The sequence below is a fragment of the Danio rerio genome, chromosome 3 (genome assembly GCF_049306965.1).
Source record: "Danio rerio strain Tuebingen ecotype United States chromosome 3, GRCz12tu, whole genome shotgun sequence".
NCBI lineage: Eukaryota > Metazoa > Chordata > Actinopteri > Cypriniformes > Danionidae > Danio > Danio rerio.
In genome coordinates, this window is record NC_133178.1 from 15,698,939 (window position 1) to 15,843,117 (window position 144,179).

Here is a 144,179-nt window from a genome sequence, read left to right on the forward strand (position 1 = left end):
ATGTGCAGAATAATTGGAAAAGGTGGTATATACAACACCTGGCAACACCTCTAGTAAGATAAACATGCTTTCTACATACCAAATTTATGTAAAAGATATCCTGATCACTTTACTAGACAATACTATGGAGCTTGGAGATACATCAGATAGACATTGTTCTTTGAAAGAAAACACAAGCAATGTAAACAATGTATTATATGGAACGCAGTATATACTGTCTGCTAGTGCTGTGCTGTACATACAGCACTGCACATCTGTGTTTTCCATCAGCGTGAACTAGTCTTGCAAATTTGGATGATTTCTTTATATTATAAGTAAATATGTTTGATTTATGCGTAAAATATGGTTTCAGTTTTCTTTAAAATCTTTATTTTGAATTGCAAAGTTACGTATAATCCATATCCAATAATTCAGTCGACCATTTATTTATTTATTCATTTATTTATTTATTTATTTTTTTATTTTTTCGTTCATTCATTTATTCATTCGTTCATTTATTTATTTATTTATTTATTTATTTATTTATTAATTTAGTTTCATTTATTCATTGATGCATTGATTTATTTATTTATTTATTATTCATTATTCATTCATTTATTTTTTAATAATTAATTATTTAATTTATTTATTTATTATTATTTATTTATTTATTTAATATATTTATTAATTAATTCGATCATTTATTTATTTATTTATTATTCATTATTAATTAATTAATTAATTCATTCATTCATTCATTTATTATTCATTCATTCATTTATTTATTATTCATTCATTTATTTCTTTATTTATTTATTCATTTATTTATTTGTTTATTATTCATTTATTCTTTTTTTCATTTATTTACCTATTTAATTATTTATTCATTCATTTATTCGTTCATTTATTTATAATTAATTAATTAATTAAATGATTATTCATTCAATCATTTATTTATTAGTCTTTTGTTTATTTGTTTATTTTATTTTATTTATTTATGTAGTTTTTAATTTATTCATTGATTCATTTGATCATTAATTAAGTAATTAATTCATTCATTCATTTAGTCATTCATTTGATCATTTATTTATTTATTTATTTATTTATTTATTTGATGTATTTTCATTTTATTTATTTTATTAAAATATTTATTTTAAAATAGGGGGAAAAATAGGGACTCCAATGTTAAATAGATCTGTTAAACCTGTATACAAATAACTGAAGCATTGTGTTCATTAAATAAAACACTTCCTTAAGCGTTCTTTTGGGAAATGCATAACTATCATTTATGTCAGCACTTGCAGTCAACCATGGCAAGATAATCGTAGTGATGGAAGAGGAAGAAAGTACAAGGAAATCATGAACATAACATTATGCAATCACTCATTTCTTGTTAGTGTATGCGAGCGCCTTCTGCATGTCATAATGGCGCAAATCAATCCTCGAAACATTCAAAGCATTTCATCTGGTTATTCAACAACGACTTGGATTTTAATCTTCCACAATTAAGAATGTATGCTCTGTATAAAAATGCTGGGTTTCACACAATGGAGTTGTGTTGGGGTAACGTGAAGGAATCAAATTAACTTCTTAGTTTTTACAAATTTAAGTGGATTGAAGATAAAGCAATTAAGCAATTAAGGAAAATATAAAGACCATTTTGAGGGATGTAAACAAAAACAATGGTCCCAGCAAATTTAATGTTTTACATATTTAATTTCTGTAGCTTTCGAGAATCCAAAAAGAGCAACTTATTGATAAAGAATGTTGTAATAGCTGTTTTAACATTAAGTTATGATTGAATTGCCTCTTGTTACAGTTATGACAGTTTAATAACAAGCAAGAAATCTTCAAGGGCCGATGACATGACCACATTGAAATGGTCTATAGTGCTAATTCTGTGTTAAGGCCATAGGCATTTCTATTTACAAAATGATCCAGAAACTGATTTTTGTCATTTTGAGAAATTATACAGAAATAAATAAGCGGGACAGCACTTAATTTAAAAAATGAATGACAAAAAGTCAATATGACAAATATTTTTATGTTGCTTTAACTTATTTTATTGTAAATTAAATAGGTTCCAACTACATTTTTTTTACGTTATGCAAAGTTTAAGTTAATATTTTAAGTCAGTTTAATTGATGTAAGTTGATTTTGATTTGACCAAAAAAATCTAAAGGCAGCAAGACATTTTTTTTAATAGATTTTTGATGACAATTTCACTAACACCTCAACTTATAGGGTATATGCAGAAGTATGCAGAAGAACTTGAAATTTTTCAGTAACCTGGGTCAAGCGGTTTCGGTGAACTGTGTGCTGTTATTAAATAGGCACGTTTAAGGTCTGTTTTCGTGAAAAATCTTCACTGCCAGATTGAAATACGATATAAAGTGGGTCTCAGATTGTACAAGAAGCACTGCATTAAATTACATTTTCCCCCGCCATGTCTTTATTTATTTTACCTCATGGAGTTCTGTGCTAGCCTGCTGATCCTGACGGGTGTGTGCATGTAAATTGTTTTTCATCTCGTTTTACACTTGGACAACTAAATGAACGCTGAAGTCTATTTTTACTGATTATATTTTAATCACATTACAACATTGATGCTTTCAAAGGAACCATATAAAATAGAAAAAAGTCACATTAACCGTTCACAGAATGTTTATCAGTATGGAAAGAAACACTAGCTCTGCATATACACTACTCTATCATAATCTACTAAAAGCTCTCTACAGATACATTTAAAACATACATAAAAGTCAATAAGACGTCTAAAGGAAAGCATCAAAATTGCAAACCCAGTAAAAAGAAACAACCACCCATCTCCCAAAATAGAAGAACTAATTAACATATTTCACTATATATGTTCGTTCTTGCACCTAGGTTTCACTGTCACACGTTTTCTCTAAAGTTTCAGAATGTGCTTCAGACCTGTATTTCAGTATTAATACACCAGTCATGTGATGCGTCAATTCCAGAGTCATTTCTTGACACAGAATCAGACATGAGTGTGGTTATGCAAGTGTAACTTTCTATTTAGTATTAATGACAGCGCTGTGAGACTATGCCAGGGGCGTAATGGACATTTTAAAAGTGGGGTGGGGGAGGATGGGACAGCTGTATGAGATCCAAAACTTTACATTTTACAAATGTTTCTAAATGGTTGGTATCTAAAAGTAAGGGGGACGGTTGCTACGCCCCTGGACTATGTTGTATGTGAAACACAAGAATCGAGGAGCCGTTGGCTGTGAACCAGATCTTCTACACTGTGAAAACATCCTCTGGAGTTTCAGAAACAAGCGTAGGGCCAATGAATGACCTGTTAACACCCAGTTTTAATACTTCGGAAGGTTCTGTTTCTGTGCTGCTGTGGTGGTCATGGAGGAGTTATGACCATGTGTCTGATTCCTGTGAGTGTCCAGGGATCGCTGAGTCTTCGCTGACGTCCAGTGTTCTCCAGCCTCTGGCGCCTAGACTGCAGCTCTCCACAAAACGTTAGGCCATATGAGAAATGGTCGTGCCCAACTGAGCCAGGTATCTCTTGAAGTTTTTTTTTTTCTTCACTTTCACCCATTGGTGAAGTTTTCTTCCTCGCCACTGTAGCCACTGGCTTGCATAGTTCGGGACTTGTAGAGCTGCGCATCGATGGATTACTTTTCAGTGTTTGAACTCTCATCAGTGAATAATGAAACACATTGAACTGAGCTGAACTAACATAAACTGAACTGAACTTAACCTCTGAAAACTGAACTGACACTGTTTCAGTTCACTACAATCTTCTACAGGTGTGTGAAGCTGCTTTGACACAATCTACATTGTAAAAGCGCTGTACAAATAAAAGTAAATTGAATTGAATTGTTCAATGAACGAGATAATGTCCGATGACGGTATTAACATGGAGCATCATAAGATTAGCCATAATTTTGTAAAAAAAAGAACGTGAAAGCCGCTTGATCCTGATGACATTTTGCAGAGAGCTAATTCGACATAGGTTTCCTTCAGGAATTTCCGAGGGGTTTTTATTACGATATCTGCGGTTAAAAATACCATCATATACCAGGAAGATCAATTTTGAAATTAAAAGTAAGAATATAATTTTAAAAATGGGGGAAAAATCTAAATAATAATGTATATATATATTTTTTTTTCTTCAGAATTTCAGAGGGGTTTTATTTCGATATGTGTGGTTTAAAATACCATGGTACTCCTATCAATTTTGAAATACTACAATCAAAATAATAAAAACTTAAACAAAAAATAAACATATTCACACAAACTTTTTAATCATAAATTTAAAAAAATGTACAGCTATTGACTACAAACCAGACATCTTTATTTATGCGGAAGTATGCTAAAGGACTTTTAATTTGTCAGTAACCTGAGTTAAGAGCTTCCGGTGAACTGTATGCCATTACAAAATCGGCGCGTTAAAGGTCTGTTTCCTTTAAAATTCAGCGATCTCCACTGGCTGAGTCATATCCGATATAAAGTGGGTCTCAGATTGTACAAGAAGCACGGCATTAAATTACATTTTCCCCCGCCATGTCATTAAAATATAAACATTTATTTTACCACAGTATATTTAATAGAGCTTCTGCGCTAGACTGCTAATACTGACAGGCGGCTGCGCGTAAATGGCTTTTCGTCTCGTTTTACGCTTAAGCAACTAAGCGAATGCCACAGTCTATTTAACTGATTGTATTTTAATTACATTACAACATCGATGCTGTAAAAGGAACCTTATAAAATGGATAAAAAAGACACATTAACCATTTACTGGAGGTTTATCAGTATGGGAAGAAACACTAGCTCCGCATATACCCTATAGAAGAGCCATTGGCCGTGAACCAGATCTTCTGGACTGTGAAAATATCCTGTGGAGTTTTCATAGATGTTTTAGAAACAAGCGTAGGGCTAATGAATGACCTGTTAACCCCCAGTTTTAATACTTCAAGGAAATTAGTCTGTTCAATGAACAAGATTAATGTCTAAAGAACACAATGGAGGATCAAAAGATTAGCCAGAATATTGTAAAAAAAATAAAATAAAAAAAGCCGCTTGATTATAACAGAAAGTTAATTCGACATGGGTGTCCTTTGGGAATTTCAGAGGGGTTTTTATTACGATATCTGCGGTTAAAAATACAGTCGTATACCTGGAAGATCAATTTTTAAACTAAAAGTAACAATATAATTAAATTATTTTTTATTTTCTTCGGGAAAATCAGAGGGGAGTTTTATTTCAATATGTGTGGTCAAAAATACCATGGTAGCTGCACATATCAGTTTTGAAATAATAAAAATTATAATATAATAAAAAAAGCAAATAAAAAATAAACATATACACACAAACCTTTTAATCATAAATGCAAAAAGATGTGCAGCTATTGACTAAACCAGACGTCTTCATTTACAAAGCTATAGTCCAGCCAAGAAACTGTTTATTTGTTTGCTCAAAGTTTACAAAGTTATTTGTAAAGTCAAAGTTTCTAACATAGTTGACTTTTTAAACTTGATATTCTTAGAAATAAATAAGACATTATTTTACACTATACTTACTCTAACTTGATATGAAATGATGATTAAAACATGTTTTATTTTGTGTTCACACACTTAAACGTGCACAAAGTTACAAAATATATATATATATATATATATATATATATATATATATATATATATATATATATATATATATATATATATATATATTTCGTTATTATTCTATTTATTATGCTTTAAACAACAGATACATGATGATATACATGGTGATAGAAAGTAAATGATAACAACAATACATAACATAAATAAACAAAACAAACATAAAAAACAAAAGTATAAGTAATTAACTAACATTCTTACAAATACAAATAAGCAAGACATTTACATTAATCAAAAATATTGAAACTAGAGCACAGTTGGACAGTTTTAATGGCTTTTCAATTATCACTATGCTGAATAGGTGCACAAAGTTATATAAAGAGACGCATTGATGACGCCAAACGTCACGACAGCACACACTTCACATCCACTGAATTAAAAGTCCAGATGACGTAGGCGCTGCCAGTAATTCAGATGACTTCCAGCCGTGCTGTTCCAGAAGCTGGATTTCCCCCCGCTGTGCTGCGTATCACAACACGGTTTTACACGGGAGGAACCGGCAGCCGGAACAGCCTGCACAGCCAGAGCAACAAACACAGGCGGCCTCGAGCTGGCGCGCGCTTAGTCCCGCCTCTTCTGCGCCATTCGAGCTCAGCGATTGGACAGAATTCTAAACTCGCTCGCGACTGCGTCAGAGACATGTCAATCAAAGCGGAACCGCAAACGTGCAGCCCATTTTCGCACAGACCACCGTAGCTCGCGTGTTTGCAGTGTCAGAAAAGTTGGAAAAGCTCGTTTTACGATAGCATATCGTCTCTAAAACGCTTGTTTTTGTAGTCAATAACGTGTTGACTGCGCTTGTTTCCGTGGAGGACGATTTATCTGAAACCTTGAGCGACACATTAAGGGGTAAGTTGTCCAGCCACGTCGCTTTTTTAAAGGAAAACGCAGTTTGACGCAATTTTTGGGGATGTTTCTGTTGTGTACATTGCTTTCTGTTGTCAGGTGGTTCTGCTTGTGTTGATGTTTGAATTATGTTATAACGTTAAACCGCTAGATTGATTTCTCGTGACGGAAATAATGTACACATTGTTTCCACTTGGCTGTTAAATGAAGCTAAAAGATACTGTGACCTGACTAGACAACAGTTGATACTTGTTACATGTGTAACAAACAAACTCGTTTTAGTATGATGTCGATTCAGTAGACGTGACAGAAGTATTAAGAATCATTAAGTTTGCTTGAATGAATGTTTGTAGAGTTTATTTCTTCTTCACTTGATCTGTTGTAGTTGTTTTTTTCCTCAATGCAGATTTTGTTTGTTTGTGTCATTTTACGCTTATAGATGCCATTTCTTGTCATTGGAATCCATTCATCCTCTCAGAGTCGGTCAACAACGCTTTATCTGCATGATTGGCAGGGTATAATAGTGGAAAAGTGTATCAGATAGATGCTGGTGGAGCAAAAAAAAAAAAGACAATGAAATTGAGCAATTAAAAAGAGAGAGAAAAAAACATTGAAATGGAGCAAATAAAAAGAAAGAGACAAGTGTTAAAAAGGCATAATTCTCATAAGTCAATTTTACTGGCATTTATATTTACAATATTGCACCTCGTGATGAAGTACTTGCATACACTTGCAAAATAAGTACGTGTTCATAATAATAATAAATATCAACCAAAATTAATAGACAACAAGCTGTTTAGCAGTACTAGAACCACCTATAGTACAAAAAGTCTCTTGATTTCACTTCTCATTATTGTTTAATAATCTGGCTTGGATTTGCGCCACCGATTCAGCATAAAAAGCGCATTGTATGCCAATCTGGCAGCTTTCGTACTTGCATTGGTTGGATAGGTATCTTTTTTGTTGTTTTTTTTTTTTTGCCTCCACGGGTATTCCCCACCTCTGCCCCATGACGTCACTCTTCCAGTACATGGCGAGGGAATCCTCGAGTAAGAGGTGATGGAGACCGACCTGCGCGCGCGCTTTTGCTCGGCCACTGCAGTCTCGCTTCTGGCTTTCATGTCGCCTCGCCGAGTTTTGCTTTACTCGACAAATGAAACCAGTTTCACAGTTCCCACCGACGAGAGATGTGCACACGTTAGACACTGGTGCACTCTGATTGGCAGTTTTTCTCCGTATCTCAAGAGAGTGTCCTTAAAGGGACAGTTCACCTTAAAATTCTTCATTTACTAGTTTAAAGCCTGTTTAAGATTTCTTCAACTGTTGAACAAAAAAGAAAGATATTTTGAAGAATGCTTTTTGCTGGCACCCATTCTCTTCCATAGTAAAAAATACTGTGGATTTTAGGGGGTCGTAGCAACCAGCATTCTTCAAAATATCTTCTTTTGTTTCCAACAGATGAAAGAAACTCATCATGTTTTAAAACCACACGAGGGAGAGTAAATGATTACAGAGTGTTTGGGTATCCCTTTAATGTTTTTTTTTTTCAGAGGCAAAAATAATTTGGGGGTGTCAAGGTGGCGCAGTGTTTAGCATGATCGCCTAACAGCAAGAAGGTTGCTAGTTTGAGCCCCGGCTGGGTCAGTTGGCATTTCTGTTTGAAGTTTGCATCTTCTCCCCGTGTTTGTGTGGGTTTCCTCTGGGTGCTCCAGTTTCCCCCACAGTTCAAAGACATGCGCTATAGGTGAATTACATAAGCTAAATTGGCTGTAGTGAATAAGTGTGTATGAGTGCTTCCCAGTTTTGAGTTATGTCTGCAAGGGCATGTGCTGCGTAAAACATATGCTGGATAAGTTGTGGGTTCATTAAGCTGTGGTGACCCCTGATTAATAAAGGGACTAAGCTGAAAAGAAAATGAATGAATGAATAAAAAAAAATTTGCTATCAAACATTGATAAATAAAATTGCTATCATGCATTTTAATGATTTACAAAAGACACTTACTAAATTTGTCATTTACTATTACCTTAGATATTATTGGGGCTGCACAATATATCATTTCATCATTGATATCGCAAAGAGCTGACTGTAGTTTAAATAAATTGAGACCAAGAAATTATAATATTTGTAGCTTTATGATAGATTAATCGTATTAAATAGTTTATGGTGAATTTAATGGTCTTATTTTACATTTGATTATTTGATAATTTGTGTCTGAATATGGAACACAACTCAGAAAAAAAAGCATAAAGCTCTGTTTGTTTCAGTTTTATCTTTGCAGCGTTGTATTTAATTATGCTTGTGATTTGTTTATTGTATTTCATGAAGATATTTTAGAAGGAGTGTTTCTACTAAAAATCATCCCAATCAAACTAAAGTTATGAAGTATTTCCAATTTTAAGTCAGCTGACAAATTGTAATAAAATCTTAAAATCTGAAAAATCTGAAAATTGCTGAAAAACAAAATATCGCAATGTCAGGTTTTTTTTCCCAATTTTGTGCAGCCCTTTCATATACCTAAAAACCGTGTTTTAGAACAAAACTCATTAACAGGGTTTCTGCAGGGTCATAAAAACTATCTTACATCTCAAAATCCAAGTTTAAGGCCTTAAAACATCCTAAATTTACTGAAATATTGTGTTGTAGGTCTTAAATCGTTTTAAACAGGTCGGAATTTTCCTTTGTTCATGTATTGCTACTAAATCTGGCCAATACAATCAATCATCAACAATCATCTCAATAAAACTTTAAACTTTTTTATTTGAAAAGGTAATTTTAACTTTTGTTTATTAAAATGGTTTAATTGTTTTCCTCACAATAACATTTGTTTAAAAGTTCTCCATGTACTTACTGCTGAGGAAAATGACCTGGACAGATTGTTGTGCAAAAATGTAGTTTATTATGGTTTTTAAAACTTTTAAAACATTTGTTAATTTTTCTTTTATTTTAAAGAAAATTTATGTTGTAAAAAAGTGTAGGGATACAACTAGAGCTTTCTTGTTTTTACACAATATTTAAAATAAAATATTTCATTTTTATTGTTATTAATGTATTATTGAATTATTAAATGTATACATTTTTTATTTTTTTAAAAGGGCAAATAAACATCTTTTCTATCTGGGCCATTTGAAAATTTCCTTAGCCCTTTATGAGTGTAAAATTCCATTCATAATGGTCTTAAAAAATGTCTTTAAAAGTCTTATATTTAACTCTGTGAAACCGGTAGAAACCCTGATTAAGTGATATTTAAAATGCCTTTTTAAGGATCTGTGCAAGCCTTAAATGCTAATGAAACTATGATATAATGTATGATGCATGATCTTTTATGCATTTCAGTAAGTACAGGTCTTTATGAATATGATGTTTCTTTTTCTGAATATATCTGCTGTGCTGAATGATGATGACACATTATTTCACTGAAATTTTATAAGAATTGTTTGGACAAATTTAGACAAGCCTGACGCTGGGTTTATTTAAAAATAAATAAATAAATAGCATTTTTTAACCCAACTGGTGGGTTTTCCATTTTTGACCCAACATTAGGTTAAAACAACCTGACATGTTTAGATGGTCTTATTCTTTCAATGTGTATAGAATTACTTTAGTTAGACACCACAGTACGGCTTTTCTCTTTGACATTTATGTATAATGTTTCAATTTGCATATTTATTTCACAACTTACTGAGGTGCATTTGCTTGAACTTGAGTTGGAGTGTTCATAAATAGTGAAGACTATTCCCAGCATTAAAATACATTAAAAAAAGCCAATAAGGAAGATATATGAAGTCCAGTCTTCAAGCTTTTGATTGGTTCTTAATTGTTGTCCTTAAATGATGTGATGACTGTAAACTGTGGTACTGACTCATATCATTTCTATAAGGGTTGGGGAGTTTAATGATCATACAATTGTGCATGGTTGCAATAATTATTGCTTCATTCTATCTTTGTTTACTGAGTGATGTGCAGCTCCATTTGAAAAGTTTCCTTCTTTTGAATTTGCATTAAATGAGTACCAGGAAGCGCTTACCACTGTGATAACATATACGGTTAATGATTGTGATTTTAACAGTAAGCCACCATAAAAATGCTGTGGAAAAATCCATGGTTAAGTACACATGATGTAATTTTTGCAGAAAATCATTTAAAAAAAGGTTTTATTTAAAAAAATGTCTTATTTAGACTACAGTACAATATTTTACACTGAAAAATATTATATAGATATTTAATTTATTTAGACTGAATTTAAACAAACAAATTAAATTGAACTTAATAAAAATAAATGTAAATAAATCAATACATTTGTTTGTTTAAATTCAGCCTGTTTGCAACCAGTTACCTTAAATTTAGTAAATCCAATGTATTGATTGATTCTATATGCCTGTTATTTTCCACAATACCTTAGTAATATTTATAAAGAGAAGAACAGTCATCATTGTATCATTATTTTAGAAATGGTACAGCTGTAATTATTAGGTCAGTCTGTTATGTTTCTGTAGCAATAACCCTTAGATTATCGCCTTTAAATGAGTGTATACATCTTTATCTTTGCTAGTTCATATGAATCAGGCCAAACTGATAAAAATCGCCCCTGATGTTACAGGCAGCGAGTTCCTCTATCTCTTCTCACTAGTGCTCTTCAGAGAAGGGCGTAGAGAGTTTGTTTTTCCAGGGACTCAAACCACAGCATTAGACATCTGTTATCGGCATCTTGTTTTTTTATTCTGAGTCCCAATAATGACTCACACCATTGTCACAGTTCTGATAGCTGAGCTAATGATGGTCTTTTACTGTTAGAGGAAAATAAATAGATACTATATAAGACAGAATACTTTACATTGTTCAAATAGTACAATTAATTATTTATGTTATTCAGAAAAGATTGCTTTGCCTATGTATTATTAGTAGTAGTAGGTCATATTTCACATGTATGTCATTACAATAATCTGACTTTTGCTTCACACTGGCTCTTCAACCATAAACCCTTGGGAAACATTCTTGTTTGAATATTTGCTGCATCTCTCATTGATTGGATGAATAAAGCACATAAGGTGTTTACAAAAAGACTGGCTTTGCTCATCCTCATATTATAGATGATAGTAGACTAGGGCTGCACGATTCTGGCTAAAATGAGAATCACGTTTTTTTGTATAAAATCAAGATCACAATTTTCTCACGATTCTGTAGATGTAAAATAAAGGTTAATATGAGTAGGCTATTATCATTGTTATTACTCAAACGTATGGTAAAACAACAATAATAATATTAGGCTTGTGTGTAGGTCTACTGTTGGTTAAAATGCTCAATTTTGTGTAGACTTGGAATGGCTGACATGAATAGACTTTAAATTTGTTCTGGTTTTTAAAGGTTCACAAAACCCTCGAGTACTTTTTTTTTGAGATTTTAACAGATTTGTGTTGAGCATCAGTTAAGATAGTGTTAGCACCTGTTAGCTTTAATTGTGGGGTAAACTGGGTAATTTTGAGCTTTTGTCAGCTAATGTCAGCTTCCGGGTTTAAAAGAATTTTTGGGGCGTGATAAAAATCGGTGACATATCACAGAACTGCAAGTGCAAAGATGACGCATCGAGTTCTCATTATTATTCATAGTGGAGTTTTCTTAACCTATGAGAAGAACCGGCTTCTTAACTATTCATGACTGCACGTGCTTTCTGAATGCAAGGCAGACCAGCCAGTGCCGAGCTGTGAGATCCTACCTTGATGACTGGGTGAAACCGCATCCACGGACCCACGGCACGCAGGCCATTCATTAAGGGTCGTATGTGTTAGTTTCGATGATCCACGGGGTTTGTTGCATGTTTTTCCTCGCGATGCTGTCAGGGCCGATAAAACAACGCTGTATGTGTGCTGCATTTTTGTCGGGAGAGCAGTAAGAGTATGGCAGAGAATGGCGTACTTTGTCTTTTATCAGGAGTTTGTTCACATTTAGACACTTCGCCGTGCTGCTATGTATGCCTAGATCCTCTAGATTACCAGCAGGGCTAATGGTTAAAATAGACAGGGCAAGAGACCTGCTGCACCGAGCCTGCATTCAGACCCGGGGATTGAGGGAAAAGTCCTTATTTAGCGTTTATATAAACACGTTTGTCTTTTTAATTGTATAATTTGTGCTTATCTGTATATGAAATTACAAATAACAAATGTAACGGGGCATTAAATAACTATTTATTTCTTTGCATTTTAACTTACTATAAACTATAAAATCATGGGTCTCCTCACGGTTTGTTTCATTTTGTGAGCCTTCTGACAACAGTTGTTCGCTCACCTCCTTCTCCCCTGCTCTGCTGGCCACGCCCACTCCTGCACCTTGATCGCGGAGCTCCACGCCCATTATGATGCATCTTTTGAAAAAATTCGGATGTAGACCTGAACCGAAAGTGGGGGGTGTCATGACCCTTTAATTCACAGTAAAGTGATGACATCATCAGAATGCTATTCATAATTCTGAAGGTGAATTACTATGTTTGAGACATATTCTTGCCATTTGTAATTAACAACATTATTAGATTTTTTTTTCCCACTGGTAAAATTAGACATTTGTCATTATTAGATTTTCTCTTGCATTATATTCAACACTATATAGGCTAGAGTTGTCATACTCACCCAAGTAGACATCTATTTTCATGTATAGCACTCTGTTCACACTAAGAAAAAACATCAAATGCTTGTTGTAATCATAACTCTAAAATGCGAAATGATTATTTAAATGATGTACATGCTTTTGGTTTCACTTTTACTTCCAAGAGTGCTCATGTCATGGCTGCTGTCACTTTGAGAAAATAAAAAAATCAAATGCAAATCAAACTTCCCGCCCAGCTCCGAAACGATCACTCTGTGCAACAAACTGAACATTATTTACAACTTTATTACCTGTTATCCACAGCCTGTGCAGGTTCTGTTCTCTAAAGTCGACATTATTGGCGGGTATGCACGCATTTCGGAAGTAAAGAAACAATGTGTTAGTTCATTTGTGATTTCACAGCAGTGAATACATCATTACATGAAGACAGAAATGACATTTTTGGGTGAATTATACCTTATAAATACTGTATTTGACACTTTTAACACCATTTGGTCGTGTCCATGTTGTTGAGCCACTCATGTAAAACAATGTGAAGACTTGTGTGACTGCCTTTACGCTTCTCTCCTGACCTTAAAAATGTAATTGGCTGAATCGCAGAAAAGCTCAATTAAGATTCTGTGTGGGGTCAAATCGAGATTGCAGTCTTTGTTCCAATTAATCATGCAGCCCTATAGTAGACTGTGATCAAGTCCTTTATTTAGACTCTAGCTACTTGTTCACTCAAACTGACGTGATTTTTCTCTATCAGTATTTAACAAGTTTATTCAAACCACTAAATAAGGCAAGTTTATTCAAATTACTGATTATATACACTGCAGTGTTTCTAAAACTCACCAATAAGAGGCTTTTAATTGACTGTTGCTTGATTATAGTGATGCATAATGCATAGGGCAGCCATATTGGTGTTGGCCAATAAATGTTTTGCTTTTTGATAATTATTATCCTATTAGTAAATCAATTATGGACTGTTTCTACTTGTTAATCCACTTCCGATGTGTGCTGTTGGCCATGAGGGTTTTGAATGGTGTCTTCTTCAGCATGTTGTACATCTGCATTGTAGGAATTTTCACAGTAAAAAAATCAGGGCTGCAATTTGGAAAAGCACAGAAATCTTGCAGTTTTCTTGCTTTCTGCAGTTTTAAGAAGTTTTAAAATACAATCAGTTGTCCGCTTTATTTGTTTGTGTTTTGTTTGCGCAATCAGGCTCTGAAATTTTTGGACTTGGACTTATGTATACTATATTTGCATCTTGGCTTAATATTTTAAGTTTCTTTTCACACAGAATGTGTCTCTGGATTTAAAAATATGTGACACAGCATTTAGAGAAAAGTCCCTTTTGTTTTTTCTACCACCTTGTTAAAGACAAATAAAACTGTAAACAGATGCAAGGCTTGCCCTGTCTCCGAGTTCTTCTGATTGGTCCACTGCTTTGGAACTGACTTTAAGTGGCACAGCTGTAAAAGTTGAATCATTTTCAGCTTTACACACTGTAAGATGCTTCCAAAGTTACAAGACACAATGGTCATGATCATAAACCTCCAAGCATGTGTTTTAAAAACTGTGCATTGGAGTGGAAATGCACATTCTTTCTGAATGACCACTAACAACACTGCATTGTTTTACATTCAGTGCCAAGCTATTGCTAATCCTCCTGTTTTATAACCCTGGGTACTAAACCAAACATGGCATATGGAATGGGACATCTGCATAAATAATAAGCTACATGAAATCAACATGAAAATACTTTAAAGACACTTCAAATTATATTTTTGAGACACAGACAGACTGTTTATACTAGATGCTGAATTGGTCAATCTAGGTTGACTCCTTTGTATGTATTGAATGCACCACTAACATATAAATATTGCCTAGCTGCTCTCACTATAAAACATATAATATTAGAATGTGAAAGTTTAAGTACTGTTAGAAAAACTTTTTTTATCATGAAATCACTTTGGATTTTTTTTTAAAATGTAGATTTTAAGTTACCAAAAAAAACAACAACATATTTATACTTTAATAAACCGTTTTTGTGAATTAATTTTATTTTTCACTATTTATATATTTTTATTTCTTTATAGGAAGTTGTTCTTATCATGTATTTTTTTATGTATATTTATCTTGCCATGGAATAGCCATTAGTTGCCGATTTGTCAGTCAGTCAGTCAGTCAGTCAGTCAGTCAATCAATCCTGGGTACAAAGCTGTGCTGATCTCACTAAATGACATATAAACTGTTCTTATACCTGGGGTTTAAAGTGGTATGAAAAGCCCTTTATTTACACCCACATGTTTTCCATAGTTTGCCATAGTGCTTCAAGCTTTGGCATGCATGTATCAGGGTGTAGTAGATATGAGGGGTTTTAACCTCTGAGCATTGGCAAAGCATCTTCCATGGTTCATGATATTCCAAGTAACTTGTTTTCCAGCAGATTAAAATGAAAGGAGAAGTGAAGTTCGTTGACAGTCTGAGAGAACGGTTGCAAAAACGTTCACAGTTAAAAATATGTGGGTGGGGAGCTTGTTAATTTTTTTTAGCAGTTATTGTTACACCTAATGAGAAGACTGTCAGGCACAGCGGTTGTTTGTCAAACCTTTGAAGCCAACACCTTTTAAAGGGATAGTTAGTCAAAACATAAAACTGTACCCACGCTCAAGTGGTGGTAAACTTTTATGAATTTCTTTCTTCTGTTAAACCCAAATCAACATAGTCTGAAGAACATTGGAAACCAGTAGCCATTGACACCCATTATAGGAATGAAAATTTTATGGAAGTCAACAGCTGCTGCTTTTCAAATTCCAACATTCTTAAAAATATCTTCTTTTCGTGTTCAGTAGAAGAAAGAAACTCAAACAGGTTCAGGACAAATGGAGGATGAGTAAATGATGACAGACTTAAAAACTATTTGGTTATCCCTTTATATGGTTATCTGACTTGGGCTTTATTTTTTTTATAACAATCTACATGGACTGTGTGTATGCATATGTGTCATTAAAAAGAAAGTTTTGGCTTATATATTTCTATTGAAGGTGTGATCAGTTGTCTGTATTGTTCTAGTCAATATGGCAGTTGTCTTGCTCTTAATTTGATGGCTGATATATGACAATTCATAAGCAGAAGTGTCCAGTCAAGGGTGTGTAACTGAGATTAAGTATTATTCATTCCGTTTTTATATATAAATAAACATTTTGATGGAATTAGATGCATTCCTGGGTTAACCTGTAGCTGTGTAAATGGGAGACTGTCCTACTGTCTCTTTTAACATTAGTCGTCACTGTATTCAGATTTTGCACTCAAGACTTGCACACTTTTATTTAGTGAAAGTGGAAGATAAACCTCTTTGTAAAAATATTTTGGTGATAATACATAAATTAATAAAACGTTATTAGAATATTTTAAGGGAAATGTTTAAAAAGCATGAAGGTTGCTGATTCAAGACCCAGCTGGAGAGGGGCCTGGCTGCATACCTGGTGCGGTGCAATCTGAGCTGCATCCAATGCTTTTTAATTCGCTTACCTAACCCCACTCCTAACCCTACCTGTCACTGTGACGTCACACATTGAGTGTATTGTGTCTGACATTGCATCGCTGAGTAATGTAATCTCAGCTTGCATCTTAAAGGCTGCATCTAGATACTATTGCCTGGCTGGGCCAGTTGGCATTTCTGTGTGGAGTTTGCATGTTTTCCCCGTGTTTGCGTGGGTTTCCTCCGGGTGCTCCGGTTTCCCTCACAGTCCAAAGACATGCGCTATAGGTGAACGAAGTAAACTAAATTGGCTGTAGTATGTGTGTGTGAATGAGTGTGTATGGGTGTTTCCCTGTACTGGATTGCGGCTGGAAGGGCATCTGATGCGTAAAACATATGCTGGAATAGTTGGCAGTTCATTCCACTGTGGCGACCTCTGATAAATCAGAGACTAAGCTGAAGGAAAATGATTGAATGTTTAAAAAGGTGTCTTTGGAGGAATTGTACAATATTTATCATTCACAGATTTTGCACAAGAAATCCAGCATGTCCACACTGCACTGTCTGATCTGATGGCCTGAAGTCTTAAACAGAGTGTGCTAATGACAACACACAAGGATACTTTTTGTTTTAAATTGGTCATTTGTTGCAAAATGTTCAATTAACCAAGAAGATAAAATCCCCACCCATTTTCTAAGTCCAAAACAAGATGTGTGCAGGTGACGTAAGAACTCATTATGCACTTTCAGAAATAAAGATACAGGAGCTGTCACTGGGGTGGTATCTTTTAAAAAGATACACATTTATTACTAAAGGGTCCACATTAGTTTCTCAAAAGCATTTATTTGTACTTTAACATTTTAAGAGGTACACTTTTGTACTTTTTAGGTACTAATATGTGCCCTTGAGGTATTAATAGGGAGCTTTAGGAAAAAAATTTGTAGCTTTTAAAAAGGTGCCACCCCAGTGGCAGCTCTTGTACCTTTATTTCTGCACTTTAAAACCCGAAAGGTTCAGGTAACTCAAACCTTTTGAGGAAACTGATTGCAACAAACTATTTAAGTTCAAAACTAATTCTAATGAGCCTGTGAACTTGGTCCATTTGGGTAAATGAAGCAAATTGATCACAGTAAAACCCAATTAGTTAAGGCAACTCAAACCATTTAAGGACACCGATTACTAAAAACAATTTGATTTAATAAATTAATCTATATGAGTACTGTGAACTTACACTATTTATGTTGAAGTAATGAGGTATTTAATTAACTCATTACCTTCAACGCTGGGTCTAAAACTCTCTTCAAATGAGTAGAATAAACTTTCTGTCAATTTTGAGTTAGCTACACTCATTTTATTTGATTAAGTTGACTGGGTTTTACAGTGTGAGAGTGTGGGATTATAGTCATGCACTACTTTACAGAAGTGAACAGAGAATTTTAAATAGGTAAAAAAATTCATTTTTATATTGAACAATGGATTTATTTGTTTTCATTATTGCATATGCATCTAAATAAGTTTACAAATGCCTAATCTTGAGTCAGTAAAGTGTTTGTGTCTCATCAAAACAGATTACAAAAAAAAGATTCATCCCACCCCTTTCAAACCCGTTGAAATTTCATTTGGTTTCTGCATTTTCAGATTGAGGTTATTTACGGTACATGCAGAGTTTTCATCCAGTTCAGTCATTTAAACTAATTGTAATCTGAAACCATGTGAATGTACCTATTGTTCTATTGTTTGCATAAAAGGAATATGTCCATAACTTAAAAATGCTTGACCACAATTAAAGCTATATTTAAATACATTTTCCACTGGTAAGCATGTAATTCCTCGTGTCAAGTTGGTTATTTGGTTGTACTCATTAAAATGTTTTACAAAATAAGCTGCATTTTGGCAGCTTCTGTAAAGGAAGTAAATGTGTCAGGTACTTTTAATTTGTCATTGTTGCTTTGCACAGTATTCTGTCTTTTTGTGATATATTTAGTGATTCTTTGGCAGTGGCACTGTTGTCGAACTCTTATGTTTAAAAATTTTTACTGTATTTTGCATTTTAAAATGTCTATGCAGCAGACAAGATCTTTAAAACAGATCTTTCTCAGTCTAGTTTTGTCACTTCATTGATTTTCCTCCTACTCTTATTAAAGCTGATCGATATGACATTTTTGTAGAGTAAAAAAAGTCAAAAAATTTTTTAAACTCTTGATCTAAAGAAGGTTAAAAAGCAGTGTTAAAATGTCTAGTTTTGGGCTGTGAAGTAAGACATTATGTATTGTATAGACAAAATAAAATGTCTATAGTTCCTCTATGGTGTCAAAACATATATAGTTAATAGGGATGTAACGATTCGCAGTGAGCCGGTTGAAAACCAATTCAAATATATGACTTCAAACCACTAGAAATGTTAAACGAATCGCGATACAATTTTTGAACAGAAGAAGTGCTTCTCGCGCAAGCTCACTTTACCTGCACATCAGCGGCAAGCAAGAGCTGGGGCAGCAGAGGAAACTACTTTTTAGGGTTGGGTGATGTTGACCAATTTGGCATCGTACGATGTCTAATGTGAAACATCCCGATGGACGATGCCATTGTCGTCGTAGGCGGGGGTGGTTGTTAAATATCAATTAATTCATAACAAATTAATTAATTGTAGCCTACCGTTTTCACTAACTGACCCACATGGTCTTTGCTTTACCCACAACCAAATCATAAAATAAATAAAGTTACAAACAAATGACCACTTGTCAATCACTTTTTTCCGCGGGACTCTAGCATAAATAGGCAGTGATTGTCTGTGCTGTTCTAATGGCTTTTTCCCACAGGTGGTGGAGGAGCCAAGAGTTTGGTTGGAGTTCACTGTAGTGCATACATTTTCATTGTTTTCACTGCGAAAAAAAATGCAATAAAATAAAAATATGAAACAAACTGTGCTTTAAACATCTTCACTGTAAAAAAAACATTAGTTATAGCAACAAAAGTCCTTCATTCAAGAGCAGTGAGTGATATTTTTTTTTTTTTTTTTTAATATTGCGCACTGTCCCTTTAAGAGCAGTATGGTTCTGATTTATGGTTTCTCTTTCACATGTCTTTTGATTCTCAACTCATTTGTTTATTACATAAATGAGGGTTAATATGAATAATCACTAAACATTGTGTTTTGACACAAATTTGCATGTATTTGACCATATGATGCACATCTCCTGCTGCAAAAGATACGTTAGAGTACATTCTTTTAATCATTTTCAAGTAAAACTGCACTTTGCAGAGCAACAATGTGTACAACTGGAAAGAGGGCGGTAAATGATGCAATAATTGGTTTATCTTTATTATTGTTTTTGAATAATCGTTAGTAGCCAAAATTGAAACTGAACTTTTGATTAATTGCACAGCCCTACTTAGTCCTATAGTGAGATTATCATGAATCATATCGAATTGTGAGTCAGGTGAATTGTTAAATCCCTAATAGTTAATGGTAATACTTTTTTCATAATTGATAGGACTGTAGTCTAAAACACTATGCAAGCATCATGAGAGAATTGCAATCTCACAATGTTTATATTTTGTATTTCATTTTTTTGATATGTTTTTTTTCTTGTGTTTTAACTGTAGTGATTAGTTTTTGAAGTGTTTTATATTATATTAAGATTTATTTTATTTTTTGACATTTTTAATCCGTCATTAGCCTTGAAGTCAAAAATAAATAAGTAATTCAACCTTTCATATGCTTTAAAATGTAAAATAAATAAATAGTCCTTTACATATGGTCAATATCTAAACTTCTTTCATTGGATTTACAGAAATAATGTTGTGATATATATCGTTATCAGGATATGAGAGGACTTTATTTGTGATAGGACATTTTTGTCATATCACCCGGCCCTTGCTATTAACAGTTTGATAAGATGAATGTCAATATAGGCATTTGCCACCTCTAAAATACAACAAATGTGACACTATTTATACACTGTGATCATGATATTAAAGATGCTCCATTGCCAGTGTGCACCGGTTTAGACTCTTGCAGGCTTATTTGAAACCTCTCTTACTTTCGATGAAAGGAAAGCAGCATCTGTCAGCTGTTCTTGATATTACTTATTCATGTCCTACTCAGCTTGTTTTTGTTCACTACCTAGAGACCTCAATATAAAGGAGACTGAATATAAAACACTTTAAAAACTAATACAGTTGAAACACAAGAATAAATAAAAAAATAATGTATCATAAAAATGAAATACAATATATATGCATTGTTCAAGATTGCCGTTCTCTCATGATGCTTTCAAAGTGTTTTAGATTACAATCATATAAATTATGAAAAAGTATTACCATTAACTATTAGGGATGTAACCATTTACCTGACACACAATTCGAAACATTTTCTTAATTTTTTTTCAAAATCAGATAAGTTCACATTGCGAAGTCAAACACGGGTCACACATCCTGAATAATGAAGTCTTGCTGATTAGATGCAGGTCAGATGTGAAATTTGCAGACAAGCTAATAATAAGGATGTTGGATTAATTTACGATTGGTTTCTATTTTATTATGTACAATTTTATTGCATGTAAACTGAATGTCAGTGTATGTAATGCATTTTATATATTATGTTTGTGCTCTTTTGCTCAGGGCAGCACACATCTCTATAAATGACAGCTAGATTAATGGTATGGTTGAAATTGAAATGCATTTTTGATTACTCTGCACAGCACTTTTGTTAATCAGTTACAAATCTTTTTTTGCATTGCTGTTGCAAATTGTGTTGAGTTGTCTCTAGATGTTATCTAAGTGGCTAATTTCAGAAATGAAAACTGATAATGACAGTTTTGAAATCATTAGCAATTAAATTATTATTAAACACAGAAAATAGGTTTGTTGTAAATTATACTTCTAACTGCATGTTAGTGCTGCATGATATTGGAAAAATCTGAAATTGCAAAATTTTATTTTTCAGTGATAATACTGTGATATGAATATAGTTTCACAAGATAGTTTGAATAGCAATATTTGATGCTTTTTCTGGGGAATCTTATGGTATTCAGGTATACATTGTTTAATGATTTTCTTAAAAACCTTAGGGGAAGTGAAAGTTTTGTTTTTTACTGTCAGAAGAAATGAGTAAAAATTAAGAGTTTTTGATTAAAAAAAGCGGTAACACTTTACAATAAGGTTCATTAGTTAATGCATTTACTAACATGAACTAATCATAAACAACACATGTAGAGCATTTATTAATCATAATTGAACATTTACTAATGCATTATTAACATCCTTGTTAATGCTTGTTAACATTAGTTAATGCACCATGAGTTAACATGAACTCACAATGAACTACTGTATTTTCATTAACTAACGTTAACTAACATGAACAAATACAGTAGTAAATGTATTGTTCATTGTTTGTTCATGTTAGCAAATGCATTAATTAACATTAACTAATGAACCTTATTGTAAAGTGTGACCAAAAAAGCTAAATTATCTGCCATTATTAAAATAATCTAGTTTTTGCTTTGAAATGTAGATATTGGGACTAGAAACAAGGCAAAAATTAAGAAAAAAGTAAGAATTTTTATTTTATTTATTTTATTTTTTATAATCATATAAATACAATGATTAATAAATACAATTCTGTAGCTAAATACAATGATTAATAAATACAATTCTGTAGCTCTTGGTCAACTAAAATTATTGTAAAATGATCATTTTTTTCATGAAGATTTTTTCAACACATTTTTAAACAATAGTTTCAATAACTTGTTTCTAATAACTGGTTTATTTTGTCTTTGCCATGATGACAATATTTGACATAATGACATGAAATTTTACTTGATAATTTTTAAGATGCTAGTATCCAGCTTAAATTGACATTTAAAGGCTTCACTAGGTTAATTAGGCAAGTAAGGGCAGTGACTTCATTGTATAATGATGACTTGTTCTGTTGACAATCGAAAGAAATATTGCTTTAGGGGGCTGACAATATTGATCTAAAAATGGTTTTAAAAATATAAAAACTGCTTTATGTAGCTGAAATAAAACAGCTAAGACTTTCTCCAGAAGAAAAAATAATATAGGAAATACTGTTAAACACTTTGCTCTTAACCTTATATATCATAATTTCTTTTGGGAAATAATTGGCAGACAAAAGCTCCAAATGAACTGGTTTTCCTCACAATTAAAGCACAATTAGAAACAGGTGCTAACCTTGCTTAATTGATGGTTATTAACTAAATCAATTCTCAAAGGTAATCAAGGGTTTTATGAACCTTTAAAGTGCATGCTGCCTTTCTATTTATGTTAAGCATTTGTGTCGGACGTATAAAGTATATTTGCTTTGCTCATCACTTTGCATAAGTGACATTGTCCTGCCTGATGGGAATTTGAACTTTTCCGTGGAAATCAACAATTTGTACTTGATATGTAAATCTCAATAGTCAATTGTCTTGTCTTCCTGTGTTTTAAATATGATCCTGAGCGTTACTGTAAATTTAGACATGGGAATTACTCAGAATAACAATAATGTTAAGTGGTGGAAAACCCAGAAAGTGTTGTCGATCTAATCTTTGCATCTCTTGTCAGATGATCCCTATCCCCTTAACTGATTTCAGTAAAAAATAAAAAATAAAAAAATAACAATTTCCTAACTTGATCTTATCTTAAAAAAGTTTGAGATCTGCACAATTAATTTGTGTCGGGACAATATGAATAAATTTTTTTTTTTCAAATTTAAGTGGATTAAACATCAAACAATTAGGCTATTTTTTCAGCTCATTATAAATGGGTAGTTTGAACAAACAGCAAACGTCATTTTATTTTGTGTGTATACAGTCTATGTTTAATATGCATAGGCATGGGAAGATAACCAGTTTCAAGGTTTACTGTGGTTTGGAAAAGTCAATGTTTTAAAACCGCAAGAATGTTCTGTTTTACAGTTCCTATGGTATATAACGACAGCTTAATTTAGTTTATTAGGGCAACAGTATCTCCAGCAGGGCCGTCCACTTAAAAGCTGCTGATTCTGCAAACATCAGAAAAACAAATCGCTTGTATACCAAGATTCAAGCATAGAGCTAAGCAGTGCAGTGGCTTCACTTTATACAAAGAAATGAAAGATGTCCAAAGATGCCTTTTCATGTTGTCAGGAAAGCTGTGTTTTTGAAACTAATAAAGATAAGACGTCAATGATTTATTTGAATTATCTACTCTGACATGTTTACTGTTCCAACATATTATAAATGTTTCTTAAAATAAAATTCAGTGTGTTTAATGGGATAAAAAAAGTTGTTGTTTTTTACCGTGAGATTGGCCTTTCGTAATAATCAATGTATAGGCTTATTGCAGAACTCAATAATTTTTGGTGATGCAATATATATCGCCCATACATACAGTAAAAACCAATTCTTGCAATATTTTAGCTGATTGTGCAACATCTCCATCTCTTATGGAGGTGTCAGTGTCAGTATGGTTAAAAAAAAACTATAGTATTTACTAGGGGTGTAACAATATTGTAAATACCGTCATACCGTATTTATATATACATACCGTCATACCATAATTTTTTTTCAATATTACCGTAGGCGCATGACTCAATAAAACTATATTTCTGAGAAATGTTTGCTTGGGTGAATGAAGTGAACGGGAGGTAGCGGGAACTACAATTCCCATCAGCCTAGGTGTGGCCATCATCCTTTGCGGTCTGTTGTCACTACAGATCCAGTAATGAGGAAATGGAGTGTGCTGCTAGTAGCGGGGAAGAAAAAGAGCTGGAAATGATCGAACCTAAAGCGGGTTTTAAATCGGATGTGTGGAAGCATTTCGGTTTCTTTCTAAAAAGATACGAAAAAGGAGAAAAGGTGACAGACAAAGAAAAAAAACAATATGCAGGCACTGCCAGACTGTGGTGAAATATAAGTCGGGGAATACGACTAAAAACAGTCATGGGGACTGCAGAACACAGCACACTTGTTAGATTGATGCAGACATTGACTTGTACCGCAAAGAGACCTCTATCTCACTCATGGCTTGTCCTCTCAAGTGGTGGAAAGACAATGCACAACGTTACCCACTGCGGTCAACCTTGGCTAAATCATATCTCTCTGTCCCAGAAACCTCAGTCCCAAATGAGAGGGTTTTTTTCTGTTGCAGGGGACATGCCCAGAGATCCCAGCTTTTACCAGATTATAGTTATATGATTATTTTGCTTAAAAAAACCCATCTCTATCTAAGTGAGTGAGTGATTAAATGTTGAATGTGATGAGTTTTCAACAATACTAAATTGAAACAATTTTTTTTTATATGGTTTAGTAGTTTTTTGTTATTAAAATTAAAAAATGTAAGTTCCTGTTTCGAAACTTACAGATAGATGGCTAATTTGTATGTCATTGATATTTTCAGTGCTAAGGTAAATAAACACTTTTGGCACTTTTTTCGAGTCTTTTCATTCGTTTTGTTTTTCCTGTAAATTATTCAATAAATACCGTACCGTGCCATTCATGCCGAGGTATTATCGTACCGTGAAATTCTGATACCATTACATCCCTAGTATTTACTATAAATTACTAAAGTATATTTTCATGTGGGTGTCTGACAGCTGAAATAGATCTATAGCAGATATCGCAGCCTCTGTAACTTTTTACCTTTTTTTTTTTTACATTTATTATTATTTATTTAGGATAAGTGTTTTCACATTCTGATTCCAATGCCTAATTATTCAACTGTTAAAATGACTATACTTAAATGAAATATTCTTAAGAATAAATTATTATTATGTGTTATTAAGGAAGAGTGTACTTGCATTGAGATATTATATTGTCATTTAAGCATTATTTAATGATGAGTGGCATGAAATTAGGGATGCAACGATTAACCGATTTCACCATTTAACGCGATTTAATTCGTCAAGGTTAATTAATCGTAAAGGCTTCTCAACACAGCAGCACGGAACAAAACTGCTGCAAATAAACAAAGTTATGGCAACTGCGCACTAGTTTAAGGTTCTGAGCTTGTACATCGAGGGTAACACACACACACAAGGTTTAACTATGGCTGATACTATTAACTAAGGGCCGTTCACATTTTGCATCTTTTGCATGTGCAAATTCGCTTCCAATGGAGGCGCACGACTTGTGCTTGCATATTGGGAGCTACATGTGCGCACTGCAACACACTCACGCTTTTTATACACAGTTCTACTCTCATCCAAAAAGGAAAAAAATACAAAATAATAATACCAAACATTTTTGTAATTGAATAGTTGATCTAAAGTACCTTTCAGACAGACATCCAGCAGTTTTTGACTACATTTGTTCTCTTTAAATGAGAAAGTTTTACATTTACATGAGAAAGTACTTATAATAGATTTACAATAGACAAATACTGATGTTTATTTATTTATTATTTTTTTTGTTTATTTATTATTTATTTATTTGTATATGTAATATTTGTTTGTTCATTTATTATTTATTTATTTATTTATTTATTATTTGTTTGTTTATTTGTTTGTTCGTTTATTATTTATTTATTTATTTATTTAATTATTTTTTTTTTCAGTTTAAAATTATCACTTGTTTAAATGTCAGAAAGTTTTTTTTCCACTTATTTTTAAGTCCAAAGAGAAATGAACTGTTGTTTGTTCATTATTATATTTTGTGTTGTATAGTATTATTTGGTTACTGAGCAGCATTACATAGCACTTAAAAATATAAGGAGTTTTCATGTGACTTTAGAAGCTAGTAGTTTTAAAATCAATGAATGCATAATAACCGTGAAACAGTGATTATTCCTCAGACTGTAATCGTGCAACCGAAAGCTATAATCGTTGCATCTCTACAAGAAATGGTTTCAAAATAATAATAATATAGTTTATTGCATTTTATTTTAGTGCCATATATCATACAACAAAAATCAGATACTATGACAGGCCTATCGTGAGATTTAAAAAGAACTGAACATACTTTAGATCACAATACCATGATACCGAGAAACAAGTTATCATACTGACAGAATCTTCCAGCCCATGCCTAAATAAGCATATCATCATTTTAGTGTGAATTCCAAATGTGGGGTGACCGGCAACGGGTTAGATATAAATGAGCTTGCGGTTGGAGGCAGGTAGGAGGTGAAAGACATTTGTTCAGGACAGAGAGCACTGCTAGCTCCTTTATCAGCCTGCACGGAAATGGAAAGGAGGCTGAGTTCACAGCCAGGTCTTTTATCTTAGAATGATGTATCTGTGAGTGTCACATGCTTTCCTGCTCCAAAGGGTGGTTGCAACATAAGCGATTGCTTTATTCAGTGTTGTGTAAAAATCATGGCTTGTTTATGTAGGTCAAAGTGAAAGTTGTCATGGTTCTTAACAAAAACACAACAGGCTTTATTTCATTGATGTGAACGTGATTGCAGGAAATAAGCTCTGGATCCATCAAACTGATAATGAATTTTTAGACCTAAATAGGTCTAATAGGATGTATATAGTGAATTAGTACACATCCAGTAAATAAAAATACTACAAATCAAAGCATTTTTTCATTAAGTGCAAAAGAAATTAAATCTAACCATATGGTTTTGTTGGTTCATATTGCTAGTGTTGTGGTGAACAGCTCATTTGTGCATGTCGTTAAGAAAAAAAAAAATGGTTTGCCTGGTAAAAATACAAAAAGTTTGTGCAAAATATTGTGTCTGACATAAAAATACACTGGGGTCCGTTCTTCGTGTGTGGATTACTCAGTTTGCTAGATTTGGTTATTGACGATTTGACATGAGCAACGATTGTTTCGTTCTTTAAAACTCATCTGAGAGTTGTTGTTATAGCAACATGTCTGGCACCTCAAACTTGTTCGGGAGCAGGCGTATTTCATATAAACAGGATTGGGTCAGGTCATTCAAGCAAAGGTAATACTGCAAGTATGTACTGAATTCTGATTTTCTGACAGTAGTAGTTATGTACGTTTGGGAAAATAGTAAAATAGTTTACTCTGCACTCTGAAATAAAAGTACAAAGACTGTCATGGGATGGTTCTCCCCAAGGGGTTCAAAGAGAACATTTATTAATATGGACTTTTTAGATACAAATGTGTGCTATTTTAAGGTACCAGCTTTAGTAGAATTTTTGTATGATGATAGACAGGCACAATATTCAAATTTTTTTTTTTTTTTTTGTTAAGGAATAATCATTTATGCAGTAAACATACATGTTTTGACAGAAAACATTGCAGTGATTTTATGCTTTGCTAAAGTGGCAGACACCTTTACAGATATCAAAGCTTTTGATGCAAAATTAATTCAAATATCAAGTTATTTCTTACACCAATCAAGAAACTTGAATAGGCGACTATAATAAAAAAATCTGCTCTAAATGTAAAACTAAATAAATTGATAAGTACTCGTCATATGAAAGTGCAAAGCCTGTAACCCACAACAAAGGTCGAAAGTTATTGTGTGTCAAATTTAACAACCTGTTTTCTACAAATTGTATGTATTTTTGCTCAGATGGATAATTGAATATTAATCAGATGATGCCATTACGCTGCTGAGTCGTCAGCCAATCGTTGATCTGTTCGATCTGTTCTTCACAACACACGAAGTTCTTCCATACATTTCAATCTGATTCATGAACTTGTTTGAAGAACCAAATTAGCCAGAGATCAGTTATCAAGATTAAAAGATCCAGGATCTGCCAAATCATCTTAGATCATTTAAGCGAGGTAGGAACAACGGACCCCTGGTTGTGTTCCTGTTTTGTACCATTTAGACTTGAGCTAATACAAATATAAACATGTTGACTGCATCTATGGTGATGATGATGATGATGTGGTTAGCACTAGGGCTGCACAATATATCATTCATAATGGTTACATCGCAGGATATGCAATGTTGAGTTTATATTATAATTTAGCATTTGCATGTGTTTTTGAGGTCTGTGACTGTATAATGCAGGGGTCACCAATCTCGCTCCTGGAGGGCCGGTGTCCCTGCAGGGTTTAGCTTCAACTTGCTTTAACACACCTGCCTAAATGTGTTTTAAGTATGCATATAAGACCTTGATTAGCTATTCAGGTGTGTTTGATTAGGGTTGGAGCTAAAATCTGCAGGACACCGGTCCTCCAGGAACAAGTTTGGTGATCACTGGTATAATGTTTTTGAAACCATTCAGGCATTAGAAATAGGACCATTGGTGACTTTAATAATGATTAATTTTATTTAATCACTTTTATTATTGGAAAAGTGGCTCAGTGGTTAGTGCTGTCACCTCACAGCATGAAGGTATCTGGTTTGAGTCACAGTGCCAGTTGGCGTTTCTGTGTAGAGTTTGCATGTTCTTCTTGTGTTGACGTAGGTTTCCTCTGGGTGCGGCAATTCCAACACGGTCCAAAGACATACGGTACAGGTGAATTGAATAAACTAAATTGTGTGTGTGTGTGTGTGTGTGTGTGTGTGTGTGTGTGTGTGTGTGTGTGAATGAGTGTGTATGGGTGTTTCCCTGTACTGGGTTGTAGCTGGAAGGGCATCTGCTGTGTAAAAACTCTTACACATTATGGGGATTATGGCAGTGGAGTATGAGTTTCTATTATTCTGTTACTGCACAGCATACTGTTAGTAATGACAATGATACAACACTGTTTATTTCAATTGTGTTTTCTTCTTTACTGTATATAGAGATTTTATGTGGATGCACTCTCCCTTCTTTCCAAATAGAGATATTCAAGTCACCTGGTGAAATTGTTCATATCATGAAATATATTGCAGAATATTGCAATACATATTGTTGGATTTGTCCAATATTGTGCAGTCCTAGTCATCGCTCTCAACAGCACAGAATTCATAAAAATAAATGCAGCTGGGTAGCTTATTTTATATATTATATACTTTCTTTTAATAATTTTGTAGCTTGTCAGACTGCATGAACATAATTCCCATGTCACATTGTAAGATCTCGGTTTTCATAATGTCAGACTGAAAGACAATCACGAACAGGCAAACGAGGACACGCAAGAAAACTTATCCTGTGTTTGACGTCACGCATTCATGACACTTTCTCGTTTTCAGAAATGATGCCTCATAGCAAACCCACAGTAACATAAACAATCTGAAGCCTTTTCAGCATTTCCTCGCTGTGCTTTGGCATTGTTGCACCAGTTGTGTAATCAGATTCAGTGCTCCAATTGGTTCTTGGTTTGACCGTCACTGTAACTGAAGTCAGTGCAGGAAAGTGTGGGAAATCTGTTGAATTTTCCAGAGCTTCATTGAAGGGAAAATTTGATCGCATGTGAACATGTTAAACATGTTGTGATTAAAGATCACAAATTTCAGCTTGAGATTATAGGAATCTTTTAGGATTTCCCAAATTTCTCTTAGATGAACAAATTGTGGCTGAGTTTGCACAGTGTGTGCAGGGATTTACTACATGACTCCTGCTGACCTTTAAAAGTGTTAGTTAGTCTTAGTCCTTGATTTATCAGGGGTCGCCACAGCGGAAGGAACCACCAACTACTCAGGCATATGTTTTACACAGCGGATGCCCTTCCAGCACTGGAAACATACATACTCTCTCTTATTCACACTCATACACTACGGTCATTTTAGTTAATCTAATTCACCTAAAGTGCATTTCTTTGGATTGTGGGGGAAACTGAAGCACCCGGAGGAAACCCAACACAGGGAGAACAAACTAAATTCTTCTTATTATTTATGTTATATGAAAACATGTAAATGATGCAATGGCAAAATAACAAAACCAGTGTTAACCATTACACACTCAACCAAATGCCTTCTCATTTAAATAAATGAAAAAATAAGTAAATATTTCCTTTTCAGCGCTCTTCAGAAGTCTAAATTCTCACTCAATCTGATAGTGTAGCCTTGTTGCTAGAGAGTTTGACCAGGAAGTTGTTTGGCATACGAGGAAGTTGTTGGCGTACAAATATGAAAATTCTCTGCAATAAATTTGGCTACCGATCACTGTGTTCAGACTCGAGTGTAGCATCTGTGGTTTTAGGATTGTTTGCATCCTCTCTTGATTATGGTAACTCATTTGAGAGTAGGGCTGGACATTATGACTGAAATCTCCTCACGTTTCAACTGTCGTCTTCCTCATATCCTGATAAGGATGTTTATCAGGATATAGCACCATTCAGATTCAAACGCCTTTAAATGCAAATGGATTGTTCTTTTAAAATTTGCATAATTTTTAGCCTTTTTTATGTCTAGTTATTTCTCTTTAAAGGCAATGAAAAGAACGTATTCATCACCATAAATGTGAAATTACTGAATCGGCAAAAAAGAGCCAGTTGAAAAAAAAACATTTAGAGGCCCAATTACACATTACCAATTAAATGACGGGCAGATGTCTATGTTTATCAGTTACACAATTTAATTAATGAAAGATTACGAACTTATTATTATTAATATCAAGAGCAAGCAACCGTGATCATAAATAAAATTTATTTTATTTTATAAAATAAAATCTACTGTAACAAGTAAGAAAGGCCACATAGTTTAAAAAGTGGGTAATGTATAATTATCATGCATCACACCAAACAGGTCAATAATAGGTGATGGTGCTATATCTATTGAAGTAATAGCTGAAAAAAAGACAAATACTGAAACCCCAGAATGAGGAGATATAAATGGATTTAAGTGCCTAAACCCCAATGACACCTATTACACTTTGGATCAATAGTTGGGTCGATCTGTGCAAGCCTACATTTCGACCAGTGTATTTGGTGGACCACTTTCGTTATTCATATTTCTATCTGCATCACAGTAATAGCATGTACTATTGTGCTTATACACAAACAAAGTAATTTATTGCAATTCTTTTTTTTTTTAAGATAATTGGTTGTAAACAATTTATATTTGGTGAATTACACTTGGGTGGTAATACAGTAATATGGTACAGTATCAGTTTCAATACAGTTTTACTGACAAAAACAATGCACTTATATTGGAGACAAGTATTAAATATTAAATATAATTTATTTAATTCCTAAAAATGCGTATGCATTGTCATCACGGGACAGTGTGGAGGAGAGAGAGGTGATGTAAGATGGCGAGTCGCGCACCATATAAATGAAATTATAATGCACCATTTTTTCCAGTGTATAAATTATATTTAAAAACTATTAACATAATGCATTTTGCGACACCGTAATGTAAATGATAGAGCATCATATGAAACAACAGACTTCTCATTTTGTCCAGATTATTTATATATATACACACACATATAGTCATATTGAACAGTCCTATTTGAGAGGTGCAATAGAAACTTCCTCCAACCTTTAGCCAAATCCTTCCTGGCATTGAAGACTGTTGTTCTCCTTCAGGTCTTAAGCAGGTTCCTGGTTTTTTTCTTTCAAAATGCTGATAATCAGATCACTATGACTCATCTACTTGACATTTACTCTGCAATTTGAGCCACAAACCAAGCCAACTTCATTGAAGAGCTCCGAGGCTCTGAGAAGTGTTCGTTTTTTTTTAGCTTGTCAAGGAAGGAAGGCAAACCAACAACTGAAAACCATGGTATTGTTCTGGTTGCATAACGTTAAGGTCGCAGACATGAGAGCTGATACAGGAACTAGGAGCATTGTGAATGCACACTGATCTGAAATCAGCCGATGGCATTTCAGAAGATATGATTTAGTTGTTGTTCACTATGGGATTCAATTTGGCTTTTGGCTTTTGGGAGCATTATTGACGTATTGTAAATTAAGAACGGAGGTCAGATGGTGGTAGACAATCGAATCTCCCCTTAGGGAGCTCATAATCTTCCTTGTTGAAGTTTTTGGCAATATGATCTAAGATGATCCTGAAAAACAGCAACGCTTTTGTAACGTTTCCTGTTGCATTCATGTAAGCTGTTTCAGTATAGTTGGTGTCAAACCACATGTTATATAACAGAGACATTTAGACCATTATTGAGTGTTAATTGAGGAAAGCATTTAATATACTATTGAAAAAGCATTGTTGGAAAATAAATGTTATTTTTTTTGATATTATGAGATATGAATTAGGGCTGCACGATATTGGAAATTTTTATTAAGCGATTATATTGCGATGTGAATACATTATTATCAGATAGGGCTGTAATTCAATATCAATATATATCGCAATCGTTTTTTTTCAATAACGGTGTTCTGATTTTTAAACCCATTTCTGGTATTTCGATATAAATTTGCATATGTATGTTTTATTATAAATACAAGATAGTATACCTTGTTTTATTCGTCACTGAATGACTTTCCGTGCTCAGCCGTCAGAAAGAGCATGATGTCACTTTCGTGATGACGCACATCACAGAGACATGCTGCCAGCGCTCAGCAGTTGGTTTAGCTGCTCTGTCGCAGAAAGCTACAAAATGCTACAAAATTAGTGCCCTGAATACGGATATGAGGGAACAAGCTTTACAGGTAAGAGTGCAGACGAATTAGTTGATGAGAGAAAAAAGATGAATGCAGTGTTGTCGAAGTTGTTCGGCTTTTTAAGTTCTAAAAAACTTGTAGTTTCAGTGCCCATTCAAAATGTGCGGGAAAGTAATGCCAACTAGCATCAGGAAAACATCAAATCTTTTTCACCCGATAGAACATACTGAGAGTCAGAAGACGAGGCATCATAAAAGTTTAAGCCAACCTGTCACCTCACTGTACACCTTTCTGACACAGACACCAAATACACCAAAATTAAGAAACATAGGGCTCTATCATACACCCGGCGTAATGTGGCGCAAGGCGTGGTGCAATAGTCTTTTGGTAGTTTCAGCTTGGCGCAAGAGTCGTCTTGAGGCGTTGCGCTACGCTGTTTAAATACCAAATGCATTAGCGCTCAGATGTGCGCCCATAGGCGTTCTGGTCTAAATAGGAAGGCGTTCTGAGGCGCACTGCTGGCTCGTTGCTATTTTGAGAAACTAAAATAGATTTTTCATTAGACCAAAACAAACCCAGTCTAAACTCCAGCGCAGAGTTGCGCCTCGCTTATGCACTGCTTAATACGCACAAGAGAGCAATAGGCAAATATCTTTACACATGAAAAAATGTAAATATTAAGGATATATATAGGATATAATAAGAATATATATAGGATATGAATAAAAAGGATTAAAATATTACAAAACGTATTATTTTCTAGCCTACATAAATATGAAAAATCACTGCTTTATGTCTTCTTCATCTGGGGAGGCTTTTTCAGTTAATTCATAACAATTTGCTTTTGTTTAATGTTATTATTATTATTAGCAGCATTATTTACTATATCCATATTTATATTAGTCTTATTAAAAAAAAGCTTAGATTTGCCCACCTGTCAGGTTTTAGACCATATGGGGCACAGCATGTGTTTTAGGATATAACTCAGGTTTTCGAGCACATTTTGTTATTATTGTTCATTTATTTGTTTGCTGGAAATTAGAACTGAATTTAGAAATAGTTTTGAAACGAATATTTGCTCTTAACAAACGAAATTAATTATTTATATACTAATTGATGTTTGTGCGTAAAGGTTTCCCTATCCAAGAGCGAAAGTGAAAGTAAATCGATTATCTCTCATTCTCACGCAGTAGATGCTCTGTTTAACAGTTTTCTGTTAAAAAAAAATGTTAACTGTTTGCTTGTGAAATGCTCAGTTTTTCCACTTAGACTTACTTTGCGTCCTGTAAATAGCGAATGCGCTTATGGCGTGATGCAGCTGGCTCTTAAAGGGAGAGGGAGATGAGACTCTAGTTGGTTTATTCTCAAAACACACCTATAACTCATTAAGAAAATAAACTCAACCCTTTTAGACCATGCGCCACGGCGCTAAGCGGATTTTCCCGTCCTTTAATTGGCAAAAATGCGTTCTGACACGCCCTGAAAGCGTTTGCGTACTGTGTTTTGCGCTCTGTGCATAGACCATCAAAATAGAGCCCATATTGTGATATAAATTTTTGCCATATCGTCCAGCCCTATTACCAGATGACTTAATATCTCTAATTGGAAAGAATTTATAATTTTAGATCGATTGGGATGATTTTGCAATGGGAGTGCAGAATCTCCATAAAATCTAATCTAATAAACAAATTTTTAAAATTTGGGGTCTCCCTGACACATTTTTAATGTTGCCTTTGCTATTTGCAGTGGATTTCTGTATTTGCATGTGTTGTGAGTATTTTCATGCATAACAAGTTATAAATACAATTTGAAAAAAAAAAGATACAGTTTCAATTAAAGTATTTTATCGTTTCCTGAGTCTAACAGTGTTCAAGTACAGTAACTGAGTGATAAAAATAAAATTAATTAAATAAGAATAATTGTAGTTAAGGTCACAAATGGTACAATTTCTCATACCTGAATGCTTTTAAAGCCATTTTACAATTTCAGGCATCTAAAACACGTGCAAATGATACATTCTAATACAAACTCAGCATTGCATATCCTGCGATGTGATTATTGTGAATGATCGCATTGTGATATCGATGCTGAAACGATATATTGTGCAGCCCTAATATGAATCCAGTTTCTCATTGGTTGTTTGAATAGCTTTGTTTCACAGTCTATAAGTATTCAAGTACAGAAATTAAATAATCACAATGTCAAAAATGTCATGGTAAGTAAAAATATAGTTTTATTTTCACCTTTGATGAAATAAAGTCAGAAATTCTTCTTAAAACAAGTAAGTTATGAAGGAAAATCTTATTTTCACTTTGAAATTTAGATATTTGGACTAGAAACGAGACAAAAATTTAAATAAAAAAGTAACTTTTATTTTTGCATAAATCGTATGATTTCGATATAAACAATTTAATAGAATAAATCTTTGTTACACTTTTAAACATCATAATTGTTTGTGCTAAATGTTTCAAACTCTCTTGAAAAGCTCAGTCACAGGTCTTAAACAAGTAAATGATAAACCTTCACTCTAATATGGTCAAACTTAGCAATGACTCCAAAAATTGCATGTGTTCTGTAGGTCCTGGTCAACAATAATTCAGACACATCATTGCGTATCCTGCAGTGTGACTATTGCAGATGTGCACATTGTAATATCGATGTTAAAAAAATACGGTGTGCAGCCCTATTATGGGCATAAAGTATGACGATAGCATATCCCTATTACACTAACAGTAATTTTTTTGGGGGGGGGTTTTCACACAATGGTAACTAAAACAACCAAAAAACCACATAAGCTCCACATATGCCATCTCATGTTCATGAAATATGTGAAGCTTACATGATATGTGGTTTTTGGATCAGCTTTCATGTGAAGTCAACTGTGCTGTTCACAGATTGCACATTAGTGTCCACATGCGATCGCATTGGGTCACAGGAAAAAGTTTGTAAACCACACGTTTCACATGTACTTCACATATTTCACAAGTGATTTGATCATTTGAGGCTTAAGTGTTTTTTTTTTTTCAATGAATGTACTAAACAAGAAAGTAAAACTGCTTGAAGGAGGCAGTAAATGACTTCATGGGCTAGACATTGACTCATTCACTTGATCCTTTCAAACAGGTGATTCATTCAGAAATTAAGTAAATGCTTTCGTTTTAAAAATGGGTTGTTGATTTCAATTCTGACAGCAAACTCAAAACTAACATAGGCAAAAAGCAAATGACAGTCCTTAAAGGTGCTGTATGTACGTTTTTTTACTCTTCTAAAGCATAACAATACCGTAATATGTTTGCAGATATTTTAGAAACATGCTAAGTGAGAATTCTTGTTTATCTAAAAAACAATGAAGTCAGTTATTCTGCTTTGAAAATGTGTCCTAGTTTTTAGGAAACTGCAAACTGGTTGAATATTGATTCAAATATGTCATGATTCAGAGAAGTCTGAACAATATATCATTTGTCCGTGTGTATCCGCAATAGTCACACCGCAGGATTCGTTGTATTTATTAAAGATTAAAAGGTAAAGATATTTTAAATGTGTATATTTTAATTATGTATAACCATCGTTTTTTTTTTTTTTTTTTTTTTTTGGCTTTTTAAACTATTTTTAACCTTACAAAATTTATTTAACTTTTATTTTTCCTTTATATGCTTGTAATTTTTTGCAAATACAATATAGAAAACAACTCGATCAATTCAGTCGATCTAAATTAATGAAATCTTTCTGAATAGAGCTATTCAAATCATCTGGTGAAATTATATGCAAATCACAATATAAATCCTAGCATAACAAAATATGGCAATGTTTGATTTTTTTTTCAATATCGCACAACCCTAATTCAGATTGGTTCAAACAAATGAAATCACAGTACATTTGGAGTAGTTTATATGAGTGAATCGTTGAGGAGAACTTTGCATGCTTTTTTCTGGTAATCTCAGAGATGCATAAAACTCCAGCTCTGCTTTTTGTGTACAGCATCAAACCAAGCAACAAGTAGTTTGACTATTGATTTATTTTGGTCATAAATTGATTGGGTGTCCTAGAAGAGCGTAATCCTTAATTATTCTATTGAGTCTAAATGAACTATTAATAATGGTTTTTATTGTAAATAATCGTTTTTGATATTTATTATGAACTTTGAGATTCTGGCATCATTATTGACATTAGTTCACTGTAATCCCCAAAAAGTGAAGGTGACTCAAAGCATGTGAGGGAACCGACAGCAACAAACCATTTAAGTTCAAAAATGAATCTTCGAGTACTGTGAACTTAATACATTTGAGTAAATGAAGCAATTTGAGCATAGTAAAACCTGATATATGAAGAAAACTCAAACCAGCTGAATACTATAAAACCCAATAAGTTAAGGCAACTCAAACCGTTTGAGGAAACCGATTGCAACAAACCATTGAAGTTAACTATTCAATATGAGTACTTACTCCATTTAACTTGAAGTAATGAGGTATTTAATGAACTCATTACCTTTAACACTGAATTCCAAACTCCTTTTCAAATGAATAGAATTAATTTCCGGTACATTTCGAGTTAACACTCATTTCATTTAATAAAGTTGACTGTTGGGTTTTACAGTGTAGCTTATATTAAGTACTGCAGAAATCAGAAATGTGGACCTTTCCAAGATGGCAGTGGATTGGCACCTTTCTGGAAGACATTCATATCTCTGGGGCCAACCCTCCACCTCATACTCTTATATTTTCACCTGTGCATTTCACAAAGTGCACTTCCCTATTGCTCACGGAGCAAGCAGACATGGCGAGTCAAGTTGCAGTTCGTTTTGTGGATAATAATGTAAGTTGGCTTTACTACTTTAGGATTTGGACTTTGTAAAATACAGTATGTAAATAAGTTATTGATCTATTTAGATATCTTTATACATGTATTGAAGGTCAACTTTATATATATATATATATATATAGTACTTAAAGTTTTGGTGTTCCGTAAGTTCTGTTTTTTATTATTATTTATTTATTTGCTGTAAAGCTTATATAAGAATAGCATTTTTATAAGAAAACAAATTCTGTTCTTCTTGTTGAGTTTGGTCAAAGGAGAAGTGAAATCAAGAAAGCCAGCCAAGTTCCATGAATTTTCATTCAGACTTGACAAATTTCATTCAGACATTTCCCTTTTTTCTTGTGTCCTTTTTTCTCTATCCTTCCTCTAAGCACAAACCTGAGAGACTGTAAATAATATGTGTAAATAATATAAAAAAAGTGTTGTGTGCCAGCAATAGTCTTTTTTTCATCTGTTTGTCAGCACAAACCTTTCTGTGTGGATGTGGTGAACTGCAAGTGTATGTGTGTTTCACGGTATCTTGAGGTAATGCCGAGAGAAACAGCGTCCATGGGCTTTTGAGGTTTTCCTCTTTGAACGGATGCCCTCGCTGTTTTACGATCAACAGCCACTGATTTCTGTGGCCTTGACATGCTGGTGAAAGGAACTTTTCACTTCCTTGACACCTCAGATGTTTGTCTGTTTTGTTGTTAATGTTGCTAGTGAAGATTCCAAGCAGTTGCTTACTGAATATTCTTTCAAATGCAGATGATCTTGGCAATTTAGAAGCGATATTCAGTGCTGCAGCTCTTAATATGTGCTATAATGATCGGCCATGAGGTACTTTCACTCTCTGCTTTTTGCCACTGTTTTGAACTCTTCATAAGGAAGTTGAAAGGGAAAAATATCACGAAAGCTGAACGAACCAGTTATGTTTGTCCTATTTGTGCCAGTTCATGGTTCAAAGTTCTCTTTCTCTCTTTCACTTCAATTCAATTCAGTTCAATTTATTAAATGCTTTATTATTGGCATGACAGATGTTACAAATGTATTGCCAGAGCATTCATAAACGTTACATTAAAAAGAACGTACATGTATTTAAAAAAAAACAAAAAAACATGATAAACACAGTAATAGTAATAGTAAAAAATTAAATAATAAAATTTTTTTATTTAAATTAATAATTAAAATAATAATAATTCAGAATAAACTACATTTAACAATCAACATCTTAGGATAAAACGGTAATATTACATTATAATAACCAGTTTATTTACAGTAATTCATTTATAATAATCCAGGTGTGTGTGTGTGTGTGTGTGTGTGTGTGTGTTTGCACATGTTTTTATTGCACTCCTCTCTTTTTGAGACATGGGTTGCTTTGGTCTTTCTCTCTTTGATCTAAATCCACTATCAATGTCCCATTTAAGTGTTAGTAATTTTGTATCCATCTCTGTTCGTTGATAAAACTGTTGTTGTTTTGCTATTTGTTGGGATGCAACTGCAAACTGGTTGAAAATCTATTCAAGCATATGATGATTTAGATGTCAAAAAAAAAGAGATCACAATACAATCGAGTGAATCCCTGAGGAAAACTTCACATGCAGTTTTTTCTTCGTCTTGTCTCAGAGATGCATATTCAGCTAGTGTTTTTAGTGTATGTATGCCAGATGAGTTCATAGTTCTCTCTCTCTCTCTCTCTCTCTCTCTCTCTCTCTCTCTCTCTCTCTCTCTCTCGCTCTCATTTTTTTCACATTTTCACATTTTAGGTGCTTTATTGGCATGACAAATAACTACATTCATATTGCCAAAGCAGTGCAGTGTCGCTGCGTACAAACAAGACAGTGCAAAAAAGGGCAGTAGTGGAAACAAAAATCTCTCTCTCTCAAATCTGTTCTTGTAATTGTAAATTATCGCCCCTTTTTAATATGTTCAAAAGGATTTTTAGTAGATTAGTAGATTTAATTTTCTCCAAAAAAATCTACATTTATTGCTATAAGTGTTCTGGTTTTGTACTTCTAATTGTTTGATTGGTCAAGTAAATTTAGCCATGGGTATTGCATAGAAAGCCTAATTTTAAGATCAGAAACTTAATGTGGTTAGTTTGTTTTAAGGCTTTTATGGAATCAAGAATGTGACTAGAAAACTATCAAATTGAACAATGATGAATTGTTTTAAGGAAAAAATTGTGCATTAAAGTTTGTTCATATGCACACTGAAAAAAATATTAATTTGATTTTATATATATATATATATATATATATATATATATATATATATATATATATATATATATATATATATATGTGTGTATTTAGTAATGTTCAGTTTAATTTTTTAAATTATGCCAACCTAAATTCTTTGCAGCAATTTGCGATAAACCATTTTTTTTAATTGTTAAAGAAGACAACTTATTCTTACAAATAAAAGAGAAGAGGATTTTATGTAAAATGGTTTTAATGGAATTTTACTATATTGCCTATTCTCCTACCCGCAGGTCAACATGGCCCAGTGGAATCAGTTGCAGCAGTTGGAGACGCGGTATCTGGAGCAGCTGTATCACCTGTACAGCGACAGCTTCCCCATGGAGCTCCGACAGTTCTTGGCCCCCTGGATCGAGAGCCAGGACTGGTGAGTTGCCAGCAGTGCAATACGTCATAAGCAGGGTCCAGACAGAAGCTGCAACCTGTGATTTTTGTAATAATAATAAAAAAGAAATCTAAATCTGTGGATTTATGTAGAATGATTTTGAAAGTGCAAAAACAAAGTCATTAAATTGATTTTGTTTTACAATGCAAATCCAGTTATAACCACTTGTTTGGAATATATCTAGTGAACAACAGACAGAAAATATTACTTTGCAGACGGTACATTGTCATCTAGACAATTGCATATTATTTAATAATACTTGTGAAAATAATATAAAAACTGAGCACATATGCAACTGCACATATATACATAAGTAAATAAATAGACTTAATGATGGTCTCAAATATTTGGTGGGTGCAGATTATGTGTTGGCCAAATCATAGGAGATAAAGGCTGCATCTGAAATCGCATACTTTTCATACTTCCAGTTTTTCATAGCGAGAAGGACAGAGACTGATCTGCGCAATTGGGAACACCTGGTTTCCCCCTCTATAAGCCAGCAGTGTTTGCTTGTGAGAGCCGTGCTTTTGCTTCTGTTTATTTTGTTTTGTTTCTCTCTAGCTTTGGTTAATATTTGATTTTTGATTTTCTAGCCGCAGTTGAGCACTTGTTTATTCTTTAATGTTTGAATAAACATTTTTTTTTTAACTCTTGGGGATTTATAATATGAGCCTTTTCTTATGCTTTGAGTGTTTCTTAATACTAAGAAAAGATGTTATTTCGATGCTCTCTCAACAGATGTTTATCAAATTACTCTACTATTAGCTCTAACAGTGTACTTATAATAAACACTGTAAGCCTCAATAATTAAAGATAGTTTATGTATTTGCAGAGTTGCATAAAACCCTCAGACTGTTTAAAGTGGATCATCAAAAGAAATTATAACGGATTTCTAACATTTCTAGCATGCCAGAATTTAAACTATCGGATTTTTCAGCCGTGACATTCTGACACTAAGAGAAGTGAAGATTTTAATCACTCTGTCACATGGAGGTGTTTTTGGACCGTTTAACATGAAGCTCGTGAACTTTAACCACTCCTAAACATCACGTTCAGAGCGGCACTTCCTTATTCTTAGAATATTGGTCATCTTTGTCATGCCTTTGCCAGTAAAGAGCTCCAGGACAGTCTGCTATGAACAAAAACACAAACGCAGTGACAGTTTTTTCTTCTTCTGGTTGTGCTTTCTCACTGTGTCATTGTGAATGGCCTCTTTATGATTCTGCTGTGGACTATAAAATGTCAGTCTGAAATGACTCATGTCCGGTTTCATCTCCTCATTAGTTTCTATGTCACAGCATGCATCTTTGTATTGGGAAATGGAGATGTTTAATGCAGTCAATAAAATAAACTTGGGTTCATTTATTTCATTATTGAACAAGTGAAGGATCTCATGCATGCATTCAATACTGCTAACTGTCCTCTATGGGGCAGCAACACACTTTGAAAACCCAGAGCTTTATCATAATAACGTGTTTGTTATATAATTTTGAAGCTGAGCAAAAACATATGCTATATTTGTTGTATACATGTTACAACACGTTACAAAAAGTAATTATTATATTTGCTTTATATGCCAAAATGTGATAACAGCTTTATTTTGCCTATAGGGTTGGACTGATGTCTAAATATTCTGGAATCTGATTTATTATTAAAAGCATTCATTCATTCATTTTTCTTTTTGGGTTAGTCCCTTTATTAATCTGGGGTCACCACAGTGGAATGAACCAGCAACTTATTCAGCACATGTTATGCACAGTGAATGCCCTTCCAGCCCAATACCATCACTAGGAAATTATTAAAAAGATATAAGATATAGTTACACCAGATACGAGACATTGTTGTAACCTTGAGCCAGTCAGTACAAATAAGGAGAAGGCGAGTGTATTTGTGGTAGAAAATACATTTATTTGAACTCCTTTTGCTAAACAAAACTTTATTAGCTTACAAAAGACACATTATATAACTCGTCCAAGAAAGACATGCTACTTAAAACATAGAGAACCATACATACACCGGTGTTTCCAATCCTGACGCAATCAACTGGATCTGTAAACACACACAGACACACGCAAAAGCACAAACGCCTACATCCCAACAGAAAACGGCCACAAGGGGTCGTCACACCTTCCTCCTAAAAAATAAAGAAAGTCTTTACCCGATTTAAACCCCCCCCCCTCCCCCCACAAAAAAGGTGCAATACCTAGATCAAACAATAACAAACAAAAGGGTTGTCACGCACGTCAAAATGAAAAATATCAGATATGAAAGGTCCCATTTTGCTGTCTGTGTCAAATTAAATAACGAAAACATTGTTTATACACAGAAAGTAGACTAAAAAGTGTGTACAAGTAGCTTGTGTGCTTTAATGTTTTATATATCATCTGTGAAAATAAAATGGCAATTGCAACATTGTCAAAATTATACCAAACCATTTATCGGCTGATTAAAATGCAATCAGTTTGCCTTGACGTGAAGGGATTGGCTTATTTTTGCATATTTAGATTATTGAACATAAAACAATTAAGTTGTCACCCCAAAAAAACTTAAGAATTGTCTTGTTTAAGCTCATTTTAAATAAGTAGTTTAAACAAGCAGAAAATGTGCTAACAGCTTTAGTTTGCCCAGGGTCAGAATTAAGTGTAAATATTTTGCAATCTGTTTTCTTATTACAAATATATAAGATATAACATATAATTAAACCAGATATGAAATTTCAAAATGAGGAATATCAGATATGAAAGGTTTTTTTCACATCCTGTGTCAAATGAAATTTATAAAAGCAAATTTATACACACAAAGTAGATTTTAAAAAGTATGTACAATTACATGTCTGCTTTAACGTTTCATATAATGTCTGTGAAATTAAAATGTCAAAATATGGGTGGAATAATTATCCTTCATCATTTAGCATAACATTCACGATTATCATTTGTTTATGATTATCAGAATCTTTATTATCATTGTACAAAATACAACGAAATTTACGTTTGCCCTTCCCTTCAGTGCAGTCCTAATTGTCTAAAACAACAGCAATAATAACAAGAAATAAAAGAGTAAAAAGGCAACAATAATTATAAAAAATAGTAACAATACAATGTTAGAAGTGTGTATTGACCTTATTCTAAAATGCGGAAGTGCGCCTGTTTTTGCGATTGTCTTAGAACTTCCGATTCAGTCGCCTATGGGAGAAATGACTAGGAATAATAAACGGCAAAAAACAGTCAAACTACTTGCTCTACAAACAAATGTTTGCATGATTATACAGACCAAGTAGAATAATATAACAAGAAAATATCAAATTGCAACATGAAGCAGCGTAATGAGCAGTTTTTAATGTCTAAAAATGAATGGAAGTGAATGAGACCGTAAGTCTCGAGCCAAAAAGATTCAAATGGCAGCGCCCGCTCGTCGGCGGAGAATAAGGTCAATAAAGTGGATTTTCTAGCAGCTTTTAAGCTTAAAAGCGAGTATAATGTGGGCCAGAAAGGCATACAATTTAATGTCCGTGCGTATAAAATGGCAAGTGCGTTTTATAGCAGCTTTCAAGTTAAAAAGTGATTAAGGTTTTGGAAGTGATTAAGTGGAATTATATTTAGATTGTATTGGTTGCTGACAAAGAAAACACCGCATGTAGATTCTCTTGTTTGATTTGATTACAGTACACAAGCCTCTGATTATGTCCACCTTATATTTTGACAGCATATTCAAGATTATCTGCTAAATAAAATGTTTGTGCACTGTAAGAAAATGCTGGGTTCCACACAATCAGTTTGTCTTGGGAAAACGTGAAGGAGTTACGTTATCAGCTTTTACAAATTTAAGTGGATTGAACTTAAAACAATTTAGTTGTCCTAAAAAACCTCAAGAATTGTTTTGCTTAAGCTTATTTTAAATATGAAATTTAAAGTAGTTTGAACGAGCAGAAAATGTGACAACAGCTTTAGTTTGCCCAGGGTTAGCAATCTGATTTATTATTAAAAATTAAATATAAATATATAAATATATAACCCTATAAATATAAGGTTCATTTATTAATTTTCTTTTCGGCTTAGTCCCTTTATTAAGCTGGGGTCACCACAGCGGAATGAACCGCCAACTTATCCAGCATATGTTTTACACAGCAGATGCCCTTCCAGCTGCAACCCATGACTAGGAAAATATATAAGATATAATTAAACTAGATATAAAATCTAAAAGTAAAAAAAATATCAGATATGAATTCTTGTCAGATATGAAAGGTCCCGTTTTGTCGTCTGTAGTCCAATTAAATTTACAAAACCCAATTTATACAAACAGAATTTCAATTTGAAGAAGTATGTTGAGTAAAATGTCTGCTTTAATGTGTCATATAATGTCTGTGTAATTAAAATGTCAAAATGGGTGGAATAATTATGCTTCATTTAGCATAACATTTATTTACGATTAAATGAACTTATTTTGACTTGTGCTTAGTATATAAAACTGTTACATTTTATTCAATTCTTAAAATGATCTTACTGATAAATTGGTAAAACTGAGCTATTTATAGGTGTAATTTACAGTTTACAGATTTACTTTACTTAATTGAAATCTGTAGTCTTTTTTCATTATTGTTTTTATTCATTTAAATTATATTACAAAACCCAGCAAACAATACAGAGTATTAGCTTGTATAATATTTCAGAATGTACTTTCCCACCCCAACATTTATTAGTGATGTTTATTCTTTTAATGTCATCAAATAGTTCTTGTTTTAAATATGCCAGACAAGATTTTTTTATATCAATTATTGTTACACAGAATGACATTATAGTCAAGTATCTTTTGTAAGGTTTGATTTTGCAGAGTAATATTAAATCAGGACTTATTGTAATGCTTGGAGAACAATTATAAAAATTAAGAAGAATTCTATTTTGATTGTGTCCCTTGTTAGATTTGATTCCAGTACACAAACCTCTGATTATGTAATGATTACAAACCATTTATCTGCTAATTAAATTGTTTGTGTGCTGTAAGAAAATGCTGGGTTCCACACAATCAATTTGTCTCAGGACAACGTGAAGGAATTAACTTAATAGTTTTTACAAATTTAAGTGGATTGAACATAAAACAATGAACTTTTCCTAAAAAAACCTCAAGAATTGTATTATTTAAGCTCATTTTAAGTAAGTAGTTTGAACAAGCAGAAAATGTAATATTTTAAGTGTCTGAACTTGCTTTTAAAGATGCTTACTATTTTCCCTTTTACTGAAACACATGGATGCTTATTTTTATCGACAATACCTCCTCTGATTATCTCTAATGCATGTATGGAATGAAGAAAACTACATTATTATGCACATGTCCTCCACAGGGCGTATGCGGCCAACAAGGAGTCTCACGCCACGCTGGTCTTCCACAACCTGCTGGGCGAGATCGATCAGCAGTACAGCCGCTTCCTGCAGGAGAACAACGTCCTGTACCAGCACAACCTGCGGCGCATCAAGCAGCACCTGCAGAGCAAGTATCTGGAGAAGCCCATGGAGATTGCCCGCATCGTGGCCCGCTGCCTGTGGGAAGAGCAGCGTCTACTGCAGACGGCCACCACTGCACAGCAGGTACATCCACAAACACACATTTGATTATTTTATTTGGAATGACTAATGCTGGGTTAAGGCAGCACAGCATTCAAATAATCACAAAGAGACAATTATGTTTCATTGTACAAGCAATGTGCAGAGATAACGTGACTTAATATCTTTTACAGGACATTAATAATAAATACGTGTCAAATGTGCAAAAATATAATATCCACATACAAGGAAAGAGATGTCATCGTCTTTTCCAAGCATGCAAGCTGCAGTTTTATTTATCTTTCACCGTTCTTGTTGGCATTTAAGAGTGGTGTAGATGTAAAATTGATTGTTTATTCACCATGTTGCCTGAGATGCATGTGCACGCACACATGTGCCCAGTTCCACATGCACATACTATATACTTTAGAATAATAATTGAGTATAAACTTGGCATTAAACATCAACCAACCCCTAAAACTAACCTTAACCCATGACGTTACCTCATATTTTATTGTCCATTATTTACACGGTGTGTGAGTGCAGGTGCACACAAATAAAGTGGAAAAAATTTTTGTGCTTGAAAATGGTCTCTGCTTTGTAAGGATACTTTCAGATTTCTGTTTTTCTGATCTACAGGATGGCCAGGTTGCCCATCCCACTGGCACTGTGGTGACAGAAAAACAGCAGATACTGGAACACAACCTGCAGGACATCAGGAAGAGAGTACAGGTTGGTACACAAAATAAACTCTCACACTATCTTTAATTTTTACCCTATATTGTGACTTTATTATTATATATAAAATATTGGAACAACTGAAAACACATATTATGGAGCAATAAAGGTTTGTATTTTGGGCAGCCTTATAATCTGTATTTAAAAAGGTATATCTTAACTTGTATATATCCAGTGGGGAAAATAAGTGTTGAACACGTCACCATTTTTCTCAAAAAAACATATTTCTAAATGTGCTGTTGACTTGATATTTTCACCGGATGTTGATAACAACCAAAGAAATCCATATATGAAAAGAAAACAAATCAAATTATTTTACACATTAAATTATGGACAATAATGACAGGGGGAAATATTGAACACATGAAGAAAGGCAGGAGTAGAAAGGCAGTGAAAGCCCAGACAGCAGCTGAAATCTCTCAGTAGTTATTCAGCAACTCTCTGCCCTTCCTCATTGTAAATTACTATTAGCTCCTTCAGTCCAACATCTACATTATCAGAAGGATGAAGATGAATCCAGGGTGGAAATGTCAACAAGACAATGATCTAAAATACAGTAAAGGAAGCGCTCATGATTTCAGAAAAAAAATCAAGCTGTAGAATGGCCCAGCCAATCCCCTGACTTGAATCCAATAGAGAATATAAATTAAAGATCAGATTTGATAAATGAGACCCACAGAACCATCAAGATTTTTACGCTCTGTTGAAGTCTGTGGAAAACTCACATCTGAGCAATGCATGTGACATCATTCTCCACATCAGAGTCATCTTAAATTTAAATTTAGTGTGAAATAAACTTGTTTAATCTCCAAAATAATGAATAATTTAAAGTGCTGGGTTAATGAGAGCTCAATGTTCTGTGACTGTATAAAAGACTGTTGTATTCAAACAATGTTTGAGAAAGGCATTTCTGGAGAGTTTGGCAAAAGCACAAAATGCATAACAAAAAGCTTGTGCATAAAGGCCTTAGAGATGGTTTGACCATGTTTTATAAAATAAACAATCGGTCGTTTAGAATATTCCATTTTCGCTTATATTACAAAGAGGTTGAAAACAACTTTGTTCATACACGCATGTTGTAAAAAAGTTTTTGAGAAGTTTGATTTCTCATGTATTAGTGGGACACCACAATTTTTTTTTTACAATTACAGATGCACATTCATTATTCATAAAACAAGATTAAAATTAAAGTTAACCTTTGATCACTTCAAAATTGATTACATTTAATTTATTTGCCTTTTTTATTCTGTACAATGTTCTTGAACACTTTAGCACCCTCTTGTGGCTCAGTTTTTAAAGCCCCTTACGTAACATCTTACCTTTTCAAAACAAGGTGGTCTAGTGCCCTGTTTACACCTGGCATAAAGATGCATTTTTAATCTCGCTCAGCCACATGTGGATGGCATCATCTAAACCTGGGGTGTCCAAACTCGGTCCTGGAGGGTCAGTGTCTTGCAGATTTTAGCTTCATCCTTGCAGATGTGTTGAGGCAAATTGTTTCTAGAAAGCCTAGTAAGAGCTTGATTAGTTAGCGCAGGTGTGTCTGATTGGGGTTGGAACTAAACTTTGCTGGACACCGGCCCTCCAGGATCGTGTTTGGACATGCCTGATCTAAACTATTTTGAGTTTGTCCACTTTCAGCCACTTAATGTAACCACACATGTGGTTAAATGTATTCAGACACAAAAGACCAGCTACCCTCCACCTGAACTCTTGTTTACAGTGGTGTAAATGGTAATACCTCTCAGCTGACCACCTGTGACCATATGACTGAAAATGCATGTTATAACAATCTGAAAACTGAAAATACTAAAACTGAAACTAATATTTAGCTATTGCTTGGGTATAACCTCTTACTCATCCTCCACAGGACATGGAGCAGAAGATGAAAATGTTGGAGAATCTGCAGGATGATTTTGATTTCAACTACAAAACTCTTAAGAGTGCTGGAGGTATGACTGCATTGGAAATGTTGTTTTTTGGTCAGGGTTCCACAATATATAGTTTCAGCATCAATATTACAATGTGCATATCCACAATAGTCATATGGCAGGATGCACAGTGCCATGCAGGGATTATAGGTGAACAGGGACTACAATTTGAATTTTGTCATTTTGAAAATTTGTCATTTTGATATTAATTACAAATTTTAACCATTTTGGAATTTGTAAATTCATAATTTGTTCATTTTTTTCTGTTAATATGAGTTCAAGGCCTGTGATGCAATCAACTCTCTATATTTCTATATTCAATATCTGTATCTGACTTTCCAAAGACTTACCAAAAAATATAAAGCACAATTTTCTTTTCTCATTTTAAGGCTTTGTTTTTGTATTTATCTAGTTTATTATGCACTATACTATGTACCTTATAGATGTATTGTACTGCAAAACCACTTCAATCAAGTGAAATAGATTTTATTTCCCAATATATATCACAGAAATTTTAAATATTGCAATATTGTTGTTGTTGTTTTAAACCCTTACTTTTGGCTCTTTTTTTTTTTTTTGTGTGTGTGTGTGCATGTTTCAGATTAAAAATACCATAGAGTACGCTGTCTACAATACATTATTTGCGAATCTGAAATGCATTACTTAAGTCTTAGGGTATGTTTCAGGAACATGTTCTTCTTGTACACACCCACAAGAAGGCAGGGCTTGTTGTTTAGATCAGCCAGTGAATCACTGAACTAAATCCGTCCCTGAACCCAACCAATAGTGTTTTCAAAAGTAAATGTACTAGAAAGTCGCATAGTTTTATATCGATTTTAATCTTTTTTTGGAGCTGTTTTTCCACCACATTCGAACTCAAACCCAAACAATCTGCATCACAATTACAGCACTGTACAAAGCGATCTACCAGGAAAACTGACTAGAAAAAGTTGTCAAGGCAAATGTATTCGATTGCAAATTATAGACACTGTTAAGTTGTTTTATAGTATTTAATTGATGTTGTGCAAAGAGCTGCTCAAAAAAATCCATTAATAATATGTCCCTGTAAATATCATTAGCGTGAAAAGGAACAAAATTAGTTAACATCATTCCTACCTCATACGGTAGCATTCATTTTACCTAGAATTTGCAGTCAACATTTAACTAGGTTTTGTGTGCGTTTTCACAAAAACATATGCTAATGTATTTTCAATGAGCCTGTGTTGCATTCACAAACTCAAGCCCTCATTACAATCTTCTCAAATGTGTGCCACCTTTTAGAGCTGTCCCAGGACCTGAATGGAAACAGCCAGGCAGCAGCCACCAGACAGAAGATGTCTCAGCTGGAGCAGATGCTAAGCGCTCTAGATCAGCTCAGGAGGGTAAGATGCGCATCAAAGCCACAAAATACAACATGATATGACAAAATATGCCCAGTAACCTTCTGCACCGATCACCGAGGGTCAGCATTCACCGTCTTTTTGTGTGTTTTGCAGCAAATAGTCACTGAGATGGCAGGACTGCTGTCTGCCATGGACTTTGTGCAGAAGAATCTGACAGATGAAGAGCTGGCCGACTGGAAGAGGAGACAGCAGATCGCTTGCATCGGTGGGCCACCAAACATCTGCCTGGACCGCTTGGAGACATGGTACGCAGTCCATTCTCAGTCAGACCTGTTTTTAATGCACAAGCAATTCCAGCGTTTTGGATGTGACATTTGCAGTAAAAACCTACAACAGAGAATGTATGTGTTAACATTATATTGAAACATCTGATTATATTTACCAAAACAACTAACCACAGAGTTATGGGATCAGTCTGTAAACATATTTTTATTTTAAATGAGGAAAACAAACATATAACGCATGTTTGTTTTCCTCATTTAAATATAAAATGCTGTGACCAAAAAAGTCAGCAAGTGTGCAGTAAACAACACACTTTGTAGAAATTCTGTGAATTAAACTTCACAACCCAAAAGAAATGATGCTAATCAAAAAGATAAGCGTTGCTCACTATAGAACAAACATGATCGCTTTTATTTTATTTGACATTTTTGCATTTATGAGGAAAAATCTGTTTGGCTGAATACCTCAGTCTTAGCGTATTTGGAATATCAGCTTCCATTGTAATACTGACAGGTGATAATCAGGTTTTTGTAGTGTGATATATTGTGACAGGTGGCACAGTGCTTATCACTTTCACCTCACAGCAAGAGGGTCCCTGGTTTGAGTCCCGGCTGGGCCAGTTGGCTTTTCTGTTTGGAGTTTGCATGTTCTCCCTGTGTTTGTATGGGTTTCCTCCGGGTGCTCCGGTTTTCCTCACAGTCCAAAGACATGCACTATAGGTGAATTGAATAACTAAATTGTTCATAGTGTGTGTAATTGTGTATGGGTGTTTCCCAATACTGGGCTGTGACTGAAAGGGCATTCATTGCAAAAACATATGCTGGAATAGTTGGCAGTTGAATATAGACCATTTCAATGAGGGAATGTCATTTGCCCATGAACATTTCCTGCTTGTTGTCAAACAATTTCATAGCTGTAAAAGGAGGGAATTCAATCTTAACTCGACATTAAAACAGCTATCATAAGATTATATATCAATACATGCACCTTTTTGGATTCTTGGAAGGTATGCAAATGAAAACATGTAAAACAGGAAATACGTACGTTAGTACCATTGTTATTGTTTACGTCCCTCAAAATGGTCTATATTGTGACAAAAATATTGCAACAAGTGATACTACTGTCAATTGAAGACCAAATTATGACACTGGTTATATAATGATTATCCAACATCCAGCATTAAAGCCATGGACAACAATTTTTCATTCTTAAGTTTATTTAGATTATTCTGAAATTCGTTGTTTAAAAAATGAAGTGTAACAGTTTAATAGGGATTTATTTGAATAGAAAAGTAGCTTTGGTTTCATACCTTTGAGTTTCTTTGTTCTGTTAAACACAAAAGATAAAATTCTGAACAATGTGGAAGCTGGTAGCCACTGACATCTGTAGTATTTAAAGAAAATACTATGGAAGTCTGTAAGTAGTACCAGTTCCCCACATTCTTAAGCATATCATCTTTTGTGTGTAATAGTGGAAAGAAATCAAAACAGGTTTGCAACAAGTGGAGAGAGGGTAATTGACAGGATATTTTAGGTGAAATGTTAGTTTAGGTGGGCATCGATGGTACATGGTAGCCATAAAAAAGCAAATTGGTAATTGGGTCACCCTGTGGTCTTGTGGACTTAAGGGACACTGACACACATTCTTAATTTTAGAGCCGCAAGACCACAAGCGCATATGACGTTTGCCATTTGGGACAGGGCCAGTGATATAGTTTTGCAGGGGCATTTTTGAATGAGGTTTTTGAATGAGGAAGGCGTAGATGAGTCTTAATGGGGACTGTTCACACAAAAATTTTAAATTTGTCTTCATTTATTTACTCGCCCTTCACTTGACTGAACATGCTTGTTTTTTTTCTTCTGCTGAACCCAAATGAAGATATTTTAAAGAATGTTGCAAAGCAGCAGCCATTGACTTCTATAGAATTTTTGTTGTGCTAGTTTTCAACATTTTTCAGAATATCGTTTGTGTTCAACAGAAAAAAAAAAGTTTATGAAAATTTAAAACCACTTGGGTGTAAATACATATGAAACTTTTCATTTGTAGATAAATTATGCCTTTAACTTTTATAAAGAATATCTCTTGGGGTTTGAGACTTTGTCTTCAAGATCTTAGATATGCACGTACAGCTTCTAAAACTCATCCAAAGGAAAACATGCAATTACATTAAATAACTTCTTTAATATCTGATTTCAGGATTACTTCTTTGGCTGAGTCACAGCTGCAGATAAGACAGCAGATCAGAAAACTGGAGGAGCTTCAGCAGAAGGTCTCGTATAAAGGGGACCCCATTATTCAGCACCGTCCAGCTCTGGAGGAGAAGATCGTAGATCTTTTCCGCAACCTTATGAAAAGGTTTGAAATCACCCTCTCTCTTGTTTAATCTCCAAAAACAGTAGCTAAGTTTCTACCAATCTATTTTAATGCATAATTTGGAGTATTGCATAAAAGAATTTTAATAAAAATGCCAAGATGCAAATTAACCCTTGTGTACTGTTGAAATTGACTGCCTTTTCGTTATGTTAGTATCTGTTTTTGCCCCATTGACTTCCATGATAACAACATTTTTAAAATATAAATAAAAACATGGCAGCAAATAATCATGCATTCTTGATTTTAGATGCATTTTTGATTTTTTTTGTTGGGAAGAGGTTGATCATCAGTTGGCACCGTTAACCCTTTAGATAGGTCTGTGCAAAAAAAACACCAACAATCAAGAATTCATGATGGTGTCATGCCTTTGCAATCAAATATGTATTTTTATTGGAAGTCAATTGGGCAAAAACGGCCACCAACATAACGAAAAGGTAGTACATTTGCTCAGAGTCTACACTACCTGACAAAAGTTTTGTCGTCGATCCAAGTTGTAAGAGCAACAAATGATAAAGGGACCCTAGATTCTCACAGAAGTCAGTTAAGTTTGGTGAAGGAAAAATCATGGTTTGGGGTTACATTTAGTATGGGGGACGTGCGAGAGATATGCAATTAATGGTGACATCAACACCCGGAGGTATCAAGACATTAGTGCTGCCCATTACATTACAAACCACAGGAGAGGGCAAATTCTTCAGTAGGATAGCACTCCTCATACATCGGCTTCCACATCAAAGTTCCCGAAAGCAAAAAAGGTCAAGGTGCTCAAAAATTAGGCTCAAAAATAAGAGCACATTTGGATGGTGGGAGGAAACCAGGGAAACCCACGCGAACACGGGGAGAACATGCAAACTCCGCACAGAAATACCAGATGACCCAGCGAGGACCCAACACCATTGGTATTCTTGCTGTGAGGCAACAGTGCTAGTCACTGAGCCACCGTGCCGTCCATTCTGGAAAAAGGTGAAAGAAGAGGAGGAGGGGGGTTACTTCCAGACGAAGATAGTTGTAGAAAGGAAAAGAGGATATATATATATATATATATATATATATATATATATATATATATATATATATATATATATATAGTGACTTGGGATCTTCTGATTGGAGGATCATGATTAGCTAATGTGGACCAGCTGGGTCAGTCATGAGCACATGCTCCTCTCGAAATTAGTTTAAAATTAAAGTTCACTTAGAGAATAAAGTCCAGCATGTTCATCAAAAAATCGATTTTTTTTCAGATCATGTGATTGTTAAAAACAGCCACAGAGGGACATCAGTAATAGACATTCAAATTACTCCAAAACTGTCTTTAAAAACCCACCGCACGTTAATTGCATTTTCTCTTTCACAAGTTGTTTACTAAACAAAAAGATCTACAGTCGCTTCTTTGGCAGCAGCAAATAGCATTTTTCTTTTTGCTATTTGGCACCAGATTATCAGGAAGTGTCAATTTTGTTCTCTTTAACTCATTGGATGGAAACACTGCTTTATTTTCAAATGTTTTATGCCATATTCCAGCTTTGCACAAGAATCTAATTTGCATCATTGGATTGAAACATGGCTAATGAAGCAGGATATGATCTAATAATGCTTTCTGTCTTTGCTTTCACAGTGCATTTGTTGTGGAGAGGCAGCCTTGCATGCCCATGCACCCTGACCGACCCCTTGTCATCAAAACAGGAGTTCAGTTTACCACCAAAGTCAGGTGGGTTTACTCACTGCTCATTTAGAAAGGACGTCGAGACAAAGATTGTGAATTTTTCATTTTTCCCCCCTCCTCTCATTTTCAGGTTACTTGTGAAATTCCCAGAGTTGAATTACCAGCTCAAAATCAAAGTGTGTATTGACAAGTAAGTCCAAGTCCCTGTCGGTGACATCAGAGTTATGTTTTGATATGCCAGTTTTTATATTTTTACATTTTTACCTCCTGTCTTCTGCAGGGAGTCAGGTGACGTGGCAGCCATTCGAGGGTGAGTTATAATGTTAAAAGACACTTTTCTCATCGCAAATGATCAAGATTTGTTTAATTGATTTCAGGAAGGCCTTTGCTACTGTAAATCTCATGTCCAGATTAGTAGGTTTTAACTTCTCCTCACAAACTTTAAAACAGATAGAATCATACCTGTCTGGTCAAACAGTGTGTTAATATACAGAATTACAGATCTGCCCCTTTAGGTTTATCCAGAGGTGTTCCACAAGGATCTGTTTTGGGCCCTTTACTTTTTACTTCATATATTAATGATCTTCCATCTATTTGTCCTTACAATAATATACAAATGTATGCTGATGACACTGTTATATTTATTAATAGTAGTAGTGTGTTACAAGTTGCAACCAAACTCAGACAGAATCGCTAGTACATCTTTCAGCCTGGTTGGAACAATGCCATTTAAAGTTAAACATCTCTAAAACAGTGTGTATGTACTTTTCTAAGAATGGTAGGGTAAGTGTAGTACCAGATGTATATGTATCAGGGGAAAGATTACAAGTTGTTTCTGAGTACAAGTACCTTGGAGTTTCGCTAGATTCAAAACTATCATTTAAGTCACAGGTTAAAAAGGTTTGTAACCGGGTCAGATTCAGTTTAGGAAATTTTAGATTTTCAGATGTCATGTGAGGCTGACCTAATCTATTATCACTCCATGATCATTTCTCATATCACTTATTGTTTAACCACTTGGTCCCAAGCTAGCATTACTACTTTAAAGCCACTTGAATCATTATACAAACAATCTATAAAAAGCCTTGATAAGAATTCAGTTCAATTTCACAATTGTTCAACATTAAAGAAATACAACCTGCTTGGTTAGGAAAATTGAATTAAATATGTACATATCTGTTTGATGTTTAAGACCCTGCATAACCCGACTTCACCACTAAATTAGTTTGTGAATATTAGAACAACTGCTAACCAAACTACTAGAGGTGGTGAAAAAGGGGACTGTATTATTTCTCTCAAAAAAAGTTAATTCAGTTAGTCAGTTTTCAGTGAAAGCTGCCAGGGAATGGAACTCCATCCCACCAACAATTTGAAGATCATGTACTTTTCGTTCTTTTCAGTCTCATGTTAGAAATTGGTTAATGACAAGATAGCATTAGTACTGTGTTCTTGAATGATAGTGTATTCTATGTTATTATGCTGTGCTTTTATTTTAGGTACATTCTGTAAGGGGTTTACAGATTAAAAATAGCCATTTCTGGCTAATTCTGGCAAATTTTACAGTATTTAATGTTTATTGATGTGCATTGACCTTGTAAACAAAAACTAAACTAAACTAAATTATAGTGATAGATCAATGCATATTTGGCAGATTAAATAAATGGCTGATATTTGGCTATTATGCATTAGGGCTGCACATTTCTGGCTAAAATGAAAATCACAATTTTTTTGCTTAAAATCAAGATCACGATTTTCTTACAATTCTGTAGATGTAAAATAAAGGTTATCCAGTACTTTTAAAGCTTATCCAGTACTTTTTTTTACACAGCGGATGCCCTTCCATCCGCAACCCATCTCTGGGAAATATCCACACACACTCATTCACTACGCATAATTTAGCCTACCCAATTCACCTGTACTGCATATCTTTTGACTGTTGGGGAAACCGGAGCACCCAGAGGAAACCCACGCGAACGCAGGGAGCACATGCAAACTCCACACAGAAGTGCCAACTGACCTGGCTGAGGTTCAAACCAGCGACCTTCTTGCTGTGAGGCGACAGCACTACTTACTGTGCCACTGCGTCACCATGAGTAGCCTATTTGTATTGTTTTTCTCAAACATGTGGCAAAACTACAATACTAATATTAAGCCTATGTGTAGGTCTACTGTTGGTTAAAATGAAACACTTTGTATAGACTTGGAATGGTGGACCTTATTAGGCATAAATATGTCCTGGTCATTAATGCACAGTAAAGTGATGACATCAGAATACAACTATTCATAATTCTGAAGTTGAATTATTGTGTTGAAATTGTGGTTCTCATTTTAGCCAGAATTGTGCAGCCCTAATACTTATAATAATAATAAAATTAATAATCAATAAATTGAAATTTCATTTTGTAAAGTGCCTAAGAAGGTCTGCACTCAATAATTAAGTATATCACAGTAGAAAAGAAAAAGCAACGGGATGAAACGTTTGTTGATCTTCTGTGGTACTTTTCATTTAAAGACATTTGGCCACAGCACCAGATTAGAGGAGTGCTTAGATTTTCTTTTGACTAGGTGTTATTTTTTTAAAAATCCAGTGAAATTGTGTTTCTTGCTTGTATCTATAAAAGTTGCTGCATTACTTTAGCCCTCTGCTTTTTTTTCTTCAGTTCACGCAAGTTCAACATCCTTGGCACTAACACTAAGGTGATGAACATGGAGGAATCCAACAATGGCAGCCTGTCAGCAGAGTTCAAACATCTGGTAAGCTCAGCCAGTATGCTAGTATGTTTTTCAAAGCTCCAAACCATGTGTTTTCTGGAGTTGTTTGTGTTTCTTTAACTGGGAGCACTGTTATGCTTCTCTGAACAGAAAGGAAAACTCCCTCAACATAATCAAATATATTTGTGCACATCAGTTTCAGCATTGAATATATTTAATTTCGAGCAAGATTTTTGCTTTTAGTAAAGAAAGATATACACTTTATTAGTAGCCACAATTACTGTTGAAGTCAAAAATTGTGTAAGAAACTATCAAATTTTTTTTACACTAGCTTAGTTCATCATAGGCTACAAATATGCTTCAAAATTACTGGGTATATATAATAAATCACAGTTTTTTTATATTCGAATTCCTAAATTCATAGTCACTGTTTCATACTCTGTAACACATCAGAGCATAAAATGTTTTAACAGTATTCTTTAATCAAGATGTTTACTTGAGATTCTTAGTGAAGAGATACATTCTTGTTTTTAGAGAAGAGTTTATGCTCAAAACAAGTGTCTGTGATCCTCAAAAACAAGCTTTTATGTCATTTCACTTCAGAATGAAGTGAATCTTGATTTAAAAATATAAAAGTTTAGATGTTTGCACTTGGAAAAACACCAAAAAATAAACCTCACTTTATTTACACAGTGGTCAGAAAATACAAGAAAAGTTATTTCAATGACCTATCGAATGCAAGCTTTTCGTAACTTGACTATTTATATATTTTATTGGTAGAAATTTTTTATTTTCAGACATTGAAATGTTGCTTTATAAAACATTCAAGTGTTTTGTTCTCTTTAAATTATTCAAGAACTTGAATATTGGATATTAAATCCTTTAATAAGTCAAGTCAATTCATAGTGCTGTTTACAATGCAGATTATGTCAAAGCAGATGACATGCAGCACATGAATATAAAAACGAATTAAAAGCAATTAACTATAAAGCTCATTTTACAGAAAATTGTCCACAGTTTGATACATTTAAATGCTCTACAAGCTTTCTATTTTTTTTTTCCTGTCTTTCAGACTCTACGAGAGCAGAGATGTGGCAATGGAGGCCGAACCAATAGTGATGTAAGGCTTTTTTATCATTTTTTTTTAATCATTTTTGTTGCTATGCATATATTTTCATTGCTTCTAGTGAAGACAGTGAAGTCAGTATAAGCATTAACCTTAGACCTCTGAACTACAGGCCTCTCTGATAGTGACCGAAGAGTTGCATCTGATCACATTCGAGACAGAAGTCTACCACCAAGGACTTAAGATCGACCTTGAGGTAAAAAAATACACATTTCAAGTCATCAGTTTCATCTCTGTAGCGCTTTATACAATGCAGATCGCGTCTAAGCACAACTAAAATTAATATCAGGTATGAAGTTTGATCATTGCGAAACAAGCTTCATGCATGTTAAGTTCCACAGAATGCTTGTTGTGTTCATTAGTTCAGTGATGATTCGCTTTAGTTCAGTATGAATGTCATTGTTGAAGGATTGATTCACTGTAGAATTTACATTTGTTTAAATTCCATTTTTTCTATGAGTTAATTTTAGTAGTTCGTGGGTGTGTGTACATATGCATACATGCATGTGTACGTTTGCGTACGTGCTGTTGCGCTTGCATTTGCTTATGTGCCTGCTTGTGTTTGCGTATGTGCGTTTACGTGCATTTACGTGCGTGCGTTTGCGTCTGTGCGTTTGCGTCTGTGCGTTTGCGTCCGTGCATTTGCATTTGTGCGTGCGTTTGCGTATGTGCGTTTGCATGTGTGCGTTTGCGTGTGTGAATTTGCATCCGTGCGATTACGTATGTGCATTTGCGTGTGTGTGTTTGTGTGCGTGCAGTTGCATTTGTGCATGCTTAGCTATTTATGCATCTGCATGAATGAGTGAGTAAGTGTGTGAGCTTGCGTGCGAAAGTTTATGCCCGTGCTGTTGCGTGCATGCTTTCGCTCATGTGCCACTGAACGCATGTGTTCGCGGGCAAGCATTTGTGTGTTTGCGTTTGCATTCTTGCCTGTGTTGTGTATGTGTGTTTACGTGCGTATGTGCATTTGCATGCATTCGTTTGCATACATGCACGCGTTTGCATGCATGTGTTTGCGAACGTGCATTTGCATGTGAGCATGTGTGCATGCGTTTGAGTGCGTGCATGTGCGCCTTTGTGTATATGCTCATGTATGCATATTCGTGAGTGAGTGTTTTATTCACATATATAAAATGCATTTTTGCAGTCAGAAGCACGTCTAGTTAATTGAAATCCTAAAAAGTGATCAACAATTGAACAACTTTTGAAGAATTTAGCAAAAATATAATTTTAAGAATTACATATATAACTTAAGTGTTTTCTTAAATTATTTTGAAAACTACAATTTTAGTAAAATTAATTTTTTTAAAATAATAATTTACGTATACATGATATGATAGCTTTTCTCACATAAATCTGTAAAAAAAACGTTACGCTCATGCTTCAGACTGTATGCAGTAAACAACACTGCACTGTTCATTCACACAGAAACCAACAGAATACGCAGATCTCACATTTTTAATAGGTTCCATCTTTTTTAATATTTGTTAACAATAGTTTACATCACAATTTGATTGTGGACAGCGCTACGTGTGATTTATTCACCTGCCAAATTCCATGATTTCCATGTTATGTATCTAATTTGACTTTTACAACTGGATTCTGCAATGCTCTTTGCATTTTCAGAGTCAGTGAAATCATAGCACCCTAAAAAGTAATTTCAACCTAAAAATGACACTTTATTTCGTCAATCGAGATTTAAGAACCAAATAAAATGTCAAACACGTCTTATCGCGGCACGATTCCTGTCACAGGGACGTTATCCTGTTGGGCTTTATATCAAATCAAAGATGATAATATTATGAAACCCTGAGTGCCGATTAAGTCCATCATCACACTGCTTCAAGCGATTGATTCGCCATCCTGAAAGCCAATGAGGTCATTGTGATAGGCTGTTGCCGTGATACCAGCAGTGGGAGGACATGAATATGTAACCCGACAGCGTGTCCTTGTGTAATGTGCCACTTATTAAAACCCTCAGTGCTGCCTGTGTGCTTATTATGAGCTGATAAGAGTGCGCACATGCCTATTCTGTGGGTGGACACAACAGGCTCACGTCAAATACCAACACACACTCGGCAGGGTAATTAAGTGAGGTCATTAAACCATTCGGCTGTGTTTGCAGTTGTTCACCCCCCAAAAATTATTCTGTCATCATTTATTCACTCTTTAATTGTTTCAAAACTTCATGAGTTTCACAAAAGAAGATATTTAGAAAAATTGTGGAAACCCATCTGATTTCCATAGTAATTTATTTTTTATATACTGTGGTACCACTTTGTAAAGAGTAAACACATTTACCTTCACACTGCAAGGCCTAATGCTCAAATCTGACTTTTTCTCTGGTCAGATTGTTTTTACATGGCTGTTCAAATTGTTGTTTTATATGTGGCCAATGTCAAATTTACAGTGTGAACAGATCATGGTCCTAAACTGACCCGCATGCGCAAAAGTGCACTTACAGACAGCATAACATGTCTAATTATGCACAGAATGTGTATACTGTATGAAGTAAGCACATGTTCAGATTATGCTTAATATGATTATTGACCTTTACACAGACAACCGTGGTGTATTTCATGAACTGTAAATGGTTGTTCTGCTTCTGCTAATGTGTATTTGAAACCTAAAGTAAGTCACTTGTGATTGAAAACACTGATCATTTGTGATTTATGACAACTGTGGTGCGCGTCTTTCTGACCACCGGTGTAGTGAACTCATCAAGGGTTAATGAGCAGCCACAGATTAACGTGTGAAGGCAGTTGGGTTATCTCTGTTTGCAGAGTTATTTCCTTTCACTTTGTTATAAACAACATGCACATGCAGAGAGGGGGTGTTTGGGTGCTTGTGCTCCTGCCCTTTTTTCTCTCGGAGAGAAAGTCCCTGCTTAAAATGAAAGTGCACCTTTCTTTGTGCATAGATCCCTATCCCCAACACCCCCCGGCGCTCTTCAACTTCAAACCATACCCCAATCGTTAACCAGATTGGTTAACACGCACCAGTTTTGCCTTCAATTTTTTTTTTTCAAAATGACCAACTGTGGTAAAGTAATCACCTTGTGTGCTATTCTACTACTATGGAGTAGATGATGTTTGCAGTACAGAATGATGACGCATGTCGCTCAAAGATTATGTAAAAATCATGTGAAATTCTACATAACTGTTCACACTGGTCACATTGCAAAACATCAGGGGCCTCATGTATCAACGATGCGTACGCACAAAAACTTTGCGTACGCCAGGTTTCATGCTCAGAATCGCTCACGTTTGTATTTACTAACATTGAACTGAACGTGGAAATGTGTGCAGCTTTCTGGCAGGCGTACGCACATTTTTTGTGCGTGTCTGTTTTATTTCCATTGGCGACTCCTAGAGGCAGTTGTGTTAAATTCCTCTCTACAAAGTGTCTGAGCCTTGCAATGGCAGCTGTATGAGACTGGTTCAGCAGGTATATAAGGTTTCCATACCATACATTTGACCAGCTAAACATTAAAGCACAATTTGCAGCAGTCACCTGTTTTCCCAATGTAATCTGAGCGATCTACCGCACGCACATTGCTATAAAGACACTATCTGAAGATGAATTTGCATGCGTGAATCAGAAACATTTCCATTCAATAAATGTGCAAATAAAATATGATGCTTATTGATATGAACTTATTGATGATTCCTACTTGTCTTTCTCGTGATAAATAGTTGGCAAAATCTGATATGTAGCGGGGGAAAAAACAAGAAAGAGTTCATCAGACGCTGGATTCAAGCCGAGTTCATGCTCGAACGTATCAATTCATGATCACAAGCGTCTTACGAGCGCGCCACTGAGACTGTTAAGCGTCCTGCAACATTTTACAGATATAAACCACATTATTTCTTTTTTTTAATGCACTCAGTGCGATGTTCAGACCCAACTGTGTTAACCGCATCAGCTAAACTCTCTCACTCTATTTTTTTCTTTTGTTGTTAATTCCGGAGAACAAACTTGCAAATAACACCACTTTTCTCTGGTCTACCTCCGAAAGCAGCACCTCCATTTCACATTCTGTTCAAAGTTTCTCTTTTTGCTTGATTTTGCCGTTGCTTTTTCGTTGGGTTTTGCCATTAGCATAGTCATTAGCATATTCATACGGGGGAGGAGGCAGGGAGGAGTTTTGTGCTCGTGCATGTTGCGCTCAGTTTCACGTTCATTCGGATGTACAAAAGAATATGCGTGAGATTCGGCGTACACAGTGTTTCATACATCTGAATTTTTTTCTGCGTACGCACATTTACAGCTTTGTGCGTACGCAATGTTTTAGTAAGATTTCCACGCAAGTCTTCGTACATGAGGCCCCAGATCTGTGTCTGATTTAATACTACATTTGAAAGTGGCACAAATCTGAATTCAAAAGATCAGATTCCACGCGGTTTGGGCTGTTCACACTGTCAAGACAAATCAGATCTGAGTCACATGTTGGCAAAAAAAATCTGATTTGGGCCACATTTGCCTGCATTGTGAACGTAGCCTTACATTTAATATTTTAGCAGACTCTAAATCGACTTACATTTGAGGAGGCATTCAGCGATTCAACAAGAATAGGCAATAAACACAGAAGTGTTGATTACACAAAGAACTGTTTGTTTTTAGCAAATTAAGTGCTAGAGTTTTTTTTTTTTAGACAAAGTGATTGTAAGAGCGTCTGGTGATGAAAGAGTGTGATTTCTACTGGTGGTTTGTCAAACCCACTCATCCATGTGAGGCACGCTTAGAATTGCACAATTTTTTGTAGTTTTTTATAATGTGCAATAAGTAGAGAGTAAATTGTCATCTTTAGGTGAACAACCCCTTTAATCATTCAACGTCCAGGTCTGTGTTTGCACTTGTACACATATTTCTGATTGACATAAAGCAGGATTTGTTATTGTTTGTTTAATCTGAATGTCTTTTATCTGTGTCCAGACGCACTCTCTCCCGGTGGTGGTCATCTCTAATATCTGTCAAATGCCAAACGCATGGGCCTCCATCCTGTGGTACAACATGCTGACCAACCATCCCAAGGTTTGAAATACTTTGAAGTGCTGTACATTGGTCAACCTCTGGTTGTGTTAAATAGTGCTACATTTTTTTGACTTGTACCTAAAGGGATCGTTGAAGGGGCAGTTACCCAAAAGTGAAAATGAACCCACTACTCCCTTCACTTGTTTCAAACCTGTTGGGGTTTTTATTCTTTTTGTTAAACACAGGTAAAGATATTTTTAAAAAATGTTTAAATAAGAAAGAAACACAAACATGTCTGAAATGAGTGAAGGTTGGGAAATTAATGACACAATTTTCCAGTTTGGGTGAAATATCTATTTCAGTGTGTCTTCTCTACCTCAGAGCTAAAATATATACATAACAATGTCACTTAACATCATTTTTTGGTTATTAAACGAAAACTTTATTACTTTATTTGCATTATCACTTCATAGGTCTTGGATCTCATCATGTAAGATACTAATAAGTACTTTTCTATTTTTCCTCTATTCACAGAACGTGAATTTCTTCACCAAACCTCCTGTAGGAACATGGGATCAGGTGGCGGAGGTGCTCAGCTGGCAGTTCTCGTCCACAACCAAAAGAGGACTTACTATTGAGCAGCTCACCACACTTGCAGAGAAACTTCTGGGTATGTGTGTGTATGGGTGTTTGTGTTATTTAATACTCAGTGGCACTCAAAGGCTTTTATTATTATTATTATTATTATTATTATTATTATTATTATTATTATTATTATTATTATTAGAATTGGCTTTGAATAATCTTTCATTTTAGATGGTTGAGTTTGTGTTCTCCATGACTTCGTTTATAAAGTATATTGTGATGTATTAATATAATAAATGTATTATAATATATAAAACTATAACAGTGTAAAAATATACAATATAAAATCTTGTCTACGTGTATCGAGAGAGAGAGAGAGAGAGAGAGAGAGAGAGAGAGAGAGAGAGAGAGAGAGAGAGAGAGAGAGAGAGAGAGAGAGAGAGAGAGAGAGAGAGAGATCTATAGGTTTTAAATAAATAAATATTAACAGTTGTAAATAGTGTGATAATATTGTTGTGAAAGATAATAGAATATTTCATAGGAAGCTAAAAAATATGTATTATACATTTTATGTTTTTTCATTCATGCAGATTTTCATAATTTACAAATGTAAAAGCTTATACCTTTATCATGAGTGATTGTACTATCACAGTCTCCTGTTTTGCTCGGAAACCAGCAGCACTTGCCCTAATTATATGCTTTACTTTCATGTAAACATCTCTAACGGTATTACAGTTGTCAATCGAAATTTTGTTCTTTAACAGTTGGCCTGAAGTAATCTGAACTTGCTATTTTTATTACTTTAATATATATATGCATATAGACATACAGAGGACAATATAAAGGAAAACAAAAAGAAAAAGAGACATCCAAAACACTAATTAGTCACATAAAACCTAAACTAGAGACGAGGGTATGTAACTTAAACTGCAGAGGGATCACTGGATGGCTCTTGAGATATACTCTACCTGACAAAAGTCTTGTCGCCTATCCAAGTTTTAGGAACAACAAATAATAACTTCTAGTTGATAATTTGGTATCTAAAGTGGCTTGTATGAAAGGCAAAAGCCTCTAGATTACGCTTATTTTACCAAACAAAACATGATCATGCCTTGATTTTGAACTATTTAATTAGGACAGTAAAGTCTGACTTTGCTCAGACAAAAGTCTTGTCACTTAACAGAAATAATGTACGGTATAGAATATAAAGTCATGGTGCAGTGGAAAAAGAATGAATATTGTGCATGACTCCCATGAGCTTGGAGGACTGCATCCATACATCTCTGCAATGACTCAACTTATTAATAAAGTCATCTGGAATGGCAAAGAAAGCGTTCTTGCAGGACTCCCAGAGTTCATCAAGATCCTTTAGATTCATCTTCAATGCCTTCTCCTTCATTTTACCACAGACATGCTCAATAATGTTCAAGTCTGGTGACTTGGCTGGCCAATCCTGGAGCACCTTGACCTTTTTTGCTTTCAGGAGCTTTGATGTGGAGGTTGAAGTATGAGAAGGAGCGCTATCCTGCTGAAGAATTTACCATTTCCTGTGGTTTGTAATGTAATGGGCAGCACAAATGTCTTGATTCCTCCGCGTGTTGAGGTTGCCATCCACTCTACAGATCTCTCGCACGCCCCCATACTGAATATAACCCCAAACCATGATTTTTCCTTCACCAAACTTGACTGATTTCAGTGAGAATCTTGGGTCCATGTGGGTTCCAATAGATCTTCAGCAATATTTGTGATGCTTGGGATGCAGTTCAACAGATGATTCATCAGAAAAATCGACCTTCTGCCACTTTTCCAAATGATCAACTAGAAGTCAAATTATTTGTTACTCCTACAGCTGGGGTTGACGATAAGACTTTTGTCAGGTAGTGCAGATTTGTCAAATAAATTAAGAAATTGACCCCAAGTAGTCAAACATTTTCATATGGAGCTAGTACTTAAACATCCGAGTCTCTCCATCTGAATAACAGATATCATGTTGGAAAATCTCGTTCTAGAATGAAGGGGGTAAAGGTGATTTCCAATTGTTCAGCACCAGACTTTTAGCCATGCCTTGCACAAAAGACTCTTGCATTGTTTGAAGGAGATAAGTATTTTGTGAGAAGCCAAAAATGGCAAGATCGGCATCTGGTAGAAAAGATCTGCTATAAACCTTGTGTATCCAGTCAAATATGTTGGTGCAGAATCTATTCAGGAAGGGACAGAGCCAAAAGGCACGAGCAACCGTGTCCTCTGCTGTATTATATGTATCACTTGTTGGTGAGACAGAAGGAAAGATTTTATGTAGCTTGGCTTTAGTGTACTATGTATGTCCATGTGTCTCTAGAGATTTCGATTCTTAGGCAACTTTAAATCTCAGAGGATACTGTAACACAACTTTCAGATAAACACACACACATTTAGAAATAAGATGCCTAGAGTCAACTTGTGATTTTAACTTGCATTATTTATCTATAATAAAATTAACATTAAATGTATGAATCAGTGTCTAATTGTGTGTGTGTGTGTGTGTTTTTGCGCAGGTCCCTGTGTAAACTACTCCGGTTGCCAGATCACATGGGCTAAGTTCTGCAAAGTATGTTTCTGCAATAATCACTTGTTCCTTGTTCTTTATAATTTTAGAGCAAATCATTTAGTTTCTATCAAGTTATTCTAAACGTTGTTTCTTCTGCTTTTGCTTTGTGTCTCGCAGGAAAACATGGCAGGAAAAGGTTTCTCATTCTGGGTGTGGCTGGACAACATTATTGACCTGGTGAAGAAATATATTTTGGCCTTATGGAATGAAGGGTGAGAGCTCATGCTGCACTGCGCTGTGTGTGCATTCATGCGGTGTTTATAGTTCATTGCATCAGCTGCTGCATGGGTGGGTGCATCAACCTCTTGTTTGTGTGTGTGTGTGTGTGTGTGTCAGGTATATTATGGGTTTCATCAGTAAAGAAAGAGAGAGAGCAATCCTGAGTCCAAAGCCTCCTGGGACGTTTCTGCTGCGCTTCAGTGAAAGCAGCAAAGAGGGAGGAATCACATTCACGTGGGTCGAGAAGGACATCAATGGTGAATGCATTTCTGTGCACATGATATTGTGCGCGCTGAATTAAATATGGCAAAAATGACATTCAAAAAAGTTATTGTGATGTAAAGTTTGTTTGCTTTTTACTTTGTCATATTTTCACTTTCTGTACATATTTATTTATATTGATTTGTTTTGAATTGGTTTTGTTTTGTGCTTGTTTGCTTTATTTATTTATTTTTGTGTGGAATTTGCCCTTTTGCTTTGATTTTGCTTTTTTATTTTGATTTGGATTGCTTTGTTTTGTTTTTGTATGTTTTTTGGTTTTCTTTGCTTTTAGTTTTATTTAGTCATTTATTTATTTGCTTTGAATTGACTTTGTATTGTGCTTGTTTGTTTTTGTAATTTATTTATTTATAGAATTAGCCTTTTTTGCTTTTGTTATTTATTTATTGGTTATTATTTTTTATTTATAGAATTTGCCTTTTTGTTTTGTGCTTTTTTGCTTTTGGTTCACTTTTTGATTTATGTATGTTAGTTTTGAATTTGTTACATTTTTAGCACTTTTTATTTTTGTTTGAATCATTTATACATTTTGTTTGGGATTTTCTTGGTTTTTGTTTTGTGCTTTTTTAATTTTGATTGCTTTGTTTTTAGTTTTGTATATGTATTTATTTATTTGTGATTTTGTTTTGGTTAGCTTTTTATTTTATTTATTTATTCATTCATTTATTTTTGTTTTGAATTGGTTTTGTTTTATGCTTGTTTGCTTTATTTATTGTTTATATATTTGTGTAATTTGCCTTTGTTTTGTGTTTATTCATTTTGATTTATTCTTTGGTTCGTGTTAGTTTTGAATTTGCTTTGTTTTTGTTTAGCACATTTTTGTTTTTATTTTTGTTTTGTTCATTGCTCATGTTTATTTATTTATTTTAGTTTTTCCTTATTTTTGTGCTTTTTTTATCCACTTATTTGTTTTTTATTTTAGTTTTGTTTTGTTGTGTTTTTTATGTTTTGAATTTGCCTTTTTGTTTTGTGCTTGGTTTACATTTTGCTTTATTTATATTAGTTTTGAATTTGCTTTGATTTGGTTCAGCACTTTTTTTTTTGGTTTTATTTATTTATTCATTTATTTTGTTTGGGTTTTTCTTGTTTTTTTTTTGTCCTGTGCTTTTTTGTTTTGTTTTTGTTTGCTTTGTTTTATTTTTGTATGTTTATTTTTTGTTTTGTTTTTATTTATTTATTCTTTTATTTTTAATTTGTTTTGGGTTTGTGTGCTTTATTCATTTTTAAAATCTGCCTTTTTGTTTATAACTTTTTTGTTTTGTTTATTTATATATTTTATTTAAGATTTTCTTGTTTTTTGCCTTGTGCCTTTTGTCTTGATTTAGATTGCTTTGTTTTATTTTTGTATGTTTATGTATTTGTTTTGTTTTGAATTGTTTTTGTTTTGTGCTTTTTGTCTTTTATTTATTTACTTATTTATGTTTAGAATTTGCCTTTTTGTTTTGTGCTTTTTTGTTTTGTTATCTTTTAATTTGTTAGTTTTGAATTTGCTTTGTTTTTGTTTTGATGATTGTTTTATTTAGGTTTTTGTTTTTATCTTGTGCTCTTTCTTTAGATTATTTTGTTATTTGTTTTGTTTAGTTTTATATTTTGTATTTTTTTTATCTGCTTTGTGTTATGCTTATTTTATTTTGTTTGCTTTTTGTTTTTATTTAATTATTTTGTTTTAGATTTGCTTCTTTTTTGCATTTTATTTGGTTTGCTTTTTTAATGTATTTTAATGTGCTTTTATTTGTTTGTTTGTTTATTTATTCATATGTTTGGAATTAGCATTATTTAAAATGTGGCTTGTTTTTTGTTTGTTTTGGTGGTATCAACATTGATATTGGGAATCACTGACGAGCATTTGTATCACTGTATGTGTGTGCAGGTAAGACCCAGATTCAGTCGGTTGAACCGTACACTAAGCAGCAGCTCAACAGCATGTCTTTTGCTGAGATCATCATGGGCTACAAGATCATGGATGCCACCAACATCCTAGTGTCGCCGCTGGTCTACCTGTACCCCGACATTCCCAAAGAGGAGGCGTTTGGCAAATACTGCCGCCCTGAGGCCCATCCAGACACTGAGTTCCCTGACACAGGATGTGGTGAGTGTCTTTTACAGGAATATCATTCATTCTGCCTCAGACAAAAAAACAAACAAACAAAAAACACATCTGTCTGTTGATTGGCAGAGTTTTTCTCATCCAATGTTTATTTATTTTGGAGACTCTTTCTATACTGGAAGTGAACTGAATGGGTGTGGTTTACTTAAAACTTTTCCTTCTGAGAAAATTGCCTAAGAATAAGAGAGGAAAGAATGAAAAAAAAACAAAAAACATGATTTTATTCTATTGTAAAGTTAAAAACACTGCATTTCGAACATCTGTGGACAATTGTTGAAACATTTATATGTTTATTTGACAGTAATTGAATGATTTTCAGTTAAAAGTTGTTATTTTGAAACTTCCAGTTAAAAAAATCTCTTCCAAGATTAAAAACTAGCCAAAAAGGCAACTTTATCAAATGTGCATTCACAGTTGAAGTCAAAATTATTAGCCCTCCTGTGAACTTTTTTCCTTTTTTAATTATTTTCCAAATGATGTTTAACAGAGCAAGGATTTTTTTTCACAGTATTTCTGATAATATTTTTTCTTCTGGATAAAGTTTTATTTATTTTATTTCGGCTAGAATAAAAGCAGTTTTTAAAAACAGTTTAAGGTCATTACATTAAGCAATATTTTTTTTCAACTGTCTAAAATATAAACCATCGTTATACAATGACTTGCCTAATTATTCTATCTTGCCTAATTAACCTTATTAACCTAGTTAAGCCTTTAAATGTTACTTTAAGCTAAATACTAGTATCTTAATCAGTTATTAGAAATGAGTTATAAAAAGTATTATGTTTAGAAATGTGTTGAAAAAGTGATTTTGTTAAACAGAAATTGATTTCCATAAGATTTTACACTAGTTTCCAACTTTCTACAGAATATTTTTTTGTGGGCATTCATGAAAAAAAAACCTTGTCTAATTTGGAACCAGTTGTATTGAGAGCAAATGCTGATATTTTAGTGTGAACCATTCCTTTTAACATGACTTGTATACGCTGTAAAAATGTTGGTTTCCACATTAAGGATTTGTGTTGGGACAACATGAAGAAGTTAAGTTGATTTAATAGTTTTAACACATGTAATTAGATTAAGCAAAAAAAAAGTTTGATAAACTTAAAGAATGGTGTTCTTTCAACTTATTTTAAAGCAGTTTAAACAAAGAGCAATTGTCTTTTTTTGTAATCATCTCAAAAATCATATGGACCTGTGTTAATTTCATCAACAAAAATATTTGACGATGACCTTTTATTCCCCGACAAAGACAGGATGACTCAGATGTCATTAGATACTAAAAGTGACTACATCAATATGCAGTATTGTTGACGAGAAGACTAAAATGTAGTCAGAAGGCTAAGAACAGACCAAAAACCTCTGTTTTCATCAAGGTTAATTCTTTGAATATTTACTATATTATGCTGTTTATTCATTAGATGAGGTGATCAAAACGTGTGCATTTATAGTTTCTGTTTAGTTCAACTTAGACTGTTTCATGACTTTTTTATGATTTTTTTTAAGTTGTGTTTTTTTTGTGTGTAATTTTATTAATTTTTGTATATTTTCCTTTTTATGCCAGCAGCTCAATTTAAAGTCCGAAACTCATTTGACCACATCCATTTCTTGCTTTTTTTTCAGTAACTCAACCCTACCTGAAGACCAAGTTCATCTGTGTCACCCCGTAAGTAGCACTTATTTCTTCCTCTCTGAGTGTGTGTGTGTGTGTGTGTGTGTGTGTGTGTGTGTGTGTGTGTGTGTGTGTGTGTGTGTGTGTGTGTGTGTGTGTGTGTGTGTGTGTGTGTGTGTGTGTGTGTGTGTGTGTGTGTGTGTGTGTGTGTGTGTGTGTGTGTGTGTGTGTGTGTGTGTGTGTGTGTGTGTGTGTGTGTGTGTGTGTGTGTGTGTGTGTGTGTGTGTGTGTGTGTGTATGTATGTGTGTGTTTGAGTTTGCTGGAGTCTCTCTGTCCTCTTGTAAACTCTGAAATCTCTGGTGACTCTTCAGGCAGGAGCATATGCCTCCACTCAGTTCACTTTACACCATGGATCAGGGATGTAGCCACTACTGACTCTCCTGCACGGACCCTTCACATCACATCATCCTAAAAAAAGCACAATCTTGCACAGGAAGAGAGAGAGAGATGCTTTAAAACATAACACACACACACACACACACACACACACACACACACACACACACACACACGATAATCAAAAGAGGTTCAGGTTTACTTTTGTTTTCTTTACATGTATAAGCACATTCATATAACCTGTTGTGTAACCCTATGATTCCATAATTTAGGATAGTTAAATGTAAGATATTTTATCAAGAGAAGTTTAATGTAATTTTAAAGATCAAGTTGTTAACGTGAAATAAAAATGGACATGTATTTTTTTACTTTAATATGCATTTATCTTTTTATTTAAATAGGGATTATTCAAAATAATCTTTAGACATGTTTTTCTCTTGTTTTAGTCCAAATATATGAAAATTATTAAATCAATAAGCATTTTCTACACAAGTAAAAACTACAGTTTTATTTTTAGTAAAAATAAGTCAAAATTAAGTGAATTTTTCATTAAAACAAGCTAAACTTTGGCAATAAATAATTTGAAATCAAGATTTTTACTTATACTTATTTTTACTTATTTTACTTATTACATCTATGAGACCAAAGTCCCGCCTAAAGTATCATGGAATTAAAAAATAACGCTGTTAATCAAAATAATGACATTGCGTGGAAAATTTTTACATGCAAAGGCAAAAACTAAACGCAGAATAAGAAACTATGAGGTCGTGTACTGAAAGATAATGAGCGTGAATCAAAAATGAAAACGTGTTCAGACAAAATCAGTTTTTCTGCTCATGTTTGAATGTTTTGGGTGCTTATGGTCTTTCACCTTTGCTCTTATTCACACATTCTGTGAGTTTCAGATAATACAGACGCCTGTCAGTGATCATTGGGGATTCATATAAATATTTTATACTGTAACTTCAGACACCTGTCCATGATTCCAGGGAGCTCATATAAATATAAACATTTATACTGTGATATCAAGTCTGTAATCACAGGGGTTTCATATAAATACACTGTAACTTCTGAACTTTGAGGCAGATGGGCTACAGCAGCAGAAGACCACTTTCTTTCAGCTAAGAGTAGGAAACTGAAGCTACAGTTCGCACAAGCTCACCTAAATGAAACAATAGAAGATTGGAAAAGCATTGCCTGGCCTGATAAGTCTCGATTTCTGCTGTGGCATTCTAAATAATATAGTCATATATTATTGTTAGTTTCATTTAAATCACTGGCAGGCTTCAATGTCATCATTGGTTCACAGTCGAGATTGACAGTTGCTCCTACTAAAGGGGAGTTGACGTCACTCCAATGCAACTTGTGGCTGCCCGGTGTGCCAGGTGGGGTTGCATTTGTTTCCAAGAGTTTCAGATGATATAGACACATGTCAGTGATCACGGGGGGTTCATATAAATATTATGTATATACTGTAACTTTAGACGGCTATGCTTTTTTGCAGGGGTTTCATGTATTCATAAATAGTATATACTGGAACTTCAGACACCTGTCCACAGTGATTTCAGGGAATTCATATCAATATAAATATTTATATTGTATCAGACTGCAGTCTGTCCATTATTGAAGGGTTGATCTTCTGGCTGTGTCATATGAATATACACATACCGGCCACTTTATTAGGTACCCCTTAGTAGTAAAGTGCTGGACCTGCTTTTGCCTTTGAGAACTGCCTTAATCCTCCGTGGTATAAATTCAACAAGGTACTGTAAATATTCCTCAGAGATTTTGGTCCAAATTGACATGATAGCATCACGCAGTTGCTGCAGGTTTGTCGGCTGCACATCCATGATGTGAATCTCCCGTTCTACCACTTCCCAAAAGTGCTCTATTGGTTTGAGATCTGGTGGCTTTGGAGACCATTTGAGTACAGTGAGCTCATTGTCCTATTTAAGAAACCAGTCTGAGATGATTCATACTTTGACATGGCGTGTTATCCTGCTGAAAGTAACCATCAAAAGATGGGTACACTGTGGTAATAAAGGGACAGACATGGTCATCAACAATACCCAGGTAGGCTGTGACATTGACATGATGCTCCATTGGTACTAATGTGCCCAACGTGTGCCAAAAAAATATCGCCCACACCATTACACCACCACCTCCAGCCTGAACCGTTAATGCAAGGCAGGATGGATCCATTCTTTAATGCCAAATTCTGACCGTACCATCTGAATGATGGCAGAAATCGAGACTCATCAATCCAGGCATTTTTTTCCAATCTTCTAATGTTTAATTTTGGTGAGCCTGTAAGAATTGTAGCCTCAGTTTCCTGTTCTCGGCTAACAGGAGTGGCGTTTGGTGTGGTCTTCTGCTGCTGTAGCCCATCCGCCTCAAGGTTCAGAAGTTACAGTATATTTATATGAAACCCCTGCGATCACAGACCTGATATTGCGGTATAAATGTTTATATTTATATAAGTTCCCTGGAATCATGGACCGGTGTCTGAATTTACAGTATATAATATTTATATGAATCCCCCTTGATCACTGACAGGTGTCAGGTATCTGAAACTCGCAGAATGTGGGAAAAAGAGCAAAGGAGAAAAGACCAAAAGCACCCAAAACATTCAAACATGAGCAGAAAAATTATATTTGTCTCAGTTTGCATTTTTGATTCACGCTCATTATCTTTCAGTACGTGACCTCATTGTTTTTTATTCTGCGTTTAGTTTTTGCTTTTGAGTTTTTGATTTACGCTCATTTTTCTATTCTCGATAGCGATACTTTAGGCGGGAATTTGATGCCATACCTGGCCGATTATTTTGGTTGTTTTAAGCTAAAACTCTCTTCATTTTGACTTTTTTTTTTTAAACAAAAAAATATTTATTATTTGTCTATAAAAGGCATATTGTTTTAAGAATATTTAGATTATTGAAACAAAAACATAAAAACAAGACAAAAACTTGTAATTAACATTGCATTACATTTAATTAAGTGTGTTTGATTCCTCCCATTCATATCACACAATCAAAATATAACTTCCTTTGCCTCTAAAATGCATTTTGAATGTTATTTTATGTTGAAATAAATGGTTTAAGATTTGCTTAATAAACTGTAATCATGCATCAAACTGTATACAGCAGGAAACGCACAAAACATATGGATGGAATAAAAGCTGCCTCAAATCTAAGTCTTATTTGAATCACAAATGCTTTCTTTGCTTGTAGTAGGGTTGGATTTACTAGAGACAGTGTGTAAATGTGTGTGTGTGTGTGTGTGTTAGGCAGGCTATAACTGACCTCTCTTCATAGGTGTCCTTCTGTCTTCATGGACTTCCCGGACAGTGAGCTGCTTGGGAACGGCTTCCCTGGGTAGGCATTAGGGAGCTGCTTTATGTGTGTGTGTGTGTGTGTGTGTGTGTGTGTGTGTGTGTGTGTGTGTAAGATGTAAACACACTCACCTGCCTGCTAACATAGATTACTTGTTTTAACATCTCTAGATCTTGTCCGAGGGGTTTCTGTTTAGCTCACTTCATCACTTTATAACACAATGTTTGGATTGGACTGGAACTGCACTCAGTGTTTCATATTTCATCTTTCTGTTTTGTGTCGGTGAACTTGTTCTTTTGTCCATGAGGGGGGTTTATTCTTCATTTTCTATTACTCGGAAGCTGTAATAGAAACATGTCACACTTAAGGAAAACACTTTTTTACTTTTGAATCTTCCATTTTGTCCCTCATCTTTCAGTTTTGTTCTTTATTCCTTTTTTTCTGTAGTCAAGTTTGTTATATTGATGGTTTTGCCCGTCTGAATGTTAAACAATGTAGGTTGAGGACATTTTTCTGATGAAATCTATGGAGCCAGATCAGTCTTAAAAATAAAACATTTACAAAATATAATTCATACATCCATAACACAATTTACATTTACAAAATCCAGTTTGTAAGTTCAAAATACAAATTTTAAAAACACAAATCCAATTCAGAAATACAAAAACATTATAAATAAATTCAAAACACGATTCAAAAATACACAAATCCAATTCATAAATTCAAAACACGATTCAAAAATACACAAATCCAATTAATAAATTCAAAACACGATTCAAAAATACACAAATCCAATTCATAAATTCAAAACAAGATTCAAAAATACACAAATCCAATTCATAAATTCAAAACAAGATTCAAAAATACACAAATCCAATTCATAAATTCAAAACACGATTCAAAAATACATAAATCCAATTCATAGATTCAAAACACGATTCAAAAATACACACATCCAATTTTTAAGTTCAAAACACAATTCGAAAATACACAAATCTGGTTCATTTGGCAAAAATTTTAGGATTTTTCTTGTGAATTCACAAACTGTGTGTTGTATTTATGAATTGTTTTGAATTTACAAATTGGACTTTGTAAATGTGAATTGTGTTGTGCGTGTATGAACTTTATTTGGTAAATGTATTATTTTTGTGGCTCCGAGACTTTTGACATGTATCATGTATAAGTCTTATTTTGGCTTGGTTGAGGGTAAGAAAACTATGTCAACTGGAATTTTCAGTGTGTATCAGATATGAAGAAAATGCTATTTTACACTAAAATTATACTGTAGAGCAGGGGTCACCAATCTCATTCCTGGAGGTCCGGTGCCCTGCAGGGTTAAGCTCTAACTTAGTCTCAACACACCTGCTTGGGTGTTTCAAGTATACCTCGTAAGACCTTGATTAGCTTGTTCAGGTGTGTTTGATTAGGGCCGGAGCTAAAATTTGCAGGACACCAGACCTCCAGGAACAGGTTTGGTGATCCCTGCTGTAGAATATATTACTTTGCATAAATAAATCCATTGTAAAACCTTTAAAAGTTTTGTTTGATCATGATCAGTTGTTGCAAAATAAAACAGTGTTCTTTAATAAAACATGCCACATTATATACAGTTGAAACTCCTGTGGAATTAAATTGTAATTATTTACAAATATTTGATGTTTAAAAGAGTATTTGCTGTTTTTTCTTCTGGAGTAAAAAAGAATAAATAAATAATTTTAAGGACCATATAAGGGTTTCTCAAACCATGCAGATTTTAGCTCATCAGGTGTGATGATGCAAGTTGGTTTCTAGAAAGGCTAGTAGGAGCTCAATCAGCTAAACCTGGTGTGTTTGATTGGGGTTGGAGGTAAAATGTGCAGGACACCAGACATCCAGGACAGAAATTAAGAACCCCTGTTCTATATTATTAGCCCAGTTATGAAGTTATTTTAAAATTGCCTACAGAACAAACCACTGTTGTACAATACCTTGCCTAATTAATCTAACTTACCTAATTAACCTGTGTAAGCCTTTATATGTCACTTTAAGCTGAATACTAGTGTCTTGCAAAATAACTAGTAAAATTTTATGTACTTTCATCATGGCAGAGATGAAAGAAATCAGTTATGAAGGATTTTGCCTCTGTATGCTGCTTATTAACTGCTTGTAAATATGACAAAATTACGAATAGGTAGCAAGTAAAACATTGAATTGCATGTAAAATTGTCGTATAAAGACTAAAATGCAACAAAATATGTGTACTTTTACATTTACACCATTCACACATAACTGTTGTCGCTGTTTTATTCACACATCACACACTGTATTTTTAACCAATAAAGTCTATAATGCTGATTCTAAACATGTTCACATGTGCTATTGAATAAATGTCAATGGAGAAAGAAGCTTTTTGCAAATGTAATAAAAAGAAGTCTACATCCAGAGTTCATTCACATTTTGTTTTAATATGGAAATACAACTAAAGTCAAACAATGAAACACAAAGGCTGGAGATTTTCTTTCCTCTTGTAGTGATAAATGAACACATAGTCCAGCTTTTGCTTGAGAGCTGGACGTTAAGTGCAAGTTTTAATGATCCAGGAAGCAAATAGAGTTTTTGGCTTAATCTATTATTGGCTTTATCTTATGAACGTGCTCTTTAATCCTGTTTTCCTGGTAATGATACTAATGGCATAGAAAGTGTTTCAAGAAAAATTCTTACAAAATCAAAAGTGTTTGAAACAATCATTTAGTGCTTAATAAATTCTCCATGTCCATTCTCATAATGCTAACATGAGCAGTATGTGATATGTTAATATGTTTATTTTAAGAATGATAATGTAATTATTAGGGATCTGGCAACCCAAGATTAGTTTGACCCACAGTCGACAGAATTAACATTTAAAGCAATGTTTAATGTGAAATTCAACCATCAGCTGTTTTGAATTAGGCAAATAAAGGTTTGTAGAATCACTTCATGATAGTAAATAAATACACACATCTAGGTGTCCATCCCGTAAGATCAGCAAAGCCTGTTTTAAGTTCAATTTAATTTATTTCAGTATACTTTATCATCCTCAGTTGGGAAGAAACAAACAACATAACACAAACCATGCAGTAAATTGCATTCAAAGAAGAGAATTACACATTTAAATATTTAATTAATGGACATAGAAGAAGATTTCTTAAAACAATTGTATCTGCACACAGGCAACCTTTATCGTCTACCAGAAAGCAGTAACTCATACTCAGAGAATAAGATATGTCAAGAGTTGGATAATACTCTATTAGATTCATTAAGAGCTGATTTCTCATAAAATACCTGGCAACTTGTCTTAATACAACTGTAAAATGTCTCGAGTCAGCAGGAAATAATACCGCTCATACAAGTTGATTAATCTGACATATAGTTTATGACCACCAGAAACATCCCTAATTCTTTGCTATATGATCTAATCTTACCTTGCTGGTGTTTGCCGAACAGACAGAACATCAGCTGCCAAATTGTGTTTGTTTTCTTGTCTCGACACAAGCAGGAAACGGTGTTGAAATCCCACTTTATTAAAATAAACTCCCCGTATGATTTGTTTGGAGTGTTCACAAACATGCATGGCTAAACTTTGCCCCCTAGTAAATCATTTTCTTTGTTGAGACTTAATGATTGAGGACACCATAGTTAGGGTCAGATTAAAAGTAGGTTACGCTTTACTGTATGCAACATACTGTAGATAAATTAGATCTTTTAGTGCCTAATTATCAGGAGCAATAATCAAATAAACTCCGGAAGTTTAGATTGTGTACAAACAAACTCTGCAATTGGTTGTAATGGGGTTTTATTAACATTAGAAGAAAATGGCAGAGTTAAGAGGTGAGTCTAGACTCCTTTTGTTGCCAGATCATTCTATTAAAGGCACTAAAAAGAATTTAATAAAGAAGTTAATAAAATAACCAAAATAAATCAAAATACTTTCTTTTGTAAACCTACATTTTAATTTGATTTTAAAGTCTATTAGACTGATTTTGTTGGCCGATCTTGCTAGAAAAAGCACCAAAAATAAGTTAATAAATTAACCAAAATTAGTCGAAATGCTTTATATTGAATACCCCTTAGAAAAAAAGAACTAGTTGATATATTAACCAAAATGTTTTATATTGAAAACCAAAATAACATTTTTGATTGAAAAGTCTGTTAAACTGATTTTTTTTTTTGCCTGATCTTGCTAGAAAAATAAATCACTAAAACAAGAACAAGTGCATAAATTAACCAAAATTATTCCAAAGGTTTTCTATTACAAAAGATTTCTATATTAATTTTGTTGCCAGATCCTGCTAGAAATATTGAAAACCAAAATTCAAATTGAAAAGTCAGATTAGTCAGATGAATTTTGTTAGATTGTTTTATGTTAGGTTTCCCAGTGATGGGTTGCAGCTGGAAGGGCATCTGCTGCGTAAAACACATGCTGGATAAGTTGGCGGTTCATTCCACTGTGGCGACCCCAAATTAATAAAAGGACTAAGCTAAAAAGAAAATGAATGAATGAATTTTATGTTAGATCAATTATGTGGCCAGGTCCCGCTCGAAGAAATAATAATAAAAAAACTAGTTCAAGAACAAGCTCAAAAATGAGCCAAAATAAATCCAAATGCTTTTTATTCCAAAAACTTTCTAGATTCTTATTTGTCAGATTCTGCTAGAAGAAATATTGAAAACCAAAATTTTAATTGAAAATCAGCTTGGTTAATTTTTTTGTTGTTGTTTTTTTTTTAGATTATTTTTAACTATGTTGCCGGGTCCCACTAGAAGAATTTTAAAAATAAAACAAGAGCAATCTCATAAAGTAACCAAAATGAATCCAAATGCTTTTTTTATCCAAAAGCTTTCTAGAATCATTTTTTGCCAGGTCCTGCTAGTAGAAATGTTGAAAACCAAAATTTCAATTGAAACACTAAAGAGCATCAAGCTCATAAATCTATGAGCACACAAGCTCATCAATGAACCAAACTTCAATACAAATGCTTTATATTAAAAATCAAACAGGATGTCTTCATGAACCAAATCCAAACAGGCCAAGCAGGTTTGCCTGTGATTATTAAAAATGAACAGTGGTGGATGCCAAATCTGCAAAATGCCAGAAATACGCCTGTATTTAAATTTCATTGGCACTTTCTAACCTTTTCTATAAATTCAGTCAATTAATAAATGTAAATAATAATTAAACTAATGAAAAGCATGTTTCTTTTCAAATGACAATGCTGTTGATGTTTAATCTGCCACTTTAACATCCTCTAACATTCATGATAACAATCTGTTAAAGGGTTAGTTTACCCCAAAATGAACTTAATTTGCCTATCTATAAGATTGTTGAAACCTGTATGACTGAACCCCTTCCACATTGCTGACATTTCTCAAAATATCTGATTTTCCACTGAAAAAAGAAAGTCATGCAGGATATGAGGGGAGTGTACACGATGACAGAAGTTTCATTTTTGGGTGAACTTTCAGTATTAAGCAAGTGGTGTCCATGTGTGCGACTCTAAGTGTGGGTTTGTGTGAGTTTTAGTAGGTGTTTCTGACACATATGTAAACTAGGACGGAGGCCGACTCATGCTGTGAAAGATTTCTTACTAAATCAACACATCTGTTTGCGTTTCGTTTGTCATCATGTCTAATGTCAATGTCTTTCTTTTGCAGGACTAACTCTGGCAACACAAGCGATTTGTTCCCAATGTCGCCTCGCACGCTCGACTCTCTCATGCACAACGAAGCTGCTGAGGCCAATCCAGGACCTCTCGGTGAGTCATGACGTTTCAACAGCTTATCATGTTTATGAAAAAAGATACATATTTATAAATAGTCGAATACAAAATAAAAGTTTGTTCGACATAAGATATGTGTGCATTATATATATACATATATATATATACAACAGTTCTGTCTGGTTCTCAAATCTGATTGGCTGATAGCCATGCAATATTCTGCAATATCAGAACTCCTACAGCCTCTTTAACCCTTTGTGTATTACTCCGCCCACATACAGCCAGCAAAAAGCAGACACTACAGATCTAAAGTTTAAAAGATGCACACTCAACTGTTTAACTGTCAGCTTATGATTTGAATCCGGAAGAAAGTAGTTCCTCATACACAAGAGTTTTTGAGACTCTCCAAGTTTGATTTTGTTTTTATATACACAATTATGCTGTCAAACTCGTAGCAGTGCGATAAGGCAACGCACGCTTCCCACCAGTGCCGATATACAGCCATATCGCACTGCTACTCGTGTGATATTGCTCATATATATATATATATATATATATATATATATATATATATATATATATATATTTATATTTACCGTGTGTTATATACACATACAGTTGAAGTCACAATTATTAGCCCCTCTTTGATTTTTTTTTTTCTTTTTTAAATATTTCCCAAATAATGTTTAACAGAGCAAAGAAATTTTTACAGTATGTCTGATAATATTTTTCCTTTTGGGGAAAGTTTTATTTCAGCTAGAATAAAAGCAGTTTTGATTTTTTTTTTAAAAAGCAATAGAGTCAAAATTATTAGCCCTTTTAAGCTAAATGTTTTTCAATAGTCTACAGAACAAACCATCATGATACAATAACTTGCAATAACAATAATAAAATATAAGGTTTACAGTGCAAATACAATTAGAATCACTTGTTTAATAAACCAAGCTACAGTAAATCTCTCATATAATACATCCACTAAAAACAGGAATCATTAGTTTACAAATTATGTTGTACATAAATCCTCAACATCTGCTTATTTGTCAATGATATTGCTCTAATTAATATAAAAACGATAATGTAATATGTGTAAGAATAAATATTTACTCCCATTTACAGAAGAATGTAAAATGATTGAATGGTGGGCTCAAAAAGAAATCTAATAGTAGTATTAATAATAAATAATTACATCATTAAACGTGTATTTAAATTACTTTTCTAATTACTATTTTCCAAGGCATGTGCAGTTGTCTGACAAATCCAACATTTAGTTGAGAAATGAAATTATTTAACCCGCAAAGTATCTAAAGAGGAAAATACAATCACACTGTTCTAGTCTACAGTAATATTTATTTTATCATGAATTAATTAATCACTCCTTTTATTGTTTCTTAAGCATGTTATGTTGTCTTGATAAATGTCACCTTTACTTGAAAAACTATTGTTTTTATATATAATATATTTGTATAGTAAAAAACAATACAATAATTTCTGTTTTTCAAAATTAATTTATAAAGAACTGTTGAATTTAAGTTTCTGTGTAACTGTAATGGGTTATATGCACATGGACTTTTAATTTTAGTCAGCCAGCCTCAGCAATCTTTCCATTTATAAAATTGCCATGTTAAGGTCTGATTTCTTTAAAAAATTAATGATATTCACTGCCTGATAGATATAGGATATAAAGTGGATCTCACACCGGCCAAGAAGAACTGCGTCAAATTCCATTTCCCGCCATCACATCTTAAAAATGTGGCCGTTTATTTTACCCCAGTGTTTCTACTGTCAGAGTTTCTGCGCTCGCCTGCTGATCCTGACTGCTAGTGGTTACTTGGTCTTTAATTTCGATTTCCCTTGAACAACTAAATAAATGAATAAGTCTATTCAACTGAATGTACTTTAACTACATTACAACATGGATGATGTAAAAGAAGCCATATGAAATTGAAAATAGTCACATTAACCTTTTACCCTTGTTTGTAACCCACAATCAATTTGTACATAAACGAAATATGGCAAAGAGAATGGGACAACTGCATAAAAAATAAATTACATGAAATTAACCCGTAAATAAACAAAAGGCATTTAGCAAATTATAGTTTTGAGACCAGACATGATCAAACGGTCTATACCAGATGTCGAATCGGACATTTTAGGTTTGCTGAATAACGAAGAATCACCTAAATGTAATGTACTGCCAGGCTGCTCTTACCATAAAACAGATTTTGTTGGAATGTAGAAGTTTAAAATCCATTTGACAAAATTTTTATAAGGAGGGTATTTTGATGGACATCTTTAAAAAGGTACCACCCGGAAGAGTTTTAAATTATTTATCAAAAATTGAACTGAAATATCATATTTAACTTTGAAAAAGAAATGTGTGCCATTTTATCTATTAATATTTTATATATTTGTCTATGTAACTTTTTTTTTGTAATATGAATTTGTTTTTATCATTTAATATTTTATGTACATCCATTTTGCCACGAAATAGCCATAAGTTGCTGATGTGGCAAGAAATAAATAATATATAAATAAATTAACCTTTCACAGGAAGTTTATCATTGGCTGAAAAACAAAAAACAAAAAAAATCCCTTACTTTTTTTTTTTGAGGATAAGTAATTTAATGAAAGTAACTTATTACAGCCAACCCACCTTCTTATAATACTGTGTGTTGCCATGTTTCCCCAGAATCCCTCACTCTGGACATGGAGTTGAGCTCTGATCATGCGTCACCCATGAGAGAAGGGTTTGCAGCCTCCACAGTCTCGGATATGGACACCTGCCGAAATGCTTAGTTTTCCAAGATTTTAGTTTCATTTTTTTTTTTTTTTTTTTCCATTGGGAAAAGCAATTTTCATGTATATAGTGAGCTTAGGTGCTACAACTGCTTTCTCTCTCCGAGCCAAATTTTGCATTTCTTTTTTTGATTTTACAGTCAGTCAAAAGTGCAAACAAGCTAAAGTTTTCATTTCAACCTCGACAATACTGAAGTTGACTTTAAAATTAAAAAAAAAAAAATAATAATGGTTACACTGTAAAAAATGCTTTTCTTGTTTAAAGTTTTTGTCTTGTTTCTAGTCCAAATATCTACAAAATCTTAAAGGGCACCTATTTTACCCCTTTTACAGGATGTAATAATCTTTTGGTGTCTCTAGAATGTGTCTGTAAAGTTTCAGCTCAAAATACTCATCAGATTATTTATTATAGTAACCAGAATCTGCACATTTCGGTGTCTGAATACAGTGTAGCTGTTTCTGTAGCATGTCTTTAAATGCAAATAATCTACTTCTCCCCACCCACCGTTTCCACATGCGTGTCTGCTTCTATTACACCCCAAGACTAGGGGAAAACAACATGGGCTTAATAAACGGGGGAAAAAGTGTTGTGGGTGGTGGATTTCCCAAACAAAACAAAAAACTTGATGCAAAAGATCCCCCTCGGACATTCAGATGAGAGTGGTTGATAGATTTATTATAGAAAAATAGGCCAAAATAACAAACAAAAGACAAAGTAAATGAACTAAATTACTTATGTATATTTAAAGAAAAATACAAGAAGCTTACCTTCCTCCTTAAATATAAACAGTCAAAAGTAATCAAATAAATAGGCAGGCCACCTCTACAAGCTCAAACTCTCAAAACGTTGCAAGCATGAACAGTTGTACAAGACTAAAGGTTGGTCGTCTGCCGGAGAGGTAGGGAAAATCCAGAAGCTCTCCACTCCCAGCAACCCTTGCACCACAAATGAGCTCCCCGAACCCTTCCGTAAGTTCCTTTTAATAGGCCTCTGCGACCAGCAGTCAATCAGAGCTTGGATCACATTAGAATGGGATTCTATGGAATAACAGAAAACAACAGAAAATGCGGAACACATGCAAGACACATGCAATGCGCAACAAAAAATAAACAAATACTTTAGTCGTAACAGCTTCTCATCATGCAGTACGTCAGCTAAACAGACATCAGTGATAGAGACAGACACTGATAAAGCTGAAATACAGCTCCATTAGTCAAAAATACCAAGTAAGTTTATTACATGTATTTGTGGAGGAGTTTATTTAAGCCTTTCTGAAATGATGAGTCTCACACAAATGCCGTTTGCAGTACACACATATATATGCCGAGTACAATTCCTGGCCGATGCTTCCCCCTTCTCTGCTCCCCATACTTTCCTGTCTGTTAATCTCCACTGTCTTTATTAACCCTAAACATTTTAAAAATAATTATTACAAACATGCTCTGTTTTAAAAATGTTTTAAACTGATAAAACTTATACAAATCACAGAGAATTGTAACAGATAATTCAGTCCCAGTTTCTTTGCAAAAAATTGACAGTTATTATAGAAACATGGTGCCTGTCAATCAATTCAGTGGGTGGGGAAAACTGCATTTCTACTTGACAATGTGGTGGGCCTCACAATCACTAGGATTTGGGTCCTATTTTAACATCAGGAAATATTAAAAAAACAGACTTCTTGGGTCTACAGAACTCCAATATGGCAGTGGACACACTATATCTAAACACAGTTCTGTCCAAACAGCTTCCAAAAGTTCTTTTTCATCATAGGTGCCCTTTAAAACAAGAAGCATCTTCTAGACAAGTAAGAAATTTTGTATGTTTTCAAAAATATTTAGTCGAAATTAAGTTAGATTTTTCTGTCAAACAAGCAAAATAATCTGCCATTAGGGTGAGTAAAATGTTTTTGATTTCAAATTAGTATCTTACTTAACCCATTGGCAGATTATTTTGCAAAAAATATAAGAATTTTTACTCATTATACCTAAAAGCAAAACAATATTTTTTATTTGTCAAAAAATACTACTTGATTTAAGATTTTTTTTATATATTTGGACTAAAATCGAGACCAAAATTAAGCAGGAAAAAATATTTAAATGTTTTATTTTTTTATTACATGTTGATTTGAATGGTTTTAAACTTTGAAAGAGCTTTCAACATGTTTAAACTGCAAACTTTTGGCCATGACTGTATTGTTGCCACATCTATTTTTTAGGAATAGGAAAAAAGCCAGTCATTTGTATTGCAATGAATGTCCAGTGTGTTCGCAGACATGAAGCATATTCCGAGCTGTTGGCATATAGAGACGGTGTTTTGATCTTTTGAAATGAGTAAACTTTACAGGAATACAGATAATCGGCATGATCTTTCATCATATTGAACCTAAAACTGGATTCAGATCTTGATTGGGCACTCAAGCATCATTAAACGGTCAGATCATAAGTTGTAAAGTGACTTTTTATGCATGCACGTCTATGATAGCTTCGGTTTTACATGAATATACTGTATTTTAATGTCGCTAAAAATGTTTTACTCTTTTATTATATGTCTTAGGGAAGCCCATGGAGGAAGATAAATGTCTGAATATATATCTTGCGCTGAATTTTTCGCCATATTACAGTGTCGCCCATATTTGGATTGCAAGGTAATTCTTGCACAGAGCCAGCAGAAATATAGATACACATCCAAATACATGCACATATACAGAAGCAGCAATGCACACATATTTATAATTTTACTCCTTAAATCTCTCATCTGTTGTGTGATCATCATGCAAGATACACTTCAAATGGAAATATGATGGAAAAAAAGATGCTTCTTTGTGTACTGTTTCTCAGTCTGTTCTTCCTCTCTCACTTTATAGTGTGTATACTGTTATGTGTATATGCACTGCACTATGTATATTCTCTTTGTTGTACAATGAATTCTTGAAGAGAAATGGTTCTCTGCTCTCGTTTTTTCGTGCTACTGAATCGTCCATAATGATTCACGAAGTTTGGCGTCAATAAGTTTTAAGCAAGACTTTGCACAAAATTATTACGTTAAAAAAGATTTTTAGTTTTAAATAAATACTGTATTTTTTACTTTAAGTTGAATAAATGGTCCATAGTTCAGAAATATTAAGAAATACAACTTGAATACAACTTGTATTAACATGATTGGATCCACAGGCATCACTAAACCACTTTTACTTGCGGTAAAAGGTCCATGCCCCAGTAAATTGAGTTATGATTTACTTCATATGCAAGCGTATTAATAAATAGTGGTAATCCCAGAATAAAGATGTAGTTCTCTATATATAACCAAATCAAAACACGATTGTAACCATTGAACCATGTAACCATTGTAGCTGAATTTGAGACTAATATTTAAGTAGTGTGATGATGATTTTATTTTGACTAAGCATATGGTTCCTGTAAGATTTTTGAAGCAGAAAGAAGAGATGATTAGTCAAGGAGGTCAATTTACTTTATAATCTCCATCAGAGTCACTTCAAAGTCCTTTTAAGGCAAGTCATTCCTCTCGGGCAGTATGCTCAGGCATTCTGTTTGAATCCGCTTGTTAAGTGGTGACGTGTTGGTGACGAATGTAATACTGTTTCCAGGTCCAAGCCGCTACTCATTTGATTGAGAAAGTATTAGTTTATGACCACTTTTTATTCATATCACACATTAAAGTGAATTTTAAATAAAACCATGGGGTACACAACAGTCTCTGGGCTTGCTGCATCACAAATATCAAAATTAACAATTTATAAAAACATAAATCACTTTCTGGCCATCGGATATTAGCCATAGACATATATATTGTGTCACGACCCGGCTCAAAGGCGATGACAAAATTAAAGGGAGGACATACACCAGATGGTTTGGTACCAAAAGTATTTATTTAAACATTAAAGAATATTAAAGTGCTCACTTTAGGTAAGCCAAAATCAAAAATTAACCAAAGCTAAAAAGAAACAAAACAAAACAAACAGGAGCAAAAGCACGGCCCCTTCACAAGCCAACACTGCTGGCTTTTAGAGGGGAACTCAGGTGTTCCCAATTGAGCAGATGAGTCTCTGTCCTTCCCGGCCGATCAGTGGGTTGGTCAAAGAGACTCGTCACAATTGTGATCGTGATTTTTGAAAGTATTACATCGCTTTGTAAACGTTTATTATTAGTATTTAATGAGTCTCCTCATTCAGTTTCATAGAGCCCCTTCGCGTGACGTCACACTTAACAAGCGGATAGGGAAACAAAAAATTCTCCAAAACTACTTGCCAAGCTTACGATTACATTTCATATTATAAATTACCAATAAAATAAAACATCAACTGTTTCATTTCATTTCTAAATGTTCATATCACACGAAATCTGCAGAAACTCATGTCTGGTCCGAGCCTCTCCTCTCCTCCGGAGAATTGTAATTCTATAGCGATAGCTGATTGGCTACTGTAGAGAGCGGGGCATCATTCCATTAAGACATTTTATAAATAGTCTACTGTAAATATATTAAACAACAATTTTTGATTACAAATTCGCATTGCTACTTCATTTAGACATCTTTAGGGACATTTTTACAGCATTTCAATGTTTTTGCAACGTCAGATTTCAGATTTTTAAATATCATCAATCCTAACACCTTAAAAAGCTTATTTATTCAGCTTTAATGCAATGTAAATTACAATTATGACTGGTTTTGCGGTCAGTTATTTATACACACAATGGGAGAAATATGTGGTGGTCATCATTCTGAAAAAAACATATTTCTAAAGGTGTTGTTGACTTAATGTTCGCCAGATGTTGGTAACAATCAAATAAATCCACATATGCAAAGAAAACACTTCGAATTGGTTTAGAAATTAAGTTATTTGTAACTAAAGGATATGACACAGGAAAATGTATGTGAGGAAGAAAGGTAGGTGTAGAAAGGCAGTGAAAGCCCAGATAGCTGCTGAAATCTCTGTAGGTATTCAGTAACCCCCATGCCATTCGACACTCTATATGAATATCGGCTGCTTCAGTCCAGCATCTGCATTATCAATATGATGAAGATGAAACCAGAGTGGACATTTCAGCAAGAAAATGATCCGAAACACAGTCAAGAAAACTCTTATGATTTAGTTAAGTACATTCTCCTTGTGTCATTTCATTGTTATTACACATAACTCATTTTTTCATATTTATTTTTCATTTATTTTTATGCTTGTATCAAATATGATGTCCATTATTAACATTTAAAAACAAAGCCTCACCAACCCCACACAATCGAACTGTTCAGTCTGTTGACATTTGAATGTGAAAACTAACTATAGAGATCCTGAACTATTAACAAAGATGACAAGAACCTAATAGGCTACACTTTGAGCAGTCAGGACTGGCATTCATCAAATTTACCTGTAATAAATGTCCCTAAATAGTTGCCCCAAGGTGGCATTTTTTTTTATCGGAGACCCAGTGGAACCAAATTAAATGATTATGTCAGTGCATATTTAAAGGTCATTCTTCCTAAATGAATCTCATCTGCCTTTACGCAAACGGTAATTACTGGGTGTTTATCTCTTTCTGTCTACCTGTCATTACTTCTGCTCTAAAGGGTAAAAAGAGACAGATAGAGAGATTGGACATTGCGCGCTGACCTTTCGTCTGGGCTCTTTGATTAGGCGTCCAGCTGTTTGTTAGGTTTGCGGTAATGATGTTTATACTTTCAGATGTTTGGAGCTTGTGGAGAGACGAGACTCCTGAAGAATGAGAATGATTAGCTTCAAATCCTTATGTAAATGACGGAAGATTCAGGATTTCATTTTATTCTTAGATATATTATTTTAAATAAATATTTCCCAATAAGAGCAAGTACGTTTTCACAGTATTTCCTATAGTATTTTTTCTTCTGAAGAAAGTCTTACTTGTTTTATATCAGCTAGAATAGAAGCATATTTAATTTTTAGAAAACAATTAAAGGTCAATATTATTAGCCTCCTTAAGTAATGTTTTTTTTTTTTTCAATTGTCTATAGAACAAACCATCATTGCACAATGACTTACTTAATAGCCCTAACTTGCCTTTTAATGGTATTTTTAAGCTGAATGCTAGTATCTTGAAAAATATCTGGTAAAATATGTCATCATGGCAAGGACAATTGAAATGAGTTGTTAAAATTATTATGTTTAGAAATGTGTTGAAATCTTTTTTCTGTTAAACAGAAATTTGGGGAAAACAAATGTATTCATCTATTTAATTTTAAATCTTGGTTTCAAATCCATCATACAGCATTATGATCAATTATAAGTTCCAAATGGTCTGTAATGCTGTTTTAAAGGGTTAGTTCCCCCCAAAATTTACATTGTATCATTTAATTATTCACTTTCATGTTGTTCCAAACCCCTGAAACCTTCGTTCATCTTCAGAAGACAAAAGAAGATATTTAGATGAAATCCTGGAGCTCTCTGACTCTATAGAGAAACCATTTTAAGGTCGATATTATTAGCCCCCTTAAGCAATATATATTTTTAATTGTCTACAGAACAATCAATCGTTAGACAACGACGACTTTGACGATATTTTACAGACTATACATAACTTCACGATGCAAAATAAAATCAAGATTTTATAGTCAATTGAAACCAGCTTTGACTCGTAAATCCAACATATTTAGTCATAATACAAACAAAATATCTAAATGTGCAGAACTACATCACCCCAAAATGTACATTTTGTCTTTAATTATTCACCCTCCTGTTCCAAACCCCTGACACCTTTGTTCGTCTTCAGAACACATGAAGATGTTTTAGATGAAATCCTGGAGCTCTCTGACTCCATAGACAGCAGTGGTCCCGAGACATTCAATGTCCAGAAAAACAAAACAAAAACATTGCCAAAAAATATTCCATGTGACTTCAGTGACTGAACTGGAATCATTTGAAACTCCAAGCGAAAAAAAAAAAATCAAACATTAAAAAAGATTTTGTTCATCAATGTTTTCTCTTCCTCCACAGGTCAGGGTGTACATTTACTATAGCAAGCACAATGCATAGTCATTAGAGGCAGAACACACAAACATGGTAGTAAACAACACACAACGGGACCTGAAAAGGCTGAAAAGAAGAGTTTTTTTGGCACACAAAACATAACCCTTTAATCCTTTTCCAATTTAGTCATGGAGGTCTCATTTAATATATTTTCATCTATCATAAGTCAAACTCCAGTTTTATTTGTCACATACAGAGTCACACACAATATGATATGCATTGAAATGCACTCGTGACCCTAAAATAATAACAAGAATCTAATATTTTGGAGAAATATAAATGTAATAGTAAATATAAAATATAGAGGATATTTAAATGTGTTAAACAAAATACAGACAACTGTTATTTATACGTTTTTGGAAGAAATAGAATGATGGATCGTACTTTTCAGTATTCACAATTGCATAAATTCGGATAGTTTTGAGATATAATCATTACTTTTCCTTCGCTTAGTCCTTTGTTTATCAGTGGTCGCCACAGCAGAATGAACCACTTACTATTCCAGTATATGTTTTAGGCATCGGATACCCTTCCAGCCACAACCCAGTACTGGAAAACACCCATAGACTCTCACAAACACTACGGCCAATTTAGTTCATCCAATTCACCTATAGCACATGTCTTTGGACTGTGGGGAAACCCACGACCAACATGTGTAGAACATACAAACTCTACACAGAACTGCAAACCGGCCCAGCTGGAACACGAACCTGTAAACTTCTTATTGTGAGGTGACAGTGCTAACCACTGAGCCACCGTGCCACCCCAAGATATAATCATATATGTTCATTCATTCCACAACTGAAAATAATGGAGGCCTAAGATTTTAGAGCAATACTGCATGTCTGCTGACTTGTCGATAAAAATGCAGCATGAAATGACGCATCGATTAACGGAACATGTCCTCATTTAATCATCTTCTGCTTGCTCCAAACCAGCTTCACTTTTATTTTTTCTGTTCAACACAAAGGAAGATATTCTGAAGAATGCATTCATTCAGTCATTCATTGCATGTCTTTGGACTGTGGGGGAAACCGAAGCACAAGGAAACACAGGGAGAACATGCCAACTCTACACAGAAATGCCTACTGGCCCCAGAGGGGACTCAAACCAGCAACCTTCTTGCTGTGAGGCGATGCTGCACAGCAAATTCATCAGAGTTAAATTCTCGGTGTTTGAGCATTTCAGAGTAAAGTGTTGACGTTTAAGAGTTATATTTTGATAAATGAATATAATAAGAGTTAGAATTGATTTTATTCAGTGCGAAATCAAGGAGTTATCTTTTCAACACTTGGTGGTGTTATTTCCAACATCCGGGAATTCATGCAGCCCCAGTCACTGATGAATTTTCCAGCCGCCATTTTCCAGGTTTAGAACAGCAACTGGTGAGTCAAACTACCTAAATGTTGGTATTTTACTGACTTTCTTTAAGGAAATACAGTTGTAAACATATTGTTAAGTTAATAACTTTAGAATGGAGTGACAATTTTAATCTTCTGCGGTTCATTCATGGTCGTTTGTGTATCTAACTTAGCTTAACTGCAGTACTATTGACTTTTTTCAAGAATGTTTTTTATATATGCCCACGCATAACGTTACATAGTGCATAAAAACATCAAATGTACATTTTCAACACATTTCTGTCACGCTTAATGCCATTTTGTGCGTTGTTACCCATCTGTAAAATAAAATCGACACTTCTCCTTTAATTCGAAGCAAACTAGCGAGGGAATCCCCGGACTCCAAGCCGCCTAGACTAACTTACTCTGCCCGGATGGTAACAGCAACACAGGACGGTTTCCATAAGCTCTGGAGAGTTTCTAAAACATATCTGGTGAGTAAATGAACATATGCTTACTTGTAAAAGGCTTCCTGACTAAAACATATGATTGTTTGTTATTCGTGTATGTTAATTTGGTTATTTAACACCGCGGCCCTTTTAAACTGGTTCATTCGTGGCCGTCCATATAACGTTACCGTTAGTCCATAAACTCGCGTGATAACGTACGCTTGAATTATATTAAGTGTTGACAACCATTAAAGTCGGAATGTTAACATTAATGTCTTTAAATGACCGCGTTTGCACTCAGACATTTAACGTTACAGAAGTCTCCCGGAAGTTGCGGGAATAACGTTAACGTTATCTCGCAAATGCAGAGACTCCCAGATGCCCAAGTAGATGCCCGCAAATGAATGATAATCTCCCGGAAATCGCGCGTCTCCCGCCCGGTCATTAAACACTTTGCATGCCCCTCTCCACCGCATCCCTCCCAGCTCTTCAGGTACGTCGCGCGCAACTCGCCCCACCGCTCTTCAGGTACTCATCTCTCGCTACCTCCCGCAAATCAACTCTGTATCCCCCCTCGGGATGTCTGACGTTAGTAAGTTAGGCTATTTCTGTAGTCAGGAACATCTTAGTCAAGCTTTTTCTCCCGCATGATATTGTGCTTAAAACTATAGGCTAAACTTAAACTTAAAGACAATTTAGTGCGTTGTAAACAGCCATCTGTCTGTAAAATTAATCAACTGATTCATATTTGAGCAGCCTAATGATGATACAGGTTTGATTTGTAGATTTATTATCAATAATCAACATCTGAATCAAAAGATATCTGAAAAAGTGTGAGGCATACTTTGTGATGTTCATCTCTCTTTTTTAATCTGAAGGTTATGCATATGTGTTAGATACTAATGTTTTGTTGTTTTTTTAACAGCTACAGTTTTCCATACAATAACACAAGACCCTGTGACGATTGGCTGATTAGAGACGGATGGTGTATTTCCAGAGTTGGTGAAATGACCAAGCACACCTTCTTGGTCATATGTGGTGATAATAATGAAGGTATGTTTGATAAAGTTCTGTATTTGTTTCACATAAGCTGAGAGGGTATTAGAGCATTAGAGAATAACAAATGACATGAAGGTGATAAGTTTTGTATTGTGGGTGAACTGTTACTTAAATAATGTTTTGCTCTTTACTTTGCACTTTTCCTCTTCTGCTTATCCTAATATTTTAGATTATATTTGGACCTGAAACATCTGCTAGACTCCAGTAAAGGTGGCGTCAATACTGGACTTGAAAGGGCCTAACTGGTAAAGAAACACGCATGCACACACACACACACACACAAACACACACACACACGCGCACACGCTTACAGAAAACTGTAAGTTTATGAATATTTTTACACTGTGGCCAATATTTTGGGGAAGTCAGCATCACTAAATGATATAAAAGATTTTAAGCTCCTCTAAATTTTGCTCCAAGTGTTGAGTTAATTCAGGATTCTTGACAGACAGCTGCCTGTTTTTCCATTTCTAGTCATAGTGGTTAACCTAATTGTTTTTGGAGATACAACAGTGATGTATGTGTTTTTTCTACTTTTCCATATCCTGTCACCTCAACCAGCTGGGAGAGTCAAGTTGTGGATCATCATGTAGATTTTCAAAAGGTGAGTTTAGATTTCTTGAAAGTTTTATTTACTTTAAATGTTCTTTTAAATATATCATAGAATTTGATTGCAATTTGTTTTTAAACATTTTTCTTAGTCATGCTGGAGTCTTGAAGAGTTCTTAGATGAGCATCGCCCTATATCCGTGCATCAGGAACCACCAGACGAGCGATCAGCAGCTGCTACATCGTCATGGATAAAAAGGTCATCCTGTGGCTGGGAAGCACTTCATTCACAGGACATGCTTGATGAGATTTCCTAGCTCCAGTTTGTTTTCACACAAGTTTACAGCATTTATACCTTCATTTAAACTGCTGTGTTTGATATGGAGGACCAAGGAAATACCAGAAGTGAAAGATTTGCACGCCAAGTTGTTTAAAATGTAATTTCAGAAGAAAACTATGAGTTCAGAAGAAAACTATGAGTGACGCTATATTGAACTTTCAAATTGCTCTGATGAAACATCAAGTTTGGACCAAATGACTGAAACAGCCTTTTTGAGCACTGGTCATACATATTTTATTGATACTGTCTGTACTAATAAAACATTTAAAGTATATTTGACATTGTTGCATTTTAAAAACTGAATGAATTGTTGAAGTGGTGAATGTTTTCAAATAAAATGTTTTTTATTTTATAATTTACAGTCTATTTGACCTTTTTACCATATTTACACTCAAGAGAGTTGAATAAAATAAATATATTACACCAGGCGGTGTTAAATATAGTTACATTTTTTTAACTCTGCCCAGAGTTAAAATTAACCCTTACTTCGGTGTCAATGTGCCAACCCTTTTGAAAGTGTTGATTTAACTTTGTTTTGAGTGGACCCCATGAGACACTTTCAAAGTGTTGAAATTAACACCCATAGAGTTGTTTTGGGTTCCCATATTTTGCTGTGTGGGGATAAAAAACAGTCATTGACTTCTATATTATATATTTTTTTGCTTTTTTTTAAAACTTACAATCTTCAGAATATCTCGTTTTGTGTTCAACAGTAGAAGGAAATACATAAAAGTTTACAACCACTCGAGTCCGAGTAAATAATGTCAATAATTTGCATTTTTGGGGTGAACTATCCTTTTAATCCCCTTCTACAGTGAAATCTCTATATATTTACAGAGAGTCTGTTTAAAAATCCTGTTTATCATTCCAGTTTTTGTCTTCTCATCTTCTCTGATAGCTCTGAAATAATGGAGTAAGCAACTGTATATATCTATCTAATGGATTTGATGACATTTATATATAATTATAAAGCCATGCCATATATGCATTAGAATACATTAGAAGGCAGAGTTAGCCATATTTATGTATTGCACTATTAACGAAAAGTGTCATTGCATAAACTGTTAAAAATGGGATGTGTAATAGCAATAATGTGCTTAATAGAGATCTGCTTTTATAGTTTCACATTAGCCTAAGGAAAAGCAGATGCAAAGCGTGCATTTTAATAACATGCCTTATGTAAAGATACACTGTGGAAAAGAATGACTAAATCTGTGCCTTCTGATAGCACAGATCAGCTCATTTGGGGAAAGAGAAAACGCTGAATCTGTGTTTTCATCTTGCTAGGCTGAAGTCCTGCCAATGCGGGTTGATTATCAGCAGCATTTGATGAGCAAGTTTGTCTAGATTATTAAAAAAAAAAACATACTGACCAGCATGTTGCAGCTAAAATGTGAATTAAAAGGGATAATTCACCCTAAAATTAAACTTCTGTCATCAATTACTCACCACAGACTTCCATAGTGAGAAACATAATAAAAGTTGAAGTCAATGGTTACAGGTTTCCAACATTCTTCAAAGTATCTTCTTTTGTGTTCAATCTAGAAGAAAACTCAATCTAGTTTACAAGTCAAGGAGTAAGTAAATGATGACAGAATTGTAATTTTAGATGTACTATGACTTTAAATTCTAAAAAATATGGCTTATTTATCTGTAATTTTACATTAAAAATGTTTGCTAAGGGGCAACACAGGGGCTCAGTGGTTAGCATTGTTGACTCTATAGCAAAAAGGCCACTGATTTGAGTCCTGGCTGGGTCTGCTGGCATTTCTGTGTGGAGTTTGCATGTTCTTCCCAAGTTCGCATGGTTTCCTCGGGGTAATTTGTCTGTTGTGTGTGAATGTGAGTGTGTATGGGTGTTTCCTAGTACAGGGTTGCAGCTGGAAGGGGGTGCGCTGTGTAAAACATATGCTGGATAAGTTGGTGGTTCATTCCGCTGTGGTGACCTCAAATGATTAAAAGGACCCAGCCGAAGGAAAATGAAATGAAATGTTTGCTATATGCTCTGCGCTTGCAACAGATTTGCAGAGAATAAATAAACTTGGCAAGAATAATCATTTTAATTAAGCTTGTGAATGTAGTCAATTTGTTTGGCCAGCAGGGGGCAATATTGACCTTCTGTATTTGACTGCATTAAACGCTCGTTTAATTAACCTGTTTTAGGAGCTAATGCAATCACTGCAGCACTTTTAATTAAAGTGATAAAGAATTAGATGAATGGGCGGGAAAAACACGGATAGGGCTTGTTATTATGACTTTGTTGGGCTGTATTTACTGCTGAAAAAAGAAACCATAGACATCCTAATGGAATTAAATCTATTAATGGAAAGTGTATTATTATTATTATTAATTATTATTATTAATTATTATATTGGTATCATATTAAACTAATAAATCTTAATGGAATCTGAATCCACACACACAAAATAATTTTGCTGTTTCTTAAACTTCTTATTTAAGATGAGTTGAAACAACATATTTCTTAAGGATTTTTTGGGTGGACAACTAAATTGTTTTATGTTTAATCCACTTAAATTTGTAAAAATGATTAGGTTAACTTAATTGATTTGTGTTGGGACAACATGAAGGAATTGTGTGGAACCCTGCATTTTTTTTTTACAATGTGTACAATACACTACACTAAATATATTCTGGTTGCTCTTTAAGCTGAATCAAATTAATTTTATGAGTCATTTAAACTTACATTATATTAAACTGACCTAAAATTGCTTGTGTAACTTATAAAATTAAGTTAGAACATGATTAACTTTAATAAGTTACAATTAACTAAAAACATATGCTGTCATGACTAAGCAATCATATCATTTTTACAGTGTAGAAACCAACCCATCCAAAATTACTTTAGTAATTTATACACTGAAAAACCAAATATGTTAAGGTAACTCAAGCCATTTGAGAAAACCGATTGCAACAAACCATTTAAGTTCAAAAACTAATCCTAATGAGTACTGTGAACTTAATCCATTTGAGTAAATGAAGCAATTTGAGCACAGTAAAACCCAATAAATGAAGAAATCTCAAACCAACTGAGTACTGTAAAACTTAAGTTAAGGCAACTTAAACTGTTTGAGGAAAACGATTGCAACAAACCATTTGAGTTAAAAAGCGAATCTATATGAGTGTTGTGAACTTAATCAATTTCAGTTGAAGTAATGAGGTATTTAATTAACTCATGACCTTCAACACAGAGTTAAAACTCTTTTCAAATGAGTAGGATTACCTTTCAGTCAATTCTTAGTTAACGACACTCATTCAATTTGATAAAGTTGACTGTTTTGCTGTATGTTTTTGAACCATACTGTAGTAAAGTACACTTTACATTGCTTCACTTGACCTAAACTTTTAAGGCAACAAACTTCAGGACATTTTTGATTTGACTTAAATTTCAACTCAATTACTTCACTTGACTCGATTTAAGTTAGTAAACTCAAACATGTCCTGGAGTTTATTGCCTTAGAATTTTAAGTTGAGTCAACTTGTTTGCAAAGTACTTGAATTAATCTGTTGTTGTAATTCTTGATTGTAAAGAAAAATGCTGGGTTCCTCACAATTCCTTCATGTTGTCCCAAAATAAATAAAGTTAATTTAATCGTTTTTGCAAACTTATGTGGATTAAACATAAAACAATTAAGTTGTCCCCCCACAAAACGTAAGAATTGTGTTGTTTCAACTCATTTTAAATAAGTAGTTTGAACAAGCATAACAAAAAGTCATGTTTTGATTGTATATGATACTTACGTGTATACGGCTACACTGTAAAACATATTTCTGTAATTTACTGTCAAGTTTTTTTTACGGTAAATGTCTGTTACTCAATGGGTGTTATTTACGTTTTTTTAGACACCCCAGCTGCCGGAAAAAAAAGTTAAATAACAGTTTTTTTAACAGTGTAGGCTACTACAACTACAGTAATATAAACAATATTACACTACAATACACCACTTTACTGTTGAACAAACTAAAGTATTTATTTAACTACAGTATTTATTGCCGTTCACTAGCTACAGTATGCTGCAGCATTCATAATATAGGCCTATAATACTATATTATAAATATAGTATATTATAAAGTAGTATTTACTCTAAATTACTGTACTATTGTTTCATATTGGCACTATATGGCACTATTTACTTCATTTTTGTTTTTTATATATTTTTTAAGATTTTTTTATTTTATTATTATTTTATCAGAACCCATGCATCCAAGATCTTCTGCTGTTTGTTTTTCGGCAGGGATAAAAGCTGTCACAGTCTGACAGATCTCACTTGCGATGTAATTCAGATATCATGTTTTAATTTCACGCTCTTTATCGCCTCGTCTGCCATTTGACAGTGGTCATAATTTGAGATTTTCTGTCCCTCGCCCTTTTGATCACATCTTGTGTTCATCCGCTTGTTTACGTGCGTGTCCGACAACCTGGATCCGGTTTTCTGCTCAGTTGTCGACTCGGACGTATTTCTCTGCGTCTTCGAGAGGACGGGGGCGGACAGGAGAAATAGGGGTCGACACGCTGCCAAAAGCGAATCTCCCTCAAGATTTGGCGGATTCCCAGAGCCTGGGAAAAATGCTGAGCTCGCAGCTGAAGTCTGTCCAGAGGCAGACGCCAACGGTTTTATGAGTATCCGCATAAACAAAACCACTGGATTTACCTCTGGCCGTTATCGTAGTGTTGTATTTGCATATTAAGAAGGTTCTGTACTGCGTCACGCTTTAACCTACATGTACTGAACCACCAAGTTATTTTTTGTAATGATTTAAGTTCATATTGCTTTTCCAACGGCCGGCGCGGTGGTACTGTTGCCTCACAGCAAGAAGGTCGCTGGTTCAAGCCCCGGCTGGGTCAGTTAGTGTTTCAGTGGTGAGTTTGCATGTGTATATACACACACCGTGCTCGCGAGGGTTTCCTTCGGGTTTCTCCCACAGTCCAAAGACATGCTGTATAGGTAAATTGAATAAGCTAAATTGGAATGTGATGTGAATGCGAGGGTGTATGGGTGTTTCCCAGTGCTGGGTTGCAGCTGGAAGGGCATCCGCTGTGTAAAACATATGCTGGATAAGTTGGCGGTTCATTCAGCTGTGGCTAATGAGGCGACAAAGCTGAAGGAAAATGAATAAATGCTTTTCCAAGGGTAATATGAGTTGTAATTTGCATCTGTTATTTGTTATTTTGAAAATCAAAACAAATCGTCAGAAGCTATTGTGAATTTTCTTATACTTGCTGGGTTGTACTTCCTCTAACAGGTTTCATTATAGACTTAGACTTATGTGAAATAGAACATTGCATTAATTCACTTAGATTAATTATTAATAAGAAATGTGCTTCTTTCTTGGGAAAAAAATATGAGATCTTTCATGCTACCTGCATTTTCACTTATTATTATTATATTTTTTAATCTTTCCTGTTTATCCAATGTGGGTACTGTGTAAACCAGTGATGCTCAAACTAGGCCCAAATGTGGCCCACCAGAGGGAAAATGATTGAGAAGGGTTGGGGAATGCCTTTATCAGATATTTTAATTTTTATTTTAATGTAACTTTTGTTTGTTTTATTGTTGAGCGATCAAATACAAACAGAAATTAAATGTTTTAATTAAATGTTGTAAACGAATCAGATTTAAAAAAAGTACATGTTGTCACAACGAATTCGGTCAAAGCAGAATACATCAGCGTGCATATCAAGGCTAAGGCTGGTTTAGCATGACTAGTGTCTTCGGCATTGAACTCCAGTGTTTCATTGATTTATTCATTTTGTTTTTTGGCTTAGTCCCTTTATTAATCTGGAGTCATACACACTCATATTTCACACACACATATATATAGACAATTTAGCTTACTTAATTCACCTATAGCACATGTGTTTGGACTGTGGGGGAAACCGGAGCACCCGGAGGAAACCCAAACAAACACGAGAAAAACATACAAACTCCACACAGAAATGCCAACTGACCCAGCCCAGGCTTGAACCAGCGACCTCCTTGCTGTGAGGCGATCGTGCTACCCACATGTGCCACCGTGCAGGCTCCAGTGTTTCATAAGTGGAATTTTTTTTCTATGGTTTTATTATAGTAGGTCAGTTACATTTTCAAAAAATGAGCCTGCGTTAGTAAATACGGTTGATGCAAACTTTTACATTTAATTTTAAATTTTGAAATTGGGAAATTAACCATAGCAACCTTAATGTAATACAGTTTGTGATTGTTTACTTTCGGCCCACGGCTCTCAATCAAGCTTGCATTTTGGCCCTTTATAAGAAAAAGTTTGGGAACTGTTCTCTTTTACTGTATTCCTTATAGTATTATACAGTTTCTTGGAATAGAAACAACAAAAAACCAACAAACAAACAGAACAACAACAATTAAGTTATTTAGTCTCACTGCTGAGGGAGTGAATCTCACCTTGCTTGTGTGTGTGTGTGTATGTGTTTTTGTGACATATCAGGACACAAATCTGTATAATGACATGGGTATGACAGAGGTATTACAAAAAGGAGGTGAAATATGAGGACATTGGTGATGTCCTCATTTCTCAAAATGCTTATAAATTCGACAGAATGAGTTTAATCAGAGAGTAAAGCTGCACACTGTCTCCTGTGAAGGTTGGGTTTAGGGGTGGGGTGGGGTGAGGTAAGGGCAATACAATATACAGTTTGGACAGTATAAAATGAATGGAAACCTATGTAATGTCCTCACTTTTCACAAAAACAAACATGTGTGTGTGTGTGTGTGTGTGTGTGTGTGTGTGTGTGTGTGTGTGTGTGTGTGCGCGTGCGTGCGTGCGTGCGTGCGTGCGTGCGTGTGTGTGAGAGTAAGAGAGAGAGAGAATTTTATTTTTTAAGATTTTATAAGATTTATTTTCTGGTTTACAAAATATGTTTCAGATGTTTATTACCTATTGTAATTTAGTCCATGGTTGAGTCATGTTTTTTTTTTAACATTTTTTTTATTATGTTTATGTAAAGCATTTTGAATTACCTTTGTGAAATGTTCTATTGAAATTACCTTGCCTATATATAAAGTAGTCAACATGAAGTGGATCAAAAAAAGTTTAAAAAAATGGTCCATAGACAAGAATGTGTTGTTTGATTTGATTGTTGTTTGTTTGATTTAGGACAGTAGTTTTCAACCACGTCAAATGTTGACTACTATATATAATTATTATTATTTTTTTTTTACTTAATTAACCTCAAGAGTCAGGCCTTTTTAAGATGTAAGACTATAGACCATTTCAATGTTGCAATGTCACTGGCCCATGAACATTTCTTGCTTGTTGCCAAACTATAATTGTAACAGGTGGCAATTTAATCATATCCTAATGTTAAAACAGCTGCCATAACATTATATATCAATATGTGGAGCTTTTTGGATTCTAGGAATCATTGGAAATTAAAAAAATATATAACACTGGAAATACCTTAGGATTATTGTTCACATCCCTTTAAATGATCTATATAGGCGTGTAGACGTACATTTTTACATTTTATTGTAAGCATTAAGTTTCCACAGTTTAATTAACCATAATTAACAGTTTTTTTGCTGAAATCATTACTGCAATCAAAGTAATGTGCAATTCAGCATAGCATGAACTTATGTAACCGGTTCTGCGTTGTGTTTTCTTTGTTTTATTAAGGAATAACCAGTCGGAGATCTGCAGTTGTGACGGCTCTTTACTCACTGAGAATAAAGCAAAAAGCACAGCTTTTAAAGTGTGTCTTCGCCCTTACAGCTTTTCTCTCCCATGCATAGTCAGTGCAGAAAGGGGAGAGATGGAGAGAGAGATAGAACAAAACTCCAAACAATATTAACAAAGTGACAAAACATACCTGAGAATAAACCAAAAAGCACAGCTTTTACAGTGTGTCTTCGCCCTTACAGCTTTTCTGTTAAAAGTAAAGTGCAATGCATTTAGCATTCACATGCTTCAGTTAGGCTAAAGTTAATCAAAACCTCAATTTAAGTGATGACACAAAAATAATAAAATCTATGTGAAAAATAAAGGTATAAATATTATTTAAACATGAAAACTAGCTTTAAAAGTTATTTATAAAGTAAAGATGATTAAAGATTAATTGGAGCTTAGCAGACACCCACCTCTCCCATGCATAGTCAGTGCAGAAAGGGAAGAGGCGGGCGCAAAACAGGAAATTAAACAGTGTGAGCTCCCTTAGAAATTTAAAGGAAAAGACACACACTAACAAACACCTCAGGTACACTTACTAACACATTAGATGAAATACATATTTTGTGTAATTCTATACTTAAAGCGAATTATAATTTTCATACCTGTTACACTTACCTGAAATAAACTGTAGAGTCCAGCATTTTTAATTAGGTCCTCACTCCATTCGCCTCTTTTAATGGCTGTTAGCTAGTGGCACTGAGCGTGAATTCCGTCAATAATCCATGCAGGGGGGCCCTGCATTTTGCAATACGCCACTGGCTGTTAGCCAAAGATGTCTGCGGTTGGCATTAAAAGCAGTGTGGTGTACAGTAACATTTTTGTTGTCTAATAATGGACTGTCGATTTTGGCATTCTTCCGCACAAGACAACATGTTTGTTTTTGCAACCGGTATGCGCGGTTGAAGCTGCGTGACGTCATGTGTGATGTAGATTGGTAATTCCCCTATATATAGGTGACTAGGCTAAAGGTACTTTAAGAGTCAGAAACAAAAACTTAAAGGCAAAACGAAATTATAACACACAAAATTATATTTCAACCAAAAATAATAGGTCTGTGTGAGAAATCTTACATTGTTTACAATCCCAGTGTGTTTAATACACATATATATTAGATTAGTCAATACTAAAGCCAAATCTGGAGCTTATCTAACAAAATAACTTACAATAACGATCCAAAAACTAGCACAGCCAAATTTATGTTATAGAAAAATATTAATGACCAATTTAAAAAAGGGGAAAAATTAAGAGAAACAAAAAAAAAAAAACATTTACAATTTATTTGAAATTTTGTAGTTTGCAATTTTTTTTGCAATATTTTGCTTAAATTTAATTGTATTATCTTTCAATTTCCAAATATGTTTGGTGACTAAAATATTATTTCAATAAATATATCAGTTTAATAAATCTGTTTAGTTTAAATGCAAAAAAATATATCGCCTATATTCCCTATTTTAAGAATATACTATATTAAGAAATGGATAAAAATATTCATTTTCAAAATGGGATCTACTCAGTTATGCTGACCACTGAATGCACGTATGAAAGAGGCTATCCTGTTTAGACCCATAAAAGTGAAAAGATGATACTAAACGAACAATCCTTTGACAAATCCTTTATGACTGTAGGAATCCCTATCAGGTCTAGAACAATAATATTAATCTCCATATGCGCGCTTCAACAGCTCAAAATAAACTGTTTTTATCCCTCAACCCAAGACAGCGAGGCTCCAGTCACGCGTAACCGCTTCTGGCCAATCAGCAGCCCTCGCGCTCCAATCAGCAGCCCTCGCGCTCCGCTAACCGTCTTTACAATCATAGCCCCGCCCACAGCAGCGCTCACGTGAGACCTTTTGCACAAATGTACAGTATCAGAAAAAAAACAAAGCGCACGCGTGCATGTAAACAACTGTGGCGATCTATTACATTTACCTCATCATTTCCTTGCACAGACTTTGACTCTATCACTAGCGAAACAACACCGGAAGCCGCGGTTAAAGTGCTGAGAGGAAGAGAGAGCGATTCGGTTCGTTCGAACAGCTCCTTTAAAGCACAGTGATTCTTTACGTCATGACGTAATTGTAGCATCACGTAGCCTTTTCCTAGTGCCTCCAGTAGTCATATGAAGATACTGTTTGCTTCAGTTGAGGTTTAATGGTAAGAGGGTGAAGTGCAATTGGATGGGTTTCAGTTCAGTCTGATGGAGGCATAATTTAGCTCAAAAACAAGAACCTAGATGCACCCTTTGTATTGTTTATATATATTAATAGCCAGCCTGGTGTAAGGGGTGGACATTTTTGCAGTTATTCGCCTAATTTTCTATGTATTTATGAGATTTAAATACTGAATTTAGTTGAAATTTTAATCACTTTTTAGCTGGATTCCCTGCAGACACAGGACATCAACATTTATTTATTTATTTATTTATTTATTTATTTATTTATTTATTTATTTATTTATTTATTTATTTATTTATTTATTTATTTATTTATTTATTCTATTATTAAGCCCATAAACAGTGTACACAATTTATATATAAATCACCACATAGGCAGAACAATCATCTTTAACAATGAAGAAAAAACTGTAAAAAATAAAAAAAAAATTAAAAAGAAAGGAAAAAACTGCTAAACACAGAGGGGTATTAAAAAGAACCGCAGACAGTTGAGGTTTTTAGAGCCTTTTTGTTATGAGTCAATTGAATCAGTGAAAGGTATTGTTTAAATTCATTCAGAAAAAGCACAAAGATAGGTCTGGAGTTAAAGAATTTTGACTTATGAATGTGAAATTTAGCAAGCAGCAAAATTAAGTTCACCACATACAACTGTTTACTTTTAAGTTGTTCATACTCAGTAAAGCTCAACACTACATTTTTCAACACAAAGTACATTTATTATAAATTTTACTTCGAATAAAATTCAAGACATTTTTCCAAAATACTTTGGTAATTTGACAGTGCCAAAAAAGATGAACAACAGTTTCAAAACAATCATCACAAAAAGAACAGCTGGAGGAGAAATCACTTTTATATTTTTTCATATAATGACGTGTCGGATAGAATTTACAAATTATTTTATAAGAAATCTCTTTTACTTATTTTTTAGAAAATAACTGAGGAAGCATCCATACCTTTTTCCAACTTTTTTTTATCCACTGCATTATTCCACAGGACGCCAACATGGCGTCATATTGACGTTGTACCCCAACGTCATGAGGACGTTGGATTTTGTTTGGAAATAAAAATCGTGTTGACGTCAGAACCCAACGTCAGGCTGACGTCATTGTCCAACGTCCAACCTAAAATCAACATCTAATCATGTTACAACTTGACGTTGTGTGTACATTACCACTATGACATCTATCAGACGTTAGATTTTGGTGACTTTCCACAACATAAAATCAAACAAATATCAAAGTAATTTGTCGTCGTTATTGAATGTCAAAATAACGTTGTCCTAAGACGCTGGCTAGACATTGAATTTTGGTCACTTGACGTCACGGCAAAAAACTAACCTTATATTAGCTTATGATGTTGTGTGCCTGCTGGGTTAGCTTGTCAGGTGGTCATAGTAACCACACTTTTTGATGTCCCAAAAATATTTCCTAAATGTTTAGAATAAAGAAATATGACAAATATTTATTTTTATAATACAAATTTATTATATCACAACATCAATAGAAAAAAAAGTTTTACAATCAAAACTGTTGCTGATTGTAATTTATTATGCAAATGTAACAGGATTATTTCAGGCATATTGATTTCACTATATTTTTCTCCTGTTTACTTACTTTTCATATAAAATTGTTTTGTGTTCACAATATTAATGTAAAAACAGTCTGTAAAGTGAGAGTGGTTTCACCTCTTCTCTCCCCTTGGGTTAACGTCAAGGTGGTATAGTCCAAGCAGCCATACCTGTTGCACGATCGTTTGAGCGTTTTTTTTCCACCTTTACCTTGAACTAAGGAGGTATGCTCTACCTGTTCCATATTGAACTTAGCTCTGGTCATAATTAACACACACACACAAATATATATTTAAGTTTAATTTTAATCATTTGTTATGTTTACTAATGTAAAAACAGTTTGTTATATTGTAGAATGTTATTTTTGTTGACAGTGTACATTGAATGTAATGAGCTGAAGCTGCCGGTCGATCATAATAACATTCTCTGAGCAGACTCAAAATGGTGTCCTCTCGTCCTTAACTGCACAACGCAGAGCAAAAGAGAGTACGGTCACACAAATAACAAACTGGCCAGCACATTCAATTTTCTTCAGTCAGAATTTGGCCATTTGAACACTAATACTACTACTAATAATAATAATTTAGAGCACAGTTGTCAAATCCCGTCCTGAATGGCAGCAGCTCTGCACAGTTTAATTCCAACCCTGCTTCGACACACTTAAGCTGTGGTCACACTGGACTTTTCTCTCCATAGACTTCTATTCATACGCATGTGAATGCGTCAGACCGGAAACGCAAGCTTGTGCGTCAAGTTTCGCAGTTCACTGTTTTAAAGTTCAAGCTTGGTGAACGCTGACCTGCGAAATCACATCACGTAACTGTATGAGATGAACCGAAGATCAAAACATGACCTCTCGGTACAGAAGTGTAAAATATGGACCAATCACTTGCTTTTTTAAATGCCTGATCATCTTGTTTAATACCGCCCCTTTTGGCAACACTGTACGACAGAATTTCACATGCTCAAACTCTAGTGTGACCACAGCTTTACCTGTAGGTTTCAAACGACACTGAAGGACTTAATTAGTTTGATTAGGTGTGTTTAATTACTGTTGAAACTAAACTGTGCAAAGCTTTAGCCCTTCAGGTACTGGATTTGACACCTGTGATTCAGAGCTTCACAATTTTTCTAGCCTCTCTTCATAAATATCAACATAGTCAAAATAGTATTCAAATTTATTTTAATATGGGAAAATTAATATTTAATAAGCTTTTGACACTTTATTAGTCTTGTTTTCTTTCAAGAATAGGGTCCAAGATTTACAATTAAAGTTACTTGACAAATGTTTTCTCTGTTTAAAAGCAATACATTACCAAAAGAAGACTGCTGGACTCTTGAAAAATACTTGTTTGCATTGACCATTAAGTCACACCAGGATTCCACTTGGTCTTAACGCTTTTTACGATGGGTTATTTTGACAGTTAATGATAGTGTTGCAATCAAAATAGGACAAATGAGCTCATGAACGGGAAACATTCTGGACCTTTCTCAGTGAGGCTACACTGGCCACATCCCCCCTGGACTGAAATAAATGTTGTCTGCAAAATTGCTGCTAACAATTTATTTGTGTTGAATTTAAACAAACACATCAAATTTAGTAATGTTCAACTTAATTTGTTAGTTTAAATTCAGCCAAAATATATTGTCTACAACCAATAACCTTAAATAAATTTAAGTAAATCCAAGGAATAATCTTTGAGTTATTTTTTCAGTGTGTGGAAATGTATTAAAAAGTAATATACCCTTACATTTTTATAAATAATAATAATTTATTATTATAACCTATATTATTGTAAGTCAACAGCTCTTGGAGATTCATTACAATACCAATAAAAAGGAAACCACATATATATAGGCTAAATATCCGTTGCTACTGACATAATATATATATATATATTTTTCAATATATTTTATATATATATTGAAGAAAGCCTAAAATTTTCAGGCTAACCACTGACTTGCATTCATTTTCTTTTTTGGCTTAGACCCTTAATAATCTGGGATTGCCACAGCAGAATGAACCGCCAACTTATCCAGCATATGTTTTACGTAGCAGATGCCCTTTCAGCTGCAACCCATCTCTGGGAAACATCCATTCACACACACTACGAACAATCTAGCTTACTCAATTCACCTACTGTATGCCACATGTCTTTGGACTTGTGGGGGAAACCGGAACACCTGGAGGAAACCCACACGAACATGGGCAGAACATGCAAACTTTCACACAGATATGCCAACTGACCCAGCTGAGGCTTGAATCAGTAACCTTGCTGTGAGGCAGTCGTGCTACCCACTGAGCCACCGTGACACTCCACCACTGACTTGCATAGTAAGAGAAAGTGACATTTTTCAAAATATCATCTTTTCATGTTTAACCGAAGAGACTAATGAAGGTTTGAAACGTAAAATGGTGAGTAAATAGTGACAGAAATGTCATTTTTCTGGTGGACTATGTCTTTAATGTTTTAATAAAGTCATATCTTTGTGACTTATTATTAATCATATTTTTGGGTGAGCTATCCCTTTAAGTGATGTGCGGGACCCGCTCGAACCCGTTCTCAAAAGAATCACTAGTAGCCAATATGGTTCAGGGTTCAACTGACTCTTTATTGTGACTCGACTCAAGTGAACGATTCATACGAGTCGGACACCAGCAAGAACGAGCAAGCGAAAGCGAGAGAGAGAGAGAGAGAGAGAGAGAGAGAGAGAGAGAGGGAGAGAGGAGGGGTAGAAGCACATGAAAAACTGCGTAACCCACTGCTGGTAGATAGACGGGGCAAAAAGGTTGCCTTTCTGGGTCGTACACGCTATCTGGAGCTTTGCTGCACTTTTATGCGAAACGACAGCGGATTCAGAAGACCTGCCGAGGTAGGTTTAACGCGCCTGTGCGCTTTCTACATGTTGTAAATGTTGTTTGTCGATGTCAACTGTTGTTGTTTTAACGGCACAGTTTATAAACAAACGCCGAGGCTTCGCTGAGCAGACTTTCTGCACTGAATTGAAGCTGTTTACGTTGCCGTAGTTGATTCCAGAACACATGACATGCCTGACAGGATCTTATTGGAAATGTTGCTGCTCAGTTTAGACTGTGCGCGTTTGGCACCGGTGTTTCGCAAGCGTCAAGCTCTTGCACACTGTGTGTTTTATTATTATGTTTTTATATATCGGATCAACAGGCAGAGAGTCCGGCCCCCCTCCAGCACGCCTGTCAAGTCTCACGGACAGTCCAGCTCACATTTCCAGCTCCATATGCAGCTCCATAATTCTGCGCGCCTGACCAGTTCAGCTCTGCTCAGTCAATCTGACATGCTACAATAATTGCGCGCGCGCAAAGTTTTTATCAAGCTTATTTTTCCTTAAAATCTACTTTTATTGAGAAGGAGAAGTGCTTCTTTTGGGCTCATGGCTGAAGTGTTTGTTAGTGGGTGAAAGTTTATTATGTTCGGAAGAGTTAATGATTGAAACTTCCGAGACCGATCAGTCGCCACTGGAGCTTTAAATAAAGCAGGGGTTTATTATTAAAGCCGTTCCTCTTGTCGAATTGTGAACTGTCCTTCCGTTGTGAAGTGTCACATTCATTTGGCCATGTGACAGATACTGTACATGCAAGCAGATCAAGCGTGTGTGCATATGCACTCATAATTTAGGTGAACCGTTATGGGAAGGGCATTGGGTAATTTTATTTAAAGCCTAGTTAGTGTGCTGAACAGTTAATAGCACTCGACTCTTGTTGTAGTGAGAAAGTTGAAGGCATGCTCTCTGTTTTTCCCCTTTGATTATTATCTTCCACAGAAGATTCTTTTATCTCCCGTCATGCATTTTGTTAAGTTTCCGCTCAGCAGCGTCAAATGTGTGCGTGCATGCGCTTTTGTGCATTGATACATAGGATTTGTGTGGCACGTGCGCGTTTTTATGCGAATGTTTGGGTTTCGATGTGCTCTCAAAATGTAAAGGACGAACCCGTTTCCGTTAATTATGCTAGTTATAGGCTCAAACTTGTAAATTTGACTTGATTAAAATATAAGTATATATATTTAAAAATATTTAGATATATTCATGTATTAGTCCATTTCAGTCCATTATTAGTCCAGCTTGCATGCAGATAAACGAAAGAGTGTTTTCTCAATGGTGTTATACATAGTTAAAGGGACCCCAAAATGAAAATGTGTGCTCACTATTTACTCTCAATCCTTCCAAACCTGAGTCTTTTTCCCTGTTAAACACAAAAGAAGATATTTTGAAGAAAGTTGTGACCACTAACCTCCATAGTGGAAAAAAACAAATACTATGCAAGTCAATGGTTACAGCTTTCCTCAAAATATCTTTTATTTGTGTGAAGTCAGACAGGTTTGGAGCAAGTAAATGTTGAATAAGGATTAAGTTTTGGGTGAACATTCATTCATTCATTTTCTTGTTGGCTTAGTCCCTTTATTAATGCGGGGTCGCCACAGTGGAATGAACCGCCAACTTATCCAGCAAGTTTTTTTTACGCAGCGGATGCCCTTCCAGCCGCAACCCATCTCTGGGAAAGGGGAACTATCCCTTTTAATTATTTTTAAATAAACGATTTACTATTAAAGTAATAATAATTATTAATAATAGTCTGGAAAAGAATAAAAGGAAAACAACAGAGACTTTGAACACACATCATGAACTACAGGCAGCATAAAGTGTGTGAGAACAGCACAAGATTGTACAATCATACATAAAAAACAAAACAATCACAGTGTTAATGGACAAGGTGCAGTATTTGGGTAGATTGTGTAAGTTCCTGAATGCACAACCTTACAAGTTTGTGTTCAGTTTATTATTATCATTATTATTGTGAGGTGTATATATATGTGCAGATGTAGCTGTATGGCCAGTTCACATGTTGATGAAGAGTCTATGGGTATATATGAGGGAAGACACTGTCCTGCAGTCTGAGGACCCGAATGCTTCTGTACCTTCTGCTGGTTGGGCTAGTTTGAGGTCATTTACAATCCTTGTGGCCCTCAGAATGCTGGCTGGAAAAAAAACGATTTCAAGCCAGTGTGGACAGTCTTAGTGGCCTTTTTATATGAGGACTCCTACTCGTGTATAGTGATCAAAACGTTGTTGTTGATCATTATCATTATGTCCGTCAAGGACAGTTGTAGAAACTACATGTATTCGCCCAGATCAGAGGTGGGCGCAGTATGAACGAACATTTGTTCTGTTGTTCAGTTGCGAACGGATATTATTTTCATTAAAAAAGTAACAGTTTAATAGTGCTGTGGGGAAAAAAAATCAAGAAATCGATTCAAAGATTTTCAAAATATGTCAATATTCCCTCTTGAATACATCCTGAGCTTAGTTTTAAACAGCAGATGGCGCTTTAGGCTAATTTTTAACAGCGAATTGTGCTCTTGGCTAGTTAATAACAGCAGATGTTGCTCTAGGTTAGTTTTTAACAGCAGATGGTGCTCTAGGCTACTTTATAACAGCAGATGTTGCTCTAGGCTTTTTTATAACAGCATATGGTACTCTAGACTAGTTTATAACAGCAAACGGCGCTCTTGGCTAGTTTTTAGCAGCAGGTGGTGCTGTAGGCCCGTGGTCAACAGCAGATGATGCTCTAGGCTAGTTATTAACAGCAAATAGCGCTCTAGACTAGTTTTTAACAGCATAGGGCGCTCTTGACTAGTTTTTAACAGCAAATGTTGCTCTAGGCTAGTTTTTAACACCAGGCGGCGCTCTAGGCTAGTTTTTAACAGCAGATGTTGCTCTAGGCTTGTATTTGATAACATATGATGCTCTAGGCTATTTAATAACAGCAGATGGCGCTCTAGGATAGTTTTTAGCAGCAGACAACAGTCTAGGCTATTTTTTTTACAGCAGACAGCGCTCTAGGCTAGTTTTTAACACCAGATGGTGCTCTAGGCTAGTTTTTAACAACAGACAGCGCTCTAGGCTAGTTTTTAACAGCAGACAACAGTCTAGGCTAGTTTTTAACAGCAGACAGCGCTCTAGGCTAGTTTTTAACAGCAGATGGTGCTCTAGGCTAGTTTATAACATAATTTTGCACTCTAGGCTAGTTTTTTGCTAGTTTTTTTCTAGGCTAGTAACTCTTGGTTACTTTTATTAGCAGATGGTGCTCTAGGATAGTTTTTAACAGCAGGTGGTGCTCTAGGTTAGGTTTAACAGCAGACAGCGCTCTAGGCTAGTTTTTAGCAGCAGATGGCGCTTTAGGCCGGTTTTTAACAGCAGATGGTGTTCTAGGCTAGTTTATAACATAGTTTTGCACTCTAGGCTAGTTTTTACTTGAAGATTAGGTTCTATGCTAGTTTTTAACAGCAGATGGTGCTGTAGGTTACCTTTATCAGCAGACGGTGCTCTAGGTTACCTTTATCAGCAGACGGTGCTCTAGGATAGTTTTTAACAGCAGGTGGTGCTCTAGGTTAGGTTTTAACAGCAGACAGCTCTCTAGGTTAGATTTTAACAGCAGGTGGTGCTCTACAGTACTTTATAACTGCATATGGTGCTCAAGTCTAGCCTTTATCAGCAGATGGCACTCTAGGCTAGTTTTTAACAACAGAGAATGTTCTAGGCTAGTTTTTAAAAGCAGACTGTGCTCCGGGTTAGTTTTTTGCTTAAACATTTCCTAAATTATTATAGATTTTTTAGGTTTGAGCGCTATTTGTAAGGAAATGGATGCGAGTGGAGTATAACTGTTTGTAAAGCATACAGCACCACCTGCTGGTAAAAACTAAGCTCAGAATCTACTCAACAGAGAGTAGCGATGCATTTTGAAAATCTCAGAATAAATTTTATTAATCGATTATTCAATCGGTGTTTCACCACAGCTCTCAAGTTTAAAAAAGTAATTTCTCTCATTTAAGGTCACATTTATTGGTCTTTTTGATTGATAACAAAAGTATTGTATATGTGCACATATTTGGATTTTCTCGGATATATTTAGATATTGAATCCTAGCTCTAAACATTTTAACATTGTCTTCATGCAATATAAACAGCGAGCGAGGATGCTGTCAAATGATTTTATGCATCATTAGTAATTAGCAGTGGCATTAACTCGACATATCCATTAGATATGACTCATTATATGAAGCTCAGGAAGGAGTTTGATGCATGATTTCCCATTCCCTGTGTGTGCATTAATAAATGACAAGAAACAGCTCGTCTTCTTAGTCACAGTTTGTTGCGACGAAGCACTCTCCTCTGCAAATGTATAATACATCAGCGACCATGTTACATTTGGTCAAAATGTTACTAGCATTACAGGCTTTGATGGAAAAGTTTATTATACATTACATTAGTCTGAAGTGTGCCTGGCTTTCACATTGTGTCCCGGGTTTTATACAAGCACAACTGGAGCAGCTTGGTGAAGTTTGTGTTTGTGTTTCAGCCTGGTGAAATAATGTTCTTGATGAGCACTTAAGAGCCGCTTAAGCACAGTGTTTATGCACTCGACTGGTGTCAGTCATTCATTGATCTCACACTGTATAGCGCTGCTTTAAGATGTGTGTTCAGTTGGCAGTAATTTAGGTGATTGCTTAAGACCACACAGGCTTAGAAACAGCTGGCCTGTCAGGACAACAAAGAGTACGCAAACAAATTGGTGGGCAAACATACAAGTTGGTGGGTGTTTGCCAGTAAAAATTTGCATACGGTTTAGACTGACACACTTGCTTTCTTGTCAGGCTATATTATTCATTCACTAAATGTTTAATAAATCATTTAAATGTGTTAACTTGATTCATTCTGATTGCTGTTTGCTATAGATATCTGTAAAGAGTACTACTTGTTACACATAGGGGACTGTCTTCAGGAACATTTTGTTGTTGTGCTGGTTGAAAGTCTCTTCACATTTCAATAGTAATAATGAAGGTAAACAATCTATATGTGTTTATATGTATTTTTATATTCTGGATAGAGCTGCACGATTCTGGCTTAAAAATGAGAATCGCAATTTATTTATTTTTTTTTGTCTTAAAATAAAGATCACAATTTTCTCACGATTCTCTAGATGTAAAATAAAGCTTGATATTTGAGTCGGAAATTATTATTGTTTTTTCCAAACATATGGTAATACAATAATAATATGTGTAGTATTTCTATTCTACTTATAATAATTCTGATGTTGAATCATGTTTGAGATATAGGCCTATACTTGCAATCTGTCATTAGCCCCTTTCACACATACAGACCTTTCAATTTTCCGGAAAGCTTGTATGTGTGAACAGGTCCTTTTTGAAAATACCGGTAAATTCGTTCTGGCTATTTTCCGGAAAGAGAAGTTGTAACATTACCGGCAATTTGCCGGAATGCTGCGCTGTGTGAATGCAGAAGTAAGATTTCCGTAATAAGCGCGTGCACGTCTAGAACGTGCTGACGTGAGACGTCTGCTTTAGCCAATCACAACAGTCAGACGCATTTACGTCCGCGCGGTTTGTGAGAATAAAAACCTTTGAATATTTTTCCAGACACATTTAGCTGCTAGAAGATAGTCAGATCACGTTTATATGTTCTTCTTTATGCCAAATGTGTAAATAATCATCGATGACATGCTTATGATAAGCCGTTGTTTGTTTACCTTCAAGCTTTGCGTGTGCCTTTGAAACAGCCTGTGAGCGCCTGCACACGCACATATTATGAACACCTCGACATGAGAAAGTGATCCTGCGAAAGTTGTTCACAATATTGATCATCCACAGAGTTTGTAATTTAGTCAAATGTTTACAAATACAAGCGCAGGCGTTTAAAGCTCATTTGAGGTGAATGATGTCAGAATTTACCGGTATTTTGGAATGGATGTGTGAATGCTCTTTTCCGGAAAATTTCCGTAACGTCCTCGCCTGTGTGAACAGCGCTTTTTTGAATATACCGGTAAAGTCGTTCCGGAAATTTTCCAGATATTTACCGGTATCACTGTGTGAAAGGGGCTATAGACAACATTATTAGACCATTTAATTCACTGGTAAAATCAACATTAAATAGGCAAGAGTGGTTATACTGACACTATAAACATTTATTTTCATGCACAACTGTGTTCGCTATGAAAGAAAAAACATTGAATGCTTGTCACAATCATAACTCTAAAATGCGATATGATTATTTAAATGATGTGCACGCTTTTGGTTTCATTTTCACTGCTAAGTGCTGTTCATACTTCGTGCATCTCATTTGTTTTGCAGTTATTTTACTGCAAAACAAAAGGTGGCTGACTTAAAAGTGACGGCAAACTAAGCAAAACATCACATTGTTTATACATTACAAACTGAATGTCAATAACAACTTTATTACCTGTTACTTACAGCCTATGCAGGTTCTGTTCACTAAAGTAGTCGCGTGTGCGTCTATCATTAAATAAGGTGCACGCCTGCCCTCTCTGTGATAACAGCTCACGGTCAGCAGCTCACGTCACGTGTGATTTCCCGGCCGCGAATACAGCATTATATGAAGACAAAAATGACATTTTGACATTGAAAATGACATGACTCTTTCAACATCATTTGGAGGTGTCCATGTCGCTGAGCAATGTATGTGAAACAATGAAAAGACTCGTGCAGCCGCCTTTGCTTCTCTCCTGAATTTGAAAATATGATTGGCAGAATTGTAGAAATGCTGGATTAAGATCGTCTAGGGCACAGGTGTTAAACTCAGTTCCAAAAGGGCCGCAGCTCTGCACAGTTTAGTTTCAACCTTAATTAAACACACCTGATCAAACTAATTGAGTCCTTCAGGCTTGTTTGAAACCTAGAGGTAAGTGTGTTGGAGCAGGGTTGGAATTAAACCCCTGGTCTAGGGTGTCGAATCGAGATCACAATCTTTTTTCGATTAATTGTGCAGGTCTAATTTTGGATAAGGCGTAAGACTGAAAAATGTTCATCCAATTAAAAATTGTTGGGCAGATTATTCCCATAATTCTGATAAGTAGCCTTAACTGTGCCAACAAATGTAGATTTGTATGTCTGCGCAACCCTGTTCACGGAGACCTGCCGTGCATGTGAGACATGAGAGCGGTAAAAACAAAAGCTGAATTAAAACTTTTTAAAATCCTGAAGCAATATTGTTAATATTGTCAATAGAGTTACTTTTTCATGCTGGAGGAAGAACAACACCATGACTGATGTATTTCTTGAAGACAGGTAGTGTTCTGTTTTAAAACAGATTTCTTGTCACAGAAAGCTGATGTAGATTGTGTTGTTTTATAATGGGTTATATGCACAGACGTGTCGTTCAGAAATCTTCCGGCAAATGATTGATGTGACTATTTTCAGTTTCATAAGCTCCTTTTACAACATCGATAATGAAAATATATTTTTTAAAATTTAACAACAAAACACAAGTACAGGGTTCAACGCTAAGTATTTTTCCTACTGGCCTAAATGAACCAGTGGCTTAGATTTTTACTTGCCCTGCCAAAATTTTCACTGGCCCCACCAAAAAAAAAAAAAAAAGTTAATTGCTATTTCTTAGCCACATATATTAAATAATGTGTCACAAAATATTGTTTAGAATAAATCTAGAATTTAAATATTTAAAAACATTTAGCTGTAAAATATAGAGTGTGGAAAATGTGGAGGTATTTTATTGGAAAACAAAAGGTGGCTGACTGAAAAGTGTCGGCAAACTAAGCAAAACATCACTTAATTTTTTTCCGTCGAGTTGTACCCATGTAAATGTTTCCATAACGTTAGAAGGAGACGTTTTCTTTTAGCCTCATAATTTGATGTTGTGGTTATGTTGCCGTTTATTTAAATTTAGTGACAATGCAGCACTGCGCCGATCGGGCCAGTAACAATTCTGTCTACTGTCACGAGCATCTCTCAGGCTGGCCCCGGGCTATGAAGCAGTGCTTATTGTTGAGCCCTGAAGTAAATATCGCTATTTCACCTAGCCTGCTTAACTAAGCTGAAGTTGGTTTTATATTCATATTGGTTCATTTCTGAACAATGATAACCTGTGACATGCTCCCTATATTGTTTACCATGCTACTCTGAATATTCGGTCTGAAATAGCATGTCAGTATGGCTTAGGAATAAGTGTAATACCTGCAGGCCGCCGGCCAACCACTATACATAAGTAGTCACTATAGGACAAAGCGCATGAGAGAGTGAGATCAGCGATCCTTGCATGCCTGAAATATTGTACATTATGACAAGTTTTGCTAGATACACAACTGAAAACTTGCTAGATATAACACAGGTTTTCATTCTGAATTGTAATATTATATATTATTTTATTGTTTATTCCACTACTTTGATTATTCGGTCTTAAATTGGATGTACTTATGACTTCAAATCGACATTAGCTCTATTTAAATGGGCAATGTTGTGCTTTGATAGTCATTGTCTGCTAATATCAGTTCCCTATTTGGAATATGCAAAGAATACTTTGTGCTAATGTGTTAAACAATCAGCTTAAACTGGCTTTTTTAGTTTTCATCTCAGAGAGCAACGTTGCTAGAAATATGAGCCAAGGGCAGCATGGTGGCTCAGTGGTTAGCACTGTTGCCTCACATAAAGAAGTGCCATTGGCATTTCTGTGTGGAATTTGCATGTTCTCCCCGTGTTCGCGTGTTTTTTTCTTTACGTGCTCCAGTTTCCCTCACAATCCAAAGACATGTGTTATAGGTGAATTGGGTGGACAAAATTGGCCGTAGTGTATGAGTGTGTGTGTGATTGAGTGCTGTTACAACCGGCTCAAAAGTGTAACATAGGGGAGACAATGTGGACCAGGTAAATTGAAAGGAGAAATGATTAATTAACAAAAAGACATACCGTTATTAACAAATGTATTTAAAGCAATCAAAGTCAGTATAAATAGAAGTCAGTAGTGAAAATTGTGGTGCATGTTAGTGAACTGAGCTCATGATCCAAAACCAACTAGGGTTAAATGGTAAAATAAGTTGAATTAAATAAGAGGAGCACCCTAGATCTGTTTATTCACTCTTCTTTATTCCTTTTTAGGTATTATAGAAGTATTGGATTGAGTTTCGGAATCGGTAGATACTCAAAATCAAATGACTTGGACCCAAGGGGAAAAAAATCTGATCGAGACATCCCTAGTTGTGAGAATTTGTGTGTGTTGTGTTGTATATATGATGAAACTAATTTCTCTCTATGTTTGTGTTTTTCTGTAAGCAATTTTGGGAAGCAGCTTTCGGGTCTAAGCGCTCTATCAAACTATATGGGGAGACTCATCAAATGGTGATAAAACACATTTACAAAGTGATGTAATACTTTTGAAAATCACGATCCCAATATTTACTGTATATCCATATCTAAAATCAGATGGCCAGAAAGTGATGAATTCTTTATTAATTCTTTCTTAAGTCCAGAGACTGATGTATACACACTATGATTTTATATCACATTCACTTTAACGTGTGATATGACTAAATAGTGGTCATCAGCAAATATTTTCTCAATTCAAATGAGTAGCGGCTTGAACGATTTAGCAAGCTGATATGTCCTTACCCTTCCTCTAACCCAACCCCCACAGGAAATTAAGTGTATAAAAACTCAGTTAAGTATGATTTTAAACCGTTTTAAATTAAGAAGACACAAGACATGTTCTCAAAAACCACCCCAAGGTTGTAATACCCATGTTATATTACAGATGTGTCCTCATATATCCACACAATCAAGCACACACACTCACACAATTGAATAAATCACGCATAGAAAGGCTGTTCATTCCTCTGTGTGCATATACAGTATGTCAAAAATAAAGTGTTCTTTGGGATTTAATTTGTGTCTGTTCCCACCACTGGAAGTGAATGTGAAATGCTTGGCAAAAACACAGTTTGAGCAACCCTGTGTATGAGAAATCAGGAATGTAGAGGATTTGCTTTGGGATTAGACGGGAAATTCTGGAGAACCTCGAATCTGTATAATGTAAAACACAAAAAAGTTAAGGTGACTCAACCCATTTGAGGAAACTGATTGCAACGAACCATTTGAGTTCAAACACTAATCCTACTGAGTACTGTAAACTTGCTCCATTTGAGTAAATGAATCAATTTAAGCATAGTAAAACCCAATAAATGATGAGAACTCAAACCAATTGAGTACTGTCAAACCCAATAAATTAAGGCAACTCAAACCGTTTGAGTAAAAACTAATCTATATAAGTACTGTGAACTTTCTCCATTTAAGCTGAAGTAATGAGGTATTTAATTAACTCATTACCTTCAACACTGAGTTCAAAACTCTTGAGTAGAATTAACTTTCAGTCAATGTTGAGTTAACTACACTCATTTCATTTGATTAAGTTGTCTGTTGGGTCTTACAGTACAGAAATATCAGGAATAAGTGTGCATTTGAACGTTTAGTCCTGTTGGCACATCACACATTTGTTTAGCTGGACTGTACCACCTTGTTTGACCCTCACTGTCAAAGTTTGCGCGGTCGATGCCTTCTTGACGTAGTCGACACACACACGGCGAGAGTTTGAGAGGTCTGACTGGGACATGAACGCTGTACAGGGAATTCATTCAACATGTTGACCAGCACACTGTGTACTGAAGGAGAGGAAAGGAAAGACAGACAGAGAGAGCTGAAACCCAGGGCAGAGTTGTGTGTTGTTGTCTTCTTTTTTTTTTTTTTTTTTTTTTGATTTGGTTACACATATATTCAAGCTTGTTCTTGGAAAGTTCTTTGTTTACAAGAACCTGGAAATGCAGAAGCGAATCAAAGGTCTGCGCAGCAAGATCAGCACCTCAGACCTGTTTTTCTGGATTGTAAGCAAAATAGATGGCTGTGTAGTTATGTTGTGATGCTTACTTTGCTGATTTACTGTAATTTATATAGGCAACCATAAGCTTTATTGCATTATTTTCAAGGAAAGTCTTGAGTTTACTTTTTAAATAAGCCGACAGGTGATCCCCAATAAGCAGACCTTGATACAAGGCCAGTTAGTTCTGTCCAGCTTTCTAATGCACATTTTATTCTAGAGGGGTGGCACGGTGGCTCAGTGGTTACCACAGCAAGAGGGTCACTGGTTTGAGTCCCAGCAGGGCCAGTTGGCATTTATGTGTGGAGTTTATGTGTGGAGATTTATGTTTGGGTTTCCTTCAAGTGCTCCAGTTTCCCCCACAGTCCAAAGACATGCGCTATAGGTGAAATGAATGAACTAATTTGACCGTAGTGTGTGAATGAGTGTGCATGGGTGTTTCCCAGTACTGGATTGCGGCTGGAATGGCATTTGCTGTGATATATACATATATATAAGAGTTCACACATAGCTGATGATTGACTATATATTGAATTATAAAGCTTGTTTGGCATGCTGTCCTGGGAGAGAGCCCTGAGATCATAAGATCCTCAAGCTCCTGGCTCCCTCTCGTTTCGAGAAGGTAGTTTGAGCTCAGGTAGATCTCGAGAACTCCCCTGCTATAGTAGCTAATGAACAGATAGTGATTGCCCTTAAGAGATAACTACTTACTAGGAGCATGTCTATGGTACCGATTTGAATTAGTCAATTAACTTAAGTTGCATGTTTTTGGAGAGTGGGAGGAAACCGGGTAACCCGGGGGAAACCCACGTGAGCACAAGGGGAACATGTAAACTCTGCACAGAAACGTCGGCTGGCTTGGTAAGGACAAGAACCAGTGACGTTCTTGCTGTGAGGTGACAGTACTAACCACTGGGCCACCGTGCTACCCATCTAGGAAAGGAGGAGAAGTAGGGGTGGAAGGGGGGATTCTTCAAAACGAAGATGGCTGTTATATGGAACTTAGGGAATTTATTGTAGCTTAGGTTTCATCTGATTGGCGAATCATTGATTGGATAATGTGGGACCAGCATTCATAAGCATGTGATCCTCTCGAAATGAGTTTATAAATAAACTTCACTTCGATGCGTATACAGTTTCACCAGATGGTTTGAATAGTTTCAATTAGCGTTTTTCTGGAGAGTCTTATAGTATGTACAGAAATGTAAATTTCTGAAGCAATAGCTCAAAATTAAGTTAAACTTAAAACAGTAAAATAATATGCCAATGGGTTAAGTAAAACAATCTGGTTTTCACTTTGAAACGTTGACTTTTGCACTTAAAACAAGATAAAAGTTCTCTAATATAATTCAGACTCAACATTGCAGATCCTGCGATGTGACTATTGCGAATGTACATTTCGATGCTGAAACGATATATTGTGCAGCCCTGAAGGAAATTTCATTCCAGCTTTTTGCTTTGCCAGAATTATACAAAATATATAAGTTAATTTAATTCACCAACATTCAAAAGTGTAGATGTTTAAATAATGTATTTGAAGTCTGTGTGAAAAAAACTAAACAGAAACAGTGTAAAATAAGTTTTAAGCATCATTATAAATCATCTTTTGAGTGTCGCATGGTTTTGTTTCTTCATTAATGCTTCTTAATATCATTAATGTTTGAATGGGTTAGTTAGTACATTTTTTCTTTCAGGATTGTAGGTGCCAAATTCATAATGTAGCTTAATCTTGGTAGTCAGCTTACTTTTTATTTCTGTATCCTAAATATACTAAAACTAAATACTTAAAATGAGCTAAAACTCGCTCATTCAAAAGTGGTAACTGGAGGACTTGCAACAACTTTAATCATAAAGGAAACACAAAACAAAAGTTTCCATTTGGAGCTCCTTCACAGGACTCGACACTTGTAAACGATCGCTACATCAGGCTCACAGCTCTCAGCACCGCCCACACTCGTCACCGCTACCCAGGCCGACCAATCACATCGTAGCTATTCGACTGCGTGAAGACTGTGCCGAAGCATACGCTTGATGCAGAAGTATAAATTAGCCTTAAGAAATCCGAGAACAAAGTATGTTCACTCTGTATTGTTGCCAGATCTTCCTTGTACAGAATAGAAAATATAAACAAGCCTGTAATCAACTCAAATCCAAATGCTTTGCCTATTAAAAAGTATGTTAGTCACATTTCAAATTATGCCTACAGCATCTGCCTACCTTGTAAACTTGAGCATAAAAAATGCTTAATATGCATTGCTTAAAATCATTGAACACGGCTCATACTGTGAAGGAGCCTTCCAAACATAGATATTACAACACCCCTGTTTAAACTAATCTTTTGTCAGTGTCAAAAACTGTGCTATTCCAAACAGCTCGAACTTGGAAATGTTACTTTAGGGAATTCAGTCTTGTATTTAAATGCTGTCATCACTTATGAAACTTTAAAGTCTGTATGTTGCTATTAAAATAATGAACTTATTCTATGTTGAAAAATAAATCCTTTTTAACTTCTTTACGGTTTTATATAATCCAACAAATCTATTTACAATCTATTTTAAACTATTAAAATTAACATTAATTTCTTGGATTATTATTTAAATATTATTTAAATAAACTAACCCCAAATATTTAATGTTAGAAAATCTTCTGTCATCATTTACTCGCCCTTCACTAGTTCCAAACCTGTTGAGCACAGAACAAGGTATTTTAAAGAATATTGAAAACCAGCCATTGACTTCCACAGTATTTTATTTTTCTGCTACAGCTTACATTTTTCAAAATATCTTCTTTTGTGTCCAACAAAATTGGATTCTAACAATTTTGGTTTTAAATAAAATGTTGAGTTCTTCATTTTAACAAAGCATGAGAAGATAACAGCCCTTGATGTTCATAATCAAATTCTGTGGAAGTTAATGGCTGTTTCCCTTTAACATTCTTCAGAATGTCTTGTGTTTTAAAATAAGTTCTTAAAAGTTTAAAACCACTTGATTGTGAGTAAATGATGAGAAAAGTGTCATTTGAGGGACTTGCCGAAGCCATTATTTAGATGCTTGAATCTACACCCTTTTCTAGAGCAGTTGTTAGGGACATTCTGAAGCGCTTAACATGAAAAAAAGATGAAAAAAAGCCAGTGTTCTACAGATCTTATCTCCAACCCTAATCAAACACACCCGAACAAGATAATCAAGGTCTTACTAGGTATACTTGAAACATCCAGGCAGGTGTGTTGAAGCAAGTTTAAGCTAAACCCTGCAGGGACACCGGCCCTCCAGAACCGAGATTGGTGACCCCTGGTCTAGAATAACACACACCCTAAGTAAATTGAACACACAAAATATATACCATAGTCAAGCTCTCAGAGAGTACACCTCTTCTCAACCATCCATATCCGTCACTTAGGGATGTCTTCACACCTGTGAATCGATTCAGTTGTTCCGAAATAGAGATTACAAATGTTACATTGTTGCTCTTTGCTCTTGGAGCGGTTCGCTTTCACACTGCAAAGTTTCTAATCGGACCAAAAGAGCTAAAACAAGTCACGTGCGAACTCCCCTCACATTGGTCAGAGTGTCAGGGTTTATTTTGTAGCATCCCGCTAAACTGTCAGGAGAGGTGGTGGTTTGGTAGTGATTGACAGGGTGCGCCTGCGCGTCGTGTCTGAGGAGAGATGCGGTAAGGGGGGGGTGAGAAGGGTGCGGGACGATGTCTATTTGAGGACCGGGAGGGAGACGCGAAATTACCGGGAGATCATCACTCGTTTGCGGGCATCCGGAGACTCGCGAAACTTCCCGCCCTACTCATAATTCTCTCTTCATATAGCCGTATGCCTATTACATATCCATAAAACACTGTGATATAACCGCGCTCGGATCGGATCGCTTTCTCACTGCAATTGAACCGCTCCAGGGTTCGTTTCAATCGAGCCGAGACCACTTCATTCAAGCGATCTCGGAGCGATTACTTTGGTGCAGAACAGAGCGCGATTGCCCTGTTCACATATGCCAAACGAACTGCGGTAACTGGGCAAACGAGACACGTTCCGAAACAAAAGTGTAGGTGTGAAAGCACCCTTAGCTACAAACAAGCCAGGGGGGTCATCGAGATCTACCTGAGCTCAAACTCCCCTCTCGCCCTGCAAATGGGAGGGAGCCCAGTGCTCGAGGATCTCATAAGCTCAGGGCTCTTTCCCGAGACAGCATGCCAAACAAACTTTATTATCAATCATCAGCTAAGTGTGAACTCTTGAACTACTAGCAAAAGAATGAGCCCTGTTTCCACAGCTAAAGTGTTTCAGGTGTTTTCCTCCATGTTGTTGTGGGGATGTCAATGGCATGCACAAGCACATTCTTTTGATAGCAAGGGTCAATCTATTATAAATAAAATTAGATTTTATGAGCAACCTTTTTAACATTTAGTTTCCCTCAGTTGTTATAAAGTTACGTTATGTAAACTTGACAACGTGATATTGTTTACTTTGCTCTTAAAAAAAAAATAATTTTAGGGGTTTTTCATCTTTAATTTGGATAGGATAGTGGAGGACATACAGGGAAGTATTGGGTGCAGAGAGAGGGGAAGGGTCGGCAAAGGACCTCCAGCCAGGAATCATACTCGGTTCGCCGTGAGCACTATGGTGCTAAATGTCAGCGCACGTAACCACTAGGCCAGGGGTGGGCAAACTCGGTCCTGGAGGGCCGGTGTCCTGCACAGTTTAGCTCCAACTCTTATCATACACACCTGCTTATACATTTCTAGTAGGGATGCAACGGTATCAGAATTTCACGGTACGGTAATACCTCGGTATGAATGTCACGGTACGGTATTTATTGAATCATTTACAGGAAAAAACAAAACTTATGAAAATACTCCAAAAAAGTGCCAAAAGTGTCAATGACATACAAATTAGCCATCTTTAAGTAAGCTTTGAAACAGGAACTTCAATTTTAATAACAAAAAATTATTAAACCATGTAAAAAAATAAAGTTTTAATTTAGTAGTGTTGAAAACTCATCACATTCAACATTTAATCACTCACTCACTTAGATAGAGATGGGTTTAAAGGAAAATTATCATATAATTATAATCTGATAAAAGCTGGTATCTCTGGGTATTTACAATGTCCCCTGCAACAGAAAAAAACCCTCTCATTTGGGACTGAGGTTTCTGGGACAAGAGAGATATGACTTGGCCCAGGTTGACAGCAGTGGGTAATGTTGTGCATTGTCTTTCCCCCACTTGAGAGGACAAACCATGAGTGAGATAGAGGTCTCATGTCTGCATCAATCTGAACAGTGTGCTAACAACACCGCTATTCAGTACGCGCGCGACAACACAGCTGATAAGAACTCGCGCGACAACACCGCTATTCAGTACGCGCGCGACAACACAGCTGATAAGAACTCGCGCGACAACACCGCTATTCAGTACGCGCGCGGCGACAACACCCGCTTTAGAGTTTTTCAGCTCTTTTTCATCCCCGCTTCTAGCAGCACACTCCATTTCCGCATTACTGGATCTGTAGCGACAACAGACTGCAAGGGATGATGGTCAAGCATGGGCTGATGGGAATTGTAGTTTCTGCTACCTCCCGTTCGCTTCATTCGCCTGAGCAAATTTTCTCAGAAGACCTATAGTTTTACCGAGTCATGCGACTACGGTAATATCGAAAAAAATTAATATTGCGGTATGACAGTATTCACAATATTGTTACATCCCTAATTTCTAGTGATCTTAACGATACTGATTAGCATGTTCAGGTGTGTTTGATTAGTGTTGCAGCTAAACTATGCAAGACACCGGCCCTCCAGGACCGACTTTGCCCACCCCTGCACTAGGCTAATGGCGCCGAAAGGGCTCGTTCTTTTAACAATAGTCAGTGTTAATCACAAGTAAAGTTTGACAGAAATTTGGGTTTCTCTGGTCGGTGTTAAGGTACGTTAAGCCACGTTAAGCCCGTATAATGGGAATATTTCCTATAGGGAAAATGCTTAAAGTTATATTGTTCATTTGATATCCTAAAATCAAAGCTTGTTCTTTTGACAGCAGAAATTGTTTATGTATCACCCTGCAGCCCAAGACTGGTTACTCGCTGAAGCTAAGCAGGCTGAGCCTGGTCATTACCTGGATTGGAAAAACTAGGTTGCTGTTGGATGTAGTGTTAATGAGGTCAGCAGGGGGCGCTCAACCTGCGATCTGTGTGAGTCCTAATGCCCCAGTAAAGTGATGGGGACATTATACTGTCAGTAGGTGCCGTCTTTCGGATGAAGCCGAGGTTCTGACTCTCTTTGGTCATTGAAAATCCCATGGTACTTCTTGTAAAGAGTAGGGGTGTAACCCTGGTGCCCTGGTCAAATTCCCTCCATCGTCCCTCATGGACTCCCAATCATCCCCATCCATTGAATTGGCTCTATTATCTCTCCACTTCACCTATAGCTGGTGTGTGGTGAGTGCACTGGCGCCGTTGTCCTGTGGCTGTTGTCGCATCATCCAAGTGGAAGCTGCACACTGGTGGTGGCGTGGACAGACGCCCTCATGATTGTGAAGCGCTTTGGGTGCATGGCCATACATGATAAATGCACTTTAAAAATACACATTACTTACTTACTCTCTATCACCACGTTAAGCTCTTATAATGGACTTCAATAGGTATAAAACGCTTAACGTGACATTGTTTACTTCATCCACAGAATCAGGGTTTGATCTTTACTAGTAGCTAATGTTAATTACAACTAAAATTCCATAGATTTTTGATGTGCCCCAATTGTTGAGGTATGTTAGGCCATGTTAGGCCTTTTGCTTTTATAGTGGATTTCAATGGAGAAAAACGCATAACGTGAAGATGTTCAGATGCTCATTGTTTTGACATCAGAAAGTGTTTGTCATGAGTAAAATTTGATAGAAATTTAATTTTCCCCGCTTGATGTTAAAGTACATTAAGCTACGTTAAGCTTTTTCTTTATAATGGACTTCAATGGGGAATTGGGACTCCTTTATACAGTAGTTCGAGTTAATCACAATTTGAGAGAAATTTGAGTTTCTCTGGTTGAAGTTTAGGTACATTAAGACATGTTAAGCTTTTTTTTTCACATTTCACATTTTAGAATGTCCCAATTGTTTATTGATTCAAACACTTAATGCATGTAAAAAGTCAGATTCCAAGGAAACGAAAGTGGGATAAATTCAGTGGTTCCCTTAACACATGAAAGTATGCTGTCATTGTGTGCAGCTTAACAGTTGCAAAACTATGTTTTCTAGATACTATATGTCGGTGACCATTTAGACTGTAAAGCGTGAAATCTCTATATGCTAAACCAGCAAAACTGAATATTTACCAGCAGTAGACCTCTGCAAGTGTGTGTGTTCTACTTTTTAGTTTCCTCTAAATCTATATTTAACCTCCTCTTTCTGCACTTTCGCTTTCTGTTTGCGCTCTCTTGACTGGCGTCTTCCTCTTCCTCCGCTGTTACCTGAGTGTTTGTGTCTGCTTCGGGTGTTTTGCGTGTTAGCTGTTTGTTTTGGGTTCCTCTGGTTTATCTGCTGACTGACCTTGACCAGAGCGCTCTGCTGCGCTTCGATGCAAGAAAAAAAGAGCATCAGATGACAAAGAGTGAAACTGCTGCGGTTAATGCATGCCTGTTAGCAGTGAAGTGGGGTTTATTGAAGAGAACTAGGGAAGTCTTTTATGTTTGGCTTTTTACGTTCATGCTCATGAATCACCTACACCTACTGTATCCTTCTGAGTGTTGGGTTTTTTGGAGATGACAGGGTGCTTTCATGGTTATTTCAACCTACTCTCTGAAAAAAAATGAATGTATAATGGAATATAGTGAAGATGATTATATAAACAAATATATTTGTATAATTATTTTTATTAAGGCACAATGATATTATGTAGCACCTGAAAATAGTTCCCAACTAGTTAACAGTGCTGCAAAGTGCCTTGATCAAATCATTACGCCAGAATGAAAGTAGTTCCTTGTCCTAGAAAATAGCAACATTTTATTTTTTTGTTGATCACAATGGAACTATGGCAGAGTCCAGTTTCAATTACAAATGCTGTTTTTCATATATTTGTGTTCAGCAAGCCGCTAATGGTCTAATCCGATTCAATGATTTATGCTAAGCTAAGCTAACTTTGCTCTTACCAGACTCAGAGATGGGCTGAATGCATTCAAATATGCTAAAACTAAACTGTTTAACTCTAGGATAGTTGTAAAATGAGCCCATAGCTTGAAATGGAAAACCAAAACTCATTTTTTGTATTTGTTTTGAGTGAGATGCTAATGATCTAATCTGATTCAGTGATTTATGCTAAGCTAAGCTAAAATTGCTCTCATGAGACCCAGAAACAGGCTGAATGGATAAAAAATGGTAAAACTAAACTGTTTAACTATGAGGAAGTTGTAAAATGAGCCCATATCTTTAATTGGAAAAGCTATCAAAACTCATTTTTTTATGAATTCATTTTGAGCGAGATGCTAATGGTCTAATCCAATTCAATGCTTTATGCTAAGCTAAGCTAAAATTGCATTTATCAGACCCAGACATGGGCTAAATAGATAAAAAAAAATGGTAAAACAACAGTTTAACTCTAGGGAAGTTGTAAAACGAGTTTATAAAAAAGGCAAGCTTTATTTAGAAAAGATATCAAAGCTCTTATTGAGTGAGATGCTAATGGTCTAATACGATTCAATGATTTATGCTAAGCTAAGATAAAATTGCTCTCGCCAGAACCAGAGATAGACTGAATGGATTAAAAATGGTAAAACTGAACTGTTTAAGGAAGTGGTAAAATGAGCCCATAGCTTTAATGAGAAAAGCTATCAAAACACGTGTTAATGTATTTTTTTCAAGCGAGATGCTAATAGTCTAATTCGATTCAGTCATTTATGCTAAGCTTAGCTAAAATTGCTCTCATCAGATGCAGAGCTGGGCTGTGTTGATTAAAAAATATTAGAAGTGAACTGTTTAACTTCAGGGAAGTTGTAAAACAAGCCTATTTAAAAAATGAAGTGTTCCTTCATTGTAAAGATTAAGAATTCATGTCAGGATAACTTTGACTTAAGCACTTCCTCTTATAATCTATTTCTTGTTTACTTGGTTTGTACCGGTTTCAGTTTTTCTTCTTCAAAATTACAATCTCACGTTGCAATTCAGATACTCCGTTTATGCTTTAAGTCAATTGCTTAATTTTTTGACATACATCTTTTTTTTAGTGTATCAGAATTAGCCTAGATGGTAGAATGAGGTGAAAGTAAGAAAAGAGGTGCACTAAATATGGTTATGCTCAACACTGACCACAAACTATAACGAATTGGCTATGCAATTTTTTTTTTTAGAAACCACAACCTAATTTTAAGGGATGAGTTCAGATAAACAGAACCACAATTAACGACAGTAAACAACAGTTGAAAAAACAAAGAAACCCCACTGTTTTTCACATTTACACTGTCATAATTTAAACTGTTGGAACTTGATACTCAGTAATAATCTCTATTTGGTGGTGCCAAAGTTGTTAAGCAGCACTTGCACTTGTTTTATAATGGCTGAGCTGAATCAATACTGAACCGCATTGATCCAAATAATGACACCATTGTCCTGCTACAGCTGCTTAATGGCATAGTTTGAATTTGCCTCATTTTACAGAATGATTTGTGCTATATGAAGTACCATATGAAGTTGAATTCAATGATTTATGCTAAGATAAGCTAAAAATGCTCTCACAAGATCCAGAGATGGGCTGAATGGATTCAAAAATGGTAAAACTAAACTGTTTAACTCTAGGGGAGTTGTAAAATGAGGATATGAAAGGGTCTAACTTTAAGAAAGCTATCAAAATTTCATTAATAACTTATTTGAGCAAGATGCTAATGGTCTAATCTGTTTAAATGATTTATGCTCAATTTAAATATGTAGTTTGAATAATTTTAATGTTTATTGTATTTCGTCACCAAAAATGGTTTATTGCAAATGGTTGCAAACAATTCATATGGGCTGAATTTAAACAAAGTTGAACATTACTAAATTTAATTTGTTTGTATAACTTCAGCCCATATGAATCGTTTACCTTGTGGTAAAAAATGCAGTAAATCCAATGTATCGTTTTTTTTAAGGTCAATTTAAGAGTCAGTTGTTGTTGTAAAAATGTTCGTCAGCCCACATGAGGTTTGTTGGATGACTCATGTGCTTTTATTGACCAGTTCTGTCCTCTGCATATTTGACCTCTGCTTCACTTTATTTCATTTTATTTCTGGAGCCAATCATTTTTTACTTTTGGTTTCCACTTATGCACACAATAATATCTACACTTATAATATCCACAGGGCACACGGCTACAGAAATAATTGAATTCAGTTATGAACTCCCGCACTATTTCTGTGGTTCACCTCGGTTTTGTTTTTGCTTGAGGCAAAGTTTTAATTTAATTTACTTTTTGGCCACTCACATGTTCATGAAGACGTGCTAGTTAGTAGGAGTACTTTTACAAAGGAGGAACTGAGAACATATTTGTAAATTTAGGAAGTAGATACTGTATAAAAGTTGGTGGTCAGCAGGATTTGTGACAGAGGCAACATTTATTTAGCCAGAAATACAGTATTGTAAAAGATTGTTTTTTTTTTTAAATGAATGCTTTCTAGTTTAATATAATTTAAAACTTAATTATTTAAATTATTTAAAATTTACTTCAAAATTTATTTCAAAATGTATTCATGTAACGTTAATACAGTGCTCAGCATAATTGAGTTCACTACGTTTTGAAAATGAATGGTTTGATTTATTTCTCATTGATTATAGGCAATGTATTTTGGTGCATTAAAACAAAACCGATTTATTAAACAGATCTATTTATTAAAATAATATTTTAGCCACCAAACATGTTTAGAAATTAAAAGATAATACAATTAAATTCAAGCAAAATATTGCAAAACATTTACAAGCTACAAAATTTGTATTTAATATTTTTCTATAATATATAAATATAGGTGGACTAGTTTTTGGGCCCTTATCATAAGTTGTTATGTAAGATAAGCTCCAGATTTGGCTTCAGAACTGATTAGTCTAACGTATATGCACAAATATAATATATAGCATAATTGTATAGCATCCTGTTGAAAATTTTAATTTAAAAGATAGATTTGTGAGGGCATACATACATACATACATACATACATACATACATACATACATACATACATACATACATACATAAATGTATATGATCCTTCAGAAAAAAATCTAACATGATGATTTTTTTCAAGTAACACTATAAGTAACATCTATGTTTAAATTTGTTAACCGTAATACATTTTTCAGACTTTTTAAACATTCAAACTTATAATAATTAATTAAAATACTATGGTATTATTTAGGGCTGCACAATATATAGTTTTAGCATCGATATCGCAGTGTGTGAATATGCAATAGTCAAATCGCAGTACATGCAATGTGGAGTCTTGGAGTCAATGTGGATTATAGTTGATTAGGTGCAACAGGGAACATGAGACTTTTGGAGTCATTTTAGTTTAACCACCAATGGGTTGTGTTTTTATTGGTTGTTTAAACATTTTAAGCAAGTTTAAAGCATTTAAGCATAAGGAACTACTTCAATTGTAGCATTAACGAAGATTAATTGTATTTAATTGTTTAAAGGGCTCCTATGATGAAAATCATCTTCTGTTTTGACAGAACTGTGTGCAGGTATAGTGTGTATACTGTCATATTGGGGTGATAAAAAGACAGCAAGTCTCTTTTTTTGATATTTCCTGACGTTAAAATAGAATCCAAATCCCTCCCGTTTTGAGGCAGACCTCAATGTGACGTAGGAGTGTAGTTTCCCTGCCCACCGAATTGATTGACAGCCGCGTAATAACATGTCTCCGTAGACAGGACGTGCGCAAAGCAACTGGGATTAAAAGATCTGTTAAGATCTCTGTGATTATCAATCATCACCAAATGCGATCAAGAATGAGTTTTACAAGTTTAAGAACGTTTTTTAAAACAGTGCATGTTTGTAATAAATTACAGCAATTTTACCATCTTTATTACCACAGCCGCATGTCAGTACAATTATAAAAGAAGACGCTTCAATCCCGGTTTGTGAACGTTAAATCATGTTTATTTTGTACATTAACATAATGGATATCCATACAGCAGTGGATATTAACGTGCATCCTGTCACATTTTGAACTTTTTAATGACAGTGTGTGTCACTCATCTTTGCAGAAAGGCTTGAATTAACCCCACAACAAATACATCAAATAATCATTGGGAAAGTTCTTAATGTAGTATTTCTCACAAACGTTATGTGAGATCTGCTTCTTTCATATCTGTCACTGTGCTGTTTATCTGACGCAGCCAAGATGGAGATTGAGGGGTCTATTTTAATGATCCATGCGCAAAGCGCAGGGCGCAAACACATTAAGAGCGTGTCAGAATCCACTTTTTGGGTAGGTGTGCTCAAAGCACCCGCTGACTGCCTGGAGCTCAGACGTGCACATATGCTGCAGTCCATGCCAGGGTGTGTGTTTGTGGTCATGTGGTGTGCGTTTTCAGCGGTATAGTGTGGACAGATCTGTTCAGAAACACTAGCTGAAACGCCAGTGTGGACATGCATCATTTTCATTCTAAAACACTGTTTTAAAACTAAATGTATTCATGTATTTGGGGTCTTTTCTTCACCTTTTGACAATTATCAGGCAGGTGGTCACAGCTACTGACAGACCACAAGTGATTCTGAAGCACTGCTCCTGTATTTAGTAACATTTAGTGTTAGCCTTTTAAAAGAAGATAATGTTTTACTTGTTAACGTTACAATGTAAACATTGCAAAGTGTGTTTGTTTTGAGTATAGCAAATATTTAATGTTGGGGGCCCCTACGCCTCATATTGTAATGAATATTGATTGTACTCGGCTTGTCTGTATTTCAGGCTTCATTTCAATGTCATGTTCGTGAAATGAGCATTTATAAGGAGGTTTTGATGGGTAGGTGGTGGCTGGGGGAGGGACAGCAGATGTCAAAGTTCAGGGCAAAGTCCAGCTCAGCTTATCTGACTGTCAGGTTCATAGAGCGGTCAGTTTACTTAAACTGCAGAGGATCTCACGGAGTCACACATCTGTCTGTCTATCTATCTATCTGTCTGTATATCTGTCTGTCTGTCTGTCTGCACATTTGTCTGTCTATCTTTTTGTCTGCACTTTTGCTTGTCTTGTCTTTCTGCCTGCATGTCTGTCTATTTGTCTGTCTGTCTGTCTGTCTGTCTGTCTGTCTGTCTGTCTGTCTGTCTGCATGTCTGTCTGTTTGTCTGCATATTTGTCTGTCTGTCTGTCTGTGTGTCTGTCTGCATATCTGTCTGTTTGTCTGCACATTTGTCTGTCTGTCTGCACATATGTCTGACTGTATGCACGTCTGTCTGTCTGTCTGTCTGTTTGTCTGCACATTTGTCTGTCTGTCTGTCTGTTCATCTTTCTGACTATTCATCTGTTATGTGAATTGGATCAAATGATTCATTAAAGACTCAACTCAAGGAAGCAGTGGGTTTACTAACTTTTTAAAGGGTCCCTTGAAGTGCACTTTTGTTCAGTCTGTGATGTGATTTGAAACGAAACATAAAGGCAGGGTGGAATATAGCGTAGTTCCTCCCTCTTTGATTTTATCACAGCTCCGCCAGTGAACTCATAAGAGAGGAATAGCAACTTAAAGGGGAGGCGGTGCATGTCAGATACTAGAGAGCATTTACTTGGTCAGAATGTTTGATGAGAAATTGAAGTATGACGTCACATCTTAGATAAATTTGTGGAAGTGACAAACTGCAAACTTTTTGATGTTTATATCTTCTAAAGGCACATTATTTAACTGTTTTGTAGCACACTGTTAGTGATTACACTGTATTTAACTGTAATATAATCTGTATTTTACTGTAGGACAGTTATGCAGTACGTTACTGTATTTTAAAGTTGCATTGTGAAAATTACTGTATATTTTACAGTATAGATGTACATACAACCCTGTAAATACATATACAGTAAGATACATGGTGCTGTAAATGTAAATACAGTATTATTTGCTGTAACTGATTTACAGTAAGTTACTGGTAATCTGCTGACTGTACATTACTATGGACGCTACAGGAGGTTGTCAACAGGATAGCTTAAAGATATCCTTTAGCCCAGTGGTTCTCAACTGGCTTGGCCATGAGACCCACATTTTTACATGGTCATCAAACCCACATTTTTAGGAACTATAATATAATGTATAATGTTATACATTATATTATAATGACAAATAAATCAAAAGAAAATCACAGAGACTTACAAATAAACAATATTTTACTGCTGTCATTTAACAAAATATATCAAGTTATAGAAATAAAACGTCAAATACTGTAAACAGTGGTAAGGAAAGGTTCGGTTACCATTAACTAAACTGAACTGTTAATAAAACATTAACACTGATCCTGTTGAACAGAACAAACCATTCAATTAAAGTCAAATGATTAAAACTATCTTAAACATTTTTATAATAATCACCAGTTATTTGCTCCTCTGCTATTGTGTGGGCTTTCTTGGCCTTTGCTAAACGGTGAGCACAGTAAGATGGGCGAAGTGCCTGTACTTGTTTTAAACATAAAGATATCAGGCACTTTTGTCATGCCCTCAGCTATTGGAGTCAACTTTGAAAATAGTCTACAGGTTTGTCCTTGCAACTGGGATGGTTTCTAAATGTCGTTTTAATTTAGAAGGTTTCATGCTCTCTTGTGAGAACACCTCACTGCATATGACACACTGAGGTTTTAAGCCTTTTTTGTCGTCAGTTTACGTTATGCGAATCCATACTTTACATATTCGGGGTCGTACTTGCGCTTCGACATATTTGCTGCTATAATTAAATGAAGTTTCACGTCAAATGGTACGGTTGTTGCGCGCATTTCAAAATTCGAAGCTAAATAAGTAAAAAATGTAACTTCTGTTGTTTTCTTGACCACACACTCCGTGACCCACTGAAAATGTTTGCGACCCAAAAGTGGGTCGCGACCCACCAGTTAAGAAGCGCCAACGCAATCTCAAGGCAATGTGTAACATTTTGATTTAGTGGCTAATTCTATGAATTTGTACCATCTAATTCATACAATTTAGTGCGATTTGCTCATCATCCAGTGACGGTTGGGGTTAGGTCCCAAGCGTCTTTTTTAAAATCTTACATTTTCGTATGACTAAATTAGCCACTAAACTGACAAAACATAAAATACTTCCGTTTCCTCGTGAGATCAGGCTGCTTTATACCGATGCTAACATGTAAAAAGCTTTATTTTGATTTCATAGGGACTTCTTACAGCATATCTATTCTACATTCTGTATGCTTCAGTGTGCATGTGGCCAACGCTTTAGATCTGTTCCAGTTGATTCGAATGAGTAAATCTCTCCTGACTGCTCACTGTCAACCATGCTGTGCCTGTTTGTTTCTCCATCTCTCTTTCTCTTTCTGTTTTCTCCCAGAGAATAAATCACCCATAGAAAAGGCGGGCCATAAAGCCAGCTTGTGTGAGAGCAGAGAGGAGTGTGTTTCTGTCCCGCTTAAACCTATTACAGGCTTACCGAGCCAAGCAGCGCATAGAAATAGAGGATGTAATTTAAGACAGCGACAGACAGATGCTTGCTTACTCATCTGTGAGTATTAAGGCAAGGCACTGCAGGTGAAAAAGGGGAAATATAAGGGTTAATTAATATTTGTCATCATACATCACCAGTTGGTTAATTACTTCAGGAATCGCATGCGCAAGTTGATGTGAAATCTAAATTGGCTGTGTTTATTTTACTAGCACACATTGTTATTATTTTGGTGAAAAATTAATCTGTGCAAGTTAATACTTTGATTAAAGATGGCTGTTTTGGTATTCTTTAATCAAAGTCTGATCATTCGCTTCTGTGTTTGGAGTGTCGGTCCTTCTCTGATGTCAGTTTGACGGATTCTGTCACAATATTCTTAACCCTGCCTTACTTACCATTAGTTTGCTAGTAGTAATCCTCTACTCATTATTCTGTTTTAGTACATCAACATACTGAAATATAAAGGTGTACTCACATTAGGCTATCTAAAACGTGCCCGGGCTAATTGACTGCCTTTTCCTGGTTCGTTTGACAAGTGTGAGTGCTGCGAATCGCACATTGGTGAGTGTGCCAGAGCGCAGTTCAGTTGGGTTTTGCTGCGGTATGCTTGTAGAGTGCAAAGAGTGCCTGAGCCTGAAACTGAAGATGCAACGTCACTTTCAAGGGACTGTTTCATAGGGATTTATTAATCATTCTTACATTTCAATAAACACGAACTGTCATAGTTTATTAAAGATGCAAACCTCTTGCTGCATGACAGCTACACCTTCAGCAAACCTCCTGATAAAAGCATGATGACTTTCATGAATATTTTCGAGCATCAGCAAAAGATTTGACTGTGTGTCAGTGCATCCCAAATGACTTAAAATAAAACAAAACAATATAACTAAGAAGGGGAGAACAATTGCGCCCCGGCACGGTGAGTACACCCTGAGTCTCGACAACATCCATTTCACACAGATTTTAAAATGTTATGCTCAAATATGCAAACAAGGAAGCATTTTTCAGTGAACTATGCACTAATTTTCATAAAGTTCAAACTCAGAATCTATAATATTAGATGAAGTGAGTTTCAAAATTCTTGTTTAATTTTTAGGCATGTTTTGCATGTTACAAATGTGATTTTGGGTGTCCTTTTTATGACTTCATAATTATGTGCAATATTTTATGAAATATGAAGTGATAAAAAGTAATAGAAATGCCAAAGTAAAGACATTTTCACAATTATTATGTAGATTTATTTGTTTATAATAAGAGTATGCATAAACATCTTTTTTTCGGTGTCAGAAAGAGTGTTGCTCTGGTTTATTGTACAAGAAAAATAAAAGTTTTTTGAAAAAAAGGGCCTTTTAAATTATGTATTGTAATTTTTCATTTACATACAAGAATTTATGGGATTAAAATATTATATTATTATTACATTATTAGCCCTTATGTTTATTTTTTCCCCAATTTCTGTTTAACGGAGAGAAGATTTGATCAACACATTTCTAAACATAATAGTTTTAATAACTCATTTCTAATAACTCATTTGTTTTATCTTTGCCATGATGACAGTAAATAATATTTTACTAGTGTGTCTTATTATATTTGACTAAATGTCTTAAAGTGACATTTAAAGGCTTAACTAGGTTAATTAGGTTAACTAGGCTGGTTAGGGTAATTAGGCAAGTTATCGTATAACAATGGTTTGTTCTGTAGACTATAGAAACAATTTATAGCTTAAAGGGCCTAATAAATTTTGACCTTTAAATGGTTCTTAAAAAATTTTAAACTGCTTTTATTCTAGCTGAAATAAAACAAGCAAGACTTTCTCCAGAAGAAAAAATATTTTTCAGTCATACTGTGAAAATTTCCTTCCTCTGTTAAACATCATTCGGAAAATATTTAAAAAGAAAAATAAAATTCAAAGGGGGGCCAATATATATATATATATAAATTATATTTTGGTGTTTTTTCTGTTGGGCTGAACAAAAGAACACTTCATGAAAAGCCAAAAAATTACTGGTTTATTGAATAAACAGTGCTTTTTGCCTGTGGTTTGTTGCCTTAAAAAAAGTAAAAAAACAAAAAAACAAAAAAAAACACCCCATAAAACTGACAGCTCCGAGCTCAGAAATGTTATGCTATATAAACAACTCTTTATATTATTCAGTATGACTGAGGTGATTGTCATAGTGGTTCACGATAATCTACTGCAGACATGAATTCATCCAAGAATATTTCAGACTAGAGTAATCCAGACATATTTCATTCAGGGTTCTGTGATCTGGATCAAATGGCTCATTGAGAACATTCAAAGCAAATGATTTAGTTCATGAATCAGCGCTTTAGACATCAGTAGTTCTCACATGAACTCCAGCAGAGAGCCAATACCAAGATTTACAGTCAGTATTACTTTAAGGAAGCATTATTTTTTGCCATGTTTGACAACCCCAGTCAGTTTTCATTCATTATACTGAAAAGAATAAGAAAGATATTTACATATCAACTTTTATGTTTTTCAAAAAAAGAAAAAAAAATATCATTTATGAGTATATTTGAGCTAGTGATTTTTACCAGATGTCATATTGTACAAAACTGACTCATGTTTTTAATTTTTTTGCTTGAAGGTGGAGAGCCCACTCAGTGTTTGTTCTGAAAAATTACATCCTACTGTTTTATTGAACTGTTCTGCTTTTATAATAACTACAGTAGAGTTTTTCTATGAAGTAAACTCACTTCATTCAGCAAACTTTTACTAGGCAAAATGTTAAAATTGTTAGGTTTTAATTAGAAAAAATTTTATCATATCTAACTTTTATTGTTTTTATTTTCTTGTGTTTTTTAATTGCATTTATTTGTTATCAATTTTTTTTTTTGCCATGAAAATAGCCTTTGTTACTGATATGGGATTGAATAAATATATACAATACTATACGATACTATATGACACAATACGAGATGATATGATGTTTGTCAATAAAGTTGGACACTGAGGATTGGCATTTGCATTCATGCCTAAGGAGTTTAATGGTGTAATTACATTTAAGTAACTGGATGCTAAAATAGTTCACCAGAAGTAGGTGACCAAGTTGGCACTACATGCTTAGTGGGTACTGTGATATTTATTTATTTATTTATTTATTTATTTATTGACTTAATAATTTTTGCTGTACTAATGTACATCAATGTTAAAAAATAAGAATGTTTATGCACAAAGCATAAACTGACTTTAATTACATTTGTAAAACATTTAAAACATTTGAAAGTTTATCAATAAATGCAAAGTTTATAACAAAACATGTTACATGAATATATTTCTTTATTAATTTAAATGTTGTTTGAATATTTTAAGCAATGTACATTTTATAAAAATATTTTTATTTATTTGCAATTTTCGAAATGATCAAATATTAAATTATTTCCTTACTATAACCAATTTGTGTCTATATAACAACAAATCATCAAATTATGAGATTTGATTAAGTAAATAAATGTGGAGCCTGTGTGGCACAATTAACTTTTCACAAAAATCACAATATTTTTTTTTAACTAAGCATTTGAAAGTACATCAGTAAATAAAATAAGTTATACGAATGTAATTTTTAAAAAAATTTGAATATCATTTAAATATTTTAAGCAATATTCGTTTTTATAAAAACATTTGTAATTTTTTTCAGTTTAAATTGAAATTGAAAATAATTTAATTAACTAAATACATTTCATTAGAGTCTTTGTGGCACAAATATCTTAGTGAACTTTTCAAAAAAATCACAATAAATTACTTTAAAAAACATTTTAAAGTTAATCAATATATAAAATATGTAAAAATTAATGTATTTTTTAAATTAATTTGAATATCATTTGAATGTCAGTGCTGTCGTCTCACAGCAATCAGGTCGCTAGGTTGCTGGTTCGAGCCTCGGCTCAGTTGGCGTTTCTGTGTGGAGTTTGCATGTTCTCCCTGCGTTAGCGTGGGTTTCCTCTGGGTGCTCCGGTTTCCCCAACAGTCCAAAGACATGCAGTACAGGCTAATTGGGTAGGCTAAATTGTCCGTAGTGTATGTGTGTGTGTGTGTGTGTGTGTGTGTGTGTGTGTGTGTGTGTGTGTGTGTGTGGTGTGTGTGTGTGTGTGTGTGCGTGGATGTTTCCCAGACGTGGGTTGCGGCTAGAAGGGCATCTGCTGCGTAAAAACTTGCTGGATAAGTTGGCGGTTCATTCCGCTGTGGCGACCCCGGATTAATAAAGGGACTAAGCCGAAAAGAAAATGAATGAATGAATGAATCATTTGAATTTTAAGCAATATACAATTAAAAAAAAACATTTTATCTATTTTTAGTTGAATTGAAATGATTAAATGTTAAAATTAATTACTATCTATAACCACTTTGTATCTAAAAATAATACATTTCTGTGATTTAATTAAGTAAATAAATGTAATTGAAGTCTGTGTGGCACAAAGTGAACTTTTCACAAAAATCACAATAAATTTATTTTCAAAAAAATAAAACATTTGAAAGTTAATCAATACATATGTTAAATGAATGTATTTTTTAATTTATTTGAATATCATTAGAATTTTTAGCAATATACAATTTATAAAAACATTTTATTTATTTTTAGTTTGAATTGAAATGATTAAATGTTCAAATTAATTACTGTCTATAACCACTTTGTATCTATATAATAAAACATTTCAGTGATTTCAGTAAATTAATGTAATTGAAGTCTGTGTGGCACATATTTCTAAGTGAACTTCATAATCATATTAAATTATTTTAAAAAGCATTTGAAATTTCATCAATGAATAAAATATGTTAAATTGATATATTTATTTATTTGTTACGAAATGATCAAACATTTAAATATGAAATTAATGATGGACTATAACCATTTTGTATCTATATAACAACAAATATACGTGATTTAAGTAATGAAATTTCATTGATGTTTGTGTGACAAACTTTTCACAAAAAACACAATAAATTAGTTTAAAAATAAATGCAATTAATTCGTTTGAAATTTCAACAATAAATAAAATATGTTAAATGAATACGTTTCTTTATTAATTTGAATGTCATTTGAATATTTTAGGCAATTTACATTTTTATAAAAACATTTTTATACATTTTTTATTTGTATTGTAATGATCAAATATTTAAATTAATTACTGACTATAACCATTTGTATCTATAAACTAATACATTTCTGTGATTTAAGTAAAGGAATTTCATTGGAGTCTGTGTAGCATAAACACCTAATTAAGGTCATGCTGATTGCCATTTGGGCCAGCGGATTGAGGAAGGCCTTCAGGAGATTAACTTATCCCAGGACAATCTTACAACACCACTGAGGATGATAATGAAATCAGTACATGATCCATAAGCTGTTGTGATTAGCGTTAGATGCTCAGAATGCTCCACTAATCGGGTGGACAATTCAGATTGATTTTAATGCTCATATAATCTGATCTTATCCTCTTCTAATGATATATTGACTCCTCTTTTGGTCTTTTGTCTCGTGCTAGATGTTACACGGTACAAAACGAAAAGGTAAAGACCTTAGTGGCTATTAAAATTGAATGGTTGTGACTATGAGGCAGCGTAAAACATGTATGATAGAACCAGAAATACCTCATGGCTAATTTAACACCCCGCTTGGAGACGTTAAAAAGTTTTCTGATGAGGGCATGAACACAGCGGCTGAGAAAAGGGTTTGTTGAGGACATACACACTCGTTGAACTGTTTCGAGCATTCCTAGTTGTGCTCGAGTTCACTTCTCTGTTGAAGACTCGGAGATTATCATCGTTATCAGAAATGTAATCAATTTAAATGCACTGACAAGGCAGAAATAAGCACTGCTGATGCAGTGAAAGTTAAGAAGGCAACCTAAAAAGTCAAATCATACATTTTAAGTACAAATCAATCTACTGATTTTAATAATTTAGGTTTACAAACAGCTCAAAGACTTAAAGGGCACCTAAGGTAAAAAATCTACTCTTCAAGCAGTTTGGACAGATCTGTGTGCTGGTATAGTGTATAGACCGTCATACATGGGGTGATATGAACACACCCAGTCCTTTTTTTTCAATTTAACTACAAAAAAAGGGTCGGCCAATTGGAGCTGTTTTCAAATCGATCGCACCATTACGTAGGTGTGCGATCCCCCGCCCACCGAATTGATTGACAGCTGCGCGCATTAACATGTTCAGGTAGTCGCGTGTATATGTCAACAAGACCAGGCAAACATACGCAAAGCAACCGGGAACAAAAGGTCTGTTCTGTTCGCTAGGATCAGCAATCATCATCAAATGTGATTACGAGTAAGTTTCACATGTTTAAAGTGTTTTGAAACAGAGTATGTGTGTAATTAATTACAGCGTTTTACTTCAGCTTTACTTCATCAGCACAGCCGCGTGTCAGAACAACTATAAAAGAAGACGCTTCAATCCCGGTTTGTGGAAGTTAAATCAGGTTTATTTTGTACATTAGCATAACAGATATCCACACTTGAGGTTAGCCTTAACTAGGCTAAGCGCGCTCTGTCTGTCTGCCTGCCTGCCTGCGTGTGTGTGTGTGTGTGTGTGTATCATCTGCGGTGTGTGTGTTTGTGTGTGTGCGCGCGCGTTAACTTTGTAACGATATTGTGTGTGACTCATCAATGCAACTTCACAATACTGATTAGTAAAGGTTAGTTCTTACTGTAGTATCTCACAAACGCTACGTGAGACCTTCTTCCTTTAAGTCTGTCTGTTGTCTGACGCAGCTGAGGGAGGAGGCATGTAGAAATAGTGGGCGGGAAAGAAAAAGCTTAAAGGCGCAGTACGACAAAACCACTCCCTGCTGGAAATCAGTATAAAACAGCATCTTGTAAAAGGTATAATGAAAAATCTGATGGGTATTTTGATCTGAAACTTTATATTCACATTCTAGAGACGCAAAAGACTTATATTAAATCTGAAAAAAGGGGTAACCTAGGTGCCCTTTAAATGTTAATCTGTCATTAATATTAATAATTCATTTAATGTTTTCCCCATCTTCAACTGTCTAATTTTGGTGAGCCTGTGTGAATTGCAGCCTCAGTTTCCTGTTATAGCTGACAGAAGGGGCACCCGGTGTGGTCTTCTGCTGCTGTAGCCCATCTGCCTTAAGGTTGGACGTGTTGTGTGCTCAGAGATGCTCTTCGGCATAATTCAGTTGTAGCGAGTGGTTGTTTGAGTTACTGTTGCCTATCTATCCCCACATAGCTAAATATCTCTGGCCCACACAACCAGCTATTGCTTGGCCCACATGCTGCAGTGAATTAAGTACATGACTGGACCAAGTCTGGCTTCCAGACAAGGGCCAAACATGGACCATATCTGGGCCAAGTCTCAGTCAATTTAATAACCCATAACTGGGCCAGATATGTTGGTGTGTCACGACTGCAATGAAATTGATAAACCCATAAAGCCTTACCTTTTAGATGCGCTATTGGTGTGCTTTTTCTCGAATCGACCTGATTGGTAGATTTTTTTTTTCCTTTATTCAAAAATAATAAAAAGTGTATTTTAAATGTGGGTCAAAATAGGCCAAACTTACATGGCCCACATATCCATTGTTAGCATCTGTGCCCAATACTACATTTGATATCTGGCCCAAGTATTGTGTGCCGCCTTAAAGACGATGCCACCTCTGCCAAATCCGGGTCATGTTTGGCCTACATGCTGTATACCAGTGCTGGATGAATGCCTGCTGTGCCAGATTTATGCCAAATCTGGGCTAGAATTCTTTGCTATCTGGGTCAGCTCGAACCAGTCTGGCCATTCTCTTCTGACATCTGGCATCAATAATTTGCAAAAGATTCAAAGTAAATCGGCACACTGCCACTTTAGCTCTCAAAAAGTTTTATTTAGTCAAAATTACAAAAACACTACGTTTCGACCGACATGGTCTTCATCAGGACCATCAACACCTGATGAAGACCATGTCGGTCGAAACGTAGTGTTTTTGTAATTTTGACTAAATAAAATTTTTTGAGAGCTAAAGTGGCAGTGTGCCGATTTACTTTGAATCTTTTGCTACTTATGTTTGTTTTTTGATCGTGCACCTGCCTTCAAGATTTTTCTAGATGTGCGCACATTTCTGTTTTTTATCAAAAATTTGCGCCCACAGAACTGCAACTCACTGGATATTTTATTTTTTTCCAAAGCATTCTCTGTAAACCCTAGATATGGTTGTACATGAAAATCCCAGCAGTTCAGCGGTTTCTGAAATACTCAGGCCAGCCCAATGCATTGAGTTGCTGCCATGTGATTGGCTGATTAGAAATTTGCATTAACGAGCAGTTGTACAGGTATATCTTATAAAGCAGGTGTGTGTATGTGCGACAGTGCTGCCATCTTAAAATGTATTTATTTTATTAACAAAATTATACGAACATGCTATTGAATGTAACATTTAAATGCTAGATTACAAAGACCAAACAGTTTTTATTCCAAATAAGTTTTATAAAACAAACACTAAACAAACAACTCTACAAATTGATGTCAAACTGTCACACTGCAGTGTGCCTCTTGTTTCCTCTTTTGGATTGGATGCTATTGTTGTATAACTAAAGCAACACCACATACAAATGGCCTTTTGAAATGCATCTACTTTCCCTTGATTATATGTATGTACATGGTCTGCTTAAGGCCTCTTTTAGTCCTCTTATCCCAAGCTCATAAAATGCATTTTGTTTAATCCACCTCAACATATTTTCCCCCTCCCTCTCTCGTCTCTCTATTTCTCTCTCTCTCTCTCTCTCTCTCTCTCTCTCTCTCTCTCTCTCTCTCTCTCTCTCTCTCTCTCTCGTCTCTCTCTCGTCTCTCTCTCTCTCTCTCTCTCTCTCTCTCTCTCTCTCTCTCTCTCTCTCTCTCTCTCGTCTCTCTCTCGTCTCTCTCTCTCTCTCTCTCTCTCTCTCTCTTTCTCTCTCTCTCTCTCTCTGTCTCTCTCTCATGGCTTGCTGTAAACAGTTCAACATCAGAGTTTTGTCCTACACAGCAGCAGCCAGTCAATTCCTTTGTTGACAGTGGTGACTGTATGGCTCGACCAATCAGCTCGCTCAAACTGACAGCCATTCCCCTGCGCGGGCTTTGATTGGCTGCAATATGGCCTGGGCTCTGCGTTCAGAGGTGGTCTCGAGACTCTGCCTTATTTAGATTAAAAGTTTGAATTAAAAAATAATGTTAAGGCACGAGAAGGAGAGTGAGCGCCCGCAGCATAAGACATCAATGATTTACAGCAGTAAAGTATCTCATGTCTCACCGTAAGTGCAGGGCAGAATTTATGCTGTTTTGCAGTGATGAGGACTCGAGGATGAAATGGATGCACAAAATCTACATGAGGATTTGTCAGGTCCAACATTGTTTGTGTGTGTGTGTGTGTGTGTGTGTGTGTGTGTGTGTGTGTGTGTGTGTGTGTGCGCGCTTGTGCTACAGCAAGTAAAATGAGCATTGAATATGTGTTTTTCTCAGTGCTTATCTTCGGTTTCCCTCACAGTCCAAAGACATAGGTGAATTGAATGAAGTGAATTGGTCGTAGTGTATGTGTGTGTATGGGTGCTTCCTAGTACTGGGTTGTGGCTGAAAGGGCATTTGCTGCGTGAAACATATGCTGGAATGGTTGACGGTTCATTCCGCTGTGGCGACCCCTGATAAAAAAGGGAATAAGCCGAAGGAAAATGAATGAATGAATGAACCCCCAACCCTGAAAAGAACTTCTGAAATATATTTAGTTCCTTGTGTAAAATGCTTTTTGGTAATGATAGCTACCAGATGCCTTTTGTATGGTGATTGGAGCCACATACATTACTCATGGTATGATTTTATTTTTTATTCCAGACTTAAATAATGTTGAAAAAGGATCTCAAATCAACTCTGATTTCTAGTTCTTTTTTTAAAATTGGTTTCAGACTCGGTGATTGGCCAGGCCATTCTAGCAGATTTTATTTATTTATTTTTTTTTGTAGCCAGTTTTGAGAAAAATATTCCT

General features: G+C 34.9%; 2 protein-coding genes and 1 long non-coding RNA gene across 17 annotated transcripts in view; all 3 read left to right on the forward strand.

Moving 5' to 3' along the window:
• The first annotated feature begins 6,303 nt into the window (after positions 1-6,303).
• On the forward strand, positions 6,304-83,110 carry stat3 (signal transducer and activator of transcription 3 (acute-phase response factor)). Of its 6 annotated transcripts, none has more exons than XR_012397277.1 (24): positions 6,304-6,491; positions 40,195-40,328; positions 45,682-45,925; positions 46,520-46,612; positions 48,489-48,570; positions 49,831-49,931; positions 50,046-50,197; positions 52,371-52,529; positions 54,166-54,258; positions 54,344-54,403; positions 54,494-54,523; positions 56,874-56,967; positions 57,998-58,045; positions 58,164-58,247; positions 62,987-63,085; positions 63,560-63,695; positions 66,145-66,197; positions 66,315-66,409; positions 66,534-66,673; positions 68,566-68,784; positions 70,423-70,465; positions 70,784-74,181; positions 79,810-79,910; positions 82,564-83,032. XR_012397277.1 is itself a non-coding variant. In NM_131479.1 (24 exon segments), coding segments are annotated over 23 exon segments (2,421 nt in total). In that variant the 5' UTR covers positions 6,304-6,491; positions 40,195-40,200; the 3' UTR covers positions 82,671-83,110.
• Positions 83,111-91,020: 7,910 nt separating this feature from the next.
• On the forward strand, positions 91,021-93,775 carry LOC141381165 (uncharacterized). The gene is made up of 6 exons (XR_012400902.1): positions 91,021-91,068; positions 91,400-91,517; positions 92,398-92,525; positions 92,701-92,776; positions 93,093-93,135; positions 93,233-93,775. It is a non-coding gene; the product is annotated as an uncharacterized lncRNA (long non-coding RNA).
• Positions 93,776-107,632: 13,857 nt separating this feature from the next.
• The window catches only part of stat5a (signal transducer and activator of transcription 5a), a 199,095-nt gene continuing 162,548 nt past the window's right edge, over positions 107,633-144,179 (forward strand). For 9 of the 10 annotated variants that reach the window (XR_012397748.1, XM_073937307.1, XM_073937320.1 and 6 more), the window contains exon 1: positions 107,633-107,731. The gene's annotated coding sequence lies outside the window, so the exon portion shown is untranslated. 10 annotated transcript variants of the gene reach the window in all.

Coding starts and splice junctions, on each gene's coding strand:
- stat3 (XM_005163793.6), top strand. CDS start 37,677: ATGGCGAGTCAAGTTGCAGTTCGTTTTGTGGATAATAAT. Junction 70,466..74,121: donor AAGTTCATCTGTGTCACCCC/GTAAGTAGCACT, acceptor CTCTCTTCATAG/GTGTCCTTCTGTCTTCATGG. Junction 79,911..82,563: donor GGCCAATCCAGGACCTCTCG/GTGAGTCATGAC, acceptor ATGTTTCCCCAG/AATCCCTCACTCTGGACATG.